At 40.0% G+C, this 144,179-nt stretch overlaps 1 protein-coding gene across 3 annotated transcripts; it reads right to left on the minus strand.

Annotated features, from left to right (window-relative positions):
- Positions 1-16,252: 16,252 nt before the first annotated feature.
- On the minus strand, positions 16,253-102,222 carry LOC124555617 (malonyl-CoA decarboxylase, mitochondrial-like). 3 transcript variants are annotated; one of them, XM_047129586.1, is made up of 11 exons: positions 102,114-102,222; positions 101,601-101,868; positions 81,353-81,493; positions 81,122-81,265; positions 74,801-74,956; positions 63,179-63,374; positions 62,403-62,512; positions 59,552-59,696; positions 50,729-50,947; positions 38,586-38,691; positions 16,253-16,554 (listed from the first exon to the last, which is right to left on the minus strand). In XM_047129586.1, the coding sequence occupies exons 2-11, from the start codon at positions 101,847-101,849 to the stop codon at positions 16,425-16,427; spliced, it is 1,596 nt and encodes a 531-aa protein (XP_046985542.1). In that variant the 5' UTR covers positions 101,850-101,868; positions 102,114-102,222; the 3' UTR covers positions 16,253-16,424. The 3 variants fall into 3 exon arrangements, with proteins under 3 accessions (XP_046985542.1, XP_046985541.1, XP_046985540.1); XM_047129585.1 differs by lacking the exon at positions 102,114-102,222 and adding an exon at positions 101,958-102,098; XM_047129584.1 differs by lacking the exon at positions 102,114-102,222 and having other exon boundaries at positions 101,601-102,096.
- Between the last annotated feature and the right edge of the window lie 41,957 nt (positions 102,223-144,179).

A 144,179-nucleotide genomic window follows, 5' to 3' on the forward strand; every position in this document is an offset into this window, starting at 1 on the left:
ACTAATTTACAGAATATACATGACTCTCTACAAATCATACTTAAGTACAGGGCAGAAGGTTCTTCAAATCACCTTCGGACTATTTCTCTTATACTCCCCTCTCTAACAGCACTTGAGAAAATTGACCACTTACATCTCTCCATACAAACTCTGATTTCTATTATTTCATTACAATAATCATTTCTCCCTATGTAGGTTGGTGACAATAAAATATTTTCACACTCAGTGGAGAAATTTGGTGATTGAAATTTTGTGAAACAGTCTTATTGTAAAGAAAAAGCCTTTGTTTTAATTATTGCCATCCCAACTTGCTTATCATACAAATGAAACTCTCCCCCCCCCCCCCTCTCCATTTCATAATAATACAAAACAAACTGCCCTTCTTGTGACTTTTTCAGTGAGCTCTGTCAATCATGTCTGGTAAGGATACCATAACACACAGTAACACTGTAGTAGAAGATTGACAAGTGGAGTGTAGGCAGTCTTGAGTAGACCTCTTGCGTCTTCTAAGTGTTCTACAAATAAAATGCAGTCATTCATTTGCATTCCCCACAACATTAGCTATGTGATCATTCCAATTTAAGTTGCTCATAAATGTAATTTCTTGGTATTTAGTTGACTTTAGATTTGTATTATTTGTCATGTAACTAAAATATGACAGATTTATTTTAGTACTCACTTGGATGACCTCACACTTTTCGTTATTCAGAGTCAATTTCCACTTTTCACACCATAAAGGTATCATGTTCAAGTCAGTTTTCAATTGGTTTGGTCTTCTGATGCCTTTAATACATGGTAAACGACAGAATCATCTGCACACACTCTAGGAGTGTTGCTCAGATTGCCTCTTAAATTGTTTATTTACTCTGGTGTCCAAAATTAAAGCAACAAGTGGACATTTTGCGAGATTTTGTTTAGTTTGTCACAAGACAGTATAAACAGGCAATAGTAAAGTAGAAACAATCTAAAGAACACAGAACATAATCAACTGCAACATGCATAATGATAGACAAAAGTTTTTTTTTTTTTGGCCCCCACCCCTCCACCGCCTCCAATGGATTTTCACCCACATTCTGACAACTGGTTAATGTGCTCAGTATGGGGTGTGACAACCTCTGGCACCAGTACCAGGGCTGAAAATGATAGGACGTGCTGTTAATGACGTCATCAATCTCATGTTGAGGCAATAACATCAATTCTTCCTGAAAAGCTGCTTGCAGGCGTTGGAGAGTGACTGATGGATGCTGATGTGATACAACCCATCTCCATAGTGGATCCAAGACATACTTAATGGGATTCAAATTGGGAGAGCAAGCAGACCATGCCATGTCAGCAATACCTTCCATTTCCGAAACAACATCTACCACCAGTGATCTGTGAGTTAGAGCATTATCATCCATCAGTATGAAGTTTGGGCCCATAGCACCTCACAACCACCATGCATGAGATCCCAAGATCTCCTCACGGTACCTTACAACAGTTAAATCTTGCTGATTCACCTGTATAATTCCATGAAGAGGTATTCGAGTGGTCAACATAATCCCTGCCCACACCACTGGGGATCCTCCCCGATATTGGTCTCTTTCCACAATGTTTGGGTCCCAAAATCAAGTTTCATGGGCCCTAGATATGTGACTCCATCAAGAATCACTCTCCACACTAAACTGGGACTCGTCTGTGAAAAGAACATCGGCCCAACAATCGACCATCTACATGGCATGTTGATAGCTCCATTCTAGACATTCCCCTCTGTGAAGACATGACAGAAGTAAACAGACAGCAGGTCTCCTACAATAAAGGCCACTCTAATGAAGCCTTCTGTTCATCATTTGCCTTGATACAACATGTTCAGGGGATGCTGCGAGGTCAGATGCCAGTTGCAGTGCCGTACTAAGGAGGTACCATCGTGACCTTAGAGCCAAATAATGGTCCACTTTTTCTGCTGTCACACATGGGTGGCCCTGTCCTGGTCTCTGGGATACAGTTTTGGTCTCTATAAACTATCGCCTCATCCAAGAAACGACGGAACAATTCACATTTAGCCATCAGGTCACATCAGTTTGCGACTCTCCTGCTTCCATTCTTCCTCCACAGCAGAGTGTCTGTACGCATTTCTCTGTGCCATACTGCACCATCTGTGACTCTGTACACAGCAAATGTGGATGTGAGACTACCATGCAAACACTACCCTGCTTGATAGGTGCCCTGACATCATCGCTGGCATTGTCGTCTGTTAATCAGAATGCCATCTTCCATGCAGAACATGATCATAGCAACATGTGTTGACAGTTTGTATGATAATATCGTGAATTAGACAGAGGACAGGAAAATAGCAGTAATTTGGATTCTAGTGTAGATTAGAAACATCAGAGAGTCTATAACACTTCCTTGGGGAAAGCCAGATATCACTTCCATTTCACTTGATGACTTTATGTCTGTTACTACATACTCTGACCTTTCTGACAAAAATCACAAATCCAGTCACACATCTGAAACAATACTGCACAGGCGTGCAATTTGATTAGAAGTATCTTATGATGAACTGTGTACAAAGTCTTCTGGAAACTTAGAAATATAGAATCAATTTACGATCCTCTATTGATAGCACTCATTACTTCATTAGAATAATGAGCTAGTTGTGCATCACAAGAACCATATTTTCTGAATCCGTGCTGTGTGTCAGTAGACCATTTCCTTTGAGGTAGTACATAATGTTCAAACACAGTAAATGCTCCAAACTCCTACTGCAAATTGATGTCAGTGATATGGGTCAGTAATTCATCTGATTAATCCTGTTTCCTTTCTTGAGTATTGATGTGATCTGTGCAATTTTCCTGACTTTAGGTACAGATCTTCTGTTGAGCAAGCAGCTATATATGATTACTAAGTATGGGGCTATTGTATCAGCATAATCTGAAAGGAACCTAACTGGCATACTATCTGGACTGGAAGACTTTTCTTATTAAGTGATATAAGCTGATTTGTTGTGCCACGGATATCTACCTGTAAATTACTCAGGCTTGCAGCTGTTCTTGATTCGAATTCTGGACTATTACTTTGTCTTCTTTTGTCAATAAATTTTGGAAGACTGTGTTTAGTAAGTCTACTTTAGCAGTGTTGTCATTGGTAATATTACCATTGGTATCACACAATGAAGGTATTGATTACGGTTTGCTGCTGGTGTACTTTACAATGACCAGAATCTATTCAGATTTTCTGCCGGATTTGGAGACACAGTTTCTTTGTGGAAACTATTAAAAGCATCTCACACTGAAGTCCACTCTAAGTTTCAAGCTTTAGTAAAACATCGCCAGTCTAGGAGATTTTGTGTTTTTCACTGATTCTGCAACAGTGTTCTGGCCTGTTTCGTGTACCGTGGGAGATTAGTACCATCTCTCATTACTTTGTTTGGTATAAATCTCTCATTTATCACTGATACTATTTCTTTGGATTTAAGCCACATGTGGTCTACACTCGCACAATTAGTTGGGAAAGAGTACACACTGTCTCTCAGGAAGGCATCAAATATATTTTTATCTGATTTTTTTTATATATATATATATTGTGTTTATTTTTGCTGGATTTGAATGTTGCAGTGGTCAGTCAAGCTATAGCCACCTTGTGGTTACTAATCCCTGTATCCATCATGATACTCCCTATATGCTCAGGCTTATTTGTTGTTAACAGGTCAACTATGTTTTTACAACCATTTACACTTTGAGAGGATTCCCAAACTAATTGCTCAAAATGATTTTCAGAGAAAGCATTTAGCACAATTTCTTATGATGTTTCATACCTACCATCAGCTCTGAAAATGTGTTTTTGGCAACATGTCATTGGCAGACTGAAATCACCACCATCTATAATTGTATGGGAAAAAGGGGTTGGGGGTTGCTACCTATTTAATATGATTCTCAAGTTGTTTTTTATGTCAGCAACTGAATCATCTAAGTCAGGGGGTCAATAAATGAAACCAATTATTAATTTATTCTGGTTGTCAAGTATAACTTCTACCCATATTAACTCACATGAACTATGTACCTCAGTTTCACTACACAATAAATTACTTCTACCATTAACAAACGTGCTGCCACCAACTGTATTTGATTTATCCTTTCTAGACATCATTAGGTGCTTTGTAAAAATGTCAGCTGATCTTATCTCCAGCTTTAGGCAGCTTTTAGCCCCTATAATGATTTGTGCTTCAGAGCTTCCTATTAGCACTTGGGGCTCTGTTTTTTGTCCAACACATCTATGACAATTTACAACTACAATACTGATTGCTGGTTTGTCTATACTCTCATCACGTGTTTGCCCTGTTGTCCTGTACCCTTTGAGACTGAAGCCCTTTCTGTACTTTCCCCGAGACACATTAACCTCAAAAACTGCCCAGTCTATTCTGGTCTATTCTGCACAGTCGCCACTACTTGTGTAGATGCCTCGTGAATATAATGGACCACTTGACCTATTAAGTGAAACCCCTAACTCACCAACCCATGGTGTAAGTCAAGGAATCTGCATCCTACACAGTCACAGAAACATCTGAGATTCTGGTTCAGATGCTCCATTTGGCTCTGTACCAAAGGTCCACAATCAGTCCTGTTGAAGATGCTACAGATTGTGAATTATACTTTCACCTCGCAAGCAAGGCTGGCAGTCTTTACCACCTCAGCTAGGAACCCAAAACCAGAGAGAATATCTTCCAATCCAAAGTGGCGTACATTTGTAGTACCAGTATGAGCTACCAACTGCAATTGGTTTCACTCTGTGCTCTTCGTGGCCTCTGGAAGCACTTGTTCCACATCTGATATGACTTCTCCCAGTAAGCACACTGAACACACTGGATTTCTTCCCCTCCATGGTAAGCATATCCTTAATGAGCCCCATTACACACCTAACATTGGAGCAGCCTGTAGTTGGTCCTGTTGACAATGCTACAGATGGTGACCTCTGCCTTCATCTGACAACAAGACTGGCAATCTTTAGAACTGCAGATAGCCACCAGAAAACAGAGAGAATCTCTCCTTATCCAAAGTGACACACACCATTAGTACTGACATAAGCCACCTTTACTCTTCATGGCATCTGGACGGACCCGTTCCACATCTGGGATGACTCCTATTGCACATTGCAATTTTTCCCATCCTCCGCAGCTATGTCCCTAATGGTCCCTGTTACATGCCTAATATTGGAGCTCCCAGTGGACCGAGAGGATACTTCTGAAACAGGGCAAGTCGATGCATATGGCAGGCATTTTGATTGGTCTCCTGGAAAGTCTTTTGTTGTCTGTCAGACCTTGAAACAGCCCCACACTTGACTATGAGTGAGTGGGTCTCCCTCAATACTAGCAGTAACTAGGGCAGAATACTGGACCGATGAGGAGATACATGGGTTCTTTTATTTATTTATTTACACGTCAAGTTCCGTAGGACCAATTGAGGAGCAAATTGAGGGCAAATCTCCGAAGTCATGGAACATGTCAGTAAATGAAATTACAAAATAAAGTTTAACTAAACGCAATCAAGAATACAACAAGAATCAGCTTAATTTTTCAAGGAACTGCTCGACATAATAGGAGTGACCCATGAGGAAACTCTCCAGTTTTAATATGAAAGTTCATGGATTACTGCTAAGATTTTTGAATTCGAGTGTTAGCTTATTGAAAATGGATGCAGCAGTATACTGCACACCTTTCTGCACAAGAGTTAAGGAAGTTCAATTCAAATGCAAGTTGGATTTCTGCCAAGTATTAACTGAGTGAAAGGTGCTTATTGGGAATAAGCTGACACTGTTAACAAGAAATAACACTAAAGAAAATCTATATTCCGATGCCAATTTCAAAATACTCAGACTCGTGAACAGGGGTCGACAAGAGGTTCATGAATTTTCACCACTTATTGCCCGAACTGCATGTTTCTGAGCCAATAATATCGTTTTAGAATGGGAAGAGTTGCCCCAAAATATAATACCATATGACATAAGTGAATGAAAATAAGCAAAGAGACTAATTTTCATGTTGAAGGATCACTCACTTCAGATACCATTCGTATAGTAAAAATGACAGCATTAAGTCTTAGAACAAGATCCTGAACGTAGGCTTTCCACAACAGTTAGCTATCTACCTGAACACCTAGAAATTTGAACTGTTCAGTTTCACTAATCATACGCCAATTATGTGAAATTAAAATGTCAGCTTTGTTCAATTCTGTGTTAGAAACTGTAAAAACTGAGTCTTACTGTGATTTTGCTTTAGTTTATTTTTTACAAGCCATGGACTTAGGTCATGAATTTCAATATTTGAAACTGAGCCAATGTTGCACACAACATCCTTTACTACCAAGCTAGTGTCATCGGCAAACAGAAATATCTTAGAGCTACCCGTAATACTAGAGGGCATACCACTTACATAAATAAACAACAGGAGTGGCCCCAGCACTGATCCCTGGGTCATCCCCCATTTGACCACACCCAACTCAGACTTCACATGATAGCCATTCTTAACACTGCGAATAACAACCTTTTGCTGTCTGTTACAAAAGTAAGGGGTGAATCAATTGTAAGCTACTCCCCATATTCCATAACAGTCCAAATTCTGGAGCAATCTTTTGTGATCAACACAATCAAATGCCTTAGTTAAATCAAAAAATATGCCTAGCATTTGAAACCTGTTGTTTAACCCATCCAGTACCTCACAGAGAATATAGCATTATCAGTTGTTACATGACTTCTAAAGCCGAACTGTACATTTGAAAGAAAATCGTGTGATATAAAATGATCAATTATCCTTACATACACAGCCTTTTCAATAACTTTAGCAAACACTGATGGTATATAAAACGGTCTAAAAGTGTCTAAATTATCCCTTTCTCCTTATTTATAAAGCGGATTTACTACTGAGTACTTTAATCATTCAGGAGATTGACCATTACTAAAGGAAAAACTACAAATATGGCTAAATACAGGGCTGACTTTAATATTCTGCTAGTCACATTCCATCATATCAATGAGAGCCCTTAGTCTTCAGTGATTTAATTATTGACTCAATCTCCCCCTTGTCTGCATCATGGATGTGTATTTCAGACACCAATCTCAAAAAGGCATTTGTCAAGTAAGTTGTATGATTCCCTGTAGAAACTAAATTTGTATTTAATTCACCAGCAATGCTCAGAAAATAATTGTTAAATACTGTACATATAACTGATTTATCAGTAACAGAAATATTTTTACTACGAACTGACTTTATATCACCGACCTTGTGCTGCTGCTAACCAGACACCTCCTTCACAACTCACCACATGGTTTTAATTTTATCCTGTGAATTTGCTATTCTACTTGCATACCACATACTCTTAGCCTTCCTAATAACATTTTTGAGCACCTTACCACTTTGTTCTACACAATAACCTTATCCCATTAGTCAGCCACCTGGGCTGCCTATTACTCCTAGTACACCGTTTACAACATTCTAATGGAAAGCAACTCTCAAAGAGCATGAGAAATGTGATAAGGAAAGCATTATATTTATCATCTATGTTATCGGCACTATAAAAATCCTGTCATTCTTGTTCCTTGACAAGGTTTAAAAAACCTCTCTATTGTTGTTGGATTAACTTTCCTACATACTTTGTAATTATATGTGACCATTGTTTGCGTACAAAAGCCTTTTAGTGTTAAAATGTGTGCATCATGGTCTGAGAGGCCATTCATCCTTTTGGTTGGATGTACCTTGGATCCCTTCATCCAGCCCTGCATGGAGCTGTGAGTGAAGGGTCACCAACACAGCTCACATCTGAACACAGAAATCTCAGTCCCTACTCATATTAAAGGCAGTGGAACTATAGATTAGCCATTTACAGAGACAGGAGCTGCCACCTAACTAACCAGTTCTACAACTGTAACGGGCTGTTCACACAAACGCAGGTGCCTGTTGTGATACATATGGCTGAAATATACACTACACAATTATTAAAATGTGGAACTCTGGCTAACAGACTCACAAACATGCAAGAAACTTAAGAATTTAAACTAAAATGCACATATACACTGAAGAGCCAAAGAAACTGATACACCTGCCTAATATTGCGTAGGGCCCCCGCGAGCACACAGAAGTGCTGCAACCACGATGTGGCAAGGAATCGACTAATGTCTGAAGTAGTGCTGGAGGGAATTGACATAATGAATCCTGCAAGGCTGTCCATAAATTCTTAAGAGTACGAGGGGGTGGAGATCTCTTCTGAGCAGCACATTGCAAGGCATCCCAGATATGCTCAGTAATGTTCACGTTGGGCAAGTTTGGTGGCCAGTGGAAATGTTTAAAACCAGGAGAGTGTTCCTGGAGCCACTCTGCAGCAACTCTGGAAGTGTAGGGTGTCGCATTGTCCTGCTGGAACTCCCCAAGTCCGTCGGAATGCACAATGAACATGAATGGATGCAGGTGATCAGACAGGACGCTTATGTACATGCCACCTCTCAGAGTCATATCTAGATGTATCAGGGGCCCCATAACACTCCAACTGCACATGCCCCACGCCATTACACAGTCTCCACCAGCTTGACCATTTGATGCAATTTGAAATTATACTCGTCCAACCAGGCAAAATGTTTCCAGTCATCAACAGTCCAACGCCAGTGCTGATGGGCCCAGGTGAGACATAAAGCTTTGTGTCGTGCAGTCATCAAGGGTAGATGAGTGGCCTTAGGCTCCGAAAGCCCTTATTGATGATGTTTCATTGACACTTTTTGATGACCCAGCATTGAAGTCTGCAGTAATTTGCGGAAGAGCTCCACTTCTGTCACATTGAACAATTCTCTTCAGTCATCATTGGTCCTTTTCTCGCAGGATCTTTTTCCAGCTGCAGCGATGTTGGAGATTTGATGTTTCACTCGATTCCTGATATTCATGGTACTCTCTTGAAATGGTCGTACTGGAAAATCCCCACTTCATCGGTAACTTGGAGGTGCTATGGCCCATCGCTCATGCATTGACTATAACACCATGTTCAACCTCACTTAAATCTCAATAACCTGCCCCTGTAGCAGCAGTAGTCGATCTAACAACTGCACCACAGACTTGTTGCCTTATATAGGCATTGCCAACTGCTGTGCCATATTCTGCCTGTTTACATATCTCTGTATTTGAATACGCACGCCTCTACCAGTTTCTTTGGCACTTCGGTGTAGAAATGAGTGCACACTGCTGATACAAGCTGCTAACCTCTGTAAGTACTTACATTTGTCCTCAACAAATGTGCTTCCAGTGAAAAGTGTTAGTTCTTATTGATGACAATGTTCTTTTAACTGGTATTTGATACTGAATTTTATGTGAGAATACATCATATACTTGATTTAAAATAAGACAATTTTCATTCATTGTAAAGTATTGACTTTATATATTCCTGAATTTTTCAAAACATTATTCACTGTGTTTCATGACGCTTAATCATTTCTATGAACGTTTAGCCTATGATAACATGTTTATTTAAGACTATGTGAAGTAAATAAGTCATACTTGGTTGTCCATTTTGTTTCCATCTGCAGTCAGTTTCCTCCATTTGCTGTGATCATCAGTGAGTTGCTCCCACTTGTCACTGTCAATATTAAATGCACACACATCACACTTGACGCAATTCCTAAAGCGTAGTGAAGGTCTTCCATGAGGTCTCTTTGTTCCTGATATTTCACTGAGTAACGTGCACCAGGGTAGACGGGGGTGGTCCATACGATGCAGATGACCTAACCACCGCAGGTGACATTGCTTGAGCGTGGCAGTGAAACTCTGTTGTTTTGCCATTTTCAGAACAATATCACTTGTACATGATCCTTCCATGATATTCCCAAAATGCTCCATGAGCACTGCAGGTGAAAGGCGTTGAGCTTTCGTTCCTGTTTGGCATATACGTCCAAGTCTCAGCTTCATACAGGAGAATACTCAGCACACACGATTGATACACAAGTATTTTTGTTGACAATGTAAGATGTTTGTTGTCCCATGCTTGTGTGTGGAACTTTCAAAAAGTGCTGGCAACCTCTCCTAATCATGCATTTATCTCATCAATCAGGGAGAGATCTTCTGTCATTATTGAACCAAGACAGCAGAATTTATTGACTACCTTCAACAAGGATCTGTCCAGTTTGATGACAGGCGGATCTATGTATCCTTGTGCCATGACAACCATCTTCTCTACGTTTATAGACATGGAGAAGAGCTTGCATGCAGTAGAGAATTCATTCTTGCATATCACCTTGAGTATGCACTACAAATGCAGCATTGTCAGCAAATAAAAGGCTATTTATAAGCGAGTCTTCTTGGAAGCACTTGGATCTGAGTAGAGAAATGTCGTAGAGCTTCGCATCAGCTCTGGTATACAAATGAATGCCCAGGTTAGTTTCACGAAAAGCAACTTTGAGGAGTGCTGAGAAAAAAAAATTGAACAGAGTGGAAGCCAGTACGCAGCCTTGATGAATCCTCCTCCTTTTCACAGCAAACGGATAAGAAGTGATTCTGTCGAAGACCACAGCACCTTCCATATCTTCGTGAAAAGCCATGTTCATCTTTAAGAGCTTTGGAGGACACCCTATCTTCAAAAGTACTGCATAAACTCCTTCTCTGCTGACTGCGTCAAAAGCCTTGTTTAGGTCGATAAAGGCAATGAACAGAGGGGTTTTCTGCTCATGGCACTTTTCCTGAACTTGCTGAAATGTGAAGATCATATCGACTGTGGATTATTGGGGGTGAAACCCACATTGTTCCTCAGGGCATATGCGCTCAACGAGCTCGTGAAGTCTGCCCTACACAACATGGGCAAATGTTTTTCCAGGTATACTCAGAAGTGAGATTCGACGGTGACAGTTGCAATCGCTGTGATCACCTTTATTTTTGTATAAAGTAAAGATATTGGCATTGTGCATGTCTTGCGGCACAGTACCCTCAGCCTAACATTTCAGTAAGAGGTTGAAAAGCAGTGGAAAACCTAGCTTAAGTTTTACAATTTCTGTGGAGATGTTGTCTTTGCCAGGCCACTTCCCACATTTAAGCTGTACAATTGCTCTTTGAAGCTGATCCATAGTAAGCATGACATCCAAGTCATGGTAAGGTGTCATCTGAGGAATTTCATCCACTGCATTTGGACTAATGTTGATGGGATCTGAGTAAAGGCTGGAGTAATGTTCTTCCAAACAGTGCAATTGACTATTTCGATCTGTGATGACTTTTCCATCTATTCCCTCGAATGGTACACTTTTCTTTGGAATGGGTCCAATGGCCCATTTGATGCCCGAGTACACACCACCAATGTCACCAGCATTGAAACACTCCTGTATGCCAGTGCACAGTTGCTCCCAATAGGATTGGTTGGTTGGTTGGTTTGGGGAAGGAGACAAGACAGCGTGGTCATCGGTCTCATCGGATTAGGGAAGGATGGGGAAGGAAGTCAGCCGTGCCCTTTCAGAGGAACCATCCCGGCATTTGCCTGGAGTGATTTAGGGAAATCACGGAAAACCTAAATCAGGATGGCCGGACGCGGGATTGAACCGTCGTCCTCCCGAATGCGAGTCCAGTGTCTAACCACTGCGCCACCTCGCTCGGTCCCAATAGGAATTGATGCAGTTGCGGACAGTGCGTTGAACAGCTGCCTTTGCTTTGCTTAGCTCCCTGCATGTAGAATTGCATGGGTTTTTACATCAGATGACAGTGGCCTGATGCTTAGCCTCAAGGAGAGGTTTCAGGACATCTACATTCTTGATGAACCAATTCTGGGATTTTGCTTCCACATTACCAAACACATTTCCAGCTGTAATAGTATGCCCAGAAAGTAATGTGCCACATTTTTTTTCTCCACTGAAAACAATGAGTGTAACTTTACATATGTATTATCTAAAGTCACCTGAGTGAGTGCGCTAAGTTTCCACCACTTCCAGCAGATAGCATAGCTGCAGGACAGTTTCAAAATGGTGTCTGTAGGTGATGTATGTTACAAGCAATGTGCCGTCATTTAATTTCTCACTGCAGAGAAAGAAACTGTGGGGAATATTCACACATGCTTGTGCAAAGTCTATGGAGCATCTACTGTCGACAGAGTACAGTTAGTTGCTGGGCACGGAGGGTGAGGTCATCAGGTGGTTCACCAGAGCTCCACGTTTTGAAGTGATCAGAGAGACCATCCACAGCTGTCACACCAGACATGTTGTAGTGAGCTGCTGATGTCATTCACAAGGACAGACACATTACGACTCGGCAGTTGGCACTGCATCTGTCAATCAGCAAAGGAAGGTCACACAGTGAAGCACAGACTCTGCCACCAGGACAGGGACTGGTACAGACAGGGCATACACACCCTTGTTTCGCACTGGAGGACGGCCACAGAATGGGATGGAGATTACATGGAAAATAGAGTGTGTACATAAAACACCATTCTTTCGTGTGTGTAATTATCATTATGTTCAATAAGAATTTTTGAAGAAAAAACATGCAGCGCATTACTTTCTGGGCAACCCTCATACCTCTACATCTATACTCCATAACTGGACAATACTCTTTGTGAACCACTGTCACTGCCCGTCTTTACTGTGTAATTCACAAATATTATGAAGACTGACTTTTGGTAAGTGTCAGTGTTTGTGTTACTTTATACCTCATGAATTTTAACTTTGTGGTCTTCTCAAGAGGTATATGTAGGAAGAACCAATATATTGGTTGACTCTTCTACAAATGTATACTCTGAGGATTTTAACAGTAAACTACTCCATCACGCACATCTCTCTTGTAGCATTTACCTATGGAGTTAAAAGAGCTTACTAAATGAACCTCTTAATTACTGTGCTGCTCTACTTTGAAACCTCTCTATTTCCTCTATCAGTCTTACCTGGCAGTGGTCTCAGGCTGTAACAATACTCATTTATCTGTCAAATGAGGATTTTTTTAAGCTATTATGTGTGGGCTATGCTTCTTACAGATTCTTCCATTGTTTCTCAATGTGGCATCTGCCATTCCAACAATTAGTTTTATGTGCAAAATATAAGTTCATTCTTGCAGAAAAGGAAACAGCAACCAGCCACTGCTAAAATGCTATTTATTTACACAAGTAACATTGTTTTCAGTTTCAAACTGACAGGTTCATCTACAGACAGCTGTTGTTCACATTTATATTACATTTGTCATTTAAATTAGTTGTCAGCTGTCCCTCCTCCCCCCCCCCCCCTCCCCCACACCTACCCCCATGAGGAGGAGAAAAAAAAGAACACAGCTGACAACCAATGTTAAACAACAAATGTAATCTAAATCTGAATAGCCATCTGAAGATGGACCTGTCACTTTGAAACCAGTAATGGCAATATTTGTGTAAATAAACAGCATTATTAACAGTGATGTAGCTGTTTCTGATTTGCAAGAATCAGCTTGTACTTTGTACACATTTGCAGGCTAAAAATATCAGTTTTGAACAAAATACCTTCAGTTTTTTGTGGTTGTTCCACTCTGAATCTCTTCGTATGCTGACTTGCAGGTATTTAACAGACACAGCTGTTGCCAACGATTGATTGGCAATTACATAATCAAATAATATAGGGTCCATCCGCTCATCTATGCAGAACTGATCCTGTGGAAATGGTCAAATACTATTTGGATTGACGCACTCTTCCCAGATTCTCCTAAAAAATTTTCTTTTTCTTTTTGGGGTGCCTATGGCCCATACCCTGTAGGTAGTGGCCATCAGCTTGTGTTGTTCACTACACATAATCAGTATGAGGCAGATGTTCCACATTATATGTCTCACATTAGCAGGTAAATATTCTATTGAATACTGTAGACAACTTCCCTTGCTGACAACACCTGCTGCCATAATACAACTGTGTGTGCAAAGTCCAAGCTCAAAATGGCCCTTCATGGCAGGCTGAACAGTGTACGTGGGCTCCATTGTCCCATTCACATCTGGAGACACAGCGTACAGAACTGTATTGAGAATGCAGGTTTACTTTTACCTCCACTAAACAAGTGGCTGCATTTTGCTATTTCCTACGGTCAAAAGAGTATTGGAAAAACAGGTTTCTGATCAAAGAACACAATCTATGTAATTTATGAGCACTGTGGGTACTAAAGTATGGAATAAATGAGAAATATTGTGATAACCTACAATATGTCTAAAAAAAAAACAGGTAATGTATTCAAAAATATAAAACTGGTCCTGACTGACAGATGTCCTCTAACAGTAACGCTGTGCTGTTAGGACTGCGTTGTCCTGTAAGCTCATCATACTCGGTGAAACAGCTGCTAAATAACATTAGTCCAATGCATTGTGGTAGCATGAAGTTATACAACTGGAAGAGCAGAAATATCACTCAGCCATCACAAAGTGACATAACGTTCGAGTTAACCAAAAATTACTTACAGAGTTCTAGTAATTACTATCTGCAAGTAACTTGTACAATTTGATTGCCAGTGATATGCAGAAACTGTGATATGCAGAAACTGGAGAAATGTATTCATAAATTTTGTTTGCAGACAGCTTCTTGACATTGTTGTGTGTGAAAGTTGTAAGAATACCGCAAATGAGAGAGATTTTATAGACAGTGACTGTTTGTGCATGCACATGTGATAATCATTAAATGTTACTATCTCTCCAACATTTAAGAACCTCCAGCATGTTGGAACAGCTGTGGATAAGAAACTTCTGTTACTCCGTACAACGGAAAACCAGTCCAAAGTTGCAAATTTTGATGATTAGCTTCGGGCTGGGACTCATTTTCAAATCGTCGTAACATGGTCAAAAATGGTATTTCTGAAAATGTAAAAACGATATAAAAAATGTGCAAATGAAGAGTTACAGTGCGTACTGATAACTGTAACTGTTCATTTGTACATTTTTGACACAGTTTTCACATTATTGTAAATACCATTTCTGACTATCTTAGGATGATTTAAAAAGGTTACTTGCCCAAAACTAGTCATCAAGTGAATAAAAAACGTGAAATTTGCAACTTTGGACTGGTTCTTTGTTGTACTCTCCAACATTACCTGAAGAGTAATAATGAAATAAATTTTGGTTTCAGAGCTCCATGCGCAGCAACTTCACTGAAGCTGGAATAGAAATTCAGGTTGGGCAAAGGATTTATAAACCAGTTATTTTCATGTTCTGTGGATCATGCAGTCTCTTGCTATGACATGGAATGGGTAGAATACTTCACAATTATAATCTTTCTCAGAGAAACATAAAGCAACATTCTGATGATTTACAGTAATCTCAATCTATTTGATTTATTAAAATTTTATTTTACAAATGGCAATTCATACTTAGCTCTATGTGCAGGATTCTCCATGTCGCTAGATGAGCAGTGAAATATTTTAATGGCCAAACACAGCACGTCTTTCTGAGTCACGCTTCTCTTTCTAGTACCTATTTATAAATTCTAATGTAGTTCTTTTTATGCCAAATCCCAATCTCTCTTATTTCGTTCTTAGAGTCCTGATGTGAAGTGAATGCTGGTTCTTTAAATTTTCCAATAGTGTTTCATGGAAAGACTGCCTTCTTCCTCTCAGGGATTCCCATCTACGTTCACAAAGCATTTTCATAACATTTTCATACTGAATGAATCAGCTGGTAACAGAGCTTACAACACATCTCTGGATTGCTTCCGCGTCTTTCTTTAATCTGATGCGGTGAGGATCCCAAAGAACTGAGCAGTACTCAAGAATGGGCCACACAAGCATTCTGTATGCTGTCTGCTTTTTAGGTGTACTACATTCAATTTCTAGTCACTGCATTACATCTAGATACTTGATCAATCTGACAGTCAAGCAGAATGGCATTCAACCATTAGAGGAATCCTTCTCCCACCCATCCACAATAACTTACATTTATCCCCATTTAAAAAATAAATAAATAAATAAACTGTCATTCATCACACAAATTAAAAGGTTCTGTCCAAGCCCCTACAGTCATTCAACGATGATATTCCCCTGCACATAGTAGCTTCTGCAAAACTGTCTTAGACTGTGCCCCGTTCTATCTGATATACCACTTATGTACACAGAGAACAAAAGTGGACCTATCACCTCCCTGGGGCACTCCTGACATTACCTTTCTTTCTGATGAATAGTCACCGTCCAGAAAAATGCACAGGGTTCCATCACTCTGAAAGTCTTTTGAGCTAGTCACATATTTGTGACTCTGTTCCGTGTGTTCAGACCTTTGTTAACATTCAGCAGAGTGGTACTTCATGGACTACAAGACCACACATAAGCAGTAAAACAAACTGTAAATAATAGTAATAAAACAATGAACAGTTTAATTTTCACTTGTTTCCAAAACTATTTCAAATCACAACTTTCCATTATTTACATGCTAGTCAAAGACAGAACTGCACAGCCTAGCATATTCGCATGTAATGGTAACAAATGGACTGGAAAAATTTTAACCATATATCAATGGTAATTATATTTTTGATGGAAGTGAGACTAGTTCCGCAGCTGCTGTTGCGAGTTTGCTAATTTGCTCTGAGGCTGCAATGTATTGCTTTTCTTGGTAGTTTCGATGATTTGTTTCAGTTTCATCTAGAAAATACCTGGAAACCAGAAATGACTGTACTAAAGCCAGGATAACAAAATCAGTTTGTTTTATAACATGGAAATCAACAGAATTACAAAATACTAACTCATGTTCCTCAGATATAAAAAAAATATAAAGGTCTTCATTTTCAAGGTGGTCGTGCAATAATTGGTATGAAATTTGAAGTACAAGTGATGTACTGGGCTACAATCAATATTTTAGTGGATTTCAGAACTGCACATTTCCAAATCTACTGCACATGCAGCACCAAATACCTAACAAATAATCGACACAATCTAAAAACTTGTAAAACTCTCATATTTACCACTAGTATTTATTATATTTCTTTAATTCTTACATGTTTCAGCATTTAGCATTTTTAAAGGAACAAAATCCTATAAAAGTATTTCGTCAAAGTTAATTACATGAAGCATACGTTTGGTTGTATGCTTCACATGATTAATTTTGATGTGATACTTTATATCAATAAGGTTTTGTTCCTTTGAAAATGGCTTGAGGTGTTGAAATGCTTAAGGATTACAGATAGGAGTTTTATTATAAGGGCAGAATATGACAGCCACACCTCACAAAGCTTTTATGCAATATGTATTTACAATTTACAAATTTCTGGCTGGAATATGAATATTTGAAGGAGTGAAGGTAATCACTCATTGTACAGATGTGGCACTGAGTAGCTGACACACACATATACAAAATTTAAGTAGAGGTAGTTCACAAATGTCTGTGCCATGAACATTTCTTTTTGTAGCACTTGTTTCATGAGGGGCAGGTATTGGTATGATCTGAAGAGTTGGAGGTTTTTATGATAGAAGATTTGGTATCATGTTTACATGCCTGTTGACCACATGAGTGTGTTAACTGTATACTGAGCAGTTACCTTTACTCCATCTACCGTAAAAAAAAATTTTAATGGGTTATCTTCCAATTTTATAAGTATTTTGTGTCATACATAATTTTCAAATAATAATCTAGTTTGTTCATACCATTCACAGTACTTACTTGTTCTTGATATTCAGAGTAGAAATGGTATATTGTTTGATAAATGCCAGTAAGCACACTTCTTCAGGTAATTTTGAGGAAGTCACGCGGCGTTAAACCACAATATCTGAGGTTTCATGTAACAACGGTGTATACAAGACCAGTGAAGCACATAATTTTGGTTTTGCTCGGGGTTTTTTTTTAGCTCTCAAGGTGGGCATTGTTGAATGCTTAGTTACAAGTTGAATCTTGTTTATGTGGATGATTACTTCTACTCTTTCCATGGCTGAGATTTGAAGAAACACTTTGTCGAAAATCCGTAGAATTTTCTGTCCTGTTTAACACCTACTTGGTGAGTAGGGACCTATCCTCACACACAGAGATTATATTCCATGCTGAATTTTTACATCAATGCATTACTGTTTATGTAAGGTTTTAGAAAATGATATATCTTGGAACCAAATGAGTCATTTATTGTAACCTAGTGTTATGACAGAAAGAAGCAGCATGGCTCAGATGTGTTTAGCTTTTTTTATATTAGGTTTTGATTTGGTAAGATGTCATACTGGCTCATTCAGCATGGCAATGGCTTTCTCCCTCTCCAATACCAGTAAGAATTAAGCTAATACACCAAACAAAAGTATATTACAGTATAACCAGTTTAACAAAAATTACTTTTAGTGAAAGTGTAGTTTATTTCTCAAATATCTACTCAAATAACTAACTAAAGTTGCTTATTATTATTGCAAAGAAAATACAGGGCTTTTCACATACAACACAGGAGTCACATCATATGTTGGACAAGTACTAATACTGGAGGGAAGCAGGCTCTTATCATCACACATAATTTGGCCCCATTCCTCATACTTTGGTGGGCAGTGTGTTGGTTTTAGCCAAACTAACTGAGTTAAATAGTTGGAAAGAAGTCCAAGAAAACTGTTGTGCCATTTAGCACTTGAGACTGATGTGTCAGTTAGTTAGTTAGTTAGTTAGTTAGTTGGTTGTGTGTTTCATTGATCAATCACATGGTACAGTAGCCGTTATGATGTGGTGCAAGTCAAGTGCACATATTAAATAAATTTTTTTAAATATATATGTATTACAATACAGAGTTAAAGATTAATATTTCTATTATTTATCCCATTCCCTTAAATGGCACAAAATGCATATAGTATATATATAGAGTTATTTATTCCTATCTAAGAATTCATCTATGGTATAGAAGAAGTTGTCAACGAGATATGATTTCAATTTATTTTTGAAGCTATTACTGCTGTCTGTCAGACACCTTATTTCATCTGGTAATTTGTGGAAAATTTTTATAGCAGCATATTTTACACCTTTCTGTGCCAAAATAGGTTGAGCAAAGGATAGTGTAAGTCTTTATTTTTTCTGGCATTATAATCATAAATATCACTGTTGTTTTTAAACTGGTCCATGTCGTTGAGAACAAATTTCATTAGTGAGTAGATGTATTGTGAGGCTGTTGTAAGAATTCCCAATCTTTTAAAAAGATGCCTACAAGATGTGCTACTATGAACCCCACACATTATTCTAACCACTTTCTTTTGAGCAGTAAATACTTTTTGTCTAAATGTTGAGTTACCCCAAAATATTATTCCGTATGACATCAGAAAGTGAAAGTATGCAAAGTATGTTAGCTTACTAATTTCTATAACCTCAAAATTGGCAATTATTCTGATTGCAAAAGTTGCTGAACCTAGTCACTTTCGGAGATCCAAAATATGAATTTTCCAATTAAGATTCTCATCTATTTGTACACCCAGAAACTTAGTATGCTCTACCCTGGCTACTGACTTCTGTTAATGTGTTATATTTATTGAAGGAACTGTACTTTTTCCAGCAGAAAATTGGATGTACTGTGTTTTTTCAAAGTTTAGAGCAAGACCATGTGCAGAGAACCAATTAATGACTTTTCCAAAGATCTTATTTGTATCATTTTCAATTGGACTTTCTCTTACTGGATTAATAATGATGCTTGTATCATCAGCAAACAGTATCAGTTCGGCTTCCTGTTTAAGATAGGAAGGGAGGTTGTTCACACATATCAAGAAGGGGACCCATGAGTGAACCCTGTGGAACATCTAATGTAATTTCACCCGAGTTAGATGAAGTGGCAAACTTATTTAAATCAGTTGACCCATATAAGGAAACCTTTTGCGTCCTGTTCTGTATGTATGTATGACTTAAACCACTCATATGCTATTCCATTTATACCACATAATTGTAGTTTCTGTAACATAATGTCATGGTTCAAACAATAAAATGCTTTGGACAAGTCACAGAAAATTCCTATTGGTGACATTTTACTATTTAAAGACTCTATTATGTGAACAGTGAAATTATATATTGCTGTCTCAGTGGAACAGCATTTTTGAAATCTGAACTGTGATTTACTAAGTATCCCATTACTATTGAGATGGTTAACCACTCTTGAGTACATTACTTTCTCAAAGATTTTTGAAAATGCTGTAAGCAAGGACACTGGCCTGTAATTATTGACATCTGTGGTTTCCCCCTTTTTGTAGAGAGGCCTGACTATGGCATATTTTAACCTGTCTGGAAAATACCTGAGTCAGTGATGCAATACATATGTGACTCAAAACATCAGCTGTAATTGCTCCACATTGTTTGAATAACTTGTTAGAGGTGTCATCTACTCCAACAGAACATTTATTTTTCAACGATTTAATAATTTTACTTATTACACAAGAGACTGTTAGATGAAACTTAATCTGACTAAAATTTTTCAAAACTGACTCTTCCATGTACTGCCTGGCTTTTTCTTTTGAACTATTCTCACCAATTTTTTCTCCTACACTTAAGAAGTGATTGTTAACCCATGTACTGTTGGTTAAAATGGTCTCACTCTCTTTAACAGTAACACTACCTACCCCAGTGGTTACTTTTCCTGTCTCCCTTCTAACAACATTCCATATTGATTTGATTTCATTGCTGGAGTTGTTAATTTCTTCTCTAACATACATATTTCTTGATTTCCTTACAACTTTTCTCAGTATGTTACAATAATTTTTATTGTGTAAAACTACTTCTGGATCTTTACTAGTTCTTGCTGTCTCATACTGTTTTTTGTTTCTTTCTGAAGACACTTTAATACCTGTAGTAATCCAAGGTTTCTTTGACAAGTTTGTGGTGTTACATTTAGTAATTTTCTTTGAAAAACAATGTTCAATAAGGGATATAAATTTATCAAGAAATATGCTGCATTTATTAGCATTTAGCTCATTATATACATCTCCCCAATTAACATTTCTTAAGCTTTCTCTGAAGTGCTGTATAGATACCGGGTTGAGTGACCTCACACTTTCACTTAATGGTTTCCAAACTGTACACCCTGTTAGATTTTGTAAGTTAATCAGTTGTCTGACAATCCATTTACCACAGGGAAAGCACGTGTTTCTTTTACATCCTCTTTCTGTACAAATACATTATCTATTAGCGTGCTACTGCCCCGAGCTATACGTGTAGGGAAACTGATCACTGATTCTAAGTTATATGTTGTTAACAACACTTCTAGTTCACTTTTCCTATCAGACTTACTTAGAAAGTTTACATTAAAATCACCACAGATTAATAACTTCTTCTTTCTATCTGACAGACAGCATAATAGGGAGTCAAACTTTTTTATGAATACCTCCCAATCTCCTAGAGGAGACCTGTACACTGTTGCTAATATCAACACAACATTATCTAGCTGAAGTTCACATGCACAAACCTCAAAGTGCTGATCTACACAAAATTTGCTTACTTTAACAGTTCCGTATTTATACCCTTGTTTTATGAAAATGGCAACTCCTCCGATATTCATACTAGATCTACAAGTGTAAGATGCTAAATTATACCCATTTATACTGACACTTTCCATCCCCACAGCTACATGGGGTTCAGACAGACAGATTATATCAATCTCATTCTTAATTTTGAGATCATCTAAACACATTATCAGCTCATCTACTTTATTTTTTGTTCTCCTGATATTTTGGTGAAGTAAGTTGATACCACCCTTAGCTTTATCCCTATTCGCTGTGCATGAACTTTCTTTTCTTCTATTGTCCTCGGTTGTTGTCTGTCTGGAATTTAGCTTTAACCTAAAAGCCTGTCTGCCTGGACCCATTAACCACGGGAATCACCCCCGTGTGACTGTGGACCCCCTTACAGTTTTTGCTAATAGAGAAGCTAATATACTTTTCCCCAACCTATTCAGGTGCAGGCCATGTGTAGTGTATCCCCACCTACCAATAGCATTTATTGGAACAACACTTACGTGAGATTTTGCCGGTGTCTGGAGCATCCTGTTCAGCTCAGTGTTAACATGCCTTACAGCAGTGTTTACCCAGGGCTGATCATGGCACTGAAAGACCTCCACAAACCCCACATTCGTGTGCTCAGTTTCTGCTCCTATTTTATCCAGGTCACTCCTAATACTGTATCTTGAGATTCATAGCCAGGCTGTTTCCTGCTCCCCCAACTATAATTACCTGATCTTCCTTCTCAAAGTCCCTGCATAGCTGACCTAAGTTTTCTGTCACCTGGCTAAGGCTAACACTTGGTTTCACAAAACTTGTGACCTGGTACCCAGCACCTAATTTCTCCTGAAGCTGCTGGCCCACACCCCTCCCATGACTGCTGCCTATAAGCAAAATTCTTCTTTTCCTATTCTGGTTTGATCCCGACCTGTCTTTTTCTTTAAGCTAATATTCTGCTTCAACCTACTTTCAACTACATCTGGATGAGGCCCTTCCTCCACTTCAGATAGCAACCCAAACTGATTTACTAGTTGAATTTCTGGAGTTTTTTCAACTGTTTCCCTTTTTTGCCCTTTGCTTGCTACCTTTCCTCAGTTCCCAGTCTCTTTTTCCTCCCTTAATTTACATAATCCCCTCTTTCAAAACTCTACGGCAACCACCACATTTGTCACACATTGTTTGATAGACAAGCTTAACAGAAAAGCAGAAAATAAGTTAGCACAAGACCACAGTAGTTTCGTAAACTGTAGCCTACTAATCCGTAAACAAACACTAATGTAAACAAACTTTTAAACTTACTTCCAAAAGTTTTAACTACCTAAACTCTGTATGACCAGCATGAATTAATTTGGCTTTGAAGCGATAACTCTAGTCAAAAAGGAAAATCTACACTCGCACGAAATTTACACCTAAAAAACGTAAACAAAACTAGTGACTACCAACCTTTTACAAAATACTTCCTTTTCGATCTAAATATGGTCAGAAAAGCAAAACCTTCAATTCATAGCCTCGAGAAGAAGTATATACACTAGTCTAAAATGTAATATTAACTGGATTAGCTCTTATTTTAATATTAATGACTTAACTTAGCGAGAGCTTCGTATACACGCGTCTGAGCAAGTATCTACTTACAAAACTGTGCACAAACACAAACTTAAACATTATAAAGTAATGGTAGGTCATCAACTGAGCAATTCAGATACTGTTGCTCAACATTAGTAGTGTAGTTGCCCATTGCAGCCCATGCATGATGGATTGGTTGATCCTGAAATGCTCTTCTTTTCTGATATTTCATGGCTACATTTATCAGGGTACATAAACTTGCAGGACAGTCAACAATGGAGTTCTGAAAACCCTCATCAGTTGCATCCAATTACATCTGTGACTGTCCTCTGTACTTTGTTACAGCTCCCATTTCCTCCTACACAGTATTTTAATGCCATTATTTAATGAAGTGGTACTTAATGGTAGTGCTTTTCTGTTTACAATTAGTTAATGAAAAACAGTTATTAAAGAATGCCTCTAGTTTTATTTCTGTGTTTATGACACATTGTGTGATCTTGAGACAGCAGCAAGGACTTCCAGTCTGGACACTATGTAAAAGCCCACACTAACAGCTAGTACTGCAGCTTGGCTCTCACTTGTTTACAACAATCATTGAAAGCTGAGCAATTATTCATCTGAAGGAATGGCACCACAGAACCTACTTCCCTTTTTGTAAGACTTAAGAGGGTATAGAAATACAGGTTGAAAGATTATCAACAACTTATTGGAGACCCATGTGTCCTTAGAAGATGAAAGTATGACTTCTCTTTATGGGCCCCACAAAGTTTGTGGATGAAGTAATTGGTTGACAGTTGCCTTTGTTAGAGGAAAAGAAACAGAGTGCCAGCACTGCTGCTGTCTTCTAGTACTCAAATGTAGGATTCTGTTTGCAAATGGGAACCACACGCAGAGCCCAGAAGTGTGTGGTTCAAAGACTTGTGCAGCTTGCAGTCCTTGCATTTTGTGACACCAACAGATGTAGCCATTGCTGCACTAAGTCAGAAAGAAGCAACCTTACAATGCCTGGATGACCAATCTAAAGGTTTTAGTTTAAGGTGTAGCTTTTTCTCCTCACAGTGTAAGACTTCCTACTGTGAGTCTTTCTTCGCGATGCAGTTGTGCATCTAGCTCTTAAACAGAACATTTGAGATGTCACTCAGAGAAAATCTGACCGCAGTGTAAGTGAGGTTTTTCATAGCTCAGTCTTTTGACGTTTTGTCAGTTGCACAATGTTCACTTGACACTGACTTAGGCATAGCACAAGTGCAGCATTGGCAACATTGTTTGCAAAGCTCAACTGCTGACTGGGGAATTTCATTGTCACAATGCTCCTCACACAAGAATAGTGAATCAAAAACACAAAAATCATACACTGAGTTTTTCTGTAGTCACAGATGCCATGACTGTTCGGATCACAACATGACATGTTTTGTGTTTGTAACAGTTGTGGGCATGTAGCCACTTCGTCTATGTGTATCAATGTACAGCACAGTATCAGGTTGGTGCCAATAGTTTATTACAGCACTCAAATCAAACTGATGATCCCAATGGGTGCAAACTGATGATCCCAATGGGTGAAAAGGAATTCCAAGTCATTACAGTAGTCTCTGTACCCTTAATGCTAAAAAATATTCATGTTCCAGCTTGCCACATTTGTAGGGGAAAAACTATGGTAACATACAGTATCCAACCTATTGCTTTAAAAGCCCAAATCAAAGTTTAACAAATTATTCATAAGCATGCAGACCTATAACATTATTAACTGTTCTTTCACCAGTAGCATCTAACTTTTTGAGTTGGATACTTTTGTAGACTTTGGTTTACAAATAAAAAGATTAGTTAATATTATTTTTAATGTCATTTCATTTATTGACTTTTGAATGATTGTGAAAGGAATAATTTGATTTATTTCGATGTAAACCGTGGACAGTACAAAATTTCATGTTTCACATTTCTTAATATACAGGGTGATTCAAAAAGAATACCACAACTTTAAAAATGTGTATTTAATGAAAGAAACATAATATAACCTTCTGTTATACATCATTACAAAGAGTATTTAAAAAGGTTTTTTTTCACTCAAAAACAAGTTCAGAGATGTTCAATATGGCCCCCTCCAGACACTCGAGCAATATCAACCCGATACTCCAACTCGTTCCACACTCTCTGTAGCATATCAGGCGTAACAGTTTGGATAGCTGCTGTTATTTCTCGTTTCAAATCATCAATGGTGGCTGGGAGAGGTGGCCGAAACACCATATCCTTAACATACCCCCATAAGAAAAAATCGCAGGGGGTAAGATCAGGGCTTCTTGGAGGCCAGTGATGAAGTGCTCTGTCACGGGCTGCCTGGCGGCCGATCCATCGCCTCGGGTAGTTGACGTTCAGGTTCCATAACTAACCTTTTTCGTAGGACTCTCCATACAGTTGATTGTGGAATTTGCAGCTCTCTGCTAGCTCTGCGAGTCGATTTTCCTGGGCTGTGAACAAATGCTTGCTGGATGCGTGCTACATTTTCATCACTTGTTCTCGGCCGTCCAGAACTTTTCCCTTTGCACAAACACCCATTCTCTGTAAACTGTTTATACCAACGTTTAATACACCACCTATCAGGAGGTTTAACACCATACTTCGTTCGAAATGCACGCTGAACAACTGTCGTCGATTCACTTCTGCCGTACTCAATAACACAAAAAGCTTTCTGTTGAGCGGTCGCCATCTTAGCATCAACTGACGCTGACGCCTAGTCAACAGCGCCTCAAGCGAACAAATGTTCAACTAAATGAAACTTTATAGCTCCCTTAATTCGCCGACAGGTAGTGCTTAGATCTGCCTTTTGTCGTTGACGAGTTTTAAATTCCTAAAGTTGTGGTATTCTTTTTGAATCACCCTGTATATTGCTGCTTTTCATTTGTACAAAGGTACGCCTATGCCTTTCACTATGAAGGAAGTAGTTAATTCTGAACTCAATCACTTACATGTACAGGGTGTATTGACACAGACCTCATCTAGCATGTGCGTCTTACACATGATGGTGATTAATAATCCCAATGTCACAGGGAGAGTCTGTGGTGATTCTAATGTGTACCTGCAGTTAGTTGCATTAAATGCAGAGTCAAAATGTTTCATGGTATTAACAAACCATGTGGGCTATATTAATATATTACACTCCCATTGGCAGTCAACTGCACAACCATAATATTCTAAAAATACTTACAGCAGCTGATGTAGGGGTTGCTGCAAGTTGCAAATTAGCTTGCTGCCCTTAATGGTCATATGGTCTACCCAGGAGCAACACCTCACTAATATACAAAAGTTATTTAATAAACTCTACTTCACAGGGCTCAAATGCAAAAGGAGCAAAAGACCATGCCAAACAAACTGGCAATCACTCAATGCCTAAAAACTACAAGTAGGTCCAGTTATTCCTGGGTAAAATGAGCTATTGCAGCAAATTCATTGTGCACACCACACAGATTTTCTTTTCACCAAAACAAAAATCAGTCATCAGCTACACAAAAGTTTTATCACATTTATTTTACTGGTTTCAACAGATTAATCTGTCATCCTCAGAAGTTTGATACTGGCTTAATTCATAGGTATGCTCATATCAAATAAGGATCAGATGATATATGCATCCTACAAATAATAAATAAAAAATATAATAAGTTTGTTAAAAACAAATGAGCATCAGAAAAGTATAACAGACTTGTTAAAACAGATGTACAATACTTAAGGATCAGAAAAACCACATACAGTATAGCCCCTCTTTTACGTTCCCAGAATTAACGTTTTCCCGCCGTTTACGTCATTTTTTATCGGTCCCGTCAAATTTCCTATGCCCACAATGTTAATTTGCACCTAATTTTGCGTCAACATATTTATAATTTTCCTGCAATTTACGCATTATGAAAAAATGTTGGGGGAGAAAATATGATGCTGGCATAATGTTGGCCATCCAGTAGTGCTTACAAATATTAAGTGGTTAAGTTTCTTGACACCAGGCACTCTATTCAGTGGATTTGAGCTGGTAAATGAGTAAACGTTGTAACAATTCATGCCTATTTCCCACCACTGCCTAGCTCTATGTGGCGTGGTGGTTGATGTGAGTAACTAGGTTCGTTTGAATGAAGATATCATGAACAATGACAATCATTTTCAAACTGTCTCTACTGCGCAAATGCAGTTTCGTAATTGTTGTGATCAGCATGACACCTTTGTCGAACCATATTTACCGTGTTTCGGCATATGACCACGTGGAGGGTGCTAATTGACACAGTCACTCACTTTGTGTTGCTCACAAGGGAACCTCCCCATCGCACCCCCCTCAGATTTAGTTATAATTTGGCACAGTGGATAGGCCTTGAAAAACTGGACACAGATCAGTCGAGAAAACAGGAAGAAGTTGTGTGGAACTATGAAAAAATAAGCAAAATATACAAACTGAGTAGTCCATGGGCAGCATAGGCAATATCGATGACGATATGAGCACAGGAGCACCGTGGTCCCGTGGTTAGCGTGAGCAGTTGCAGAGCGAGAGGTCCTCAGTTCAAGTCTTCCCTCGAGCGAAAAGTCTGCTTACTTTATTTTTGCAAGGTTATGATCTGTCCATTCGTTCATTGACGTCTCTGTTCACTGTAATAAGTTTAGTGTCTGTGTTTTGCGACCACACCGCAAAACCATGCGATTAGTAGACGAAAGGACATGCCTCTCCAATGGGAACCGAAAACATTTGATCCAGGAAACCACGTCTGATATATTCTATACGACACTGGTGACGGCATGTGCGTCACATGACAGAAATATGTTGTCGACCCACCTAACTTGCACACTTGGCGAATGGGTAAAAAGATTCTTCTACCTTGCCCGATTTAGGTTTTCTTGTGGATGTGATAATCACTCCCAAAAAAGTGGTGATAACATAAGAGTGTGTCACATAAACTGCAACAAATGAATGCAACAGTTTCACAGTCGCACAGTTTTCTCTGTGCACTGTCAAAACATATGTTTTTAACGTTTTCAAATTTTTCCGTGTGTAGACCGTCAAATCCTGCAGATGTCCAAGCAAATCTGAACATGTCCTGGAATTTTGGAGAGCGAAGTTGATTATGTGTGAGTGCCTGAACTCTGATAATTGTCTGAAAATAAAAATTTAAACTTTTCACTCGAGGGAAGATTTGAACCAAGGACCTCTCGCTCTGCAGCTGCTCACGCTAACCACGGGACCATGACGCTCTTGTGCTAATATCATCCTTGATATTTCCTATGTTGCCCATGGACTACTCAGTTTGTATATTTTGCTTGTTTTTTCATAGCTCCACACAACTTCTTCCTGTTTTCTCGATTGATCTGTGTTCAGTTTTTCACGGCGTATCCACTGTGCCAACTTATAACTAAATCTGAGGAGGGTGCGAAGGAGAGGTTCCCTTGTCAGACGTTTTTAGTGTAAACACAGCACCAGTTACATAATTTATTCATGATCAGCAAAATGTATTTCAAGAATTTATTCTCGTTGTCAAATGCAGTATTTACGTATGTATTTTTTGTGATGTTACACAAACAATCAATGTGAGTGATAGTTTGCATGTGTGTTTGTGGTTTTCTACTTAACTGATGAGGCACAGTACCTGATAACCTCAAAAAGCCGAGTACAGTGCAAGAGACGCAGAATAACACATATTCAAACACTATACAAAATACTTATTTACATATTTGCACTTGACAATGAGAAAAAATTCTTGAAACATGTCATGCTAAGCATGAAAAAATACATAACTAGTGTGGTATTTCATTATTTAAATAATGAATGACAGCTGCAGGCTTTCCAAAAACATCAATGACGATGTTTGAAATTAAACATTCTCGAAACATGTCATTAAGCATGACAAAATAAGTAACTAGTGAAGTATTTCATTATTTGAGTAATGAATTACAGCTGCAGGCTTTTCAAAAACATCGATTATGACATTTGAAATTAGGTCAAATGTTTCCACTTCCCAGACAGTTATCAATTCCAGTTACATCAGCGGTTTTTATTAAATAAGAAACCTTTATCAGATAATAAAAAAGGCCCTGACAAGTCTTTTGATGCCTGTTATGTGCATACATCATACATAAAGTGCAAGGGGGTATCCTATACACAACTTTTACAGCTTAAAACATTATTTGCCACATTTTACATTTTCCCGCATTTTACACCATCTTTTTGAAGTCCCTTGAAAAGTGTAAAAGCAGGGTTTCACTGTACCTTCATTATAGAAACAGTAGTATCACATCACAAAAAGTAATTAATATATGCGATGTGTAGCAACCACCTAACTAATAACTTGAAGGGAATTGATCATGCCCATATGCAAGGTAGGAGTGTAATATCCATAGAACCTTTTAAAACTACATAAAATGTTTAACACCACCATTTAAAAAGACAATTAAACATTGGATCAAATGTGCAACAGCAAGCTAAGCAGGTGATATGACATTTAATCGTGTTTCTAAATGCTTACATTAAACATTTTATATGGTTTCATGAAGTACAATGGATGCTAGCTCCCTTTACATGTAATTTGATTTTTATACTTGATTGGTCACTGAGCATTTGAACCAATATTTAACTATCTCTTTAAATGCTTGTGTTAAACATTTTATATGGTTTTATAAGGTCCAATAGGTGCTCCCACTCCAAGTTTGTATAATTTTATTAAGGTTCTATGGGTGCTAGCACACCTATTTTGCATATATGTATGATCAATTCCCTTCAAGTTATTAGATTAGATTTACTTTCATTCCAATTGATCCACAGTGAGGAGGTCCTCCAGGATGTAGAACATGTCAGAAAAACAATAATACATGACAAATACTTACAACTGAAACAAATAAACTAATGTACCTTCCACAGGTCCCAACTGGAATGATCGTCATTCTTTTAAATGAACACTATATGAAAGAATTATTTTACAAATACTTATTTACTAAGATCGCATTGATGCACTGAATTTAAAATAAATGCCTTTTTTATTTATAAGGTAATAAACATATAATAGAACAACTACAATACTTATTTACAATGGACACATTACTGCACTGAAATGGTGCAGAAGTTATATTGCACTTACACACACACACACACACACACACCAGTTGGTTCTACTGAGAAAGTCATCAATGGAGAAGAAGGAGTTGGCCACCAATAAATCCTTTAGGCTTCTCTTAAACTCAATTTCATTGGTTGTTAAGCTTTTTATGGTTGCTGGCAATTTATTGAAAATGCGTGTTCCTGAATAATGCAAACCTTTGTGTACAAGAGTAAGTGACTTTAAATCCTTGTGAAGATTATTCTTATTTCTAGTACTGAGTTCATGAATTGAACTGTTGGTTTGAAAAAGTGATATATCTTTAATGACAAATTTCATTAAGGAATAAATATATTGGGAAGCAGTAGTTAGTATCCCTAGTTCCCTAAACAGGCCTCTGCAGGATGTTCTTGAGTTCACACAACATATAACTCTTATTGCATGTTTTTGTGACTGGAAAACTTGAGCTTGGTTTGATGAATTACCCCACAAATAATCCCATATGACATTATGGAATGAAAGTAAGCATAGTACACCAGCTTTTGCATTTTTATATACTCTATGTCTGACACAATTCGCATTGCAAATAGAGATTTGTTAAGACACTCAGCAGTTCTTTGGTGTGCTCCTCCCAGTTGAATTTATTATCAAGCTGTAATCCCAAGAATTTAACACTGTCCACATCTTCTATCTGCTTGTCATCATATGTTAGGCATATACTCGTGGGAAAACCCTTACAAGTTCTGAGCTACATGTAGTCTGTTTCTTCAAAGTTTAGTGACAAAGAACTGGCTAGGAACCATTTTATTAGCCGATATTTCTAAGACCACACTTGATTTGCTATTTATTGCAATGTTTGTATCATCGGCAAACAAAACAAACTTAGCATCTGGTGATGAAAGGTAATTGATATACACAATAAAAAGTAAGGGCCCTGAGATGGAACCTTGTGGGATCCCACATGTAATTAGTTCCCAGTTGGATGATGCCTGATAGCTTAATACATGTCTCTTTCCTAATAACACCCTTTGTTTCCTGCCAGAGATATAAGATTTGAAACATTTTGCAGCATTTCATGTTACACCATAATATTCTAATTTGCTTAAAAGGATATTGTGATTTACACAGTCAAATGCCTTTGACAGATCACAAAATATACCAATTGCCTGCAATCAGTCTGTTGATTGCTATGTGTTGCATATATTATGTATTATATGTGATGTGACAGTCTGCCAGTTGCTACTCATCACAGAAATCATGTATTTTTTACGGTGTGACACTATTCATTGTTTCTTAAACAAATGGGCATGGTTTTTCCGAAGCTTTTTTTGTTTTAGCAAATCTGTTATACTTTTTTTGTTGCTAAACCATTGTACATTTGTTTTAATTAAGTTTTTATATTTTTTATTGATTATTTGTATGACACCTTTATCATCTATCCTTATCTGATGATATCAGACTTCTGTAGATGACAGATTACCCTGTTGAAACCAGTAAAGTGACTTCAATAAAATTTTTGTGCAACTGATGATTGACCTTTTATGAAAATGCATCACACCTGCTGGACAACAGCTATGAACAAATTCAGCACACACTCACCCAGCTTCATAAAATGGGGGAGGGGGAGGGATGGAGTCAAATTTCAGTTGTCTACTGTTTATCAAGCAGTTTCTCAACAATTATAGAAGCACTGATATCTACTCCTAGCCATGGCCATGTTACAATTACATCTGCCATTTAGCTTTTGTTATCAATACCTCACAAAATACATCACAACGGAGGATATGAGCCATGCTGCCACACAAGATGCAAGCCATCGTCCCACCAATTACCACTTGGCAACATATCACATACATGTCCGCAACATTACCAATGTCACAAATGAATTACATTCACAATATATGGCATTAAGGGTATTAATTAGTTTCATGTTTTTTCCTCAAGGGACTACACTACATTTTAGTTTACTATGGACCACAAGATATTAATTTCACTTTTTGACACATAGATGAACCTATCCGATAAACAACTGCAACAGTGGGTCTTGCTTTCAGGCAATTGTAGCTATGTGAACACCAGCCTACCACTAAACACACCAATGACAAATCCCTATCATGTCTATCAACAGGTTTCAAGCATCACTTTCACAGGAAGGAAGCACTTCGTCTGCTGTTAGGTGAAGACATCATGACACACTGAACTAATTCTCAGTAATGTCATGGGAAGTTACTAAATTAATTGATCAGGACCTGTCTCTATGAAAAGTACCTCAGTATACCTCTCACAGTTAGTCAAAGAACCTCCACAAAACTATGTAACTGGCACTACATTTCATTGTACCTCAGACTAAATATTAGCCATGGGGCATTTACACTGATCACAAAAGTCTGTGTGCATAAAGATAATCCCATCCGAGCTTTGTCATCACATTTTCCAACTACTCCATCAGGCACACAGACTAATGTATAGAATGAAGGCATTGGCCTGGTATTATCAAACATGCTGTCCAGCCCTGCTAATCTTGTGTACAGACCAATCAGCTTCAAAGCAGCAATTTTCCCTTTGGCCTAATCCTTATCATCTATGAAAGGCTGTCCCAATGCTGCAACGTTAGGCATGAGCACTTGCAACTGTCCCTCATCTTGCTCGCAGGCAGGTGTAGGTGGTATAGGCAACTTTCCAGATGGCCTGATTCCATTAATTCTACATATATGCAACCTGCTTCACCACAGCTGTCTGCTTGAGATTGACCAGTAGAGCACACCCATATACACTACGGCCCAGCTGCAAGACTGCCCTCACATCCGCTATTTGCCCATCCCTGCCTGCCCTGTGACCCTGCTTGCCAAGTTGCAATCGGGCAGGCATGCGAGCCACAACAGCCTGATCAAGGGGAATGGGTAAAGGTTGATTTTGTACACCAATTTCAGAGGTTATGTGGTTATTATTTGGGGTGCTCTTTCAAATGGTCTTTATGTTGGCCAGATATCACCAATGATGACCTAATCTACAATCTGGGCAATGGAAACTATATTCGCTAATAAAGGGAGCACTACTCACTATATAATAAGATAATGAAAAAAGCATATTTGTGCCACCAACTGTACAATTGTATATTTATTCTGTACCAGTTTCAGCTACAACTATCTTCATGGAAAACAAACAGTACACATCAATGAATCAAAAATGCATTTTTGTCATTGATGTATACTGTTTTTCTCCTGTGAGGATGGTTGTTGTAAATGAAATGAGTTGAGAATAAATATACAATTGTACAGCTGATGGTGCAAATATGCTTTTTTTTTATGTTTAACAGCCATAGACAGTCACCTAAGAAAACTTTAAGATAATGGTCCAAAATACATCTACGGCACACTCCACTCCTTTTTTTCAAAGCAATTAATTAATAAATCTCACTGCCTCTTCTTTCTATACAGTTTCCAATTATGAGGCAGAGCATCTAGCACAAACATTTAAGTCCCAGATGAATTACATGGAACAAAAATTCCTGAGGGCACTCTGACATGCTTCCATGCTTACTAGCATGTCGCCACAGTAAATAGCAGCAGACTGGCAGTGAGTTTACATGGTTGCAAACAACAGATGATCTTCAACTTGGTGCTCCTGACTCTGGAAGCACAGGTACCATGAATACACCTGTAATACTATATATGCACACTGGCCAGGACTCACAAATTTGGCTGTAAACCATGGTGGACGAAAGGGATCATCACAGGTCACAGGGTTGTAGCCAAACAGGAGAAACCTGTGTGGCACTGAAACTAGTTTTGGCCATGAAACCTAAAGAATGAGACACCCTGATAAAACCATGGCAGGACCCTAGTAACTGTGATAGACTGTGGACCACAGCCGACCCTAGCCTACAGTGCGGCCTCTCAGTAACATGCAATACAAGGACAAGTAAAATTCCTCATCTCAGCCCCTGGCAAATCTTAAGTACTTCTTCCTCCTCCACAGTGAGACTGTTATGCTGAGACTATCACTTGCAATGATAAGCACATAACTGCTGGAGGATGAACCACTTTGTGCAACAGAGGAAGCACCAGCCATGGTGACTGCAGAGGCACAAACTCCAAAGCCCTCTTCTCCACCACCTATTGTCCCTGAGACCCAGATTATGATTACTGCCAGGTCTGAGCCACTGGTGACACTGATGGGAATACTCACCATTCTCCCCCCCACCCGCACCCCACCCCCCACCCATTCACCACTCCCAGTTCCAGTTCTGCCCCAGGAACTATTATTGCTCCTATGAAAAAGTTAAAGGGAGGACAGATTTGTATCTGTCCTGTCATGCAACATTGAAATATGAGTGCACTTTATTGGTGAAGATGGTATTTGCATGCATCCTAGTTCTCATCCATGATGGGCACACACAAAGAGGTTGTATGAGGAGCATCAGTAAGTAATGCAACACATCTTTTTATAGGCCAATTTCAGTTTAAAAAAAAATGGAACTTGTGGGATATCATGCAATATCCCCACTTCAGCCCCTATAGTTACATGAAGTTCCAATAGGTGGCAGTGGTATACACAGCCTTCAAAACGGTGTCATAATGGAGGTGTATTCCAAGCAGAAAGTTTTCACTACGTTTCATTTGGCACAAAAGCAGAGCATTACAGATATTCATAGTCACATGCAAAATGACTACAGAGACCTATCAGCAAACAAAAGCATAGTGTATCATTGTGTGAGGCATCTGTCATCATCACAACAAGGTCGCACAAACCTGTCCATCCTCCAGCATGTTCACCAGCTGCACACAGTAGAGCCCCGCAATGTCAGAATGTGCAGACACTCTCATTCGAGCTGACTGATGGATCACAATCAAACACTCCACTACACAACTCCACATCTCTGTTGGTAGTGCTGACACTATCATCCGCCAGTTGGGATACTCAACATGTGTGCCCACTGTGTTTCTCACTGCCTAACAGAAGACCATAAGAGCAACAAAGGACCATCTGTGTGGGATTGCTTGCACATTATGAGGCTGATTGTGACAATTTTTTGTCAAAAATCATCAACGGTGATGAAACACGGGTTCATTGCTTCGAACCGTAAACAAAATTGCAGTCCATGGAGTGGCACCACACCACCTCTCCTCAGAAGAAAAAGGTCAAAGCCATACCCTCAGCTGGCATAGTCATGCCGATGGTCTGTGACTCTGAAAGAGTTATTCCATTTGATGTCCTCCCTCACGGTGCAGAGATCAACTCTGAAGTGTACCGTGCTACCATAAGGAAATTGAAGAAACAACTTCAGCATATTCATCGCCACAAAAATGCAAACGAACTTCTCCTTCTCCGTGACAATGCAGGGCCTCACACAAGTCTGTGCACCCAAGAGGAGCTCACAAAACCTCACTGGACTGTTCTTCGTCATCCATCCTATGGCCACGGTCTCGTACCTTCCGACTTCCATTTGTTTGGCCCAATAAAAAATGAACTCCGTGGAAAGCAGTATGTGGATGATGAGGAGGTTATTGGGGGTTGGGTTGGGTTGTTTGGGGGAAGAGACCAAACAGCGAGGTCATCGGTCTCATCGGATCAGGGAAGGATGGGGAAGGAAGTCGGCCATGCCCTTTCTAAGGAACCATCCCGGCATTTGCCTGGAGCGATTTAGGGAAATCACAGAAAACCTAAATGAGGATAGCCGGACGCGGGATTGAACCGTCGTCCTCCCGAACGCGAGTCCAGTGCGCTAACCACTGCGCCACCTCGCTCAGTAGGAGGGTATTGATGCAGAAAGACTTTGGCTCTGATGTTGACCAGTATAGTGGTACCATGCATGAATAAGGCTGTTGCACTGAACAGAGATTATGTTGAAAAATTGGGTTTTGTAGTCAAAACAGTTGTGAATAATATGGTTTATTGGAATCCTGAAAAAAATCAAACTACTTTCAGAAAAAGAAATTGTTGCTTTTACTTACTGAAAGCCCATCATAATAATCCTGTATCATGAGTGGAACGGAAAATAAAATGGACCTATACACCACAACTGTTCACGAAGCATTACACAGCTGACATTCTCTTATCAGCACAAACTGTGCTTGGAGCTGGAGTTAGATTATGTGCATGTGAGGTGATAAGACATTTGCTGTCATTGTACTACGGTGTAGATTAAGCTCATGTTGTTGTTGTTGTTGTTGTTGTGGTCTTCAGTCCTGAGACTGGTTTGATGTAGCTCTCCATGCTACTCTACCCTGTGCAAGCTTCTTCATCTCCCAGTACCTACAGCAGCCTACATCCTTCTGAATCTGCTTAGTGTATTCATCTCTTGGTCTCCCTCTACAATTTTTACCCTCCACGCTGCTTCAGAACATGTCCTACCAACCTATCCCTTCTTCTAGTCATGTTGTGCCACAAACTCCTCTTCTCCCCAATTCTATTCAAAACCTCCTCATTAGTTATGTGATCTACCCATCTAATCTTCAGCATTCTTCTGTAGCACCACATTTCAAAAGCTTCTATTCTCTTCTTGTCCAAACTATTTATCGTCCATGTTTCACTTCCATACATGGCTACACTCCATACAAATACTTTCAGAAACGACTTCCTGACACTTAAATCAATACTCGATGTTAACAAATTTCTCATCTTCAGAAAGACTTTCCTCACCATTGCCAGTCTACATTTTATATCCTCTCTACTTCGACTATCATCAGTCATTTTGCTTCCCAAATAGCTAAAATCCTTTACTACTTTACGTGTCTCATTTCATAATCTAATTCCCTCAGCATCACCCGACTTAATTCGACTACATTCCATTATCCTCATTTTGCTTTTGTTGATGTTCATCTTATATTATCCTTTCAAGACACTATCCATTCTGTTCAACTGCTCTTCCAAGTCCTTTGCTGTCTCCGACAGAATTACAATGTCATCAGCGAACCTCAAAGTTTTTTTTTCTTCTCCATGGATTTTAATACCTACCCCGAACTTTTCTTTTGTTTCCTTTACTGCTTGATCAATATACAGATTGAATAGCATCGGGGAGAGGCTACACCCCTGTCTCACTCCCTTCCCAACCGCTGCTTCCCTTTCATGCCCCTCAACTCTTATAACTGCCATTTGGTTTCTATACAAATTGTAAATAGCCTTTCGCTCCCTGTATTTTACCCCTGCCACCTTCAGAATTTGAAAGAGAGTATTCCAGTCAACATTTTCAAAATCTTTCTCTAAGTCTACAAATGCTAGAAACATAGGTTTGCCTTTCCTTAATATTTTTCCTAAGATAAGTCGTAGGGTCAGTATTGCCTCACGTGTTCCAACATTTCTACGGAATCCAAACTGATCTCCCCCGAGGTCAGCTTCTACCAGTTTTTCCATTTGTCTGTAAAGATTTCGCATTAGTATTTTGCAGCTGTGACTTATCACACTGATAGTTCGGTAATTTTCACATCTGTCAACACCTGCTTTCTTTGGGATTGGAATTATTATATTCTTCTTGAAGTCTGAGGGAATTTCGCCTGTCTCATACATCTTGATCACCAGATGGTAGAGTTTTGTCAGGACTGGCTCTCCCAAGGCTGTCAGTAGTTCAAATGGAATGTTGTCTACTCCCGGGGCCTTGTTTCGACTTAGAACTTTCAGTGCTCTGTCAAACTCTTCACGCAGTATCATATCTCCCATCTCATCTTCATCTACATCCTCTTCCATTTCCATAATACTGTCCTCAAGAACATCGCCCCTATATAGACACTCTATACACTCCTTCCACCTTTCTGCTTTCCCTTCTTTGCTCAGAACTGGGTTTCCATCTGAGCTCTTGATATTCATGCAAGAGGTTCTCTTTTCTCCAAAGGTCTCTCTAATTTTCCTGTAGGCAGTATCTATCTTACCCCTAGTGAGATAAGCCTCTACATCCTTACATTTGTCCTCTAGCCATCCCTGCTTAGCCATTTTGCACTTCCTGTCGATCTCATTTTTGAGACATTTGTATTCCTTTTTGCCTGCTTCACTTACTGCATTTTTGTATTTTCTCCTTTCATCATTTAAATTCAGTATCTCTTGTGTTACCCAAGGATTTCTACTAGCCCTCATCTTTTTACCTACTTGATCCTCTGCTGCCTTTACTATTTCATTCCTCAAAGCTACCCATTCTTCTTCTACTGTATTTCTCTCCCCCACTCCTGTAAATTGTTCCTTTATGCTCTCCCTGAAACTCTGTACAACCTCTGATTCTTTCAGTTTATCCAGGTCCCATCTCCTTAAATTCCCAACTTTTTGCAGTTTCTTCAGTTTTAATCTACAAGTTCATGTTACTATAAGTTTTATATTCATCCCCATCTACCTATCCAGCTCTGGACACAGTGTGAACTGTAGTGTTTCCACATATTCCATTGATTTTTATGGTACTCTGCATTTTGTTATGAGACTGGCATTTTTGCTTATGTTAGTTAATAAATTTCACAGAAATTCACGCACTCTGGCATCGATAATCATCCAAGACATAGAACATAAGTTGTCAATCTATGTCGGTTTACAATATATCAAAAATACTTCCATGTGAAAGGTAATAAGCCAACCTCCCACTACTGATATGTAATGAGTGCACTAACACTATTCTTGTGATACTGTCATATTAAACACACAACAAGAGCTCTAAAAGAACACAATACCTGTAATTAACCATCATTCCATAGGAATTATTTAAACCACGAGCAGTTAAGTCAGCTCTCCAATTAAGACGCCACATTACAGCCCCATTTCGGAGATGGAAATTTGCTGGAACAACAAAAAGTCCATTAACACCAAGACTGCTGCAAGGACTGCGTGTACAATGTTATACTACATTAGAGCTTACCACAATCACTTTTTGTCAATCATATTATAAATACACAGCAAGCCTGAATTTTCCATTCACAACAAAATTAAACAATAAACGTCAGGCTCCCCATCCTAGGAAGCAAAGAGCCCCCAAAATTAACTGATCCCAGTTAGAAACAACATCAGAGAGAAAAATCCTAGACTACGCAGAACTCCCTATACACCAAGATGTAGCCCTAGAAACAGACTTAAATCCTGGTCACTTTTATGGAAAATCAGCAAAGACCTGCAGGGTTTGGTTGGTTGGTTAGTTAGTTAGTTAGTTAGTTAGTTACGTGTTCCATTGATCAATAGCATAGAAAAACCGTTATGATGTGTAACGTGTCAAATGCACAAGAAATGCGCAGAGGAAAGAAGTTTTTTTTTTCCCCTTTCTTTTACTTTATAGTGCTATACCTACATACACTCCTGGAAATTGAAATAAGAACACCGTGAATTCATTGTCCCAGGAAGGGGAAACTTTATTGACACATTCCTGGGGTCAGATACATCACATGATCACACTGACAGAACCACAGGCACATAGACACAGGCAACAGAGCATGCACAATGTCGGCACTAGTACAGTGTATATCCACCTTTCGCAGCAATGCAGGCTGCTATTCTCCCATGGAGACGATCGTAGAGATGCTGGATGTAGTCCTGTGGAATGGCTTGCCATGCCATTTCCACCTGGCGCCTCAGTTGGACCAGCGTTCGTGCTGGACGTGCAGACCGCGTGAGACGACGCTTCATCCAGTCCCAAACATGCTCAATGGGGGACAGATCCGGAGATCTTGCTGGCCAGGGTAGTTGACTTACACCTTCTAGAGCACGTTGGGTGGCACGGGATACATGTGGACGTGCATTGTCCTGTTGGAACAGCAAGTTCCCTTGCCGGTCTAGGAATGGTAGAACGATGGGTTCGATGACGGTTTGGATGTACCGTGCACTATTCAGTGTCCCCTCGAAGATCACCAGTGGTGTACGGCCAGTATAGGAGATCGCTCCCCACACCATGATGCCGGGTGTTGGCCCTGTGTGCCTCGGTCGTATGCAGTCCTGATTGTGGCGCTCACCTGCACGGCGCCAAACACGCATACGACCATCATTGGCACCAAGGCAGAAGCGACTCTCATCGCTGAAGACGACACGTCTCCATTCGTCCCTCCATTCACGCCTGTCGCGACACCACTGGAGGCGGGCTGCACGATGTTGGGGCGTGAGCGGAAGACGGCCTAACGGTGTGCGGGACCGTAGCCCAGCTTCATGGAGACGGTTGCGAATGGTCCTCGCCGATACCCCAGGAGCAACAGTGTCCCTAATTTGCTGGGAAGTGGTGGTGCGGTCCCCTACGGCACTGCGTAGGATCCTACGGTCTTGGCGTGCATCCGTGCGTCGCTGCGGTCCGGTCCCAGGTCGACGGGCACGTGCACCTTCCGCCGACCACTGGCGACAACATCGATGTACTGTGGAGACCTCACGCCCCACGTGTTGAGCAATTCGGCGGTACGTCCACCCGGCCTCCCGCATGCCCACTATACGCCCTCGCTCAAAGTCCGTCAACTGCACATACGGTTCACGTCCACGCTGTCGCGGCATGCTACCAGTGTTAAAGACTGCGATGGAGCTCCGTATGCCACGGCAAACTGGCTGACACTGACGGCGGTGGTGCACAAAAGCTGCGCGTCTAGCGCCATTCGACGGCCAACACCGCGGTTCCTGGTGTGTCCACTGTGCCGTGCGTGTGATCATTGCTTGTACAGCCCTCTCGCAGTGTCCGGAGCAAGTATGGTGGGTCTGACACACCGGTGTCAATGTGTTCTTTTTTCCATTTCCAGGAGTGTATTTCTATTATCTATCCCATTCCCTTAAATGGCACAAAATGCATATATTATATCTCCAGATTTATTTACTCATATTCAATAATTCATCTATGGTATAGAAGGAGTTGTCAAGGAGGTATGATTTCAATTTGTTTTTGAAACTATTACTGCTGACTGTCAAACATTTTATTCCATCTGGTAATTTATCAAAAAGTTTTATAGCAGCATATTGTACCTCTTTCTGTGCCAAAGATAGGTTAAGTAAAGGATAGTGTACAGATTTCTTTTTTCTGGTATTGCAATCATGAATGTCGCTGTTGAGTTTAAACTGGTCCATGTTGTTGAGAAACTGTACTTTTTCCAGCAGAAAATTGGATGTACTGCGTTTTTTCAAAGTTTAGAGCAAGACCATGTGCAGAGAACCAATTAATGACTTTTCCAAAGATCTTATTTGTATCATTTTCAATTGGACTTTCTCTTACTGGATTAATAGTTATGCTTGTATCATCAGCAAACAGTATCAGTTCGGCTTCCTGTTTAAGATAGGAAGGGAGGTTGTTCACACATATCAAGAAGGGGACCCATGAGTGAACCCTGTGGAACATCTAATGTAATTTCACCCGAGTTAGATGAAGTGGCAAACTTATTTAAATCAGTTGACCCATATAAGGAAACTTTTTGCGTCCTGTTCTGTATGTATGTATGACTTAAACCACTCATATGCTATTCCATTTATACCACAGAATTGTAATTTCTGTAACATAATGTCATGGTTCAAACAATCAAATGCTTTGGACAAGTCACAGAAAATTCCTATTGGTGACATTTTACTATTTAAAGACTCTATTATGTGGACAGTGAAATTATATATTGCTGTCTCAGTGGAACAGCATTTTTGAAATCTGAACTGTGATTTACTACATATCCCATTATTGTTGAGATGGCTAACCACTCTGGAGTACATTACTTTCTCAAAGATTTATGAGAATGCTGTAAGCAAGGATACTGGCCGGTAATTATTGACATCTGTGGTTTCCCCCTTTTTGTAGAGAGGCCTGACTATGGCATATTTTAACCCATCTGGAAAAATAGCCTGAGTCAGTGATCCATTACATATGTGACTCAAAACATTAGCTGTAATTGCTCCACATTGTTTGAATAACTTGTTAGAGATGTCATCTACTCCAACAGAACATTTATTTTTCAACGATTTAATAATTTTACTTATTTCACAAGAGATTGTTAGAGATTTAATAATTTTACTTATTTCACAAGAGATTTTTAGATGAAACTTAATCTGACTAAAATTTTTCAAAACTGACTCTTCCATGTACTGCCTGGATTTTTCTTTTGAACTATTCTCACCAATTTTTTCTCCTACACTTAAGAAGTGATTGTTAAATACATTGGCTACCTGTGTACTGTTGGCTAAAATGTTCTCATTCTCTTTAACAGTATCACTACCTACCCCAGTGGTTACTTTTCCTGTCTCCCTTCTAACAACATTCCATATTGATTTGATTTCATTGCTGGAGTTGTTAATTTCTTCTCTAACATATGTATTTCTTGATGTCCTTACAACTTTTCTCAGTATGTTACAATAATTTTTATAGTGTAAAACTACTTCTGGATCTTTACTAGTTCTTGCTGTCTCATCCAGTTTTCTTTTTCTTTCCGAAGACACTTTAATACCTGTAGTAATCCAAGGTTTCTTTGAAAAGTTTGTGGTGTTACATTTAGTAATTTTCTTTGGAAAACAATGTTCAAAAAGGGATATAAATTTATCAAGAAATATGCTGCATTTATCTTTTTATTTGGCTCATTATATACATCTCTCCAGTTAACATTTCTTAAGCTTTCTCTGAAGTGCTGTATAGATACCAGGATGAGTGACCTCAACACTTTCACTTACCGTATTTACTCGAATCTAAGCCGCACTCGAATCTAAGCCGCACCTGAATAATGAGACTCGAAATCAAGGGAAAAAAATTTCCCGAATCTGGGCTGCTCCTTAAGTTTGAGACTCGAAATTTAAGGTGAGAGAGTTGTTTTAGATCGCCCCTCCAAATCGAAACTAAGTTGGTCCAGTGTGACTTGAAACACAACTGAGGTCGAATGGATGAAGATACAGCTACAGTAGTTTGGTTCGAGTCGTAATCTTAACAGTTAAGCTTTACCAAGTAGCCATTGCTATGTGCTAGGTGCTCCATCCGTAGCTATACTGGTAGCCTTCCTTTTTCACGTGCTTCGTCTGGTTTGAATCGATTGCTTATTTTGCTTTGATCTGTGCCGATCTCTTTGTTATAGGTGTTTACGTCACTCTAAGCTGAAAATGCATTATTTTACTGTGTCATGCATTGTTTGTCGCATTCTGATAATGAGTGTTTACGACCTGTCACCGCTCACGGCATGGCTTGCTTTTGTGCGCGCTACTGCCGCTTACAATAAAAAAAAAGAGAGGAATTGTCTCATAAGCGAAACAATGGCAAGAGACTGCTATTTGTTGTTACACTGCTGCTTTCTTTGATAATGATCAACAAGAACCAAATAACAGGCTGCGTATGATAGAAGATGTTCTGAACGAGAGTTTAGCGAAAATTTTTCTCCGTTTGAAAACTTTGCAGATGCCTCTTTAGTACATTACATTCTGCACAGAAATTAGAGTCATCTTAGATGTAAAAATCTAGTCAGTTGTTGTGCTTCATTTCACTATTCAGCATAAGAATAATACGATTATAAACATGGCATGATATGTATATTCTTCCGCATTTGCTGTTGTCTGACTCTAGTTTCGTAGTTTATTAGGCAGACACGATTTAAATGAGATAGCAGCAAAGACGAAAGAATACATGGCATAATGTTTACATTCTTCCAGCTTTTCTTTTAATATATCTATTGACGCGGAAGTTTTGGCGCCAGTATTTTTCTTTGTACCTGTAAAGCATGCCTGTGTTGCGTTACATATATTCGGTGGCAGAAGTTAGCTGTGGCGGCACCTACCAACATTTTTCAGAACTTCTGCTTACTTTGCACTCGATTCCAAGCTGCAGGCAGTTTTATGGATTACAAAAACTGGAAAAAAAGTGCGGCTTAGATTCGAGTAAATCTGATAATGGTTTCTGAAGTGTACACCCCGTTAGGTTTTGTAAGTTAAATCAGTTGTGCATCATGGTCAGATAATCCATTTGCCACAGGGAAAGCATTTGTTTTTTCTACATCCTCTTGCTGTACAAATACATTATCTATTAGAGTTCTACTGTCCTGAGCTATACGTGTAGGGAAATTGATCACTGATTCTAAGTTATATGTTGTTAACAACACTTCTAGTTCACTTTTCCTATCAGAATTGATTAGAAAGTTAACATTGAAGTCATCACAGATTAATAACTTCTTCTTTCTGTCTGACAGACAGCATAATAGAGAGTCAAACCTTTTTATGAATAGCTCCCAATCTCCTAGAGGAGACCTGTACACTGTTGCTAATATCAACACAACATTATCTAGCACAAACCTCAAAGTGCTGATCTACACAAAATTTGCTTACTTTAACAGTTCCGTATTTATACCCTTGTTTTATGAAAATGGCAACTCCTCCGATATTCATACTAGATCTACAAGTGTAAGATGCTAAATTATACCCATTTATACTGACACTTTCCATCCCCACAGCTACATGGGGTTCAGACAGACAGATTATATCAATCTCATTCTTAATTTTGAGATCATCTAAACACATTATCAGCTCATCTACTTTATTTTTTGTTCTCCTGATATTTTGGTGAAGTAAGTTGATACCACCCTTAGCTTTATCCATGTTTGCTGTGCATGAACTTTCTTTTCTTCTATTGTCCTCGGTTGTTGTCTGTCTGGAATTTGGCTTTAACCTAAAAAAAACCTGTCTGCCTGGTCCCAATAACCACAGGGATCACCCCTTGTGTGACTGTGGCCCCCCTTACAGTATCTGCTAATAGAGAAGCTAACTCATCTTTCCCCTTCCTATTAAGGTACAGGCCATGTGTTGTGTAACCCCACCTACCAATAGCATCAACTGGAACAACACTCATGTGAGACTTTGTCGGTGTCTGGAGCATCTCGTTCAGCTCAGTGTTAACAAGCCTTACAGCAGTGTTTACCCAGGGCTGATCATGGTGCTGAAAGACCTCCACAAACCGCACATTCGTGTGCTGTTTCTGCTCCTATTTTATCCAGGTCACTCCTAATACTGTATGTTGAATTCATAGCCAGGCTGTTTCCTGCTCCCCCAACTATAATTACCTGATCTTCCTTCTCAAAGTCCTTGCATAGCTGACCTAAGTTTTCTGTCACCTGGCTAAGGCTAGCACTTGGTTTCATAAAACTTGTGACCTGGTACTCTGTCCCTAATTTCTCCTGAAGCTGTTGGCCCACACCCCTCCCATGACTGCTACCTATAAGCAGAATTTTTCTTTTCCTGTTCTGGTTTGATCCCGACCTGTCTTTTTTCTTTAAGCTAGTATTCTGCTTCAACCTACATTCAACTGCATCTGAATGTGGCCGGCAGTCGCAAGTTTGTTTACACATTTAGGTGTAAATTTTGTACGAGCGTAGATATTTGTTTTTGACTAGACTTAGCGCTTCAAAGTTAAATTAATTCATGTATCTCATCCAGAATTTGAGTGGTTTCATTAAAAGTTTCTCAAACAAGCTTATAGGTTTGTTTACATTAGTGTTTAGGTATGTATTAGTACAGGTTACAAAACTATTGTGTTGTTGAAGTTATTTTCTACTTTTGTGTTACGTTTTACTATCAAACCATGTGTGACAAGTTGGTGGTTGCCATAGAAATTTGAAAGAGGGGATGTTCTGTATAGACTACATGTTGTGGTTTCATTGGGGTGAGTGCAGCGGAGAGGAAACGAGGGTAGATAATGAGGCTCTTCCATGGCAATGTAGACTATGTAGAAAGGACATAAAAATCATGGAACAAGAGGCAAAGATTTGTGCCCTTAAGACTGAATTAGAAATCGCGAATTTGGTATTACGAAAACCAAGGCAGGAAAAGGACTTTGGGCACTGGGAAAAGGTAGCAAGCAAAGGGTGAAAAAGGGAAACAATTGACAAAACCTCTGAAATTGAGTTAGAAAATCAGTTTGGCTTGCTATCTGAAGTTGACTCGAAGACAGCTTGGAATCAACTATGAGCTGTAAGTGGATATAAGAACTGATACTTGGTGGACAACGCCAATACGAAGATCGATGGATTCCACCTCCCAAGCAAATTGTGGACAACTTTGAATTTCCTACCTGACAGTCCTAAACATGAGTGTGGGGAAATCCAATCAATGGACAAATTACTCATGTGTGACATGCATGATTATGAGGATGATCTGAAGGACCTAGAGAGACACTCCGATTCCGCCACAGAGGGACTCAATAATATCTGAAATATTGTATAGTATTACACGAACATAAACTAAAACTAAACTCCATCCGAACAGGCTTCGGAAGGCCCAATGGTATCAACCAGCCGCCATGTCATCCTCAGCCCACAGGCATCACTGGATGCGGATATAGAGGGGCATGCGGTCAGCACACCACTCTCCCTGCCGTATGTCAGTTTACCAGACCGGAGCTGCTACTTCTCAATCAAGTAGCTCCTCAGTTTGCCTCACAAGGGCTGTGTGCATTATACGAAAATAAGTACATAATATTATAACTCAGTATAGAGCTATCAGAATATTTCAGATAATACATAATGTGATGTATGCCTTTGTAAACACTGAATGAATGAATGAATGACTGAATAAATAAGTAAATAAATAAATAAATAAATAAATGGGCCCTATCCCTCCTACTGGTATTAAATTGGTAGAAGGCAGACCTCTGAGTGAGCCTGTGGTGAAGACGGTATGCCAGAACATACTCTCCAGGGGTGTCCACTGTACGCCAATGTTGCTGACGTTGATCGGCAGCAACTCAGTCAACACAGATGGCTCGATGTCAAGGGAATACTGCACTGTGAGACAGAATGGCAAATCTTGGACAACACTGGTGATGCTATTTCAAGAAAGGCTTGGGTAGTTCATTACCATATCAATCAAGCCCTGTCTACAGTGCTATGAGAGGTTGTGACAGAAATCGTGAAGCAATGCAGTGAAAGCAGATGAGGTCAACAGTTGGCTCAGAAGAACTACCAATTCTGCACGCTCGGTCACCGTAACACCAACAGAGAGATAAACAGCTCTGGGCTGTGTCTCGCCATCTATAAACAGGGTGACATGGGATGGCATGTGGCTGCTCTCCTTACCGGCAACAACAATGTTCCCTCGGAACAGGGGATCATCCCCTACAACCAGGGAACCTTCAAATAATGGAAGCGGCAGATGCAACCACAACACCATCCACAGTGCCCAAGGAACTAGCAAGGCATGCCTATGAACCAGGGAACAATGGATTATATTGTGGAATGTGACAGACAAGAACTGAAGTTGTTATAATAATAGATTTGGTAGTATGTGTAGTTTTTTTATAGCAAAAGTAGTTTCTTTAATTGTTTCATTACTTATTCATATTTATACTATTATTATTATTATTATTATTATTATTATTATTATCCACACCTGCAATCCCGGTACACAATGAAATCTCTGTACCACAGTATCATAAGATGTTGCTAGAGGAGGAGGAGCCAAAACAAAATGGTGCAAACTGCTGATAAAGATGATTTCTTTAGCCATCTGGATTGGTCCTACACAATTACAACATATCTGCAGTTTCCACAAATGAACTATTGAATGACAGATACTTCACTCTATCACTGGGCTATGGTACCTCTAGCATCACACTATTGTACTTTGCTGGAGACACTTAGTGGGTGCCAGGACTGCAGATATTTACTGGCAAACAAACAAAAAATTAAATATGTAACTTTATTTTTTCAATTTTAACTCATCTGTAAAGGCCCAAGGTGGTTAAACTCTACAATGGCAGGGTTGAGGCGGTGGATCATTGTTATGATGATGACTGGAGGTCACTCACAGAAACATCATTATTAGGCATACATTTTACTGAAGAACAAACTGCAACACTCGTAACAATGCTCTGTGGTGGCAACACCACCCTGGGCATGGCTGAGGGCAGTGATTATGGCGGCACTGTTACGACAGGCGGCCAGCAGCTCATTATGATGCTACTCACTGGATGGGAATGCTGACACACAGAGGCCACAGCACGACGTATACTGCTTGGGCATGGCTCAAGGCTGAGCCGTGCTGGTAGGTGTAGAAATCCACTGTGATTCTCACAGAGAAAGATAGCCTCTCATCAGTGTTGTCCACCTCTGCAAGTGGAGACATACTGCATCAGTATTTCCACCCACACATAGGTGTTCGAGCAGCTGCACCATCCTGATCTCAAGCATCTACCCTCCAGGGCAGAAGGATGGCTGTGACTGATGTGAGCCCACAGGTGGCTCACCGGCTAGAAGGCATTAAGTCCACACTGGCAAACTTAGTGCCAGCAGTAGGCTTGCAGCTGTGGATGCCAACTCTCACAGCAGCTGCTTACCAGAAGATGTTGCCCCGTTGACTGGTGTACATGTACCCTTACAGATGGTGCCGCCAGACGGCGGCCACCTCAGCTAAAAATGATAGGTATTCGTACTAGTTTGGTGCCTACTTGTTTTGCTGAAGCACCACTTCCGACCACATATGCCAAAACAAAAAAAAGGCTGCTCACAGGTGTAGTAACTGCTCTGCCACAGCTGCAGTGGCCCTGCCTTCCTGCTGTAGCAACATTATTATATTGTTGATCACTGGTTTAGACCACCATGTGGATACTGACCAGTGGCACTGATGCATGTGACATAACAATGTTTTGATCTGTTTCACACGCACTCACTACCATAGTGTTTTGCAACAGCTGTGGCAGCATTGCTATTTTAGACAGTAGCGTCAAATAATAGTGCTGGTGCTACAGATTCTTCCATAGCTTCTTGGTAGGGCAAACTCATAATTACAAATGAAAACAACAGTATTATGGATGTTCTATAATATTAATCTATTTTGTTAACTGGTTTTCAGCTTACAAGGCCACCATCAGAATTTAACTAGCTATCATCATCAAAGAGGGTAAGATACTGATTAAAAACACTGAAAAAGATGTTACACATTGAAAGTGAGGTAAAAACAAAGAGTAAAAGTTTTTGTACTTCACTGTCAATGTCTGACATCTTTTTCACTATTGTTCACCAGTATTTTACTCTCCTTGATAATGATAGTTAAAGTACAACAATTGCCTTGTAAGCCAAACACTGCTTAACAGTAGCTTTTGATTAATGTGTCAGTGACAAGTAGCTTGATGAAACTTTGACCATACATAGAAAGAACTGCTCAAGTATTGTACAGGAGGTAACTGACAGCAATATGCAGTCAGACAAAAAGAAATGACACTTATGGAAAGACAATAATTACAAAGAAGTCACCACAATGTATGGTGGTCCCCTGGACATTACAAAAGGCAGGACAGGGTTCTCAACAGGGTGTGTGATCGCCACGGACAGCAGTGCTTGCTTTTCAAGGTACTCCCTTGCTGGATACAAAGTTTGTTAGGAATTCTTGTGAAAGAGCTTTCCATTTCTCATCCAGCATGGTTGACAGCTGTTGGGTGGTTGTTGATGCATGTGGACATGCTGCAATACAACTAAACACATTCCACATTTGCTCGATAGGATTTAAGTTTGGAGAATGGGCGGGCCAGTCCATTCTCCAAATATCCCCCCATTCCAAGAGTTCCTCCACCTGCACTGTTTGATGCAGTTGTGCATTGTCATCCATAAAAATGAAGTCTGGAACGAATGCATCCTGGAAAGACACACATGGGGAAGTAGTATAGTGTTATAATAATGTCAACATGTGAGCGTATCATGCCCATTTGAGGTCAGTATGCCCATGGAACATTGTGTGTTCCCACACCATACCACATGGTCCGTCAAACTGATCATGTTGACAGAATTATATAGAATAATTTAAAAGAGCAGATAAGTTACTGAATAAATATTGTTCAGTAACTAACTCCATACTGAATCAACAGCCAAATGGGCAGGTTACGGAAGCATTAACAACTTCTCAGAAGTAAAGCACCTTAAGGCTGCTGAAAGGAGGATATGAAATTCGCTGCTACTGCCACTGGTTTCATGGCTGCTGAGATTTATGACATCCAGTAGTACATCGCTCGATTAAATCTACCATCTATGCACTTAACCACCAAAAATACACACCAACATAGTGTCACCGTACTGTCATTCAAACATTATGTGCTACCATGTTTATAACATATTTTAAAGGAGAATTTGCCTAACTTGTCGCCAAACCACACCACTATCTGTATGCTTAGATCAAATGTAGTTTGATGCGCTCGTGTACATTTACATTTTGCAAGCAGCAACAAGATCTACAGTGGGAGGTCCCAGGCAGCAGTCATGAATTTCTGAACAGCTACAATGGAAAATCTCCACAGGAATATATTTCAACAGAATTCTCAAACAACAGCAATATTCCTGTGTGAGCAAAACACTGATGCATGAATTGCTTCCCTCTGACTGCCCATCTGTTCATTCCCAACAGAACAATGAACTTCATTTATATGGGAGACTTTGACGTAACTGAAATATAATGAATCCTAAAAGAGAACACAGAGTTAGCTAACTGTGACATATTACCTGTTCTTATTCATAACTGCTCTTGTATGTTTATGCAACTATTCAGAGCACATTGTTACTAAACATTAAAACTGGCTGTTAAGTTCCACAGTCCTACGAAAATATGCAAAATTTTAGCAATTAAAAACAAAAACTTGCACTGTATCATTTGAATATTTTAGCTCATTCATATTAATACACAGAAATATTAAGCTCAGCTTTTAAAACTTGTGTACCCTGGCAAATTTTAAGGAAAAACAGTAATTTTCTGTTTTAGTGAAGTTAGAAAAAGTACAACATATCTATCACAAATTTTAAAAAGCATACATAATGTAAAAAATGAGATACTTTATTTTGACAAAAAGTGTGAGATTCTTAACTAACTAAAATTCCCATACATGCAATCTAAATTGAAGGCATCAATAACTTTAAGATTTATGCATTGAGAAACTTACCAACACTATCAAATGCATACCCACGTCTTTTTTCCAAATACAGATAACGAGCACAATTACGCATGAGTGGAGCTTCCATCATCTCAACTAATGCGTGATTGTTCATCCATCCACCTGTTTTGCAAATGTTTCTCAGTTCTTCCCATATGTTCTCACACTTCAAATGTGATCGTAGCTCCTCAATTTCAGAAGGTGTGAAAATAGTTGAGGGCCCACTACCTATGTTTGAAAAATTGTAGCCATTATTACTCTAAAGCACACAAGCAATTAATGTATTACATAGTAAACACAGCTATTTAATTTAAACTCTCCACCATATGGGTAATTAAGTGAAAAAAATTCCTTAGCTTGCAGTTAAATGCTCATCCTTTATTATAACATGATTGATGTCAAGGCTTCTACCCTCATCATCAGACATATCTGTTTATATACTCCCATGTCATCACAAATGGTTGCACCAGAAGGTATGTTTTATAATGCTTAACTTATTATACCTACTGTTTAGATTTTGTTTCTGGTGCAAAAACAAGCGACAACATAAAAGCATGACACCCTTCCTCATTTCCAATTTTTGTTAAGCTATGGTGTAAACAAATTAACATCACCATGAGGTTACTCTCTACATGTTAGACAACATCACTGTATAGTTGTGGCTTGTCAGTTACTATACACATTGGTGATCTATGTACAGTCTTGATATTGACATAAGGGCTATTAATTTTACACATATGACAGTACAATTTATTATATCTTAATTGGAGTGCAGAAGAAAGCAGCTCATCTGGTGACAGAGGGTAATATTTTTAATTACGAGCTACATCGTATCTGATAGTCAATCAGCAACCCAAAATTTTATGTTTTGTTTGTGATTATTTCATGACTAAGAACAACATGAGAATCCTAGTTATCATAACAGGTGCTTTCATGAAACTTCCTGGCAGATTAAAACTGTGTGCCGGACCGAGACTCGAACTTGGGACCTTTGCCTTTTGCGGGCAAGTGGTAGAGCACTTGCCCAAGAAAGGCAGAGGTCCCAAGTTCGAGTCTCGGTCTGGTACACAGTTTTAATCTGCCACGAAGTTTCATATCAGCGCCCACTCCGCTGCAGAGTGAAAATCTCATTCAAGTGCTTTCATGTTGCTAAAACCACACTCCAGCAGATGTCAGTATTGTACAAACTTCATACTAAATGTCATGAGCAACCCTTTGTTGGAATTGCAATTCCAACAATGTAATAAAAACAATTGTATTATCATATACAGACTTTACACTATGCATGGATTCATTGTGACATCTTTAACATCTCTCACATGATGAAGGGGATATTTGCAAAATGGCAAAACTCAATGTCTTCATTCTGCTACTGTGCTGTCACTGCATTCATTGTTAAAGAGGAAAAATCTGCTGCTGACATTCAGCTCAGACTTCTGCATGCACACAGAAATGTGTGCATGGGTCCTGCAACATTATAATATGGATGGAACATTTCAAATCTGGAAACATGATCATCCACAATGGGCCCTGTAGCTGTTTCTCGAAGTTCCTCCATGGTACACACAAAGGAAAGAGTTGAAGAGTTCATTAGAGAAACCCTATGTGTCACTGTGAACGAAATCAGATCAAGATTTGCAATAGGATATAGTTCAGACCATGAAATGATTCAAAGATTGGTTACTGAAAAGTTTGTGCCTGTTTACTGACCGAAGGCCACGAACTTTAGAGAAGAATCATCACTCAATGCCATTTTCAGAGATTTTGAAATCAAAGAGATAACCTTTTGATGAGCATTATCAGAGGCAATGAAAGCTGGTTCCACCATTATGAGCCTGAAACAAAAAAACCAGAATATGGAATGGCACTATTTGTAATTGCTGTCAAAAGATAAAACGAGGGCAGTGCGATCTGGTCAGAAAGTTATGGGTAGTGTCATCTGGAATGCACAGGGTTGCATTCTGGTTGATTTTCTTCAACTTGGACAGACCACAAATGCTGTCATTTACATACATACACATTTGAAGCTATGTCTTGCATGGCACAGTAAATGTCCCAGAATGAAGGTCCTCCTACAGCCTATTATACATGGTCTCACTGTGGAGAAAATTAGAACATTTGGTTGGAAAAGTCTTTTGCACCCTCTCTACAGTCCCAACCTTGTAGCCACTACCATCATATTGGCACTGTGAAGGAAAAACTGCAAGGCCAAAACTACATGAAAGTACTGCATCAGTGTCTTTGAGAAGCTAGGATGAGCTTCTACCAGGGGGGAATTATCAGGCTTGCAGAAGGAAAAATGTGTGCAAAAAAAATGGAGCTATATCAGAAAGTGGCAACAAATCTGCAGACTAAGATGATGTATATGATTTATCTAAAAACTAAAAAAATAATATTCATAAGAATCAGTTGCTCATAACTTTTATTATATATCCCTCATAACACCTGCATTCTTGTCACAGTTTTTTCCTGTTAAATGTGTATAATGGCTCATTACAATAACTTTTGCGAAACTGTAACACACAAAAGAATGGCCCTGAATAAATTCAAATTTAGATGATTTGCAGACCAGAACAGTGTACTGGCAATAGCTGGTTAAGACTGTAAAAGTCTGACAGGTTATAAAGGAGAGGCAAGCCACTAACACCCTGAGTTGAGAGGGCAATGGGGAAACAAAGATGATAGGGGAGGAGTCTGAAAAGTAGTATGTCTCCCATCATCCTCACAACAGATAGGTCCTGATTTCTTTCGCAAGAAAGAAATTGACAGTTTGGACAGCTAGATACCTGTACCTGGAATTTCACCTACTGAATGCAAGAACTGGCCAGCTATTCAGTCTCTCTATAATTTTAGTTTTGCAAAATAAAGCTCATTGCCAGTATTTGGGAAATCTTATGCTTCAGCGTATGATAAAGGTAGACAGATAAATAGAAATACTTTTCATTCCATGGAACTATAGTGAGGGAATCCTCAAGAATGTAGAACATGTCATGAAAACAAAAAGAGAGAATACATACTTAAAAAAGAAAATTCATGCTTATGTGCCTTTCACTGATCCTAGGTAAAATGGTCCTCAAGGATATGAATTAAGTAAAAAACATCAGAAAACAATTTTCACTTTTATTTATATACACTGACGTATGAGGCATGTTTAGAAAGGAAGTGTGCTGTGACCATAATGAGTTTTTTTTTTCTATTTTTTTTACTGGCAACAATGAGTGGTAGGGGGGGATTCCCTGATCTCACTGAGCATCACAGAAACACTGTAGTACATAAACTCATGTTGTTGTGTCTAACTGCATAAAAGACGAAGGTAAGAAACCTTGCCAAGTGAGAGTCAGATGCTGTTCCCCATTTCTTACTCAAAAAAAAATAACAACCTACCAAATTTTTTGTGTGAATCAATACAGTTTAAAGCAAAGGTGTTACAAACACAATGAGCATGTTTAAGTGGTATAGAACTGTGTTCAAGATGGGTCCCAACACAGCTAACAGAGCTGCATGAGAAAAATAGGATCAATAGTTCCTGCCAAGTTTCTTGAGCAACTTGATTTGGAAGATGTGGATTTACTGTGTTCTACTAAGACTAGAGATGAAACAAGGGTGGCTCATTACATGTCTGAGACAAAAAGACAGCGGTTACTGTGGCTACACACCAATACCCATCTGTCAAAAAATTCAAAACCTCAATTTCTGGCAAAAAAATTATGGCCTTAGTGCTTTAGAACCAAAAAGGCATCATTTTGGATGAATTTCTGACTCAGAGGGAGACCATCAGTTCACAATGATATTGTGAGACCCTACAAAAACTTAAAAGGAGCATTCAAAACAAAAGGCAGGGAATGCTGATGAGAGAAGTCTGCCTGTTCCACAACAAAGCCCGATCTCACACAGCCTTAGCCACCAAGGTGCTCTTGGACGCATTTGGTTGGGATGTTTCGAACCAGCCCCCCTATTCCTCTGACTTGGTGAAGACACACACATTTGGAATTACACTCCTGGAAATGGAAAAAAGAACACATTGACACCGGTGTGTCAGACCCACCATACTAGCTCCGGACACTGCGAGAGGGCTGTACAAGCAATGATCACACGCACGGCACAGCGGACACACCAGGAACCGTGGTGTTGGCCGTCAAATGGCGCTAGCTGCGCAGCATTTGTGCACCGCCGCCGTCAGTGTCAGCCAGTTTGCCGTGGCATATGGAGCTCCATCGCAGTCTTTAACACTGGTAGCATGCCGCGACAGCGTGGACGTGAACCGTATGTGCAGTTGACGGACTTTGAGCGAGGGCGTATAGTGGGCATGCGGGAGGCCGGGTGGACGTACCGCCGAATTGCTCAACACGTGGGGCGTGAGGTCTCCACAGTACAACGATGTTGTCGCCAGTGGTCGGCGGAAGGTGCACGTGCCCGTCAACCTGGGACCGGACCGCAGCGACGCACGGATGCACGCCTAGACCGTAGGATCCTACGTAGTGCCGTAGGGGACCACACCGCCACTTCCCAGCAAATTAGGGACACTGTTGCTCCTGGGGTATCGGCGAGGACCATTCGCAACCGTCTCCATGAAGCTGGGCTACGGTCCCGCACACCGTTAGGCCGTCTTCCGCTCACGCCCCAACATCGTGCAGCCCGCCTCCAGTGGTGTCGCGACAGGCGTGAATGGAGACGTGTCGTCTTCAGCGATGAGAGTCGCTTCTGCCTTGGTGCCAATGATGGTCGTATGCGTGTTTGGCGCCGTGCAGGTGAGCGCCACAATCAGGACTGCATACGACCGAGGCACACAGGGCCAACACCCGGCATCATGGTGTGGGGAGCGATCTCCTACACTGGCCGTACACCACTGGTGATCGTCGAGGGGACACTGAATAGTGCACGGTACATCCAAACCGTCATCGAACCCATCGTTCTACCATTCCTAGACTGGCAAGGGAACTTGCTGTTCCAACAGGACAATGCACGTCCGCATGTATCCCGTGCCACCCAACGTGCTCTAGAAGGTGTAAGTCAACTACCCTGGCCAGCAAGATCTCCGGATCTGTCCCCCATTGAGCATGTTTGGGACTGGATGAAGGGTCGTCTCACGCGGTCTGCACGTCCAGCATGAACGCTGGTCCAACTAAGGCGCCAGGTGGAAATGGCATGGCAAGCCGTTCCACAGGACTACATCCAGCATCTCTACGATCGTCTCCATGGGAGAATAGCAGCCTGCATTGCTGCGAAAGGTGGATATACACTGTACTAGTGCCGACATTGTGCATGCTCTGTTGCCTGTGTCTATGTGCCTGTGGTTCTGTCAGTGTGATCATGTGATGTATCTGACCCCAGGAATGTGTCAATAAAGTTTCCCCTTCCTGGGACAATGAATTCACGGTGTTCTTATTTCAATTTCCAGGAGTGTATATTTTCAACCCACGAGCAGGTGCAGAAAGAGGTTATGGAGTGGAGGAAAGAGCTGGCAGGAGAGTTCTTTGATGAGGGCATAAAGAAGTTTATGCCACGCCCCACCACATGCACTTCGAGCAGATAGTTAGAGAACCAACTCGTGAAGCTAACGTTTTAGACCTCATAGCAACAAATAGACCGGAACTTTTCGACTCCGTGAATGTAGAAGAGGGTATCAGTGATCATAAGTCAGTGGTTGCATCAATGACTACAAGTGTAATAAGAAATGCCAAGAAAGGAAGGAAAATATATTTGCTTAACAAGAGTGATAGGGCACAAATCGCAGAATATCTGAGTGACCACCATCAAACGTTCATTTCTGAGGAAGAGGATGTGGAACAAAAATGGAAAAAATTCAGAAACATCGTCCAGTACGCCTTAGATAAGTTCGTACCGACAAAGGTCCAAAGCGAGGGGAAAGATCCACCGTGGTATAACAATCATGTACGAAAGGTACTACGGAAACAAAGAAAGCTTCATCATAGGTTTAAGAGTAGTCGAATCATAGCTGATAAGGAAAAGCTGAACGAAGCGAAAAAGAGCGTAAAGAGAGCAATGAGAGAAGCATTCAACGAATTCGAACATAAAACATTGGCAAACAATCTAAACAAGAACCCTAAAAAGTTTTGGTCATATGTAAAATCGGTAAGCGGATCTAAATCCCCTATTCAGTCACTCGTTGACCACGATGGCACCGAAACAGAGGACGACCGAAGAAAGGCAGAAATACTGAATTCAGTGTTCCGAAACTGTTTCACTGCGGAAAATCGTAACACGGTCCCTGACTTCAGCCGTCGCACGGACGCCAAAATGGAAAATATTGAAATAAACGATATCGGAATTGAAAAACAACTGCTATCACTTAGTAGCGGAAAAGCATCCGGACCAGACGAGATACCCTTAAGATTCTACAGTGATTATGCTAAAGAACTTGCCCCCTTTCTATCAGCAATTTATCGTAGATCGCTGGAAGAACGTAAAGTACCTAGCGACTGGAAGAAAGCGCAGGTCGTTCCCATTTTCAAGAAGGGTCATAAATCAGATGCGAATAATTATAGGCCTATTTCGCTTACGTCAATCTGTTGTAGAATAATGGAACATGTTTTGTGTTCTCGTATTATGACGTTCTTAGATAATACAAATCTCCTTCATCATAACCAACATGGATTCCGCAAACAGAGATCATGTGAAACTCAGCTCGCCCTATTTGCCCAAGAAATTCACAGTGCCGTAGACACTGGCGAGCAGATTGATGCCGTATTCCTGGACTTCAGGAAGGCATTTGATACGGTTCCGCACTTACGTTTAGTGAAAAAAATACGAGTTTACGGAATATCGGACCAGGTTTGTGATTGGATTCAGGATTTCCTAGAAGAAAGAACACAACATGTCATTCTTAACGGTTCAAAATCTGCAGATGTAGAGGTAATTTCGGGAGTACCGCAGGGAAGCGTGATAGGACCTTTATTGTTTACAATATACATAAATGACTTAGTTGACAACATCGGTAGCTCCGTGAGGCTATTTGCAGATGACACGGTTGTCTACAAGAAAGTAGCAACATCAGAAGACTCGTACGTACTCCAGGAGGACCTGCAGAGGATTAATGCATGGTGCGACAGCTGGCAGCTTTCCCTAAACGTAGATAAATGTAATATAATGCGCATACATAGGGGCAGAAATCCATTCCAGTACGATTATGCCATAGGTGGAAAATCATTGGAAGCGGTAACGACCGTAAAATACTTAGGAGTTACTATCAGGAGCGATCTGAAGTGGAATGATCACATAAAACAAATAGTGGGAAAAGCAGGCACCAGGTTGAGATTCATAGGAAGAATTCTAAGAAAATGTGACTCATCGACGAAAGAAGTAGCTTACAAAACGCTTGTTCGTCCGATTCTTGAGTATTGCTCATCAGTATGGGACCCTTACCAGGTTGGATTAATAGAAGAGATAGACATGATCCAGCGAAAAGCAGCGCGATTCGTCATGGGGACATTTAGTCAGCGCGAGAGCGTTACGGAGATGCTGAACAAGCTCCAGTGGCGGACACTTCAAGAAAGGCGTTACGCAATACGGAGAGGTTTATTATCGAAATTACGAGAGAGCACATTCCGGGAAGAGATGGGCAACATATTACTACCGCCCACATATATCTCGCGTAATGATCACAACGAAAAGATCCGAGAAATTAGAGCAAATACGGAGACTTACAAGCAGTCGTTCTTTCCACGCACAATTCGTGAATGGAACAGGGAAGGGGGGATCAGATAGTGGTACAATAAGTACCCTCCGCCACACACCGTAAGATGGCTCGCGGAGTATAGATGTAGATGTAGATGTAGATTATGGGGAAAAGTTGTCAGCAACTGATTCAAGAATATCCTGCCTTTTTTTTAAGGTACACTTCATATAAAAATCTAGTTAACTTACTTTCTGAACATGTCCTGTCCATAAGATAATTCTTAGGCTACAGTAGCCACACATCATGAAATTATCAAACAGGAAGTAGTTTACAACACATACTTACACTAATCGAGCTACTACAATGGAAGTGTTCAGAGATCAAATTTTATGCAAAACTCACATTGTACAATTAACAGTGCATTCAGCAATTTGTTCTACTACAGAACATACTCTATACTACACTGACATTTATTTAACAAATTCTAAGTTTGTGCATGCAAATGACAAGTGACAAAACATGTTATGTGAAACATTATGAAAACTGTAACCGGAACTAGATGAAATTATTCATACAAGTCATTATGATTATGGGCTCATACCAGGAGCTTATTTCCTTTATTTTTTTAAGTCATGTTTGTCAGAGCGATTTGCAGTAAGGGGGAAATGCATCTCTTACACCAGGACACACTTTACACAGTCTCTCCCACACAGCATCAAATCAACATCTTCACATCGCTCATGCATATACCAAATAATAATTTATGCAAAAATTATTGATGGTTGGTTGGTTGTTTCGGGGAAGGAGACCAGACAGCGAGGTCATCGGTCTCATCGGATTAGGGAAGGACGGGGAAGGAAGTCGGCCGTGCCCTTTGAAAGGAACCATCCCGGCATTTGCCTGGAGCGATTTAAGGAAATCACGGAAAACCTAAATCAGGATGGCCGGACGCGGGATTGAATCGTCGTCCTCCCGAATGATTTAAAAGCAATATTTTGATACGTGCAACAAAGAACTGAAAGAAACACAATGAATACCGTAGTGAGGCTTACATTAACTGGATCCTTTTCCTACAATCATGGTACACAGTCAAATGCTGCAGCAGTGCACTGGCTGCTCTTTAGTTTAGAATGTAATGACTGTAACATGCCATTAGTCTTATTATAGATAACTGTAATTAAATACAGTGAAAATACCTTTTTCTTCAGACTTAAGCTTTTCCAGGAACCATAGACGAAATGTTGGAATTGGAGAAAGTGTTGAAAATTTTGTCACCTGTGGAAATTCTGCTTGGACTTCTTGTACAACTCTCTTGATCAAATAATTTCCTAATTCAATACCCTAGAGAAGAAAAAATAGCACAAGAAAATTATTTATTGAAAGAAACCTCTCTCAGTATTTAGTAAGATTTCTTTCAAAAGACAACTTTAAGAATCTTCCATGTTTTATGCACTGAACCACACAAGAAAAGCTGCTAGTGAGGTTGTACTTATCATCTAGCTAGAAAAATTTTATTTAAGGCTGTTGTACATAATTGCTTGAATTACAAGATCACAATATTATGTTATTCATTAAAATATGTGACTTCAGGTGGTAGAAGCCACAAAGCATCTGCCTGCACCTGATGATGTTTGTGTACGAGGGGATCACAAGCCAACTGGAATCCCAGACAGGGAAAGTTGAAAGAGGTGCCCCGCCAGTCAATATGGCTGCACACTTCTTCCAGATAGTCAAGGTAAATGCTGCATCACTGAAATCAACCTAAGGCTTGTTGTTGCTCTATATGTCACAGATACCACTACACTGGAAAGAATTTGATAAATTGATAACTCAATAGGTTAATGAATTTTGCAAATTATGGCAAACTAATTAGCACTAAAGATTATAATGGAATGCTCTTCAAGAGGAACATTCTCAGCTAGTGTATGTTTCTTCAAGCATGGGAAAAAGAGGATGTTTCCCTTCAACATTGATTGCTAACCTAGTGATTGGCAATCCAAGCTGGCCAATCAAATGTACAGATCGGCACCTATAGCAAATTTTGCAGAATTATAGAGGATGGATTCTCCTATTGTGTATCACTTCGCTACTGTGCCTGATGTAAGACGCTACAACTACAGTTCATAAGTTACTCAGTACTTTTTAACACCTGTTCTAGTTAAACCAGTTGACATGCCCAGTCTGGTTATAATCTCATTGAATTTTTGCGAATCTAACACACCACATTCATCACCTGGTAATGCAGTAACGCACTCCAGTAAAAGTCTGGCAGTCACCAATTGTTCATGATAGATGGCCAGACAGAGTAGGGAAAATTTTATTGGAAATTGAAATTTTACTTTCTCAATTGTTTGTTTTTGATGCAGTGGCTCTGTGTTCCATTGTAGAGTTGTGATTGGGCTTGGGCTAGTACAATAGCCAATGCCACTAGATATCACAGCCTACCCAGGCTCAGTTCACATAAATAGTATTCTCTCAATGAATTCTGCTGATGGGCTGATGCACTACGAAAGAGTCACTGACTACGGCATCCTTGTGAAGTACCCTCTGCCAGTCAATCAGAGGACTGTGAATGATCATGTGGGGGATGCAGGGCGGACTGGTGAGGTTGCACTGAGAATTCTGGGATGCTCTCTCAGTAACCAACTCTCGACTCAACCAGATGTGTCCTCCTGCTCCTCTGTGGGTGCTATGCCCCTCAGTCTGGTAGTAGGTAGCCACCCATGTGCCGCAGTCTCGAATCTGTACCACATAGAGTTAGTCATCTAGAAATAAACTCCAATTAATTTGTTTGGAAAGCCTCTCATTCCAATTTATGAATTTTCTTCCTCTCCCAGACACACACATCCCACCTTGTAATCAGGCCTTTGGTAAATCCTGTACACAACATTCTATTTGTCTTAAAAGAATAACTAAACTCTTAAATGTGGCCCTGATATTTTGAGTAACATAATGGGCAATTATTGTAGGGTGTGGCAGAAAAAATTAATTGTTTCAAAATATGATTTGTAAAAGGTAGTTGCAATCTAGCCATGGCCCAAAACAGAATATTCCATGGAAATATAATAATTGCAATACGCTCTATTAATTGTAATATACTCTATCCAGTGCATCACATTCCTTTACTTTTATTAACAGCAAATGCCACAGCCAAATGAGAAATTATTTCATAGCTGATACCAGTAATGAACATAAATTAGCTAATCAACATGAGGCTCAGTAAAACATATCACAACATAAATGGCATCCAGGATAGGGCCTTACCAAATCACACACTACATAAGTGGTGTCCAACAGGTGGCCTTATTTAAATGCAACAGTATAACCTCTGCCTGGAAGTGCCAGTATCTGCAACAGCTACACAGTGTGTCTGTGCATTACAAATAGCCTTTACTATGACCACTGACGCATGATACACCGCATTCAGGCAGGCAATGTCTTTAAGATACTGAGATACAACAACAATGACAGTTAACATGCCTAATTTCATCTCAGAAAGCTTGTAATATAAACTTATAAATTAAGGCAACTTTAATTCAAATGTAAGTATTATGTTAGCTACCACACTAAAAGCACTTGGTGGGAAAGTAAACACTGAACCCCGATACACAAAAAGTGTGTGTGTGTGTGTGCGTGTGTGTGTGTGTGTGTGTGTGTGTGTGTGTTAGCACTTCACATGCCACAGAAACTTTCTGTGCTGTTTCTGTATCTTTTCATCACACACTGATCAGCTGCACATCCAAGGCTACCTATCCTGATTCTAGTTTGTTGTTTCCATCAGGTAATTCACCTATAGTAGCAATTATGTCTAAAGCAACTATTTTTGGTTTGGCTTTTTTCATTTACTACTACACACAGTTTTATGCATCAGCTGTATGTCACGGCCAGCTGTGTTGTCACTGGCTAATCAGAACTAACAGTTTAGTTGCAAGTCCATGAGTATGCAGACCACAACATAACCTAAAATCAAGTGGCCTTACTTCAAAATCCTAGCAGTATTCCTAAGTGAGCAGTCAAAAAGTTTTAACAAGTACAATTACGACATACCTGTAATCCTTTTTGAGTTGATGTTATAGAGTAAAATATAGCTGCTTTTATAGATGAAGGATCTTCACATTCTGTATGCCCAATTCCAGTTGCTGAAGCTGAGGCGTCAACTAATTCAATAAGTTTATTATTAGCCAACTGAACTGCAGTTTCACTATTACTTATTGCTACTTTGCAGTATTATTAAATAACAGACTCTAAACATAAGTCATGGTGGAGAAAGAGGACAGATTGAAAATGGATGAAAAATGTAAAGATTTTATTGCTTCAGTTCATTTTATCATAACTGATACTAAGCTGAACAGTTTAATATATACAAACAATAGGAACTAACAATTTATTTACACACACACACACACACACACACACACACACACACACACACACACACACACACCACAGTACCCACAGCTTCATAAAACATACTCTTGTTGATGTTTTACAGTGTAACCTACAGTTCTGATCCACTGAAAAAGATAGGGGGCAGGGTGAGCAGAGTGGGGATCTTAGGTGCTTCAGATGTGCATTATTTGTCAGCTGTCAGTAAGTTCTGAAAACATTACTGAAATGAATTTCATTGAAGATCGTGTTTGGCACAGGAAAGTATTGATAACCGCTGGTACTGATGAGAGTAACAGAATGACTGAGAATACTAAATAGATAAATTATACTGTACAATATGAAGACAAAAACCATATGAACTTCAGAAGCTTTCATGTTGTTAGTAATTTTTTTATTTATTTTAAAAAGTACCAGAACAATTGTGAAATACTCACTTGACATGCGTGCAGCAGCAGACACAATACCGCGCATACTACTTGCTATGTTGTCACTCAGTGCTGTGTGCAGGACAACTATTGGCTCAAATGGCATGCTTGTGTGGGTGTACACGAAACATCTCCTATAAGGGCCAACTCTTCTTTTCAGATCAGTCCAGCTCCTAACTGGATGTACTGCTTCATATTCAGAGATCTTAAAACAAAATAGCATAAGTAAAATTGGTGACAGCATTTCTGTTGAGAGAAAGTGAAATACATACAAAAAATCATATTTTGTGCAATCCTACAATAAGTATCTACAGAAGTATCCCACTTCCAAAGCTACATTAGTTTCATAGAAAATAACCCCCCCCCCCCCCCCCCCCACACACACACACACACAACACATACACAAAGCATACTTCAGTGACCATTTTTAACCAACTTCTGCGAGAAATGAAGATTAATAGTGACAAACCACACAATTTGGAGACTAATACTTCTCTTCAGGCTCACTGAATCTAACTTTGGAAGAAATATCTACTCACTGTTCAGTTCAACTTACATTGCACACTTCATGAAATAAATCAAGGAAAGGAAAAGAAAAGAAAATGTTTTACACATATTAAAGAATATGGAAAGAGGAAAATAATGTAGAACTCTAACATAAATAACAAATGAGAACTGCATTTCACAAACCTGTAGCAAGTAGTGAAACACTATCACTTGTTGTGATTAGTACGACTTTAATTTTGCGGACCTTTCACTCAGAGAATCTAAACAGTGTGTTAGCGTAGTCGTGTAGTGCAGCAGTCATTACCTGACAAAATTTTTCTAATTAACCATGAGGGAAAGCAAACTGAAGACAGTGAGTCAATGAAAAAAATCACGTCACTGAAGAGACAGGAATTAATCATTACAAGGATGATGACCGTCAAAGTTCACCAACAAACTAAACACATATTTGGGTTTGGTGGAAATAACAGAGAGGCACTAGCAATCCACATAAAACATGAACTGAGAACATTTAGTTCAAATTCAACAAATGTGCGACAACTGGGGAACAAACATGTCATAAATCACGCTCTAGATAAATACATATCAAGTAAAGTAATATAAGATAGTAAAGACACAACCTGACTCATTATACCACTCTGAGAATGTTCGAACAAAAGAGGATGTAGAAAAACTGATAGAGGAAACTCAATGGCAGCTCATGAATCTGCAAGAGCAATGCAGGAAGCCTACAATAATTTTCACAACCAAATGCTACAAAATGGCTACCAGATAGCCCCAGGAAATTTTCAATATATGTTCTGTCAATTCCATCTCTTTTGCATCATTCGGATGTTGAAGCTGACAACTACAGACAAATGGCCAAAATATTAAATTTCACATTAAAAATGCATTCACTCATGAGAATACTAATACAGTGCCAATGTTTTGGTGTCGTCTAAAGAGTGCGGTTGAAAGTTACAGTTGGTACCACAAAACAGCACCACAATCTACAGACAGTCACTGTCAAAGCTGTTTCACAGAGGAAGACCGCACTGCAGTTCCTTCTCTAAATCCTCGCACAAACGAAAAAATGGCTGACATCGAAATAAGTGTCCAAGGAATAGAAAAGCAACTGGAATCACTCAACAGAGGAAAGTCCACTGGACCTGACGGGATACCAATTCAAATCTACACAGAGTACGCGAAAGAACTTGCCCCCCTTCTAACAGCCGTGTAATGCAAGTCTCTAGAGGAACGGAAGGTTCCAAATGATTGGAAAAGAGCACAGGTAGTCCCAGTCTTCAAGAAGGGTCGTCGAGCAGATGCGCAAAACTATAGACCTATATCTCTGACGTCGATCTGTTGTAGAATTTTAGAACATGTTTTTTGCTCAAGTATCATGTCTTTTTTGGAAACCCAGAATCTACTATGTAGGAATCAACATGGATTCCAGAAACAGCGATCGTGTGAGACCCAACTCGCTTTACTTGTTCATGAGAAAATATTAGATACAGGCTCCCAGGTAGATGCTATTTTTCTTGACTTCCGGAAGGCGTTCGATACAGTTCCGCACTGTCGCCTGATAAACAAAGTAAGAGCCTACGGAATATCAGACCAGCTGTGTGGCTGGATTGAAGAGTTTTTAGCAAACAGAACACAGCATGTTGTTATCAATGGAGAGACGTCTAAAGACGTTAAAGTAACCTCTGGTGTGCCACAGGGGAGTGTTATGGGACCGTTGCTTTTCACAATATATATAAATGACCTAGTAGATAGTGTCGGAAGTTCCATGCGGCTTTTCGCGGATGATGCTGTAGTATACAGAGAAGTTGCAGCATTAGAAAATTGTAGCGAAATGCAGGAAGATCTGCAGTGGATAGGCACTTGGTGCAGGGAGTGGCAACTGACCCTTAACATAGACAAATGTAATGTATTGCAAATACATAGAAAGAAGGATCCTTTATTGTATGATTATATGATAGCGAAACAAACACTGGTAGCAGTTACTTCTGTAAAATATCTGGGAGTATGCATGCGGAACAATTTGAAGTGGAATGATCATATAAAATTAATTGTTGGTAAGGCGGGTGCCAGGTTGAGATTCATTGGGAGAGTGCTTAGAAAATGTAGTCCATCAACAAAGGAGGTGGTTTACAAAACACTCGTTCGACCTATACTTGAGTATTGCTCATCAGTGTGGGATCCGTACCAGATCGGGTTGACGGAGGAGATAGAGAAGATCCAAAGAAGAGCGGCACGTTTCGTCACAGGGTTATTTGGTAACCGTGATAGCTTTACGGAGATGTTTAACAAACTCAAGTGGCAGACTCTGCAAGAGAGGCGCTCTGCATCGCGGTGTAGCTTGCTCGCCAGGTTTCGAGAGGGTGCGTTTCTGGATGAGGTATCGAATATATTGCTTCCCCCTACCTATACCTCCCGAGGAGATCACGAATGTAAAATTAGAGAGATTAGAGCGCGCACGGAGGCTTTCAGACAGTCGTTCTTCCCGCGAACCATACGCAACTGGAACAGGAAAGGGAGGTAATGACAGTGGCACGTAAAGTGCCCTCCGCCACACACCGTTGGGTGGCTTGCGGAGTATCGATGTAGATGTAGATGTAGATGTAGATTGGTCTGTAACTTTGTGGGTACGATCTTTTACTCTTCTTATATACTGGAATCACACATACTTCTTTCCCAGTTACTTGGGACTCTGTGGTGGGTGATATATTCACGATAAATGCAAGCCAGGTAAGGGGCCAATGCCGTAGAGTACTCCTTGTAAAATCAAACAAGGATTCCATCTGGACCTGGTGCTTTATTTGCTTTCAAATCTTTTAGTTGTTTCTCTATTCTAGGGATGCTTATTATTATGTTGTTCATACAAGAGTCTATCCAATGGTCAAATGATGGCATGTTTGTATGGTTCTCATGTGTTAATGATATTTTGAATGTGAAATTTAAAACTTCAGCTATTGTTTTGCTATCTTCAACTGCCACACCAGACTGCCAGTGATTTTATGTAAGACCAGAATTCTCTCAGGTTCTCGGCCAGATCATTTGTTAAGGTGTGACAGTGGTAGTTGCTGTATGCTTCATGCATGTATCTTTTCACAGATGTACAAATCTCTATTATACTTCGTTTGTCATCATTTGAACCAAGAGTGCAACAGCCTCTGCTTCCTGGACATCATCCAATTTTCATTATTAAACCGTGGTGGGACTTTTCCACCCTTTATCCACTTCCTAGGCGCATAACTCTCCAGACCACGATTTATGATCTGCTTAAACTTTGCCCATCTCTACAGCCATCTTACTGGAACTAAGTGATGCCAATTCACTGTCTAAGTGAGACGCTAATAACTGCTTATCTGCTCTATCTGGCAGAAACATTCTCCTTACCAAATAACCTAAATTGGAACAATGACATAGATAATGTTGTGGGTAGAACAAACCAAAGACTGTGATTCAGTGGCAGAACACTTAGAAGGTGCAACAGGTCTACTAAAAGATACTGCTTACACCATGCTTGTCCGCCCTATCCTGGAGTATTGCTGTGCGGTGTGGGATCTGCATCAGGTGGGATTGACGGACGACATCGAAAAAGTTCAAAGAAGGGCAGCTTGTTTTGTATTATCGTGAAATAGGAGAGAGAGTGCCTCAGATATGATATGAGAACTGAAGTAGGAATAATTAAAACAAGGGTTTTTTTTTTGTTATGACGGGACCTTCTCATGAAATTTCAGTCACCTGTTTTCGCTCTCATTGCGAAAACATTCTTTTTGCACCCACCTACAAAGGGAGAAATGATCATCATGGTAAAATAAGATAAATCAGGGCTCACACAGAAAAATTTCAGTATTTGTTTTTTCCGTACGCCATTCAGGAGTGCAACAGTAGAGAGACAGCTTGAAGGTGGTTCATTGAACCCTCTGCCAGGGACTTTATTGTGAATAGCAGAGTAATCATATAGATGTATATAGATGAAGGTGTAGACTTTGTCAAAAAGATCTGGCCTATTTGTAGTTACAAGCTCTGCGAAGAGCTTCTGTAAAGTTTGGAAGGTAGGAGACGAGATACTGGCAGAAGTAAAGCTGTGAGTACCGGGTGTGAGTCGTGCTTCGGTAGCTCAGATGGTAGAGCACTTGCCCGCGAAAGGCAAAGGTCCCGAGTGCGAGTCTCGATCGGGCACACAGTTTTAATCTGCCAGGAAGTTTCATATCAGCGCACACTCCGCTGCAGAGTGAAAATCTCATTCTGGTATTTCATACTGTTTGTGATGAAATAATTATTTAATAAACTTTTGGAATCATCCACCACAGTGTTTTTTAGAGTTTTCTGTGTGTTGAAGTCATTTAGTAAACTTAGTGATTTAGTTTTCAGCTGACATTTCCTATTGTTTCCAGTGAAACATTTCAGTAAAATTTTTGATTCAGTGTTTTAACTTCATTGAGTGTTCCAGTGGCCACTTGAATTTCTAGTTTTAGCTAATAATTTGGTTTTAGCTCTGTCGGAGGTTTGTGAGTAGTGGGTTATGGTGTGGGAGTTGTTCGAAGTATTTTCATTGGGGGGAATGCAGTGGGGAAGCCAGTGGGCATTCTAATGAAATCCTCTCCTGGGAATGCAGAATGTGTAGTAGAAATAAGTTGATAGAGGAGCAGAGGCGTAAGATCTGTGTCCTTCAGGTTCAGTTACAATGCACAAAGAAGGAACTAGGTAGGTTGAGGAGGGTGAGGGGTGTTGGGGAATGGGAACTGGCAGTTGGCAAGAAGGCAGCTAGGAGGAGGAGGAGGTATTCAGGCAGTTATACTTTGCGTATATGCAATAGATTTGGCCAACTGTCAGAGTTGAGTGCAGAGGAGCTTCTTGTAGCTGTACATGTAGGGAACATGCAGCAGTCCTCAGCAGTTAGGAGGCCTAGGTCAGTTGCAAAGTCTAACAGAAAGAAGAAGGTTCTGCTGCTAGGTAGTTCGCACAGTAGAGGTGGGGGCCAGCAGTTGTAGGAAACATTGCAGAGTGAGTACCAGGTCACCAGCATTGTGAAGGCTAGTTCAGGGTTGGCTCAGGACACTGACAGCTTAGGGGAGTTATGTATGAATTTTACAAAGGAGGTTCAGGTAGTGATAGTGGGTGGAGCAGGGAACAGTCTTGATGCGGATGGGGAATATGATGTAGGTGGTAACCAGGCAAAGATAGCTACTCAAACTGGTGGCACTAATGTGCATTTCGTGCAACTGTTTCAGCGTCATGATCGGCCTCATCTTAACACGGCTGTTAGACGCATTAACATGGGGCTGGAGAGGGTGGTAATGGCAGAGGGCATGGGTCACATTTCAGTGGTGCCAGTTGGGTCTATCAGTAAATCGGGTTTCACTAGGCATGGCCTGCACCTCATTAGGTATGTGAAGGGGAGGCTGTCAAAGTTTACAGGTGACAATAGTGGTGGGATCACTCGTGGAAAAATTCCTGTAGTAGTTGGTGTTAGAGCTGCATCCTTTTTAGACTGAAGTCAGCTGATAGGTATACTTGTTTAAAGGAAGTCCCTCTAACTAAGGGCTAACCTTCAGAGGATGTCACGTTTCCAAGTAGAGAAGAAATTAGCATATTTCATCAAAATATAAGACCTATTAGAGATAAAGTTTGTGAACTGTTTATAAATGTTGACTCTCAAATTATTGGTGTATCAGAGCACCACCTACATAATTTGACAATTCAGAGGCTACCTTTCCCAAGATACAGATTAGCTGGCTGTTTTTCAAGGCGTTCCTTGCGGGGTGGGGGAGTGGCTACGTACATAAAAAACAGTATTCCATTTGAGTTCATAGACGTATCATGACACTGCACTGAATAGATATTTGAATGTTGTGCAGGGGCAGTTGACTTTAGTGAAACTAAACTTCTAATTGTCGTTGTTTATAAGTCCCATAACTCTGATTTCAGAGCATTTCTGCTCAAGCTAGAGAGGGTTCTTGATTCACTTTGTAGGAAGCAGCAGAAATTAGTTACATGTGGTGACTTCAATATAAATTTTGTATATGATTTGGGGGGGGGGGGGGGGGAGGAAGGCATGTTGGTAGATCTCCTAAATTCATATGATCTGATGCAGATAGTGTTTTTTCCAACTAGGGTGAAGGGGAACAGTAGCACAGCCATAGACAATATTTTTATTCATTCTTCATTGCTAGATGGGCATTCTGTTAGTAAAAGGGTGAATTGCCTTTCAGACCATGATGCACAAATTATAACACTAAAAGGCTTTTGTACTCAAACAAATGTCACATTTAATTATAAACTATGTAGGAAAGTTAATTCAACAGCAATAAAGAGATTTTTAAACCTTGTCAAGGAACAAGAGTGACAGGATGTTCATAGTGCCGATAACATAGATGATAAATATAATAGTATGAAAGCTTTCACAGTCATCCCGGAAGGTTTACCAGAAGATATAAATATAATACTTTCCTTAACACATTTCTCATGCTCTTTGAGAGTTGCTTTCCATTAGAACGTTCTAAACAGGGTACTAGCAGTAATAGGCAGCCCAGGTAGCTGACTAGTGGGATAAGGATATCACAGTCACAATCATGCTACAGTGGCCCATTACAAACAGTATTGTAAGGTGCCCAGAAATGTTACTAGGAAGACAAAAGAGTAGGTGGTATGCAAATAGAATAGCTAATTCACAGGATAAAATTAAAACTGTATGGTAGTTGTGAAGGAAGTGTCTGGTCAGCAGCAGAAGGTCAATGATATAAAGTCAGTTCATAGTACAAATATTTCTGTTATTGATAAATCAGATATATGTACAGTATTTAACAATCACTGTCTCAGCATTGCTGCTGAATTAAATATAAATTTAGCTTCTACAGGGAATCATATAACTTTCTAGGCAAATGCCTTTCCGAGACTGATGTCTGAAATACTCCTATGTGATATAGACAAGGGGGAGATTGAGTCAATAATTAAATCACTGAAGACTAAGGGCTCTCTTGGAGATGATGGAGTGCCTAGCAGAATATTAAAGTACTGTGCTGCACATGTTAGCCCTCTATTTAGCCATATTTGTAATTTTTCCTTTAAGAATGGGCAGTTTCCTGAATTATTAAAATACTCAGTAGAAAAGCCACTTTAGAAAAAGGGAGAAAGGGATAATGTAGGCAATTTTAGACCTATTTCTATGCCATCAGTCTTTGCTAAAATTATTGAAAAGGCTGTGTATGTAAAGATAATTGATCATTTTATATCACATGATTTGCTATCAAATGTACAGTTCGGCTTTAGAAGTCGTTTAACAACTGATAATGCTATATTCTCTTTTCTCTGTGATGTACTGAATGGGTTAAACAACATGTTTTGAATGCTAGGCATATTTTTTGATTTAACTAAGGCATTTGATTGTGTTGATCACAAAATATAGCTCCATTAGTTGGATCATTACGGAATACGGGTAGTAGCTCACAATTTGTTCACCTCTTACTTTAGCAACAGCAGCAAAAGGTCATTATTCACAATGTTGTGAATGGCTGTGATGTGGGGTCTCAGTGGGGTATGGTCAAGTGGGAGGTGCCCCAGGGATCAGTTTTGGGGCCACTCCTATTCCTTATTTATACAAATGACCTGCACTCTAGTATTACTGGTAACTCTAAAATATTTCTGCTTGCTGATACCACTAGCTTGGTAGTATAGGACATTGTGTGCAACACTGGCTCAGTTTCAAATAGTGCAGTTCATGACCTAAGTTCATGGCTTGTAGAAAATAAACTAATGCTAAATCACAGTAAGACTTAGTTTTCACAGTTTCTAACCCACAATTCAACAAAACCTGATGTTTTAATTTCACAGAATGGGCATATGATTAGTGAAACTGAACAGTTCAAATTTCTAGGAGTTCAGATGGATAGTTAACTAAAAGGATGTTTTTGGCTCAGAAATGGGCAGTTTGCGCAATAAGTAGTGTAAATTCATGAACCTCTTGTCAACCCCTGTCCACGAGTCCGGGTATTTTCACAATGGCCTCTCAATACATATTTTCTTTACTGTCATTTCTTGTTTACAGTATCAGCTTATTTCCAAGAATAAGCAGCTTTCACTCAGTTAATACTTGGCGGAAATCAAACTTGCATTTGAATTGGACTTCCTTAACTCTTGTGCAGAAAGGTGTGCAGTATACTGCTGCATCCATTTGCAATAAGCTACTGCCGAAATTCAAACATCTTTGCAGTAATCCACACATGTTCAAATTGAAACTGAAGAGTTTCCTCATGGGTCACTCCTCCTATTCTGTCGAGGCAGTCCTTGAAAAATTAAGCTGATTCTTGTTTTATTGTTGATTGTGTTACTTAAACTTGTGGATAGACTTTTTTTGGGTTCATGAACATTTTATTTTTTTATCTGTTATTACTTTTATGTTGTAATTTCATGTACTGAAATATTCCATGACCTTGGAGATTTGCTCCTCAATTTAATCCTACGGAACTTGATGTGTAAATAAAATAAAAATAAAACCTCAACTTCGACCTCATTAGGGATAATATTTTTGTCAACTGCAATGAACATTCCCCTTACAATGGGTAGTACATCTATACCTAATACAACTGATCTCAAGGAATTCACATTCAGTGAAATAATTTCAAATCATTTCATACAGTTGTGGATTATCAAAAGTGTCTGTTCTTTCAGACATGCATGTGAGTACCCCTATCCCATGTTCTTCAATCTGTATGTTAAGTAAAACAGGAGAAAGAAGGAGAAATTTGAAAAACGCATGAAGGCAGGGTAAGTAATAAAAACTGTGAGGTTTGCCAATAATATGTCAGGGATAGGAAAGGGTGAACTGAACACAATGATTAGTGCCTTGAAAAGAGGTTATAAGATGAATACCAACCAAAGTCAAGTAAGAGAAGGGGAATGCAGTTCAACTAAATCAGTCAATGTGGATGCGAAATGAGACCTAAAAGTAGTAGATGAGCTTTGCTATAAGAGCAACAAAATAATTGACAATGTCCAAAGTTGAGAGGACACAAAAAGCTCACCAGCAATAATGGCAGTGTGCTGTTGAAGAACAGAAGTTTGTTAAAACTGTATATAAATTCAAGTGTTAGAAAGTCTTCCATGAAAGTAAGTATCTGAAGTGTAGCCATACATGGAAGTAAAACATGGTCAATAAACAGCTCAAACAAGAAGTGACTACAAACACTTGAAACATGGTGCTACGAAAGAATGCTGAAAATTTGATGGGCAGGTTGGATAACTAATGAAGAGTTACCAAATCGAACTGGGGAGAAAATAAATTTAGGGCACAACTTGGCTAAAACAAGGGAGAAGTTGATGGGCACATCCTGAGATATCAAAGAGTCCTTAGTTTGATAATCCACATCTATGCTGCACAAGCAACCTTATGGTGTGTGGCAGTGGTTAATTTGTGTACCACTAACTATCTCTTGATATTTCTCTTGTTATTCTTCTTGGTCCTTTGGCTCAGAGCCTAAACTGATGCATCTCTCTTGGTATCCTATCACACGTCATTCACTTTACACAACTGTTACACTTACGCCTTACTGAGCCTATCTGCTACTGTAAAGGTACTTCCTTAACCATCTTACTGATCTCTTCACTTCCTTCTCCTTCTCCCTCCCCCCCCCCCCCTCTCTCTCTCTCTCTCTCTCTCTCTCTCTCTCTCTCTCTCTCTCTCTCTCTCTCTCTCTCCCCCCCCCCCTCCAGCCTTCCCCCTCCCCCTAGCATTTATCCCATCATACGGAGTCCATTGTTTTTCAAGATTTGTCACATTTATGTTATTTTACCTTTGTGGTATCTGTTTAGATGAGTGTGGAAAACTGCCTAAAAGCCACACACGGGCTGACAGGCTATCAGACTAACAAACATTAATCTGCCGTAAAGATTCAGTTTGGATCGGGCTCCCCTCTCCATTCCACACACTACCATGCTGCACTTCAAGCTATGAGTAGCTCTGTTACTCCCACTCTGTGCCTGTGAAATTTCATTTATATACTTGTATCTTGTTTAAATACCTTTTCTTTATTGCCCAAGTTTCAGAAGCATTTATCAGAATAGATACGTAGTAGGATCAAGCATCTTTATCCCACATCAACCTCTTGACACTTCTTAGAAATGCTGCTGCTTTCATCTCTGTCTCACCAATTTATCATTTCTTCCACTTGTTTCCACTGTGCTTCCATGATATTTTAACATGTCATTAGATTTCAGTTGTTCCCCTTCCAATATGAGTTCTGCAGTAGTCCTCTCCCTCTTCCTGGTCATTGTTGCTTCATCTTCCTTATTCCCCCAAACCTCCTCTCTATGTCACCCTTTTTATTATGTCATCCACAACAAACACAAAAAGTAAGGATCAAAGTGCACTTCCCTATTTTAAACCCCTTCTCTGCTTTGCCCAGTCTTTTAACTCATTTTATACTTTACCATAACTTGTATTTCAGTTATATATTTCTGTCAATTGCAGATTTTTGCATGCCCTTGTTCTTCAGACCTTCCCAAGCCTTATTATGGCACACTGCCTTACACCTTCTCAAGATCCAGAAAGAGCATCAGCAAATCTTGCCCATAATCATAATGTCTCTCTTTAAGCTGTCTTAAGACAGATATAAGGTCTATTACTGACCTCCCTGGCCTGAAGTCACAGAATTACAGACCAATACATCAAACCCCATCTGTTGCTAGAATCTGAAAGATACTCTGTATTTCAATGCATGAAGTTCCCTGGAGGAAAAGAAGGTTCTGTCCAGGGATCTCCAGGGATCAGTATGGATTTTACATTGACTCATCATTTACATTCTACCAGGACTTTGAGGTAGTAGAATGTCATCTCATGTTACATATGTAACTGTTATGCTCTTTTCACTGCAGTTTTTTTCCCCCACTTGGATTTCTAAGGATTGAAATAATTCCAAGATGCATCATGCATACTTTGTGATCAATAAAGTCATTCCTCCCTGCTGTATGACTTTATGACTTTTTATGCAACCTAGCCAGCTTAACTACAGATTCACACATATTTAGAGCAAAAGTATTCGAAGAAGACTGCTTAACAATTATGCTGTATGTCATAACCAAAATTTATATTCCAGAGTCTTTTAATTTACAAAAGAGCACAGAAATATAACTTACCTTCTGCAACATTTCACATGGTGATCTCCATGTAATTCTCTCAAGTTTGAGAAATCCTACAGAGAACCATAGAGCAAGCATTTCTTTCAGTGTGATGTTCAGCTGTTGGAGTGATGGGAGCAAAGGATTCCCCACTTCGGTCTCAGAAATAAGTGACTGTAATACATAACACAATGGACATCAGAAGTTTTGTATTACAGTAGCTAAACTAAACGTCTTTAAAATTAGCACATGTAAAACTGAACACTTGAAACAGTTATGATTAACCATGGAATGTTGTTGAATAATATACATACCACCACAATGAAAGAAGCAAGGAAAAGTACAGAAATATACACACAGGGCATATAACAATAATGGGAGTCTGAAAAAAACAGAAGCTAAAAACTGTTTCCATTAGAAAAACACTATTCAAATTTTGTACTTTAAAACCCTGCTCAGTAACACATTTTCACAGTTATCTTTCTTGTCGGACAGCACAAATGATACCTTTGTCCACTGTTAATGAAGACCTTGGCCCCCAAAATTCTCACAAACACACTCACACCATCAAGAAGGGATTGTATGAAAAGAGGGTAAAACTTTAAAATAGCCAACTGCAAAAACTTTTAAACCAGCTTAGATTTGCTAGTACAAATGACAGAGGCTCTAAAAGAGAATTACCCATGCTTACTTAGAGATATGAAGTATACCTCATGCATCCCAAGGGGAGATGTAAGTTAACAGTGCATCACAGATTTGTCTCAGGATGCCAGCAGTCTTTTGGCTATCTATGGGAGAGGTGTCCTTAATGAAGACAGAATATGGACTGGAGAACAGTTCATGTGTGTAACAACATAGGGAAAAAAAGGCTACTTAAGAAACTAAGTATTACAATAAATAGTCAAAACATATGGAAAATAATAAGGAATTTGAGTGGAGACAATATAATGCTCCATATAATCAAATGCAACAACACACAACATAATATATCAGGTGCTGGTGGATGGTGATGCCTCGAGAAAGAAAGACAGTAAAAAAGGAAAACAAAATCAGCAGGCATTGGGAGGGAGTTCACCTTTCTTGCATAAAAAACTTGAAAAATCTTAAATAAATAAAAAAATGGGAAAGCTACAGTACTGTATGACATCCAAATGGAACAAATTAAGAACACTGGAATTTCAAGGTGATACTGGATCCTTCAAGTATTTAATGGCTACAGTGGTGGTTGCAAAGTTTGAAAGTTTTAGAGGAAAGAAAAATAGTGCTGAAACAAAGAAAGGATCCATCTAACTCAAATAGGTTATTCTTCTATCTCACACCCAAGCCATCTTTATAAAATATTTGAGACAACTTTGTTAAACAGACTGATACCTATTAGAGATCCCTTTCTAAACACAAACAACCAATTTTCACAACAGGTAAATCACACACAGGATAGGTGCTAAAGCTGATACAGCATATTAAAGAGAGTGACAGGTGTTGTTTGTATGGACCTTTTGGTACACACAGTTAACCATCATAGCTTATATGTGGAATTATATGACTTCAACACAGGATACCATCTGTTAAGAATCATAAGAATTCTGCTGAGAAACAGGAGGTTCTTAGTTTGAGTCCATGCCAAGTGAAGTGAAGCTATAAAAAAACTGGCTGCCACAAGGAACTCATGCACATGCACACAAATTACCAATTAAATGGTGCAAGATCCTTTGTATATGCTGATATGGTTGGCAGCCCAAGAAAAATATTTCAAGAAGGTTGAGGTGAAACTAACTGCTTTGGAAAGAATGACATTTCTGTCAAGCAGGTGATGACAGTGATGCAATGTTTTGATAGTAATTTAGTTATTCTTAACAAAACTGCTTTTTATGAAGGAGTAAATATGAATGTGCTGGGTAACTAAATTATTCTCATAAGTAACAGCAGTCTCTACTTACTATTAGAAACTTCATCTGAAGCACAAACCATCCAATACTCTATTGCAAGCTTCCAATTTTCAAAACAGAGAAGCTCAAAGGAAACAATGTCATATGGAAAGGAACTGCACTGCAGTACCACAAAGTTGGCATAGATCTGGAAGAGACCTTTTCTTCATGACACAATCAGTAAATACCAAACAAAAGGTTACAAAACTCATCAATTTTCTCTGGAAACATGTCAACCTGAAGCAGGGAAGTATATGACCAATCCTGTATGCAAATGTTTTTGTGCTTTGCTAATCAGCAGGAGGATATGCATGCAAAAAAAGGACAGGAAACCTGCTAAAATATAACTGGGTGCTTAAAAACATAAGTGGTAGACAAACTGTATTAAGTCTCTGGAACCGCACCAACATTTCAGTGATAATACAATACAATTGATGGGTAGAGGTCAACTATCTGCACCTGGGTGGGTGACATTCACTGCACAGTCACTAGCCACACCAAAACAGAAATTACTACCAAAGAGTCCTTCATAAACTATATCATCAGTTGCATATTCCCCCACCAAGTAAGAATGATGAATAGGCAGCATTAAAGAGAGAAAACTTATCTGAGAAGTTAGTTCTTGGTTCACAACATAAGTGAGCCACATGGAAAGCCCTGAGCTGGCTTTGTACTGGAGTGCCAGGGACTAGAGGAGAGCTCTCTATGGAGACTATGCCATGACACATACAATGTTCAAGGCTGCCATTTGTATTTATAATACTCTACTATACATAGGCAACAGACAGCAGTTACAGTTAGAAGACAGGTTCTTTATTACAGTTCTCAAACAGTAATGTACAAAGGGTTGCAAGATCATACATCAACATGATTGCATAGACACCACTTATTTTCAGTATTCTTCTTCACTTTCTCTATTCTGATTTACCTCTATATATTACTCCTTCTTCTACTTTGACAACTTATTTTGAGCGGAAAAAAAAGAGGGTCGCAGGTCCCTCAAGCACATGCCAAAGTCATTGCACAACATGCTCCAATTTTACTTTTTCGCAAACTGTAATTATGGAAATAGTACAATGATTACTCAGAAGAATGAATTATGTAAAAAGAATACAAATGGAAAGCATTTTATAAAGGGTGATTTTTAATGTGCTGGGTACACATCACAATAGAGAAGTCTGTGTGAACATTAGCTTCCCTGGCTCTTCTTCTTATTATTTATCTATTTTTAATTATTAGGTAAAAGCTTTCATCAACCCAAGGGTCACTTTGAACACCACAATTCTGCCCTACACATGGTCCCATTAAAGGTTGTATACCATTGCCTGTGAACTGTCTTAACCGCCTGTTGTAGGGGGGACACTTTAACATGGACTCTGAACCATGGTGCAACTCAGCATTTTTCAAACTGATAAGCACTGGCAGGGGTGAAGAGTGACAGATAAAGTTCCAAGAACTGAATGTAGATTGAAGTGGAGACCTTCGGATCTGTAGTCTGACACTTAACCAATGAGCCAGCAAGTTATTGGTACTGTAGCAGTAAAGTGTACAAGACCTTGAAAGTGTGCGTGCTCTGCTTCACATAGCTGGAATAGATTTTTCTTTCTACAGTTTACCTACAACTAATCAAATAGTTTATCATCAACAGACATTGCACAGAATTGATCCTCCCTGCTCTCAGTTGCAAGACAATGCCAGGCAAAGTGAGACACTTCACTTCTGCAGAGTTAATGATATTTTGTCCTGAAATCACATTTTGATCTCTGTTAACGGCTGAAACTATCTTCCCAACATTATCATCACTAGTATCTACAAAGCAAATCACTTGTATAATTTCTGATGCCTCTATTTTCTGCCAGAGCTTACAAAGGTGTGTTTCTTTCCCCCTCCATCCCCCACACCAATCCCCCAGCCCACCTGCACCTCCCAGATACATATGAATGTCATAGCAGTTCATGTGCAACCTACACAGTCACTCTTATAGGCAACAATACAACTTCTGAGAACCCACATCATAAAAAAATTACACTCAGTACTTGGAAAACTTAATTATTATTGGAGATTTATCCCAAATGTTTCAATAACAGCTACACCGTGAAATAAAGTTGGTAATTAGGACATGTCCACCCCTCCAAAGTTGCCTAACCCATTTCACTCCAGCAGACATTTCTCCCTACGGTCTTGGTGCAGTCTGTACCATTGTGCAACTCGCTAGTCAAAACATACTACAGCCTAAGCTTCAAAGGCCTTACTACAGATAAAGAAGAATTAATCACAATCTAAAGAAAAGCTCTCATAATTATTTTTGTTGTACAAGAATTGCAAAAGCATGTTTCTGAGACTATTTTGAGGTGGTCACAAACTGAAAATCATTGCTGGCATTTTTGCATCCCTAACTATTGTATTCCCAAATGAACCCTTCAAAGACTGCACCCCTGGCCCCTCTTGTTATCAGCACAACACTTCTTCCAAATCAACAGTTTGGTGTGCCAACAATGACACAGTACTGTGGCTACCTGTGAGACCTGACAATAGTTCTGACACTTCTGCAAATATGTGCTGCCATACCTCTTCCTACACGTCTCACAGCAGTCTGTGCTGCAAAAGCTGGTTATTCAGGTTTTTGACAAGTGGTCACATTAACATGTCCGGACATTGTACATTTCCCTGGTTTCTCCACAGTTACACTGGACTGCTACACTTTGGCAGACAACTGGGAACACCTTGTTTCTTCTGCACTGTAACATTTTCTATAAACTGAAATATGTATTTGGAATGATTCCCAGAAGGACTGCATAAATGAGCCGTTTTGTTGGGTTAGTTGTTGATGCCCATACCACTGGGTTGTGATTTGAAAAAGTTTAATGGTTCCATCTCAGTCCTATAAGCAGCATAAGAAATAGGGGTCCATTCAGCAGAGCCCTGCTTGCCTGGATGAGCTTTATACAAGTGAGCTGCAGCAGGTGCCCCTTAAGTTGCCTGCTAATGGCTGTTCCACCTCAAAAGCCATGGGCCTCATCAGTGCACAGCACAACTTGAGATTTTTTTTTATGTATAGAAAGTTACAACATCCTCATGATCTGGGCAGTTAAGACAAGATTCTAATTCCCTGTAACAAACAACATTCCACTTATGTACCGAAAAGTGGTCAATGAAGCATGCACTGAGCTTCCAATTACGGAGGCCAGGTGGCACTTACCAGTAAACAGCTCACAAAACCCAGGCTCATCTAGCACATACCCAGCTGACTAAGGTTGAGCTCCCAGAGGTGCTCACCATTTAGAACGATCCGGGAGGCACGTGTGGCTTTATCGACAATACCACGGACGCGGTGAGCATTACCCCCCATGTAGGAACATGTGAGGCAATAATGATCCTATGACTTACGTTAGAAAATATAGATTAAAGAAACGTGAACCTACATTTATAGCATCTGTAGATCTAGAGAAAGCTTTTGACAAAGTTGTCTGGAATACATTCTCTGTAATTCAGAAGGTAACAGGGATAAAATACAGGGATTGAAAGGTTATCTACAACCTGTACCAAAACCAGACTGCTGTTATGCAAATTGAAGGACATGAAAGAGAAGCAGTGATTGAGAAGGGAGTGAGACAGGGTTGTAGCCTTTCCTTGATGTTATTCAATCTGTACATTGAGCAAGCAGTAAAGATAATGAAAGAAAAATCTGGAGAAGGAATTAAAGTTAAGGAAAAAGAAATAAAAAGTATAAGGTTTGCTAATGACACTGTAATTCTGGTGAAGACCGCAAAGGACTTGGAAGAGCAATTGAATGGAGTGGATAGGGCCTCATCGATAAAAGTAAAACAAGGAAAATAAAATGTAGTCGAATTTAATCATGTGATGCTATGGGAATTAGATAAGAGTAGAGTGAAGAGCTGCATCAAACCAGTCTCTGGAGTGAAGACCACAACACCGCCACAACAACATGCTGCTTACAACTAAAAACAATGTTTAAATGAATTTACACCCCAAGTTGAATACAAGATTCGTCTCATATCCTGTTATGCTTCAGTAAATCATTGTGCACTAGAAAGTGAGTGAGTGGTTTTAGACTTTTCCCTGGATAAATATTTATGGTTTGTGATATTTAAGATGGATAAAAAATGTTTATGATTTAGGTAAAAATGAAAATGAAGTCTAGTCAGGACAGATGATACATCACTGTCAAAACTGGTGAGATATCACAAGCTTTATGACAAAAGGAGTGTTAGCCACTAGAGGGAAAAACAATGCACAATGGGAGGTCCTTAAAAAAATGATGGGATGACTCATCACACAATCAATATGCAGCAGTCAGATACCAATAAAATGTTTACTAATGTTGTATACTGCTCTAGTATATGATAATCAAATAAAACAAAAAATCAGAAAGGACTACAGAGTACTTACTTACCAAGATATCGGTACGCAAGTCAACCAAAAATTTGACACCTGTTTCGAGCCGACTCACATGTGTGAAAAGCCAGGAGTAGGGTGGTGTCAAGAAGTTCCTTAATCTTTCCTCTGCCTTCAGAATCTGTGCAGTGTCACATGAAGTCTGGAAAAAAAACAAAACAAAGCACTGGAACAATATATGCACTTCTTTGGTTGAGAAAGTGAAAGTAATAAAAAACTGACATGTTACCTCTGAACTTGGTAAACATTCTGCTGCTTTTCTGACTGCTGTATGATCTACAGAATGCTCGGTAGACAATGCTTTGAGAAAGCCATATCTGTGAGGCTTTAGAAGGCATTTGTAGGCTGCACACAAGTTTTTTACTTTACTCTGCAACACATAAAGTGACAACAAGGGACTAATTCTACTGTAATTTAACTTCAAGGAAAACAATTCATTTAAAGTATAACATGTAAAATAAAGAAAGACAACACTCTCCTGCAGTTGATTGATGTGATGCATAGAAACAGGCAATAGAAAACAGTACTTACACTAGCTTTCAAGCTCTCACTCTTTCTCTAGTGAAAGTGCATTCATTCCTTCACACAAACACACAGATGCACACACCTGCTGTGAGACTGATATATATATTTCAAATATAAACTGTTTACCTAGCAAATAAATAGTAGTGTCATTTTATATCATATTCATGTTACTCACACTTACTGAAATATGCTTTCCATGTTTTAAAAGAAAAACAGCGAAGGCAATTATTCTACCAATTGCTAAGAAATATTATAAACCATATCATATTTCAAATGTGCCCACTACAACACCTGTGCCGCATTTTCTATTTTTGCTGTTTTCAGTTTTTATATTAATACTGAATGAATATTCTGCCCCACTCCTTTCAACATTATTCATTTGCAAGGCAAGTTCAGAAACTGACACAGCAGTTGAGCATAAAATATACACAAGAAATCATTGTGAAATAACACTTGGAGAAATAACTTACTGACATTTATAAAAATGTATTGAGTTAATAAATGACATGTTAGAATACAATCTCAACTTACTAGTTAAGATACAAACCAGTAAACCCATGATTCTTTAAAGAATCAAACTCTTATGTATAATACAGCTTCAACTGTCTGATAACTTTAAACATGAGTTCATGTGTTATATATTTGACAGGAAGTATGTATGCCATATGTAGTTAGGAAAGGTATGAAATTATGCTTACTGTTTGTCGGAAGTTGGTAGGTGTTTCATTATGAAACACTGGATGAATATAGTGTGCGTAATTTGCACTCCATTTTAAGCAAAATCTAATTTTTCATTCATCACAATGTTTACCACATCATATTTCCTGAATTGTGTCTCATACAACAACATAATTTCGCAGGTTCATTCAGTGGGATATGTGGATACTGTCTGCAAACTACACTGCAAACAGAGTTGGTAGTAAAGAAGTAATAAATTAAAATGCCATACCTGATACTTAAGTTTCACTGCATCATACCTCTTAATAAGTAGATTATGACAGCATTTCAAATTTGGCAATAATTATGCGAAATATTGAAAATCAAATTTTTGTTGCCCTTGGCAGCCATTAAATAGGCAACCTGCAACTGGAAACTGGGTTCCATGGTTACAATTTAGTAATAAAGATAGCAATAAAATGCTGCATAAATAATAACTTAAATTTCCTTCCTTTTATTTAAAAATCATGTAATTACTGTCATCATATTCAGTTAAAGTTAGAAAGGGGGATGGGGAATGCTCTGACAGAAAAAATAAAGGCAATTAACATGCTTTTATTCGTTTTCTGCTGCTTACACCAAAAATTTACAGTTACATATTAAAGAGAAATGCAACATAATAAAGCAAGAACAAATTTATACAATTCCTAACTGTAACAGAGCAACCTCCTCTCTCTCTCTCTCTCTCTCTCTCTCTCTCTCTCTCTCTCTCTCTCTCTATCTCTCCCCCCCCCCCCTCCTCCTCCCCCCCCCCAACCCCCTCTCCCTCTGAATTTAATTTTTATCATACGAGGTGGGGGGTACTACTTCAATTTTGAATAACTAATTTTTAAGCTCATGCTGAATATTTCAGTATTTTAATTCATCTCAGACAGATTTTCTGGTGCTTATATTATGTGCTGAGGTCTGTGACTGTTCTTGTCTGTCATTTTTTGAATGAGCATGACTATAGGCCCTAGAATCCTTCATGAGATATCTTTGGAAAATCAAGCTTTTAAGACCCTTCCTTTCTCTTCACAATTAAAGGCGAATACAGAGACTGTATTACTATTTCATTTTTGCCTGTAAGAGTGCAGGTAAACTGAATTTATGAATTCTTGTGTTGGATAGCATATTAACAATAGCATTAACCATGCATGTCATAAACCCAGCTTAACTAATGCTCTTCATTAATTTTAGGCAGAGGTTTTCCAATTAAAGTTAGCTTGGAGAACAATAGCATTAACCATGCATGTCATAAACCCAGCTTAACTAATGCTCTTCATTAATTTTAGGCAGAGGTTTTCCAATTAAAGTTAGCTTGGAGGAATAACAGAGATTCCACAGCGGTGGGACTGAACCACAGCCTGTATTTTTTATCAGAGGATGATCGATACTGGCCAAAACTGGTAATTTGATTAGAAACAAATGTGACTGTGCCAGGTAATTAAATTATTTTCTAATTCATTATGTTACTTTTGAGCAAAAGGTCTGGTATTACACTTCAGTCCTGTGTGTGCACATCTGAAATAATAACTAACAATGCAAATCGAAGATAATTTGTAGTATATTTATCAAAAACAAGCAATACCCACAACAGAATGATCTACATCTACACACATGTACTCTGCAAACCACTGTCAGTTGCATGACAGAGGGTACTTGCATTGTATCACGTTAGGATTTCTTCCTATTCTATTCACATTTGCCTAAATGCCTCTTTGCATGCTGTAACTAGTCTAGCCTTGTCTTCACAGTTCCTATGGGCATGATACATAGGGGCTAAGTATATTTCTAGATTCTTTATTTAATAATGGTACTGGCAACTTTCTAAATAGGAATTCACATGATAATTCCCATATATCTTCAAGCGACAGTCAATTCAGGTTTTTTAACATTTCCCTGGTGCTCTTCCATGAGACAAACAAAACTGTGACCAATTGTGCCACCTTTCGTTGTATACAATCAGTATCCACTGTCAGTCCTATTTTATAATAACCCCACAGGCTTGCATTTTCCCAGTATTCTGACAACGAACCAAAGCCTGTCATCTGAATTATCTATGACAGCCAATGTGATCATTTCATTTCATATCACCACAAATTATTACATGCCGGTACTTGTATGAGTTGACTCATTCAACCAGTAACTTAAAGATATTTGTGAACCTTTTTTCAGATAACCCCTCTTTGCAGATCATCTTTTTCCTCATCTTATTCCTTGTCTTCTGGGGGTCAGCATATTATTCTGCATTTGGCAGTGTTAGTGGTAGTGGGTGGCCAGATGCCCTTCGTGTCACCACCCATTCTTCCTCTGGGACAGAATTTGTGTACCTCATCTGCCTGCAACTAGTGTTGTCAATGTGAAAGTGTGAAAATGTTTTCAAAATGTTTGAGAGTAATGTAACTGAGGGGTGAAGTGGCTACCAGCCTGGGGTTCACCAAGTCAGATGTGAGAAATAGCCTAAAAACCACACCCAGACCGGCTGGCACACCAGCCCTTGTCTTTAACTGCTAGGCAGATTCGAGCCACAGCCAGCATATCTCCCCGTAGCCCAGATATGGTGTGCTAAAATACGTAGCTGTCCAGGTGGGTCCCTCCCTCTACCATTATATGTAAAACTCTGAGTTTACTGTTTACTACTAAGTATCCCAGATCAATAAAATACAACATCGACAACAAGAGCCCCAAAACACTTCTCTCAGTCACACCTTAATTTACTTCTACACCTATCTATGACTCTCCATCCAAGGCAACATGCTGCATCCTCACTAACAGGAAATTCATAATCCAGTCAAAAACTTTGCTTGACAACCCATACAATCACGTTTTTCATAAAAAGCATAAGCATGGTACAGAGTCAAATGCTTCTCAAATGTCAAAAAACACTCAAACACTTAATTTCCTTTGATCCATGGCTTTCAGCGTGTCATGCAAGAAAAGTGAGAATTGAACTTTGCAAGACCAATGTTTTTGGAATCTGTGTGGGTTGGCATTTTGTTCAAGATACCCCATCACACGTGAGTTCAAAATATGATCTAAAATTATACAACAGATGGGCATCAATGAAATTCATTGATAGTTGACAGATTTTTTCTGTTACTCTTCTTGTAGACATTTGTGACCTGTGCTTTCTTCCAACCACTGGGTATAGCTTTTTGTTTGAGGTATCTACTGTATATTATGGTTAAAATCTAATTCCATGAGGCCATGGAGTGTTGTTAATTTTAGCAATTCCCACAGTTTCTCAAAGGCACTTACACTAATACCTGTATCACTCATTTTTGAAGTGGTGAGAAAATTGAACTGGGCCACTACTTCTGCATTTTCCTTTGTAAAGGAGTGATAAAAACTGAGTTCAGCATTATGGATTACCTCAAAGAAAATGACCTATTGACACATAGTCAGTATGGATATGGAAAATATCATTCTTATGAAACACAATTAGGTCTTTATCCACATGAAGTAATGAGAGCTATTGATAGGAGATCTCAAAATGACTTCATATTTCTAGATGGCTTTTGATACAGTTCCTTACAAGTGGCTTCTATTCAAATTGCACTCCAAAGGTGCAACATCTCAATTGTGTGACTGGATTGGCACAGTTTATGGTAACTGATGGCAATTCACTGTGTAAAACATAAGCGATACCTGGTGTTCCCCAAGGAAATGTTATAGGCCCTCTGTTGATCCTAATGTATATGAACAATTTAGGAAACAATCAGAGTAGTACTCTTACATTGTTTGCAGCTGATACTGCCACTTATTCTCTTCTTAACTCATGATCACAACCAATTGCAAAATGATTCACACAAGATATCTGTATGGTGCAAAAAAGTGGCAAGTGACGGGGAACAGTGCGGTCATTGGTCGCATCGATCGGATTAGGGAAGGAAGTTGGCCGTGCCCTTTCAAAGGAACCATCCCGGCACTTGCCTGGATTAGAGAAATCACGGAAATCCTAAATCAGGATGGCCGAACGTGGGATCGAACCGTTGTCCTCCCGAATGCAAGTCCAGTGTAGTGGCAACTGACTCTAAATAATGAAAAGTGCGAGGTGATCCACATGAGTTTGAAACTATACTCAAATTTCAATCACCAACTTTCTCCTCCAAATGCAAAAATATTTTGTTAACACCCAACTATATACATCATGAAAGGGTTAACATAATAAAGCAAAAGAAATCAGAGCTCCCATAGAAAGTGCCCATTTTTCTCATGGGCATTTTGAGAGTGGAACAGTAGAGAAATAGCTTGAAGGTGGTTCGGTGAACCCTCTGCCTGGCACTTAATTGTGAACTCCAGAGTAGTCATGCAGATGCAGATTTATATTTCTGTTTTTGGTTTGTTACCCTCAATTTCAGATTCTGTGTCATCCATTAGTTTCTGAACACTAATCTTGGTGCCACCAAAATCTTTTATACATGACCAGAATTTCTTGGGGTTTTGTGAGAGATCTTTTCATAAGATTTTGTTATGGTAGTCACTGAAGGCTTCACTCATTGCCCTTTTGAGAGCCCAATGCAGTTCATTCAGTATCTCTCTCTATAGGCTTATGTTTTGTTTTGCACCTATTATGCAGTAGTCACTGTTCCTTTGGAACTTTTTGTACAGTGACTGTATTCCGTGGAGGATACCTTCCATCCTGCACAGTTCTAATTCACGCATGTCTATCCAGTACTTGGTCAACTATTCTTTTGAACTTGGAGCACATTTCCTTTACAAGTTCTACCATAGAGGTAAATGGATTGACTTTCTCTTTGATGTATGACACAATTGCATCTTTATCTAGCTTACTAAATATGTGAATCTTTCTGCTTGTTTAGTTTCCATTTGTACATTAATAATCATTGCTGTTACTGAAACTATTTTCAATCAGGATATTTTCGAAGAGGACCAGCATATTTGTTGCCATTAAATCTAATATATTTCCATTATGAGTGAGTTTCTGTTTTCAGGGAAAGCATTTAGTGTTATTTCACAGGATGTCATGTCCTAGCAACCAATTATAAGTTAATGTTGTCTACTACCTCTACTGATACAGAGAGTTGTTCATGCAACTTTGCATGTAGTTTCAATTTCTGTTTTGGTGGATTTGAGTTTCTTCTCTATTAGTAAAAATACACCACCTCAATTTCCTATTAGCCTATCCTTTCCACGCTCACTTAGATTTACCCCAGAAATCACACTGCTATCAAAGTCAGGTGTTAGCAAGCTTTCTGTTCCTAGTATTATATGAGCCCTACTGCTCTTCAGGGCTGCTTTAATAATCAATTGCTGTGAGATTAACATGGAAATGATACTCTCTGCATTTTGTTCTGTAGATAAAAACCTTGAACTTGCTGTGTGTACCATTCCATAATATTTTAAATTTCGCATGATGATATCACAGTTCACACACTCAAAAGTCTTAGCCAAGTCACACAATATTCTCAGCAGTAACAATTTTTGAATTATTGATTCTAGTATATCACCTGTCAAAGTAAATATAGCCTGTTCAGCTCACCGATCTTTTTGAAATCCAAAGTGTCTGGTATACAGTGTTTTCTTGTACTAACTGTGATCTTCTCTAAAAGTTTTGAAAATTCTGGCAATGAGACGGGTGGTAATTCTTTACTAACATTCTATCTCTTTTTTTGTGAAATGGCTTGGAAAATAGCATGTTTAAGTCTGGACATATAGACTGCACATGGTGGCATTCCATGTTGCCTCCCATGGATATGATGCACTTATCTCTGACAGAGGAGCAACAGGGACTGATACCCACATGAGTTACAGGACCTATGTTAAATCCTAGTGTATCAATGCAACATTGCGTTCTTACACATCCCAATTTGACATGTACTTCCGTGATGGTTTACGAGGTGACAAATCCATTCTTACCGCTCAGTTGAGCTCGGCTGGCAAGGCCACACCAGAAGATTTCCCAGTTTTCTACTCGGGTTACTAGAGCAGTATGATCTTTTCCAGCATATACCATCTCATATGGTGGAAGCAACTCTGGTATATATGGTACGCACTTTAGAATTACACACAGCTATAACCTAAGGTATATAAACATATCAGTCAGTATGATGGCTGTTCACATAATAACTTAACATCTTACTGACAGTATGATGGACACACTCCATTCTTCCGTTTCGCTGGGAGTGGCTAGTTCTGAGCTATTGGATCTGCAATAGATGGCGTAGCTGCTTAAGCAACTCTGACATAATGTTTATCCCCTGATCTGTAACTATTGTCAGAAATGCCAAACTCTAGTAATCAGTTGTGTACTGTGGCATTTGCCACCATACTCGCTTGTTGATTCGGGATTGTAACAGTTGCAACATAGTGTGAAAAGTGATCTATTGAGGTTAACACGTAGCGATTACCCACCGGTGTTAGGTTGACCAGACCTAAAATGTCCATGCCCATCACTTAGAATGGCTTGTATGCCTCCAGGAACCTTTGAAACAGTACTCACTGGTGACTGAGATTGTCACATTGTGTGCTTGGCATACAATTTGTCACATACTGATTGATATCCTGCTTCCTTGCCCTCCACCAATATTGCTCAGCTATTCAACTAACAATTTTTATTCAGCCCCCAAGACTTGCTAATATGACGTCACATGCTTCCCTCAACAATTCATCCTTCAAAGCAACAGATACCAATATGCATGCCTCGTACTTCATCATCCTATACAAGAGCCCCTCATGTGTTGTGAACTGTGGCTGCGTTCTAAATAACTGGCAGACCACTACCCAACAGCATTCTCTCATGCTCTGGGCCCAATGCTGGCTGCAGCCTGCAGCCCATTTATCAGCAGAGTTCACCTGCAGCAGTTCTAGTGCAGCCCAGGATTCCAGTTGGACATCAACCCAGTGCAGCCTTGGACACCAACTGGACAGCAACCTAGACACCAGCCAGACATCACCTAGGATGTCATCACCTGCCTGAGCCCATTGGCATCTGTCCATCCCAGCAGCTGCCGTTGGTTGGGGATCTTGTCTCCCATCAGCTGCCAGCACTCTGCCAACTTCCCAACAGCTAGGTTGCACCCCAAGCCCAACTGGACACTGGTCAGCCATCGGTTGCCAGCAATTTGCCAACATCCCATCCACCACACATCAACAAAGCTGGACACCATCTAGGACATCGACCAAATGCTGACCAAGGACCTCAAACCAGACTAAAGTTGAGAGATTTTATCATTCTACGCAAAGTGGCTATTACTTTACATTTCACACCAGAACTGTGAACTGTTCATTTGTATGTTTACCAATAAATGTGATTCTTTCATTGTACCCCAGGAGCCAACTATATTACATGGTGTTCTTGTACTACATAATGGCAAAAGTTGGTGGTGAGATGGCCCAACCCTGCCGCAGTGCACCAGTTGGTAAAGCTTCTGTTGAATGTGACCCAACACAACTTGTCTCATTCAGCACTGCTATCCTGCCTAATGGCTGCCCTCCACCAGCTGTGGCCAATGTTGCACGTGCTTTTGGCTGAAAGCCTGCATCTGTGGCCTGCCTACCTTCTGAGGATGGCTCACCGTCCATTCCACCACATGCCCATTCGGGGCACTTGTCTGGTGTTGTTACTTCAGAGCTTGACTGCAGCCATGTCCTAACCCAGACATTGCTGCCCTGGATTTTCCCATCAGCTGCAAGCATTTTGCCAATGTCCGATCAGCCAGACTGCCTCTGACTGCACAGATAGCACCATGTTCCACGCTGCACTTCCTGTCATCATTTCCCATGTCTTAATGCACAATCCTACTGCTGGTTTTGCACCAGGACTGTAGGCTCACATTTCTCGCATTTGGAACTGCTCTGCTTCCAGCCTGCCTCACAGTCACCAGCTTGGTTTTTCTTCCACCAGCATCAAGCTGCTCTTATTTACTTATTTGCTATTTTCCTTTAGTCTGTTAACTATATAAAAGAACAGACTGAATGTAGCAGATGAATTGGCATGAATATAGTAAATAATATTTTAATGCAATTTCAAATATGTTGGTAATAACTAAGCATAATGCTGTTTAAAAGAAAAATCTACATAGAATAACATAAAAACTGTTCACCCAGAATCCAGAAGAGATACGCTGGTCTATTACATTATGCAGCATTGGCGACCACAGATTATGTAATTTATAATTCTGGGCTAAACCATTATACAACACTACACTACATTACGGTACTTGGTATCAGAAAGAAGTTGGATTTCTCATCTGTCTAGATGGTTAGCCCCTGACACACTGTGGTGCAACACAGGATTCACAGGGGCTGGGCTGCACTGCTGTGCCACCCAAGGTGTAGAAATTGGGAGATGGCTGTCAGGGTCTCAGGAAATCACTCCTGACCCTCCCCATTGCTCATCTCCTCACTGCTTCCAAAAGATTGTTGTAGGTGGATGTTCTGCCATGGCGTATCTTGTTATCATGATGTATGGATTCTTCTTGGTCATCTCTCAGCCACGTAGGCTTGCAGTTCATAAGCTCATATTTTAGCTATCAGCGAGTTCAGCTTATGCCACAGTCCTCATTCCTTATTGTATTGTAGGCTGTTGCATTTTCAAATGCATTCCTGGCTTGGTCTGTAACATCTTGTCTAATTGCACATTCCCAGATGATGTGATCCGGGTTGCCGATTGCTCCACATTTACAAGTGTCTGTGATGCACTGTTGTATTTTAGTAAGTAACTGGGATATGGTCCAAGTCCCAACAGGTGTTGTGTAGCTCTGTTGGTAGGAAGGAAGTACATCATTCTTGTTCTTTCTTTTATATTAGAAAGGAACTGGTAGGTTCTCTTGCCTGTTTCTGCCCTGTCCCAGATTTCTTGTCATGCAAGCTTTTATTTACTTATTTAATATGGCTCTTGTGCCCAGTATCTCCTCTGCTGGAGCTTTTTGAGGCAGTATCGTGCGCCTCTCTTTCTTACTGCTAGGTCTAGAGGTAGCAAGCCTAATATCACCAGCAGCACCTCAGTCAGTGTTGTTCTATATGCCCCTGTCAGGTGAAGGGGTATACTTCTCTGTACTCACCATGTAGCCTGTGCTGTTCTTACCCTTCTGGCTCTACGAGCCCAACCACTCAACCCATAGTCCACAACAGCGAGTAAGAGTGAACTGTGGTACATTCTTATAGCAATCAGTGGCAGCTGAAAACCTCTTTGGCCAGTCGTTGCCTTTTTAATTAGAATTTTAATACCACTCTGGCAGATGATTTCTACAGCTTTGCTTCAGCTGCTGGCACGATTTGTGTCTGCCACTAGCATGGCTCTCCATTCACCTGCCGTCATGGCTCTCCATTCACCCACCGGCACAGCTCTCCATCTGTCTACTGACATGGCTCTTCATTCTGCCTCCAACATGGCTCTCCATTCTGCCGCCAGCACGGCTTTGCTGTCTGCCAGTGGCACGGCTCCTTACCCAGTCTGACGCCTACTTCTGGACAAGTCTTCAGTTTTCAGTTTTTGTGCCTAATTGTTGCACGTTTCCTTTTCTGTGTCTCATCAGTAGACAGGTTTTCCACTCTCACTTCAGTGCCAATTTCTGTGCCAGTTTCCAATCCAATTCTTCTTTATGTACTATTGGCACTGCCACCTCCAACAGCTTGTTTTCCTGACGCATTTGCATCATGGACCCACAATTTTTTTGGTACCTATGGTGTGCCCACTATCCAGTGCCCCACCTTCACCTGCCAGGGCATCTCCCTCTTCCCTTCGTCTGAGCCTGTCAGCATTATGGTATAGCTAGTAGTTGCCGTCAATGAACCTCAGCTCCTGACAGCCACAGACACCTCACTGATGTCCCACTCGGCCCACCACTCTGGATGAGCCCATGAGTAGTTCGATGGCTCCACCATCATTTTGAGGAGGAGGAGCATTGTGGCCAGGCTGGTCGCGTCACCACTGGTGCATACATCTGCGGCTGGTGGGTTGCCATACACCTGGTGTCGTCTGCTGCAGGCAGTCACATATGGCAGTCCCAATTCTGGCTGAACACACCATGTGCTTGCTAATATTGGTGGGCTAATAGTTATAGTGTGCACATTTTCTTCAGAAGATTAACTGAAACCCTGGAAAAAGTCCCAGGGCCCAAAAATAACATAACAATATGTTGAGAAATGAATATACACACCAGTGTTGAGAGTGGAATTATTAATAACTTCCTGAACATACTGAACACTTCTGACATGTTACAAATGAATACTGCTACTAAGATATCAAAACCTTCCACATCAATCTTGGACCACGTATGTACAGACAACGACAGAGAAAATTGCCAAGTACTTGCAAAAGATCTAGACCTCTCATTTCTTTACTATCAGACAGTAAAGTTAAATAAAGACTTGGTAAAGCCTGCTAAACTTCAAGCCTACAAAACGACTTTCTTGAAACCTAAAATGCATCGTTCTTATATGGTACTGGCAAGTTCTGATTAATTTTTAAGGAGATCATTTCCAAAAGAAGCCACTTCAGTACTAGCAGCTAAAGAAAATGGATGACTGTGGGTATTAGTAAGCCCTCCAGGGCACTTAAATTTCTCTCAGATCTTTACAAAACCATTACACTAATCCACTGTCCCTAAATTACTTCCACAGGTACAAAAAGATACACAGGAGGGTACTGCAAAAAGTCATTCAATGACAAAATAATACATAAAAACAGTGTGGTATGGAATGTCATAAAACATTAAACTGGAAGAGGCAGATACAAGTATAACAACATACAAAAGAAAGATGGCTGTGTGTTATGTTTTAGTCCATTTACTGGCATTATATTACTTTGAAAAATCCTACATCATTGTGAAATGATCTTGAATGAATAAAAAATAAGTAAATGGCAGTAGAAAAATAAAAAATCCTCACAAATTGGCAAATTTTATAAATGATTATTTCTCTCGTATTGCAGAAAAGTTGCAAGCAAATTCTTCATAAAACATGTGGTACCCACAATGAATTATATAGCAAGCTCAATGATGATGTTTCCCACAAGAGTGCGTGAAATCTGGAAGACAATAAAAAAATTACAAAATTACATCAGCATGCATTTATTTATTTATTCATCCTTCGACCATTCAGTACAACCCTGTAGAACATGTCAGATACATCATAAGAATAATATAAAACATTTAGAAAGTAGCACAGGATTAGAAGACAACAGGGCAGGAAGATGAGGTGGGTCAACCCGAGCATTCAATACCTCTCATCTGTTTTGAACCACGATGTAACTGTGTCGTGTTGTTTTGTATGAGTCATGGTGGCTTGGCATCTTTGAAATAAATCACATTTGAAGAAGGCATGTTTGACTATGTGGTGGCACACTCTTATGTGGAATGTTTGTGTTTCCAAATTGTTTGTGAGTGCTGTTAGTAAAATTGGACTCACTGAGTGCTTTTGTGGTGGTGGTGGTGATGATGATGATAATTATTATTATTATTTTTCTTTCCTGTCTCAGACGTTATGTCTGGTTAAAAATGGAAAGTGACGCGGACCTTGATCAAGTGTGACTTCCTTTTAACTGTACGGAATATGTTACATTGCATTTAGGAACTTTCGGGTAATTGAACATGTATCAATAATTATAGATTTCTGTAGTTGTATATATACGTTTGGATGTAGCTGTATTGCGTTGATGTACTGGTGGATATTGTGTGGTATGACTCCTGTAGTTGATAGTATAATTGATATGATGTCAACTTTATCCTGACGCCACATGTCTTTGACTTCCTCAGCCAGATGGATGTATTTTTCAATTTTTTCTCCTGTTTTCTTCTGTATATTTGTTGTATTGGGTATGGATATTTCGATTAGTTGTGTTAATTTCTTCTTTTTATTGGTGAGTATGATGTCAGGTTTGTTATGTGGCGTTGTTTTATCTGTTATAATGGTTCTGTTCCAGTATAATTTGTATTCATCATTCTCCAGTACATTTTGTGGTGCATACTTGTATGTGGGAACATGTTGTTTTATAAGTTTATGTTGTAAGGCAAGCTGTTGATGTATTATTTTTGCTACATTGTCATGTCTTCTGGGGTATTCTGTATTTGCTAGTATTGTACATCCGCTTGTGATGTGATCTACTGTTTCTATTTGTTGTTTGCAAAGTCTGCATTTATCTGTTGTGGTACTGGGATCTTTAATAATATGCTTGCTGTAATATCTGGTGTTTATTGTCTGATCCTCTATTGCAATCATGAATCCTTCTGTCTCACTGTATATATTGCCGTTTCTTAGCCATGTGTTGGATGTGTCTTGATCGATGTGTGGCTGTGTTAGATGATACGGGTGCTTGCCATGTGGTGTTTTCTTTTTCCAATTTACTTTCTTCGTATCTGTTGATGTTATGTGATCTAAAGGGTTGTAGAAGTGGTTATGAAATTGCAGTGGTGTAGCCGATGTATTTATATGAGTGATTGCTTTGTGTATTTTGCTAGTTTCTGGTCGTTCTATAAAGAATTTTCTTAAATTGCCTACCTGTCCATAATGTAGGTTTTTTATGTCGATAAATCCCCTTCCTCCTTCCTTTCTGCTTAATGTGAATCTTTCTGTTGCTGAATGTATGTGATGTATTCCATATTTGTGGCATTGTGATCGTGTAAGTGTATTGAGTGCTTCTAGGTCTGTGTTACTCCATTTCACTACTCCAAATGAGTAGGTCAATATTGGTATAGCATAAGTATTTATAGCTTTTGTCTTGTTTCTTGCTGTCAATTCTGCTTTCAGTATTTTTGTTAGTCTTTGTCTATATTTTTCTTTTAGTTCTTCTTTAATATTTGTATTATCTATTCCTATTTTTTGTCTGTATCCTAGATATTTATAGGCATCTGTTTTTTCCATCGCTTCTATGTAGTCGTTGTGGTTATCCAATATGTAATCTTCTTGTTTAGTGTGTTTTCCCTTGACTATGCTATTTTTCTTACATTTGTCTGTTCCAAAGGCCATATTTATATCATTGCTGAATACTTCTGCTATCTTTAGTAATTGGCTGATTTGTTGCTGCCAGTAGTTTTAGATCATCCATGTATAGCAAATGTGTGATTTTGTGTTGGTATGTTCCAGTAATATTGTATCCATAATTTGTATTATTTAGCATGTTGGATAGTGGGTTCAGAGCAAGGCAGAACCAGAAAGGACTTAATGAGTCTCCTTGGTATATTCCACACTTAATCTGTATTGGCTGTGATGTGATATTATTTGAATTTGTTTGGATATTAAGTGTGGTTTTCCAGTTTTTCAGTACTATGTTTAGGAACTGTATCAGTTTAGGATCTACTTTGTATATTTCCAATATTTGTAGTAACCATGAGTGGGAGTACACTATCAAAAGCTTTTCGGTAATCAATGTATGCGTAGTGTAGTGACCTTTGTTTAGTTTTAGCTTGATATGTCGCCTCTGCATCTATTATCAGTTGCTCTTTACATCCTCGTGCTCTTTTGCAACAGCCTTTTTGTTCTTCATTTATAATTTTGTTCTGTGTTGTATGTGTCATTAATTTCTGTGTAATGACTGAAGTTAATATTTTGTATAGTGTTGGTAGGCATGTTATGGGGCGATATTTTGCTGGGTTTGCTGTGTCTGCTTGATCTTTAGGTTTCAGATAAGTTATTCCATGTGTAAGTGTATCAGGGAATGTGCATGGGTCTGTAATGTTACTGTTGAATAATTTAGTTAGATGTGAATGTGTTGAGGTGAACTTCTTTAGCCAGAAATTTGCTATTTTATCTTTTCCAGGGGCTTTCCAATTGTGCGTAGAAGTAACTGCTCGGGTGACTTCATGTTGCAAAATTATCACTTTGGGCATTTGTGGTATCATCTTGTATGTGTCTGTTTCTGCTTGTATCCACCGTGCATGCCTGTTATGTTGTACCGGGTTTGACCATATGTTGCTCCAGAAGTGTTCCATGTCTGTTATGTTTGGTGGGTTGTCTATTTTAACGTGTGTGTTATCTATTGTCTGGTAAAATCTCTTTTGGCTTGTGTTGAATGTTTGGATTTGTTTCCTTCTATTTTCACTTTTTTTGTATCTTCTAAGTCGTTTGGCCAATGCTTGTAATTTTTGCTTCTTTTCATCTATTTGCTCTATCGCTTCTTGTTGTGAGATTTTACCTAACCTTTTTGGTTTTTTGTCTGATATTTCATTTCTTATAAATTGTGTTAGCTGTCCGACGTCTTTTCTCAGTTTTTCTATTCTGATCTGTAGCCTGTGTTGGCATGCTGGTTTTGCGGGTTTCTTCTGTGTGTTGGTTGGTTCTGATCTCTGCCTAGTGTGTATATTTAGTGTAGTGAGTGCTCCTATATAAACCAGTAGTTGAAACTCTTCCATAGTTGTATTTTCATTTATTTTGTTGTGTATGATTGTGTTGATAGTTGTTATTGTTGTTTCGACTCGTGGGTTATTTGGTGGTCTATGCAAGAATGGTCTAATGTCTGTATTTGTGTCTTTGTATTCTATATATGTCAGCTGAAATTCTTCTTCTATATCTAACATGTGTGTCACTTCGTGTTCTATTTGTGCTTGTTGTGGTGGCTGTCTTAAGATTTCGTTTTCCTCTGATTGTTTAAGTGATGCGTGTTGTTCTTTGTTTGTTTGCTCTGGGATTTTTGAGTCCATTACTGTATTTTCTTCTTCTTCTGATAGCACATTATTTTGTTCCAGTATTTGTTGTACTTGTTGTTTGATGTTTTCTAATTCTGACTGGGGTATCCTGTTATTTTTGATTATTACACAGATCTGATCAGCTAGTCGTTGTTCTGTTAAAAATTTTAATTCTGGGTGTCTGGTAATAAATTTTGTGTATACTTGTGATCTGTATCCAGTTGTGTTGGTTCTTAAGTTTGTTGCTTGGTAATAACAGAATATAAGGTGTTTGTTAACTTCATCTGACCATCTCATTCTCTGTCTTTGTTTTCCTTCTAGAGTGGTTGCAGGAAGCATATCCTGCAAAACACCTCTATTTGGATTTAAATCATTTTCCGGGTGGCTAGCAGTGTCGTTACCATTGTGGTTCAAGCGTCGTCCTCGACCATGACAGCGATTGTCCGAGGCTTCATTAGTTCTGTCCTGAACCAACTAATCACACTAAAAGGGGGGGTTAAGCCTATTAGTGGTTTTACGACTGGCAGAACATACCGGAGGCCTATTCTTTTCCCAGGCCTCCACGGGATTTATTATTATTATTATTACTATTATAGAGAGTTTGTGAGAATTTGTTAATGAGTTACTTTGAAGTTGACAAATGTGAGTTATTAGATTCATTTCTGAGTTTGGAATTATTACTGCGGTATGTCGATTATCATTTCAATTTTACATTTTGTTTTTTGCTAGTATTCATGTGCCAGTGAAGTTCATGAGTAGGTTCCTGCATATTACAATGCAGGACAACATGTTGAGCACAATCAAGGCCTGCAGTTGTTCAGTTGACTAGCCATGTACATGAAGTGGTACATTCATGGACAAGGTATGAAACTGACTGAAGTTGCTGCATCTCACAGATGGGCCAATATATATGGCATTGTCGGTTGGACTATGTATGGTGTTGCATCCAGAGACACTCCCAGTTTGAAAAAGCTATACATTATATTTGAGAGATTGTGTTTATGATATATTGTTTTTGTTATCGCTAGACTGTTAGATTTATGTGTCAGTTGACTTTTTATGATTTTATGCTGTTATTTCTTTATTGTGGAATGTATGTTCAATGCATAATTGTACTTTTTTTGTATATCGAAATAAGTGTCAGTGTTACTTTTTATGAATTTTTTGTTTGTGCATTAGTTGTTGGTAATTCTCTTGGATTTTTAGTGTTAGGATCATGGAGCTTGTTGACCTATCTGATGATGTTAGGTTTTACACACACACACACACACACACACACACACACACACACACACACACACACACATATATATTGCCAATGTAGGTGCACTATAGAGTGTGTGTGTGTGTGTGTGTGTGTGTGTGTGTGTGTGTGTGTGTGTGTGTGTGTTTTTCCTCTCGATAAGACAAAGCCGGTGAGTTGCCTCCTTTACCCCTAAACATATTACCGTCTCTCAAGTCTTCTGGCTTTTTTTAATGTAACTCTGTTTAGGATTTTTGTATTGGTATCGGTATATCAAATTGAGCTATACAGCTCAACTGACATTGTTGATACCAGCTTTTGTTAGTTTTCACAATTATACACTATGTGTACCAGTCGTGGCTTTCTCTTTCTTAATTTTTTTTTTTATTTTTCTTTTTTTTTTTCTTTTGCATAGTGCAGTTTGATTTAGCTTTTTGTTTTGGTATTGATCTTTTGAGTTGGTGTCTATTGCTAGAACAATGTTTTCAATATCAGTTATATTTTCTTTGCTTTTGCTGTCCATCTTTTTTTTCCGGAAACTATTGTTTTTATGTTGTCACTATGTTTTGTAATTTATACTATCAATGTGATTTTGTGATTGGTGTGTTAAACTTCAGTTTGTTTCCACTACAACCCCTACTTCCTGCAATACACCTGTTAGCTTTTATTAAAAATAATTTATGCAATTCTGAACTTGATGTTTACATTTTCATACCCTGTTAATGTTTAAGGTTACTGGTCGTCATCTCATGTTGTATCTTGGGGACTAGTATGACGTCACTGGTTTATCTGATAAGGTTCCAGTCTGTTCTGATGGCATGCATAAACAGCATACACATGTCATTAACAAACATACTAAATGAGTCCTTTAGTTCTGGTATTTTCCAGGGTGCCAAAACCATGCACGAGTTGCGCCCTTACTAAGGAAATGTAATGCAGTGAGTACAGAAAAGTACAGACCAGTTCCACTACTGTCAATGTTCCAAAAATTAATTGAATAAATCTTTAAAGACAGACTAACAAGTTACATGAATAAATACAACTGTCTTAATAAAGTACAGTTTGGTTTCTAAAGTGGGAGAAATGCAATATTGGCCATCACAGAGATCGCTAAAATGGTATTTGAAGCTCTTGATATGGATGACTGTGTTACAGACATATTCTTAGATTTGTCCAACATTTTTCGCACTGCTGCCCATAAAATACTACTAAACAAACTAGAAGCACTAGGTGTAAGAATAATAGTAACTAAGTGATTCGAATCTTACTTAGAAAATAGGATACAAAAGTAGACATAGTTCACATCTGCTGATGATAAATATTCAGTATGAAACAATTGTCAGACAAGAAACATACATACGCCTCCAAGTAATGTACTGAGTGTAATACTATTCTTAATATATAGTAATGGCATTCCAAACAGTATAATGCATGGGTACACAGTTCTCTTTGATGATAACAACAACATCGGAGTCAACTCCTAACAGGGAAGAGAAATTAAAAACTCAAGGATGTTGACAGTTCGACATTCTGTAATAAACCAAGACTGAACATAAAGAAAGCAAACAACATGCTGTTCAACCCTACAGAGAAAACAAGTCTGTTGCATTACATATAGATGAAATATATGGAAGGAGAATTTGACAGTGCAGTATACATGTAAAGAATTAAGGAGGAGATTAGTGTTTAACATCCTGTTGGCATTAGCAACGGAGTAAAAGCACGGATTAAGGAAGGATGGTAAAGGAAAGTGGCTTTACCCTTTCGAAGGAACCATCCCAGCACTTGCCTTACATGATTTAGGGATATCATGGAAAACCTAAATCAGGATGGTTAGACATGGGTTTGAATCACTGTCCTCTCAATTGCGAGTCCAGTGTGCTACCCACTGTTCTACCCTACTTGGTTGTAAAGAATGAATAATGTTAATATCTGTATGTATGTACTATAATCAGTTGAATATACTGTATGCATAATATGTTTTTGTATGCCTGCTCTGTAGTTAAACAACGTATACAAAATTTTAAGACCTACATATTAATCAAGAGGAAAATGTATGCAACGTTACTGCCACTTTCAGGTTTTGTATTGTAAGATGTAGGCTAAATATTTTATAATATGGAATTAAGTTGACTTGTCCTATATTGCAAGTATACATTTTGTATATGATGTAATCAAATGGGACCAAATAAAAATCAATCAATCCATGATAAACCTATCTGCAGATTACATAATTTAGTTTTAACATGTGGTTACTGGGCATCAACTGACATATAATGAACACAAGCACATACTGGCAAAAAGAATGTCATCAGCATGTTATTCTCTTACAGTTCTAACATCAGTCTGTCTTAGCAAAGGGATTGATTTCTGTGGATCAAAAGGCACTAAATGTGGACACTGCTTTCAAACTGCTGTAAACAGCTACAATAATAATAATAATAATAATAATTGATAGTAGTAGTTGGGCTCACTGTAAAGAACCTTTTTTTTTTTTAATTAAAAACTGAGTGTCCTTACTGCACCAAGTGAGTACTACATCTAGTACCAATCTGTTGTGAATATCAGGGAAGACCCTGGTACATATTTCACTAATAGTTCTATACATAATCATGAAACAAGAGCCAGTTCAGATTTTACAAGTACCAATGAAAACAAGCAACAAAAAAACTCAATACTATATTTTTATCAGGGAATTAAACTGTACAATTAATTGCCCAATAAGATGAAAAAGAGTACTAAATTACATTTATTTAAAAAGGCAGTTCAAATGTAGGCCCCCTACTTCCTAAGTAATGCATACTACACAATTATAGATTCCTTAGAGGACTCTGTGAACGGGTTGAAAACCAAAGGGGACGACTACTCCACTATTGTCATATTGCAACAAAAGATCACAATGTAATGCCTTTACGAGAATTTATCTGGTGCAAATTGTGTGTGGTCAAAAGAACATTGTAGAACTGCTACCAATCGAATGAGATGGAGCAGCTGTTAATAAACTAACTCACATTTGGAGGGGGGGGGGGGAGTATGTTCTGCGGCTATACTGAGTTAAGTTGTGGTTTTTCTATATCACTTCAGCCAAATGCCTGGTAATACCTTTAGAAAGGCCACAGGCGACCATCTAGTCTATCCTCGTAAAATATAGTAATATATTCCATGTGTATGTAATTTGAGTTATTAATTTTCATTGTGTTTATTTATTTTGTCATCCTTTGATCACTGTTTTGAGAGATAATGGATACGTCCGTATAAATTTACAATCCCACCTACACTGCAAATTACAATTTATATGATGACAATTCCTTTATGTTACATTAACACACACAGGTGTATTCTCCACTACTGCACTATGAACATTAAAATTATAATGGTGATGAGAGCAAAAAAAACAGTAGACGCATTAGAAAAACTTTATTTACCTCAATAATCCAGCTACTGATATTGGTGTTACGCAAAGTTAAAATTTCATTAAGCAACGCTTTCACACGATATTCGTCCTCTTCTGTGCTCGGTAGTTTCGATAAACCTTCTGTAATAGAAAAAAATGAATCCGGGTCGTCACTGTCTTCGATATTTCTACGTTTCGTATCATCCGTTGCCCCACTCGTGATTTTCATAGCCCGCAGAGCACTATATTTCACGGTATTTCCATCTTCACCATCCGCCATTCGATTTAATCTGTTCTCTCTGTGGAAATACCGAAAATGTGGTCTGAAACAGGCACCAGTTATTTCGTACTCAAGTTTAGGTGCACGTATTTCAAATAGTAACATAACCTTTCTGCTTAAAATAAGTTTCTTTGCGCAATTCATGTCACGTATCCTAAGCGGAAAACTCTGATACTTTTATATGAGGATCTGATAATACACACAAGTTTGAATGTACAGTAAAGTATCACTACATAATTGAGGTGGAGGTGGAATGGAACTTACAATATCAGATTATACAAGATAAGTGCTTAATAATCTACGCTTCGAGCCAGGAGTCACATGGCTTTGTTTGTAAACAAACGAAACTGTCACGGAAAGAAACAATACATTTCTTTGCAGTTATTTTAAAAGTAATTGTTTCTGACAATGCTGTCATGCACCAAGCTATCTTTTTGCACCAATACAAAAGCAGGAACACTTACGGTGGTCGTATTTGCGAGATGAGGTTTAGGGGAGTATTGATTTTCTTTGTGGGCAGTGTAGTATGTTACCTGCGCATCTCCGAACTTGACAAGTTTGACCGTATGATGAAGAAAGTGTTGAAGTTTGTTAAAGGCAAAAAAGATGAAAGAAAAGATTACGCACCTTCTAATATCGGCTTCAGTACCGGTGACCAATACGCCAAACTACCGGTTTCCAGACCCACAGAAGAAGCGTCAACAACAATAGAGCATGCATGCGGATATAGTGTAGATATAAACGGAAAGGACAAAAGCCTTACAAAATTGCATAAGGTAACATGGCAAGGAAACCTGGAGAAAGTCAAAGCAGCAGTTAAAAAAACAGACATTGACATCCGTGACCGTTCGAACAGAACAGCATTGCATTTGGCTGCAGCAAGAGGTCATGCAAATGTTGTGTACTTTCTCGTAAATAACAAAGCAAACGTTAACATTCGAGACAGTGATGGAAAAGTTCCTTTGTTGAAGGTATGAAGCGCGATTTTAAAACTAAATACACCTTTTACTTTTCTTGTGATTAGCATTTTGGAAGTAACATTGTTTTACCATAGAATGACAACTGTGTACATGTACCAAACACAAAAAACGTTGCATAGTACAGAACCTCTTATGCATGAGTTAAAACTGTAATGTTTCAACAGTTCTAAATGTATTGATAATCTTATGTGTAATCTATACTACACCATATAAATTTCTTTCGGCACATTCTGCATGTTATTGAATATTTTGCTGCACTCTTAATGTTCCCTCTATTTGTTACCAGTTACTCAGTCAGATGATGCATACATATGACAGAGTAGAACTACAAATGATACCAAACAGGATAGTGCAGAAACAAAATGCTGTGCGGTTATAGATAAATTTTCACTACAATTCAAATTGTAACTAACATAACATGAGTTAGGTTTTCTGTAGTTTATCTCACTCACCTATGATCTAATTAGGATGCTCACCAGGGAAAGTCCAGAAAAAGCTGCTTATGTACAACACTGATTACATGTTCCTCATGCAGATAAATCCCTTGTACATGAACAGAGCTACACCAGAGTAATTAACTGTTTGACAGTAGAGAAAGAAATGCATTGTACATCAGTTTGAATGTGTGTTTCAGCTGTGAGTGCGATGCAGTTCTGACTGTACAGTTAGCAACATTCACTGTCTGCAACAGATTATCTATACTCTCTATGTAATTTTAAAATGTATGCCGAAATCTAAAAATCAAATAACCTGTACTTTATTAAAAGTCTTCCATTATATGGAGGTATAAATTCATTTCCGGTAAAATCATTATCTGGACCTCCTGTGTATTGCAAGCAGTTGCCTCAACCAAATGTGCCATCCAGGCATATCAACAGGACTGATGCACACTACAGCATCACTGGTGTTCCCCTTCTGTTACTTTTGAACTATAATGACAGCTTATTGCTGAGAACTAGCAGTCATCACTCAGTTAATACTAGGCAGAAATCCAATCTGCATTTAGATCCCACTTCTTTGACTCTTGTGCAGTATTATGCTGCACCCATTTTCAGTAAGCTACCGCAAGAATTTAGAAAATCTTAGCAACAATCCTCACAGTTTCTAAACTGAAGAATTTCCTCATGCTCATAACTTTTATTGTGCTGGGGAGTTCCCGGAAAAATTAAGTAAAGTTCTGTTTTATGTTGTTGATTATGTTTCTCTATACACAGCAACTTGTACTCTGCATAGCATTCATGTAAATTTTATTTCATCAAAACTCCAGGTTGGAATATCAACAAGTATGAAAAAGATAGATTACACACACAAATACCCGAGGCAGGATTCGAACCTGCGACCGTAGCGGTCAAGCGGTTCCAGACTGAAGTGCCTAGAACCGCACGGTAACAATACAATACTACTTCAGATGTTACAAATTACTGTACACTTGAAACTCTTTGAGGAGATGCTTCACATGCTGTCATTGCATCTGCATCCAATAATAGACTTGTTTCTACACAGAGTTACAAATTATTTTCAAAACCTGGGATCATCTCGTAATGCTTGACAAGACTACAATTTCTGACTCCAGTTCTTCAGTCATATAAACAGTGTTGTTGTACACTTAACTTTTGAGCTGTAGCCAACATAATAATCTAGAATTAAGGTCATGTGTCTTGGTGGCTAAAATGCAGGGCCTGCTGGACCTTCCCATCTTGGATGATATTGGTGTATTAACAGTTATGAAAAGGATAGATTGCCACTCACTGTAAAGATTAAATGTTGAATTGCAAACAGGCACAATGAAAAGACTGCTGCACACTGAGCTTTTCACTAAAGCCTTCTTCTGTGAATGTGTGTGTGTTGCTTTCTTTTCTGAAGTAGTAGTTATAGTCATTTGTAAAGTTTACACGGTCATTTTACCTTCTTATTTAAGGGCTTCATACATAAATGGTTTAATATACATGAAAGTGCATAATATAAAGAAACACACAAAAGTCTTGTAACTGAGAATATAGGTCTCTTAACCAGTCCACAGATTGTCATGGAATCAGTTCATTGAGTCGGCCAGGAAATACTCTTCAGTAAGGTGCTCCATAGTTTACACAGCAATGCCACAGTCACACACTGGGGCATCTTTGAACCCCCATACATAAAAACATCTACCACGCCTTCCATGCTCTGTACAGAATCAATTCGGAGCTATCCATAATTTTCCAGGAAGACAAGAAATTGCTGGAGGAAACTTCTGCCAGACTTATTTCCATTCTTGGCACACATCATATACAAGGTCTTGCTGCATTGTCCAGAGTGGTTTCTGGATTTAAGTCTGCTGGCAGGTATATTTTTTTAGGTGATTATCCAGAAGTGACTTCCGATGAGTAGTACACTTTTGAAACACTCTTCAACTGCTGCTTTTTATCTAATTGATGGTGGTGCAATATTACATAATACAGGCAGGTGTGAAAGTGATGTTGACTTAGTGGTGCAACTAATTATTCTCATTTCTTTCTTTAGTTTGACACCAGTGTTGTGCGCATGTGCACTGGTTTTCTGTACTCAAGCTCACTAGTTTGCTGTTGAGTAAACCAATGTCAATGTAGCAATACAAACAGTATCTTTTTTTGCACCCCATGCTGACCCAGATAGTTTTCTAATAATATCAACTCTGCTCTTCACTTTTTTTGTTGTGTATTCTATGTGGTCCTCAAAAGGAAGTGTCCAGTCCAAAGTGACCCCCAAATATTTTGGTTGTGGTTTATGTTCCAGAGAAACATTTTTGAAGACCACATTTAATTAGTGATTCACCTCATGGTTATTAAGATGATAAGCACTTACCTGTAGTTTAGATGGATTGGGCTTCAATCTGTGGTGCTTGAAGTAATCACCGATTACGTGTTAATCTGTATCCTAAGCTCCTTTACAGTCTTCAGTGTTTCCTGCTCGATAAGGTAGTGCTAGATCATCAGTAAACTGAAACTTTTTAGCTTTAGTGTTTGGCATATCGACAGTATAAAGATTAAAAAGGATTGGTGACAGCACCAAGTTCTGCAGTAGCTCACAATTCAGCCTTCACCATCTACTATCTTTTGCTCCAATGAGTGCTTGGAATCACCTGTTATTAAGTATGCTATCCATTAGATTAATTAGTATTTTGCATTATATGATTTCAGCAAATTTAAGTAGCAGCCCATGGCACCGTATGATATCAAATTTGGCTGTAAGATCAACAAATGCTACTGCAGTCTTTATTTTATATTGGTAATCTGCTTCAGTAAACGATATTAATATCAATACATAATTACAAAAACTGTGATTCTTTTGAAAACTGGCTTGTTGGAGTGGAGCTTCTTTGTCGGTTAGTGATTGAATTCATTTTAGTAGTTTATAAACTACACTAAGCAGTGATGCAGGTCTGTAAAGTGATTCGTAAACTACACTAATGGTTCAAATGGCTCTGAGCACTATGGGACTTAAAACTACACTAAGCAGTGATGTACATCTGTAATGTGATTCTTCATTGCCATCTTTTCTACGTTCTTGGCACCTATTACGTTTTCAGCACTAAAGTTTGTTGTCAGGTTTCTGGTAATCAGAATCATGTTCTGTAGTTGTAGCAACCATTACTTAGTGCTCGGGCCCACATTATTCAGGAACTGTGGATACATTTCATCAAAATCAGGTGCTTTGTTTATATGCACACTTGCCAAATCTTTCTCCAGCTCATCAGTTGTGAACTCATGCAAGAGCTCTGTATGGGGAGCTGGCTGAGAGTGTTAACTGTGGCCTCATAAGTCTAGGGCTATTCTTGTCCATAGCTGCTTTAGCATTCTGCAGTGAGTGTGCTGTGACTTTGTTTGAGCTGATGTTTTGTTGGCATCACACTTGCTGAGAATCTGCACCCAGTGCAGATGGATGACTCAAGTGGGTGAAAGTGAGACTCTCTGCGGCTTCTTGCCATTTTCTTTTTCGGTAGTCATTTGAACCTTGAAGTAGTTCATCTGTTGCTTCATTTGAATGTGTAAGTTGATATTCTTTGTATAGCTCATCACACTAATCAGACCATCCTGGGATATGTGTTCCCTGTATCCTCTGAATATTGATCTCTTGGCTACCTCTTTGAGAGATGTTGTAAACCTATCATAGTTCTTCATTTGCACGGGAATGAATTCAACAATCTCATCAAGTTTATCAATGAATTGTTGCCAGGTCACTTTTTTGACATTCCAGTGAGCTTTACCAGTTGATCTTGCAAGCTATATCTGGATGCCATGATCAGAATGAGGTTGTCTGTGTGGAAAAGAGTCTAATATATTCCTGTTTCCCAGTTCATTTCCATTAGCATTTTGTAGTGATAAAGCATAGGTCTGGTGTTGTGTTCTTCAGCCATCTGCCTAATTGGAATGTTCCTTTAAAACAGATACAGATTACTCAAGGACAACCAATATTCTAAGATGTTGCCATTTATATCATTATCCTAATATCCTTAATCGTGGTTGTCATTATTAAAATTTCCAACATAGATGGCTGGGTCTGTGAAAAGTCTCAGCAGAGTTGTTGACCACAACACTACTGGAGGTTTTTAGATGTTTATGATAGTAGTTCAGCCATGTCCATCTTAACATAAATTGCTATTCCATACACATAGTGTTCATTGTGAATATCCTAGTATTTTTCCTCTACTTTGGAGATCTCTGCCATATCCTGTGAGTATTTCTCGAAGAGTGATTATGATCGCATTGTTCTCACAACACTAATGCGAAAGATATTTACATTTGCTTTTAGAAATTCCTTCAACATTCTGGTCACGGATCTTCAAGGTTTTATATATCATCAAATCTTTGGGATCTTGAGAGAGGCCATTTGAATTTCATTTTCTAGTAGCCATGTTTGCTGTGTTACAGTACCACTTGGAATGATTAGCCAGTGATTAACTGTTATCCAGAGAACTCTTGAATGTGAATATGATGTTTAGCACACTCTTCGGGGGACGCTCCTTCCTAATAGAAATACTACAGCTGGAGTCACTAATGATGGCGGCCGAGTTTAGGGTTGCTTTGTTGTTTTGTGCATCCACGCCACGCATTCTCCGACAGCCAGTGACCTTTCAGGAGTATTCTGAGTGCTCTGCTGTGAATATCGTAGCCAAGGCAAGCATTAAACGTGACCGTAGCAAGTTTTTACAGTTGTTGCAAGTAATCACTGCTGATGTTCGTTGTAAGATACAAATTCTACATAAGTAAGCAAAGGGAACGATACACGCTTTCTTCAAGTGCATAGCATGTGAATGCATGTACCGCAACCGTTGCCGGCAAAAATGCGAACCCCATCCATGCCTTGACCTGCGCGAACTTGCAACAGTTGTCGGAATGGAATAGGGCTGCAAATGCTTCTGCTCGCTAGCTCTCCTCGTGTAACTCGGGGATAATATCCTACCCTTTCTACCGCCAGACACGTGCGCTTAACGCCTGTTAAAGTGCATAAATAAAACATTCACGACGCTGCTGATCGACAAGTACAAATGCTAACCAGGGTACAGTCTAGGAGGCTGATGTTAAATGACGAATCGAATGCGTGTGTTGAGTTAATTAAAATTCACAAGCGTTTATTCATGACTAAACACAGGTCAGTGCCTTTTTAAATGCTGCTCGAGCCCCCAATAGCGATACTGAACCTGCTGTAAATTTTAATAAAAGTTATTCAATGCTGAAGAACATCGATTGATATTTAGCAAATAGATCAGTTCGCTAAAACATGGACTAGTCCGGATGATCTAAAGTTCACTCGACACTAGTGCGAATACCTAACAGGCGCTCGAATGGAAACAAGAGTCACACAGCTACGATTTTGCAGCAAAGTTCCATTTACATGCAAAAACAATCACCAAAAGACACAACGCATGAAAAACACAAGTCTCTACTGTGCACCACATCGAAAATATCCTAAGTCCGAATTCGTTGTGAAAAGTTCTATCTGCCGTTTGCACGAACACATGCGAAATTTGACTAAGTTCTACACTTCTGGAACCGCAAAAAGCATCACCAAAGTGTCGCGTCGAGCAACAAAGGTCCTGCGTAGGCAAAGGCGCGACAGCTCTGCTTCCCCTGAGCTTTGCGTCAGCTCCTCTTAAATACCCTCGATCCGAAATTCGCTAGGCTACATTACGTAACTGTTTTCCATTGATCACTACTTATTTGCATACCTTTTTACTTAGGAGAGTAAGCTTAATTCTGTTTGCTCCATTATATGCGCGCTCAAATTCTTATCAAAACAAATATATTACACAAATATGTAGCTGCAGTAGTTTGCCTACAATTAATGTTTTACAATTACTTACGTAGAGTGCCACTAAATACACTACTGGCCATTAAAATTGCTACACCAAGAAGGAATGCAGATGATAAACTGGTATTCATCGAACAAATATATTATACTAGAACTGACATGTGATTACATTTTCACCCAATTTGGGTGCATAGATCCTGAGAAATCAGCACCCAGGACAACCTTCTCTGGCCGTAATAACGGCCTTGATACGCCTGGGCATTGAGTCAAACACAGCTTGGATGGCATGTACAGGTACAGCTGCCCGTGCAGCTTCAACGCGATACCACAGTTCATCAAGAGTAGTGACTAGCGTATTGTGACGAGCCAGTTGCTCGGCCACCATTGACCAGACGTTTTCAATTAGTGAGAGATCTGGAGAATGTGCTGGACAGGGCAGCAGTCGAACATTTTCTGTATCCAGAAAGGCCCGTATAGGACCTGCAACATGCGGTCGTGCATTATCCTGCTCAAATGTAGGGTTTCGCAGGGATCGAATAAAGGGTAGAGCCACGGGTCGTAACACATCTGAAATGTAACGTCCACTGTTCAAAGTGCCGTCAATGCGAACAAGAGGTGACAAAGACGTGTAACCAATGGCACCCCATACCATCACACCGGGTGATACGCCAGTACAGCGATGACGAATCCACGCTTCAAATGTGCGTTGCCATGCGGATAAGATGCCTGTCATCTCGACTGCTAGTAATACGAGGCCGTTGGGATCCAGCACGGCGTTCCGTACTACCCTCCTGAACCCGCCGATTCCATATTCTGCTAACAGTCATTGGATCTCGACCAACGCGAGCAGCAATGTCACGATACGATAAACCGCAATCGCGATAGGCTACAATCCGACCTTTATCAAAGTCGGAAACGTGATGGTACGCATTTCTCCTCCTTACACAAGGCATCACAACAACGTTCCACCAGGCAACGCCGGTCAACTGCTGTTTGTGTATGAGAAATTGATTGGAAACTTTCGTCATGTCAGCACGTTGTAGGTGTCGCCACCGGCGCCAACCTTGTGTGAATGCTCTGAAAAGCTAATCATTTGCACATCACAGCATCTTCTTCCTGTCGGTTAAATTTCGCGTTGTAGCACGTCATCTTCGTGGTGTAGCAATTTTAATGGCCAGTAGTGTAATATTACTGTTCTTTATAAGGCACCACTTTCCATATGGATTTGAATGGCTCTTTCTGATGCGCTGTTCAGAATTGGCGTATATACAAAGGTTAAGCAAATACTGGCAAAAAAATGCAAAAATTATTAATAAACAAAGACAACATATCACAATAGCTAGAAATATCGCAAACTAATGATGTTGAAGTGTGTGTAACGACACTCGCTATCATACACTGCCTTGCTGTTCGTGTATCTTCCTTGCAGTGTTTGTTTTAATTAATTATGAGCAACTAATTAATAAAATTGGTGTTTCACCAGTGAAATATTAATGCCGCAAATTATACACCGGTCTTTGCGTTTCGGCGAGACCTTTCAAATGAGCATTCGCTCTACTCTGTACCTGCATTGGTTCAAAAATTATAAATTATTCAGTAAACTGCAAATATTGCAGATTTGTTTTATTTAATATCTCTCCGTGTAAAATTTGTATAAATCGCACCAGCGTCTCGGCTGATACGTCTCAAACTTCTCTTTTATTTGCGTATTGTACTTTGTCGTACTAATTTGCATTTCCGTATATTTAACGCAAACGTGGATAAAGCATTGTCTTAAATCCGTGCTCTGGAATTGGGTAAACCCGCGTGGCATCATGTAACCACCAGCCGTTTGAAACTGACGTGTCCACGTGGAGCGATGTGTCGCTGACCACTCGCTCGTGCCCACTGCCTGGCTGAGCCGACCTTACCGGTCGCCGTGCGCGCGCCCCTTAAACGCGACCTGCGATCAAACTTCTCTCTCCAAATGACAACAAATGACTGTCGTGTCACAATACCTCCGCTTATCTTAGGTTTTACGCGGTGACCAAGCCAAGACAACCAACACCAAGAATTATTACCACAGATACATCAATTCTCCATCCAGATCATATACACTACTGGCCATTAAAATTGCTACACCACGAAGATGACGTGCCACAGACGCGAAATTTAACCGACAGGAAGAAGATGCTGTGATATGCAAATGATTAGCTTTTCAGAGCATTCACACAAAGTTGGCGTCGGTGACGACACCTACAACGTGCTGACATGAGGAAAGTTTCCAACCGATTTCTCATACACAAACAGCAGTTGACCGGCGTTGCCTGGTGAAACGTTGTCGTGATGCCTCGTGTAAGGAGGAGAAATGCGTACCATCACGTTTCCGAGTTTGATAAAGGTCGGATAGTAGCCTATCGCGATTGCGGTTTATCGTATCGTGACATGGCTGCTCGCGTTGGTCGAGATCCAATGACTGTTGGCAGAATATGGAATCGGTGGGTTCAGGAGGGTAATACGGAACGCCGTGCTGGATCCCAACGGCCTCATATCACTAGCAGTCGAGATGACAGGCATCTTATCTGCATGGCAGTAACGGGTCGTGCAGCCACGTCTCGATCCCTGAGTCAACAGATGGGGACGTTTGAAGACAACAACCAACTGCACGAACGATTCGACGTCGTTTGCAGCATCATGGACTATCAGCTCGGAGACCATGGCTGCGGTTACCCTTGACGCTGCATCACAGACAGGAGCGCCTGCGATGGGGTACTCGACGACGAACCTGGGTGCACGAATGGCAAAACGTCATTTTTTCGGATGAATCCAGGTTCTGTTTACAGCATCATGTCGGTCGCATCCGTGTTTGGCGACATCGCAGTGAACGCACATTGGAAGTGTGCATTCGTCATTGCCATACTGGTGTATCACCCGGTGTGATGGTATGGGTTGCCACTGGTTACACGTCTTTGTCACCTCTTGTTCACATTGACAGCACTTTGAACAGTGGACGTTACATTTCACATGGGTTACAACCCGTGGCTCTACCCTTCATTCGATCCCTGCAGAACCCTACATTTCAGCAGGATAATGCACGACCGCATGTTGCAGGTCCTGTACGGACCTTTCTGGATACAGAAAATGTTCGACTGCTGCCCTGTCCAGATCTCTCACGAATTGAAAACGTCTAGTCAATGGTGGCCGAGCAACTGGCTCGTCACAATACGCCAGTCACTACTCTTGATGAACTGAGGTATGGTGTTCAAGCTGCATGGGCAGCTGTACCTGTACACGCCATCCAAGCTCTGTTTGACTCAATGGCCAGGCGTTTCAAGGCCGTTATTACAGCCAGAGGTGGTGGTTCTGGGTACTGATTTCTCAGGATGTATGCATCCAAATTGTGTGAAAATGTAATCACATGTCAGTTCTAGTATAATATATTTGTCCAATGAATACCCGTTTATCATCTGCATTTCTTCTTGGTGTAGCAATTTTAATGACCAGTAGTGTATATATATAAAAGAAACGGTGTAACAGTTCGGCCATGGGCAAGGTCAGTGCGTGCGGTGCGTACTGTCAGAAACATCTAAATATGTGTGACAGTGTGACAAACAATTACACAGACAAAATTATATAAAATTACAAGAAATCACATGGAATGTAACAGTCTGGTCACAGTAATCGTGAAGAAAATAAATCGTTCAGTTTTCCTTGACAACATTGACCCTATCATTGAGTCTATAGTCACTTGCGAGATTTCCGCAGTTTGCTGATTGATTATTTTACTCTTGAGGCACTACACTATTTTACTCACTCAACATTGCACACGAAAGTAACAGCTCACGGAACCAACTGTTCTCACAGATACAGCAAGCTCCGTGGAGCCAGCATAGCCGTGATGCCGCTTGCAGCATGCCAGCCAGACCCAGTTCTGAGAAAGAAACAGTCTCCCACCAGCTACTGCGGCCCGAATAACTATCACGTCCCCCATAGGTGAGCCTACTCAGCCACACCCTTGATAGAACAAAACCACGTACACCTGAGTGCCCTATATTGCATAATCACAAAGGGCCCATGGTACAATTCAAACAGCTTCTTAATTTCTCTGTCCACTTCACTGGATTTCTTCTCTGTTTTGACGAGTACTATGTCCGCCGTTTCGTACCGCACAATCTTGTACCTTCCATTGTGCTGTTTCTGCCTCTCTCTCTCGCCCCCTTTTCCATGTGCGGTTTTACCCTCGCCTCAATTTCCTGGGCTGAAAGTTGCCCTTCTGGAGGGAAATCCACTACCTGCATCAGCAGGTTTGCCGGTTTGTCATGTATCATCACCTCATGCTGAGTAAACCCAGTTGCACAACTCTCGGCGCTATTCATAACGTCATCAAACGCTCATATATACTCGGCCCACTTCGAGTGCTTGTGGCTGCAATAGGTCCTTGCTTGCCCGCCCCACTCGCTCATGCAGCGTTCAGCCGGATTTCCCGCCAGGTGTCCGACTGATGTCCGCACATGTTTTACACCTGCTCCAGTCATGAAATCTTCCCACAATCTTGACACAAATTACGACACATTTTCTGACAATAAGGCTCTAGGCTTCCCTACCTCTGGAAAATAGTCCTTTTACAGCTTATTTTTCATGACTGCACTAGTGTCTCTCTTCATGTCGTATAGTTTAACGTATTTCAAGAATACATTTACAGGAATCAGTACATATTTTACTCTGCCACAACCTGAGGGAGGGTTCCCAAGCACGTCAATGGCCAGGAAATCCAGTGTTTTATTGGGAACAATGCGTTGCATCATTCCCTGATTCGCCACTGTGCTGCGTTTTACCCACTGGCAGCGATCACAACCCCTGAGCTATTGATTATTAAATAGCACATAGTCCTCAAACACCTCCAAGCACTTCTGTGGCCGGTAGCGCCCGTGAATCAGATGAATGTATTGGATCAAGATTTCAACATGGTGCTCTCGGAAACAGAGTCTCCTTTGGAACAGCATTCGTTTATGGATTTTGTAGAAGCTCTGCAGTTTCTCTTTTCCCTTGATTCCAAATAGTGTCTTCACTAGCTTGAGAGCCAGATCAGCATTCTGCATTCGCCGCATATCATTGATCACACAGTACTCCTCTGTGCTCGTCCTCTTGCTGACTCTCCTTATTGTATGATACCGGCAGCCACGACAGTGCGTCTGCTACAACGCTGTTGGCTCCTCTTAAATATTCCACTGTATATTGGAATTGTTGGAGAAACAACGCCCATTGTGTCAGTCTTTGATTCAGCAACTTGCATACCTGCAGGAAGCTAAGTGCTTTATGGTCCATTAGCACGACCGTTTTACGTCCTTTCAGGTACACTCCGAATTTCGTAAAGCCCCACACTATATCTAGGAGTTCCTTATCCAAAATTCCATGCCGCCGTTCGTGCTTAGACAACATGCGGCTTGCAAACAAAATGGTATGATATTCAGAGGTCCCATCCACTTCTACTCTCTGGAACAGTACCGCTCCAACGCCAAAATTGGAACTTCAGTCACTAGACAAAATGGCAGTGTCATGTCTGAGTAGTATAAAATCTTGCTGTGGCACAAACTATTTTTTATTGCTTGGAAATCGTCTTTGCACTCCTTTGTCCACAGCCAAGACACATTCTTTTTGTCCCCCTATGAGTCTGGGCGCTAGAATAGGCCCGAAGTATTCCTGCCTGCTATAAGAAGCGACTAAAAGGAGTCTCACACTTTTCAGCTCTACGAGATCAGGTCCCATTCCATGGTTTGACCTGCCACTTTCAAAATCCTACAGACGTGCGAGCCATATGGGGAAGGACGTCTTATGTGGTGCATGAGTGCCCCTAGATTCGATCCCCTGAATCTCTTGCCATGGCTTTGCATCTCCACCTGCGATTCAACTATTTGGGCGAGGACACTTTCCGGGGTTTGTCATCTTCTTCCTTTGTCCTCTGTCCTCTATCGCCCCAGTGACAATAATGGATTTCTCAGCACCCAATATCCAGCACGGTAGCCAGTCTGTTGTGGTGGGGCCGTCATGTACCCATTTGGTGGTAGCCCCCTGACAACGTAGGGATCACACTGCTGATGCCTGAGCTGTAACCTCCCCACGTATGCCAAGGAGTAGATGCCTGCCTTCCTGGGCCATTAGGACTTCTGGCAATGGCCATCATGCCAGTTGGCCTTTGCTGTGCCTGTGACAAGCTGGGTGATATTCCTGTTTCCATCATTCCCCATAAAAGCCTCAACATGGTCCAGGGGATTATTTTCCATCGTGACCTCCTCTTGCAGTCTGACAACGAGCTCCGCGCCAATTTAGAACAGCTGGATGTTCATTTCATCCGGCGCATTTACAGGGGACCCAAAGACAACAGGGTTGCTACCAGTGCCTTCATCTCGGCCTTTGAGGGTGATTCATTGCCTGAGAAGGTCCAGGTCACATTAAACTGTACGTCTATCCCCCTATGCGGTACTTTAAATGCTGGAAGTTCGGGCACATGTCTTCCTGCTGCACTTCCAGCGCCACATGTCGAGACTGCAGACGTCCTCTGCACTCAGATACTCCATCTGCGCCACCTCCCACTTGAATCAGCTGTGGAGAGCACCACTCCCCCAGCTCCCCAGACTGCCAAGCACTCCAGAAGGAGTGGAAAATCATGGAGTACAAGACCCTGGACTGGTTGACTTACACAGAGGCTAAACATAAATTCGAAAGATTACACCCCATTCAGTTGACGTCGACATACGCTGCAGCTACATCACCATCACTGTCTCAAGCGTCAGTAGTTCCTCACTCTGTGCCACGAACAGTGGGCTCTCTGGGCCACAAGAATACATCTGTCCCCTCGGTGGTAGGGGGCAAATCTTCCTCCGTTGCTCCCAAAGCACCTACTTTGGGAGCAAGCCCCCCCCCCCCAAAAAAAATTGGGAACATCGGTCCCCTCCCCCCTGCCTGAGAAGTAACAGCCTCCTTACGCTCCTCTCGTGCAGGAGGGGTTCCTTGGGACCCTCTCTCCCAAGGTCTCCACTAATACCATGGCAGACACTCGCCAGCGGCTCAAGAAGCCAAAAGCTGCTAGCCAAAGAGCTTCACGGTCCTCCTCCATGCCTGAAGCTGCTTTGGAGAAATTTTCCCAGCAAGCCCCTAAAGATAAGCGAGAGAGCAAGCAAACTAAGAAGTAGTCTGCTAAGAAACAGAACCCTCTGGTGGCGCCAACTCCACCACTCCCTATCAATTCTGCATCTGAGGATGCAGTAGAGATCTTAGCATCTGCTATGGATCTGGATCTCACTGATGCCTCATCCACCATAGAAATGACTACAACTACTCGAAGGCATCAGGTGACCCTGAGGCATAATCTGCCTCCTTGCACGCTTCATGCCTTCCCAGCCTCATGATAACGTCATCCTCAAGTGGAATTGTGGCGGTTTTTGCCACCACCTTGCTGAGCTACGGCAACTGTTAAGCTTTACACCTGCTCTCTGCATTGCCTTCCAGGAAACCTGGTTCCCGGAAATGCGGACCCCTGCCCTCTGTAGCTATAAGTGATATTACAGGAACCATAGCAACTATAATAGAGCATCAGGTGGCGTTTGCGTCGATGTCCTGAACTCTGTATGCAGTGAACCTGTGCCCCTTCAAACCCCTCTTGAAAATGTGGCTGTCATGATAAGGAAGACGCAGGAAATAACTGTCTGCAACGTATATCTTCCTTCAGAATGTGCAGTACCCCTGAACACATTGGCTACTCTGATTGATCAATTCCCTAAACCTTTCCTACTTTTGGGAGGTTTTAATGCTCATAACCCCTTGTGGTGTGGCACAGTTCTTACTGGCCGAGGCAGAGATGTTGAAAATTTACTGTCACAACTCGACCACTGCTCTTAAATATTGGGGCCGCCACACATTACAGTGTGGCACATGGCACATATTCGGCCACTGATCTCTCGGTTTACAGTCCTGGCCTTCTCCCATCCCTCGTTCTTTAGGGTGCCCCCGGCTAAAGACAGTCCCTTGGTGGCCGCCGGAAGTCGCTGAGGCAATTAATGAGCGTCGGCGAGCTCTACAGTGGCATAAGCAGCACCCTTTCCTGGAGCACCTCATAGCCTTTAAACAGCTCCATGGCCGCATTCGCCAGCTTATCAAAAGGCGGCAACAGGAGTGTTGGGAGAGGTACGTGTCGACCATTTGGTGCCATATGTCACTTTCCCAAGTCTGGGCAAAGATCAAACGAGTTTTTGGGTACCAGACCCCAACGGGTATTCCCAGTGTTCACTGTGCTCGCGCCTCTGCATCAGAGAATTCCCCCCAGCCTTCCGCACTCTCAAATGACGGATGGAAGGGAAAGTCCTCACGTGCACTACACGCCACAGAGTGGGAGCTCCTCAGTGCCCTTGCACATTGCCCCGACACATCTCCTGGGCCCGATCGGAACCACAGTCAGATGATTAAACATCTCTCGTCTGACTACAAGCGACATCTCCTCGTGATCTTCAACTGGATTTGGTGCTGTGGCGTCTTTCCATCGCACTGACGGGAACCGGCCGCTGTGGTCGAGCGGTTCTAGGCACTTTAGTCTGGAACCGAGTGACCACTACGGTCGCAGGTTCGAATCCTGCCACGGGCATTTATGTGTGTGATGTCCTTAGGTTAGTTAGGTTTAATTAGTTCTAAATTCTAGGCGACTGATGACCTCAGAAGTTAAGTCGCATAGTGCTCAGAGCCATTTGAACCATTTGAACCACTGGCGGGAGAGCACCATCATACCAGTGCTCAAACCCAGCAAAAACCCGCTTCTTGTGGATAGCTATCGACCCATCAGCCTCACCAACTTTCTTTGTAAGCTGCTGGAACATATAGTGTGTCAGCAGTTGGATTGGGTCCTGGAGTCACGTGGCCTACTGTCTCCATTCCAGGGCGGCTTCTGCCTTTGTCGTTCTACCACTGATAATCTTGTGTCCCTCGAGTTTGCCATCCGAACAGCCTTTTCCAGACGCCAACACCTTGTTGCCGTCTTTTTTGATTAATGAAAAGTGTATGACACGACTTGGCGACCTCATATCCTTGCCGCATTATACGAGTGGGGTGTCAGAGGCCTGCTCCCGATTTTTATCCAAAATTTCCTGTCGCTTCGTACTTTCCGTGTCGAAGTTGGTGCCTCCCATAGTTCCCCCCATATCCAGGAGAATGGTCCCCGCAGGGCTCTGTATTGAGATTATCTATATTTGTTGTGGCTATTAACGTTGTAGCAGCAGCTGTAGGGCCGTCCGTCTCAACCTCTCTGTATGCAGACGACTTCTGAATTTCGTACTGCTCCAGCAGTATGGGTATTGCTGAGCGGCCCCTACAGGGAGCCATCCACAATGCGCAGTCATGGCCTCTAGCCCACGGCTTTCAATGTTCGGCCGCAAAATCGTGTGTTATGCACTTCTGTCGGCGTCGTACCGTTCATCCGGAACCAGAACTTTACCTTACTGATGATCCCCTCAATGTAGTGGAGACATATCGACTCTTAGGACTGGTTTTCGACGCCCGATTGACTTGGCTTCATCACTTTCGCCGGCTTAAGCGGAAGTGCTGGCAGCACCTCAATGCCATCCGCTGTCTGAGCAACACCAACTGCGGTGCAGATCACTCTGTGTTGCTGCAGCTATGCAGAGTTCTTGTTCAATCCCGCCTTGACTATAGGAGTCTGGTTTATGGTTCGGCGGCGCCCTCAGCATTGCGTTTACTCGACTCAGTGCACCACTGTTGCGTTCGACTAGCAACGGGAGCTTTTAGGACGAGTCCGGTGACCAGCGTCCTTGCAGAGGCTGGAGTCCCTCCGTTGCAGGTCAGGCATGCACAACTGCTCGCCAGTTACGTTGCACACATTCATAGTTCTCCTGTGCATCAAAATTACCATGTCCTTTTCCCATCCATGGCGGTTCATCTCCCACCGTTCAAATGGTACGCTTGTCTCTGGCAGTTCTTGCAATGGTGCTCTACTTTTTCCTTCATTATTCCGTCTGGTACAGGAATCACATTGTGAAAAAAACTCGAAAACGTCAGCTTTGCGGCTCGGCCACCAAAACACTTAAGCTAGTTTAATGTTTGTTGCTTTTCTACCGAAATGTTCTGATAATAAAGAAACGTGTTGTTCTCTCATGACTTGCTCTTTCATGCTTTCTGGACTAACTAGGCGGTTTCCTTTACTAGTGATTTTGTACAATAATGCATCTATTTCGACAAAACGTTGATCATTTTTCCATAATTTGCATTGTGGATCTTCTTTTTGAGCTGCCTTTAACTCTTCTTCTCGACTCATTGTAACACAAACATTGACTTTTTGACTCATTGCATCAGCATTCACATGTTGTTTACTAGGTCGGTGAATAACCTTAAATTGGCACTTACTCAGTCTTAATACCCGTCTTGTTAATCTGGAACTTGGATCCTTTAAGCTCAATAACCATTTAAGTGTCATTGGACGTGCTATATTCGCATAATCGGCTATAAATCGTCTGTAGAAATTTGACAATCCCAAGAATGACTGTAGATCTTTCAAATTCTGTGGTTCAGGAAGATTCTTTACATCTTCAATTAATTTTGGATCAGGTTGAACACCTTCACTGGTTATAACATGACCAAGATAGTTAACTTTACTTTGTGAAAAATGACATTTATCTATTGATAAAGACAGGTTTGCGCTTCTTATTGGCTCAAAAACAACTTGAAGTCTCTCAGTATGCTGCTTCATGTTTTCACCAAAAATTATTACATCATCAAGGTAAACAAGTGCTTGTGTTGGGGTGAGCCCTCGTAAAACTGAATCCATCAGGCGTTGAAATGTAGCTGGAGCATTACGAAGTCCAAATGGCATACGAAGATACTCGTATACTCCTGTTGCTGTTACAAATAAAGTTTTGGCTTGATCATCTGGATGCACTGTTAACTGGTGATAACCACTTGTTAAATCACCTACTGAAAAAATTCGACATCTGTCCAAGTAATCCAAGGTTTCCACTAAATTTGGTAAGGGGTAAATGTCGGGTGTGGTCACAGCATTCAAACATCGGTAATCAACACAAAAACGGAACTGTAGTTCTCCAGAAATTAATTTCTTCTTTACAGTTACAACAGGTGAACACCACAGTGGGTCTGAAGGATCTCTTGGTTTTATAACTCTGGCTTCTAATTGTTCTTTAACCATGTCTTCTACCAGCTCTCTGTGACTGAATGGTATTCGGTAAGGTTTCTGTGTGATTAGGGCTGCATTCCCCGTACGAATACCATGCTGAACTAAATGAGTGACAGGTAAATTTGCACGTTCTCGGAATAAATCTGCATACTCCAACAAAACAGGCGCTAAAATCTTCTGTTCATCAGCTGTCAAATGTTCTATCTTCTTCCAAATCTTGCGCTTCCGTTAATTATTAACTTCGTCTCCTCGTTGCAATTTTGCGGTACTGTTACAAAAATCTGTGTTTATAACTGCAGCATTTGTTACCTCATCTGGAGTCTGTATTACGTCACTTTTACTTAAGCTCGACACTTCAGCAACTTCCGTTCCTCGTGGCAAAACAACATCCTCATTGCTCATATTCGTTATTGTAACCGGGACTTTTGCGACATTCTGTCTCACTATTGTAGCGACACCTACACTTCTAGCAATATAACAATGCATTGTATCCAGTAACTCACTTTCTCGGATCGATCAATTAATAACAAAGTTCCTTCCTTGGATAGGGATTGTCTTTCCTGCTCCCTTGGGAATTTGCTGAGGCTAATCAATTTGAACATTGACTCGGAGTTTGCCGTGCGGTTAAAGGCGCTTCAGTCTGGAACCGCGTGACCGCTACGGTCGCAGGTTCGAATCCTGCCTCGGGCGTGGATGTGTGTGATGTCCTTAGGTTAGTTAGGTTTAATTAGTTCTAAGTTCTAGGCGACTGATGACCTGAGAAGTTAAGTCGCATAGTGCTCAGAGCCATTTTGAACTCGGACGGTTTGAACTGAAGCATCGTTTGGGCGGTCCATACCCATGAAGTCAGTGTTGGTGCTCCTTTGAGTACGATCTGAAGAACGATTTCCTAGGTTTTAGCGGCTATGGCCTAGTCTGATCTTTCTTTCTGCGACAAATATCTCTGCCTCGTTAGCGGACAACAAATCGAATCCAAGTACACCGTCATAACGCGTTTCGTTATTTGAAACAACTTGCACCCTTACTGTGTATTTATCTTTATTTTCACCTTCATCTTGGCCTTGGCCAAGGATTAATTCTACGTCAACTTCTCCACAGTTACGTAGCTTCCCTCCGTTTAACCCTCGCACTTTTAATAGCGGCGGTTTCAATTTATCCCGTTTATCTACGCAACGCCATATTAATGAGGTCTGTGCTCCTGTGTCAATAAGTAGCTTGATGTTTCTCCCACGATATACAACACCTATCACGAAGTCATTTCCGGTCTGATTTTCGCTGGAACTAACAGGAATCACTGTCTCTGGCAAGGGGCGGACGGAGTGGTGGTAGGTACTCGTTTAAAGATCTGGCAGATTGTCTGTTGTTCGCATTACCTTGCTTCTTGTTGCGACAATCTCTCGAAACATGACCCTGCATCCTGCAATGATAGCAGATTCGATTCTGTTTACAATCCTTACGCTTGTGACCCAGCTTATTGCATCTGTAGCATTGTACTGTTGTGTTGAAAACTCTGTGTTCTTGTTTCTGCATCTCATTCGGTCGTCTTAGTGCTTCAACGAAACCAACAGCTGATTCTACTGCTTCCTGAAACGTTTTACATCGTGCCAATCTAACAGCTTTGCCAACTTCCTCTCCGTGCAATCCATGAATGAATGTGTCCACGGCTCTCTGGTCGGCTTCGAACAACGGAATGCAATTTTCGTTTTCATCTTCTACTAACTCGTACGTTTGAGCGTTGATGTTTCGAATTCTGTCGGCAAACTGCTCGATAGATTCGTCTCGTCGAATTCGCAAACTGTAAAGCTGCTCTTTGTAAAATCTGATCGCGTTTTTACGTTTAAATCTCTGAACAACACTCGTTCTAAACTCATTGTAATCTTCTATTTTCACGCAAATAGGCTCCGTGCTAATGAAATCTTGTGCTGCTCCCTGAATTCTTTATTTGGCAACCACTAGCTTATCGGAATCTGTCCATGATCCTAACAGGGCGGCACCTTCAATTTTACGAAAAAACACCTTCACTCCGTCTTCGGGTTTCCCGGTTAACACTGGCACTGATGGCAATAATGAAAAATTCTTTATTGTAGTTGCATCTGTACTGCATGAGCTATCATTTTACAAGTCTATCAGAATGCTATGCTCGCTTCTTTCTGCTTTTAACTGCCGAATCTTTTCTTGCAGTTCATTAATAACAGTTTGTAGATCGACAACGTTACTCTTACTGGATTGCGACATTTTGTATAATTTAACGCCGATGTGTCACTCAAATGTAAAATAAAAATCCATCACTGCCTTTCGTATTCTAGCCAAACTGGAGTAGACCAACCTGAATTCCAGCGTTGGATGTCCCCGCGTAGTCGGAAGATGTTCATGCTGCTGTTGCTAGAAGTTCACGTTGTGCTGCACCTCTTCAGGACTAGATTTTCCATCATTATCCTCATGCTGACACCACTTCTATACAGCTGGTCCCGGCGGAGGTTCGAGTCCTCCCTCGGGCATGGGTGTGTGTGTTTGTCCTTAGGATAATTTAGGTTAAGGAGTGTGTAAGCTTAGGGACTGATGACCTTAGCAGTTAAGTCCCACAAGATTTCACACACATTTGAACATTTGAACCACTTCTATAAGGGGGTTGTCTGTGTTGTTACCGCGGATGATGATTACACCAATATTTTGTCAGGATTTGTAAGTGGTGGATCCCTACGGTACGGCAATGCGCGAACACCGAGAAGTAAGTTTAAACAGTTTTATTAACAAAGGCGGATTATAAAACACGCACGCTATGCGTACCCATCATCACTGTGTCTGACATCCTAATTACGGACGTATCGAAAGGCTCCATGGTGAGCTAAGAAAAGAGACGTATTCGCACCTGAGGCCACGCTAGTTAATACTGCGCGCTGCGGACGGCGGACAGTGGCGTACTTCTGCCTCGCACTGCGGCCGGATACGCATGTGCTGACCAAGCAGATTGTCAGAATTCCAGACAGTTCGGCTGGCGAGCGCGTGTTACGTATCGTATGGCTGCGCGCAATCTGTAGACCCTTACAAACATTTAATTTTCAGGTGCTGGAACTCATTTTAATCTGGTGGGAAAAGCTCACATCCAGCAACTATGTCCTAATTACGTAATTACACTGCTGTAGATTGAAGGTGTCGTGTTACTGGAAAATTTTCCTGTGTGGGCTCACCTTGCCATGCGGAGATTGACTGAGCTAGTGCACAGGGCCACCACCAGAGGACATCCACCCACCTCTGCCCCTGGCCCCCTCCCTCCCCACTCCTCCCAGAAAAAATTGGTAGGAAGAAGACTCACACTGTGCTGGAGAAAAGGGATCTCACAATACGAAATTCAAATCACAGTCAATAATATATCTATACATATTCTTTATTTATTATACATTTTGTGGAAGATGAGGTTCCTCCACTTGGGTAGACATCATGAGAGAACCCCCCCCCCCCCCCCCACCCTTGCTCCACGTGACATAATAACTGTAATCACAAGGTAATGGATTGAGGTCCGATATATTAGCCACTGTTTGGGGTCTCCCGAATGTGTGTCTATCGTCAGGACGCCGCCACAAAGGTCAAAGCAGCCCAATATCCTAATTACAAGCCATGTTACTAAATCCTCCGACCACAGACCAGATATCAGCCTCCTCCAACCTCACAACTGGCAAACTAAGTATCAAGTTGGGTTGTTGGGTTGTTTTTTGGGGAAGGAGACCAGACAGCGAGGTCATCGGTCTCATCGGATTAGGGAAGGATGGGGAAGGAAGTCGGCTGTGCCCTTTCAAAGGAGCCATCCCAGCATTTGCCTGGAGCGATTTAGGGAAATCACGGAAAACCTAAATCAGGATGGCCGGATGCGGGATTGAACCATCGTCCTCCCAAATGCGAGTCCAGTGTCTAACCACTGCGCCACCTTGCTCGGTCAAGCATCAAGTGGCAGCATTCTATTGATCGGCAAATTCCAGACTCGCTTCTTGTCTCTGCCACTCACAAGAAGCCACTTCATGCTTGTCTGTGTGAACCAACATACCCAAACACCAAGATGAAGATTTTCATCACTTCTCAGAATACTGTAGTCCTATTGGCTGATGATGGAGTCCAAGGGGAAGCTGACACAATCTCAATATCAAAAATAGAGTGAAGTGATCCATTTCTGTCAGAACCTTTCTCCATGACACTTTCATGGGCCTAAAAAAAGTAACATCTAATGGTTGAGTTAGATGTGTGCTATTGGGGAGCAGACATACAAATGCAATATTTTCATCTCTACACTTCTGAAAAATGTTAATGTTCAAATGCATCGACAGATTGTCAGCAATGAGAATCTTTTTTCCTTCTAGTTTTTTCAGTCTTGTCAACATGAGACTTTCAAAACCAGTCACTCAATGCACATGTATCTGTTGTGACTTGGCAAGACAGCCAAGCCACTATGAGGTGAAGCCGAAAGGCACGCGTTTAAGCTCACGCAGGCTGGCGTGAGGTCTGGAACAGTTAAAGGAGTTGAGGCTAGTAAAATAAGTACGTAGCTTCTGGAATACTTAACTTTAATCCATAATTGGTGAACATCGGTCTGACAGTACATGCATCACAAGATTAATGGCAAATGATAATGGCGCCTTGCTAGGTCGTAGCAAATGACGTAGCTGAAGGCTATGCTAACTATCGTCTCGGCAAATGAGAGCGTAATTTGTCAGTGAACCATCGCTAGCAAAACTCAGGCTGTACAACTGGGGCGAGTGCTAGGAAGTCTCTCTAGACCTGCCGTGTGGCGGCGCTCGGTCTGCAATCACTGATAGTGGCGACACGCGGGTCCGACGTATACTACCGGACCGCGGCCGATTTAAAGGCTACCACCTAGCAAGTGTGGTGTCTGGCGGTGACACCACAGTATCAAACCAAACTGATTTAGAGGTTTGGTAGCGACACTGCTTTGGTCCTCCTTCCACCCAGGTATACCACAGTTGGGTAGCTTTATATACCACAAATGGGGGCAGTACTTCCCCAGCTGCACTTCCACACATCATTAATGAAGTGCTGGATTTAGAAAAATTGCAGATTTTTTCTGTGTATTTGGTTCCATGATGACATATAACTTTGATCTTTCCCGGATCATCAGTTAAGTTAGTCTCATCCAGGCTCCAAACGTTCTCTGGAGGCACATCTTTCACCACATACTTCAAATTTTCCATATAGGCTCTCACTGTACCTTCATCTAGAGTGGCTCTGCTACGCTTTATATTTGATGCAAACCGTTCCTTCAGTATGGGGTAATGTGACATATAGGATTTCATTCAGTCGGCTCCAGGAGTATTATTTGTAAAAAAACTTCACCCACCTATCAGTTTTGTTCAAGTAACTGCTTATTATACAGCTAAGATCCTTTTGCGTCAATGGGAAACTGAAGTCACTCACGGCCTGAATACATGGAACAAAGGATTCCTTTTCCTCTCTCGAGAACACTGGTGGCCAGCCTGTCTTCCTAACATGATGTAATTTCAATTTATTGTTTATAGTCTTCCTGGGACTTTTCTAATGTTCTGTAGCTTTGCGTTGGGGAAAATGTTCCATTTCTTCTGGACTCCAGACATTCTTCCAGATGTGCAGGCGTGTAATCTGCCTATCTCCGTGCTTCAAGTTTCCGTTTATACACACGTCCCATGCTAAAAAAAACATTAATCTGTTATCCAAATTCAGTTTCTCAAGATTTTGTGCTAATTTATATACAAAACTTTGCACCACCTACTTAATGATGCAAAGTTACTCCCATTTGCCCAGAAAATAACCTCCAAGGCTACTTTCAGAAACATACTCGTGCATAATGAACTGATAACTAATTTATAGATGTGATTTAAAAGACAACTGTTTTTTACACGTGAATAAATGTTACTAAAGTGCGCGCCATTTACGACAGCGGCCGAGTTTAGGTTCGTTCTGCGCATCTGACGTCACAAAACACAGTCAGCCAATGAGCAGAGAACGACGTTGCCAGAGCTCGACTGCAGTGCAGAGCACGGACGAGTGTCTTCAGTTTTAGAAACGTTCAGTCATAAATAAAGCAATAGAACAAAAGCAATGTCTTGATAGCAGACTTTCTTTTATAGAAAGTTTGGAAAAAGCATTCTTTATACCAACTGCTTCATATTCTATTAATTAATTAAACCAAACAAGCAATAAGCCTCCTAATTCAAGCGATAGCAAGGAAAGGTGTTTGTATCATTCCCTCGAACCGCTTTTTCGCAATAAAGAACAGCGGTAATTGTTTGTTTCCTATTGTACTTCGACGAAACGTGAGTAATTCATAGTCATACCAACAGTGTTTGTCGGTATATTGCGTGATATTTTAGAGTCCTCCAGGAATTCTATCGAATGACGAGCTATGTCAGCGTAATGGTTAAGGTGTTTAGTTGCCAAGCGAAAGGTTCTGAGATCAAATCTTGTTCGGAATTTAATATATTCTTTATTTAAAAACCAAATCGAATTGTCTTACTTCATGAATTTCATTCGTTTGAATTAAATTTTTCGAAATTTCTAATGCTTTGTCTCTTGATTATAACCATATTAGGTTTTCGGTTTTTCTAATTTTGTCATCCAATATTTCTTTTCACAGCAATTAAAAACAATGAAAAGGCACACATACCATATTCATGTTATCTGTTTTGTTTGTATATCTTCTCTTCTGCAGTCACTGTTTTACTATTCATATTGAGATATATTCTTTTGCGACAGTATTAAAAGTATTATTTAGAGCAGAATTTGAATTATATTCCTCTTCTGTAACTGTAATAAGCATCTTATTTAGACCAGACGCATTTTTCTCTTCTGAAGCATCTTCAGAGGACAGTATCTTGTCTCCTCCGTTGCCAAGTAACCTTTCGTAGTTTTGTGCTGTAGTAACACAATATTCAACGTTTGTATCGGCTGATCTGTGTTTTAGCAAATAAATGCTGTTTTTGTGTGCCACACACAAAAATTATATTTGACATAGCTCAGAGCACTTCACTGATACACAGTATATTCTAGTCCTAATATTTTTGTAAGTCCACAGTTTTGTTTAATGTATTTTGTCTACTTCCTTTTGATTGATTGAAGTGCTTTAAAATAAAGCCAAACGCGCCCAGTGTAAATAAAACTTTTATTACAGTCACGAAAGACGGAGTATTTCTCAATATTACATACGATATCTATCTGGTACTTAAATTAAATGAGATATTGTTATACAGTAAATTTTATATGAAATTTAGGTATCTTGTCCACATTTCATTCTCAACATTGTGGCAACTAAAATCGACCATACGGAAAGTATACGCTATGGAAACTCTTCAAAATTTCGTGCAATGTTTTACTACATTTAATGCTGCACAATAACTGCACAAAATTAAGTCATTTATGGGGGAAGTATCAGTCAAGAAGATGTGTAAAAATCAAATTTTTGGGCCAAATACTTTTTGTGAAATCGAATGATAAGTGTGTCAAAGCAGTGGGAACACCATGTGTGTCCGCGGCTCGTGGTCGTGCGGTAGCGTTCTCGCTTCCCACGCCCGGGTTCTCGGGTTCGATTCCCGGCGGGGTCAGGGATTTTCTCTGCCTCGTGATGACTGGGTGTTGTGTGCTGTCCTTATGTTAGTTACGTTTAAGTAGTTCTAAGTTCTAGGGGACTGATGACCATAGATGTTAAGTCCCATAGTGCTCAGAGCCATTTTGAACACCATGTGTCTGCACAGGCGAGCAGTGCAGTGATGACAAAATCGCGCACAGCGCGGAATGCGGGGAGCACGTCTCTGTAGCAGCAAAAGGGTTATTGCGGCCGTGGTGGCTTTACTTCATAAACTGCGCGCTCCCCCCTAAATGTAAGTTTGCGAACTATACTATACTATGGTTCTGCTTCTCTTGGCGCGTGCGTCGTTTGCAACTGGCAACGCAGCAATCTCCCGCGTCTGGGTTGGCATGCGCGAGCAGCCAAGATAAAAGAATTGAACTATAACCGTATGATGAAGGCATTTTCTTGTAGAAAAGTACCACTTTTTTCACACAAAAATTAGAGCAAAAATGTGGCATGTAACTAATGTTTCACAAAGGCACCTAAGATGGCGGAGGGCAAAGACATTCCAACATATAACATTGCCAGGGGTGCCAACTATTGGGTAGAAACAAATTTCTACTAAAACATTTAGTATCTTTAGCATTAGGGAGGTTTGAATCTTTTCTCAGAACTGGTGCAGAGATACCCCTTAAGATGCAAAGTAACCCCGTTGTACAGTACTCTGAATTTGGATCATGTCCGTTGTTTTATATAGAGCGATAAGCATCGTGAAAACATGGACAACAATAATTTTCACAGCATTGAGCATACAAATGCTGCGTTTATACAGTTGTCACCGTGCCACTGCAATATGAACCAAACAGAACTGATCTGGAGCCAAGTTTAGGTATTTATCACCAGAAATAAAGATATTTAAGCTGCCAGATGGAATGGAACTAACGCAAGAAGTTTGTCCCACATCACTGTTGAACACCGGCTGCATACAGAACGGGGCGTCATGAAATAATAGAAAGCTTCGTCGATTCTGTTGTTGATCAATGCGTTGTCCGTGTAGCAAACAGTTACAGTACCGAAAAATATTTCTCGGATTCGTGTATGGAACGATTAAACTGGGAGATTACCAAACTGACTGTAAGCAACACTTTCAGTGGCTTCAGTATTTAACTATACGGTGAAACCGCTGCATCACGCTTTTGTGTCACACACATCTCGCGCAGAACAATTACCGTACCCCGTGTTTAAGATAGGAATTTTCATAACTCTTGTTTTTAATTACAGTATTATGTTATTTAAGAATGAGAGAATGTTATGCTCTCCGTCTGGTCTCCTGAGAAGCGTGCGGTATTTGCTAAAGTTTTGCCGACTACGATTTCATTCCCTTAAAAAATTAAATAACATTCGAAGCTATGGTGTTTCTCTGGTTATGTCGGAGCTGCAAATGCTTATGGCACTGCAGGTTACTTGGACCAGCTGGCGAGCCAATGCACCAGAAAAGCTGCTGTCTTGTTTTACCGTTCAGTCGATGTATACTTAACGCTCAGCATACATCATGTCCTTATTATCATACTCAGCCCTGTATTTACGCACGGGCCACATGGGCCCGTGTCCAGGGTGGCAAATTCTTAGGGGTGGCAAGATCTTACGGGCGGAAAATTTCGAACGTACAAATTTACTTGTGCAGAAAAAAAGAAGCAGTGGTTGCGAGAATTATTAGTTTCGTTCGAGATAGGTCGAAACCGTGTTCAAGTGCACTTTTTCCCCAGTTGCCATGATTTCTGACTGGTCATTTGCTATTCGATTAGTAGCCGATTAACGGCCGAAGCTGTCTTCCACTGATGAGAGTATTTTCTCCTGATGCTTCCAAAGCGTTTAAAACCGTGACCGAAGAGTTCATTGCGCATGCGCGTAGCATAGTTTTCTGAAGCGAGCAAAGGTGTCAATTAGCGCTACGGGTGGCCAAACTACGAAACAATCAAAAGGTGTCCGAGTTTGCAAAGGAATCGAAACGAGCGCAACACTTCCGATGGTTTGTGATACCGCAACTAGAATGAACGTGAGGGGGAAATGGTAGGTAGGCGGGTGAGATCTCTACATCATGCAACTGGCAGCACTGCTTATGCATTGTTTTTGTGTGGCAAGGCACGAACGCGTCATATGTAGCGTTGATGTGGCTTGGTTTCAGTTTGGTGCTTTTATTATTGTGTGTGTGTATTTTCCTCCCGTTTCATTAATCTGGTGAAGTTTTGACATAACGTAATCGTGAGTGTGGACGGTAAGAAAGGTCTCAGTGGCGCAGGCTGCAGAAAATTAGTTGAACAAAGGAGGAAGAGGGAAAAGGAAGTATTAGATCAAACGCCGAAGCTAAAACGTTTTGCGCTAACAAAGGACTAGATTATCTACCTGCAAATTCTTCCTCTCTTGCGAACTTGACACCTACAAATGATTCACAGTGCAGCAGCAATTGTGGTGAAGGGCTCCACGATAGTGACTCTGAAATTGATAACAAACATACGAACAATTCCACAGCAAGTGAACCAGAGTTGGGGCAAGGGGAAGTTTCATCAGACTTTACTGTTGATAAAGATCCTTTATTTTGGGAAATCAGTGATAAAACACGAGCTCACGTAGTATATGATATGGATTTAATCAGAGTTGAAACTGTGATTTTGTGATGTCAGATCGTACATATTCTGATAAACGGAGATTTATTTCCAAGGATTTGTTTGAAAGGAAGCCGGCCTCTGTGGCCGAGTGGTTGTAGGCGCTTCAGTCCGGAACCGCGTTGCTGCTACGGTCGCAGGTTCGAATCCTGCCTTGGGCATGGATGTGTGTGATGTCCTTAGGTTAGTTCGGTTTAAGTAGTTCTAAGTCTAGGGGACTGATGACCTCAGATTTTAAGTCCCATAGTGCTCAGAGCCATTTGAGCCATTTTTTGAAAGGAAATTGTTGAGTAAGGACATTGTGCAACGCGATTGCTTGATTTACTCACCCAGTCAGGGATCACTTTACTGTGTACCATGTAAACTGATTGGGAGTCCATCGCAGTTCGCTTGTGGCTTTAGTGATTGGAAACACGCTAATCAAAGGATAACTGAACATGAAAACTCCAGTGCACATCGCGATTCTGTTGTAAGTTTCAGACGAAGGGGAAATACTCTATGAAGAGTCGATAAACAATTAATTACTCAGCTACAAGAAGTAAAGTATTGGAGGAATGTACTACAGAGGATAGTGGGCTTGCACCACATCCCTGTTATCTCTACTAAGCAAAGAAAATCGCGGGAAGATACCTCACTTGGGATACCTCCACTAACCTAAGTCAACTGACCGCCAATTCCTCCTACAAACTGGCGCCAACTTTAAATTTTGGCAGTAAACAAAGCTCACTTGGGGTTTCGCTGATAAGGTAAAAAAATGGTGGGAAAGAAAGCACACTCGCCACCTCCTCCTAATGATTCATGGGAAAAAATTGGCTTAGTACAAGTGGCCACCAGCAGAGGGCGCCCTCATGACGTCAGGTGATGATGCAAGTACATATTTAAGATGGCGTTCGTGAGGCGTGCATATACACAGACATACAGAAAACAGAGCAAACGCTCTCTGAATGTGGACATAACTGGATACAGTCGAGTACAGTGCTATATTACACCTCCTGATCAGTGCATTTGGGCTAGGTGTTGGTACCTGTTCTACATTTACAATCAATTTACAGCTTGATAATAAATTCAACTGGGAGGAGCACACCACAGAACTGCTGAAGCGTCTTAACAAATCTCTGTTTGCAATGCGAATTTTGTCAGACATAGGGGATATAAAAATGAAAAAGCTGGCATACTATGCTTACTTTCATTCCATAATGTCATATGGGATTATTTTCTGGGGTAATTCATCAAGCCAAGCTAAAGTTTTCCGGGCACAAAAACGTGCAGTAAGAATTATATGTGGTGTGAACTCAAGAACATCCTGCAGAAGCCTGTTTAGGGAACTAGGGATACTAACTACAGCTTCCCAATATATTTATTCCTTAATGAAATTTGTCATTAAAAATATATCACTTTTTCAAACCAACAGCTCAATTCATGGAATCAATACTAGAAATAAGAATAATCTTCACAAGGATTTAAAGTCACTTAGTCTTGTACAAAAAGGTGTGCATTATTCAGGAACACACATTTTCAATAACTTGCCAGCAGCCATAAAAAGCTTAACAACCAATGAAATTCAGTTTAAGAGAAGCCTAAAGGATTTATTGGTGGCCAACTCCTTCTACTCCATTGATGAATTTCTGAGGAAAACCAACTGATTTGTATATAAGTACAACATAACTTCTGCACAATTTCAGTGCAGTAATGTGTTCACTGAAAATTTGTGTGTGTGTGTGTGTGTGTGTGTGTGTGTGTGTGTGTAAGTATAATCTAACTTCTGCACCATTTCAGTGCAGTAATGTGTTCATTGTAAATAAGTATTACAGTAGTTGTATTACATGTTTCTTACCTTATAAATAAATATAAAACTTTTTTATTTTAAATTCAGTGCAATAGTATTTGTAAAATGACTCTTAGTGTTCATTAAAAATGACGATCATTCCACTTGGGACCTGTGGAATGGTACATTAGCTTATTTGTTTTAGTTTAAATATTTGTCATGTATTGTTGTTTTTCTGACATGTTCCACATCCTGGAGGACCTCCTCACTACGGATCAATTGGAATGAAAGTAAATCTAATCTAATCTAATCTAGAACACAGAACTAGATGTTATGTCATGATCGCATGGATAGATCTGGCATAAAATCGATAGAATTGCGAAAAATGACTAGCGAATAGGTAAAAATTGAGCGAACATACACCAAAATGCGGGGAAATTGAGGAAGTACTTGCGTATCTTCTGGTTCGCGCAGAACAATTTGTACATGGGAATAAGTATGCGACAACAAGAGGAATCTGGAAAAATGCTGACATTGAAACGAAGGGAATCAGGAAGGCATTCAATTTTTTTCCTTTGAGGCAGTATTATACTGCATTTCTATTGAGGTACCAGTGATACATGCGAGTTGACTACTGTACTTGGTGCTTTTCAGGAGGACAGAGAACTAATCACCTCTACACTTACTTGAATCTGCGCTAAAGGATAACATAGAGTGGATAGGTTGATCGATTGAGATAGAGCTGTAACGAGGTACGATTTAATGGTTGACTGATTCATTCTAGAGAAGGAGAAGTTGCAGCAGGTCAATTTTTTTCCAGTGCTCTGTCTGCATGCATCAGTCACATGACATAGCCTGCGTTCTACTCGTATACAGCCACGTGTTCCGTATATGGTTTAAAGCACTGTCTACTTGCGATCGTTAACGGTAAACCTGTCGGTCATCAGAGGACTTCCATCTCATGTGTGATGAAACTTGACATAGTCCTCTAAACGAACTTTGATTTATACTATCCCCCCTGTCACATCTTGGGTGTAAAATGAGACTTCAGCCTCATAACTAAGCTAGCGGTAGGAGCTTGTGAGGCGCTGCAATCCCCATGTACACATTTGCCCGACAGATGTGCTGTTTACAGAGTTAGTGACGGAATAACTTGTACTTTTCACTTGTCGGATGCTGCTGCTATGAATTTATGTGTTTCCATGTAGGATGTATCCGCCGCTGGTAACGATAATTTTATATAGGTCTGATGCAGGCACAGTATAATACAGGGTGATTCAAAAAGAATACCACAAGTTTAGGAATTTAAAACTCTGCAACGACAAAAGGCAGAGCTAAGCACTATCTGTCGGCGAATTAAGGGAGCTATAAAGTTTCATTTAGTTGTACATTTGTTCACCATTTCAGCCAATAAAGTTTTTGGTCCCTTTTTCTTCGAAGGTGCTACTGTAACTGGACTACAGTATCTGGAGATGTTAGAGAATTGGCTGTTCCCTCAGCTCGAACAAGAAGCACAACAATTCATATTTCAGCAGGATGGAGCGCCACCACATTGGCACTTATCTGTCCGTAACTACCTGAACGTCAACTACCCGAGGCGATGGATCGGCCGCCAGGCAGCCCGTGACAGAGCACTTCATCACTGGCCTCCCAGAAGCTCTGATCTTACCCCCTGCGATTTTTTCTTATGGGGGTATGTTAAGTATATGGTGTTTCGGCCACCTCTCCCAGCCACCATTGATGATTTGAAACGAGAAATAACAGCAGCTATCCAAACTGTTACGCCTGATATGCTACAGAGAGTGTGGAACGAGTTGGAGTATCGGGTTGATATTGCTCGTGTGTCTGGAGGGGGCCATATTGAACATCTCTGAACTTGTTTTTGAGTGAAAAAAAACCTTTTTAAATACTCTTTGTAATGATGTATAACAGAAGGTTATATTATGTTTCTTTCATTAAATACACATTTTTAAAGTTGTGGTATTCTTTTTGAATCACCCTGTATATGAACAGTGATTGGCTGTGAACAGTGGACACTATACATCTCCGCAAAGCTATATTGTGCTCATATCATAAAAACTAAATGTTTTACGGAAGTAGTTTTTTCGTTTTACGGTTCGATAAGATAGTTCATCGTAGAGAAACCGGGAAGAAGGACATATGTTATGCGCTTGAAATATGTTTCTCACAATGAAATATTAACAACGCTACAATCCATACGTCTGATAGGTCGGAAAGGTAGGCGATCTAACATTTTAGCCCGTTTTTAAGTGCAGAACGTTGTAGCCGTAGGAGTGCGTGTGTTTATGTTCTCTCTCTTACTAGTACCTTCCCGGTACCGATCCTAGACTCTAGATCAATACTTTAGAGATGATAGCTTGGTTGATTTACGTAAAAATGCGTCGAACTCCATCCGCCTGGAGCTCGATCGTGTATAAAAATCATTCCTTTCTTGTTCTTCTTAACTGTCTGCTATTACATGACGGCACTTTGAAATCTGTTACTATACACCGATAAGGAGTGCTAAGCTCCTAGACATGGTCACATCTCGAGAAATCTCGTGCACTTGGACTCGTTAGGACTCAGAAAGCTCTATTCATTCACAAGACGTGGAGTGTAGCGATCTTCTTCTTCTTCTGATTGGTTGCAGATTAATTCGGGATGCAGAAGCTGGAGGATGGGTTGGTCAACGACAGTGTGAGGATGGTCTTTTACCCTAAGACAGCGAGAATGCTCTGTGACTCCCGTACACAGAGAGATGGGCCGTAAATCAAGTACTATGCTCGAGGTCTTCGAAATACGTAGAGCGCTGTCTGGTATACTTTGATCATTTATGTCTTCGAGAATTAACACTGAATGGGTGTACTGAGCAGTCATCTATCCATGTTCGCAATGATACTCGCAAAGTAGAAAAGGGGAGGTTTAGCTGTGATACTGTAATTGGGGAAAATGCTGTCACATGATTGACCAGTGTTGGAGTTACTGTAAAATTGTTCGCGTTATGAACTGTGTTGATTAATATTGCAGTACATCGTCCGTGTCTTTTTCTGTCCCATCCGTGCATTGGTGCACTGTTAGTCACCACATAATGATTGACTGACAACACTTGTTTGAGATGGGGAATGAGTTTTGCCAATGGGTGACAGCTTCTGGGGGTTGCTAGCAGCGAAACAGTGATCGCGTACGTGAGTGCAAAGTGAGGAATAACTCGAAATAGAACGCAGAGCCATCATCTATTCCGTCATTGTGACAGATGAGTTTAAGTGTAGTCGTCGTCATGCACTTTCGGACATCAGTTTGGAAACCCTCCACAACGCAGCCAGACTCTTCTAGTTTCCTTATGTTGTAATTGTCTTTTATTCAAAATCATTCACTGTGTGTCGTGTGTTATGGTAGTTGCAGTAACAAAATTATATACACTGTGCTACGGCTAGTTTTTTGTGAGAGGCCGTGGATCAGAGGGTCTTAATGTCAAGCATTGAAGTCGTGGCATAAAAACGAAATTTTTGGCGTTGTACAAAAGTGTGGTAGAAAACTGTGTTTGAAACAACTAAACAGGACCAGAGGGAGCGTCTCATACGACTTAGTATAGTCTGTGGGATAAGATCATTCGCCTGGAGTATAGGTGATCAAACTTTAAAGTGGTCTCTGCAGTGTCTGTAGATTTAATAGGCGGCAGTAGCAGCAGCAGTTTGAGGTGTGAATTCGGTCAGGGATTGGGTATACCGTTAGGAATGCTTGGAGGGCTGCACGCTTCACTATTGTGGGGTGAGCATTGCGAAATCTCTCATTTTCCGCGCTGGAGGCCCACTGCAGCTATGCGTCATTGCATCGGCATTGGTACCTATTTGACTTCTATATCAGATGAAGTTAGTCGAACTGCTACAGGGTGGACGGAAATTCCCGTTACAGACTTGTAGGACTTGTAGAAGGGAGTGAGTACATCGTATTTTGAATAGGAACCCATGTCCGGAAACGTCATCCAACGAGATTACAGAGCGTCAGAGTTATGGGTGTGGGCGTCTGTAAATGTACGTATACACGGGGTGATTCCGTGATGATGTTACAGGCTTACTAGGACGATGGAGAACGATAAATGTATTAATTTGAAGTAAGGATCCCTGTACCGGAAACGAACGAGTCGAAAGTTATAAACGAAAACCGTTCTGATACCTCTGACAGTTGAATACAAGTACTGGTTCTTGTGTTGGGAAGAGTGTAGGGTTGGTAACTTTCAGTGGTGGTAGTGTGGACAAAAACGAGAAAAAATGACCAATAAACGTGGGCTCTAAAATGCGTACTTTAGCAGCTATGAACACTTTCTCAGTAGAGGAGATGTGTTTCACATTAGTGAAGATGAACGAATGGTCATAGCTCCTGAACGTGAATGTAGTCTGGAGACATACCACGATGTGCGAATTTCCATTGAATGGTCAAAACATGCTCCTGTTGCACTAACTCAGGTCGTTCTGTTTCTACACGGGATGCAGAAGCTGGATGCTATCGAAAACATTTTTTGTCAATTTTCGCAAAAATTAAACTTGTACAACAGTTCTGAGGACAGTTCTGAACAGAACCCCAAGAGCTCTATCGAAAATCCTAATAACATTTTTCTATGGCGATAATAGTTTGTGATAAATTGATTTAATGTGGGACACACTTTCTCTACAGAAAATATAAATATACTCGTACAACAGTTCTGATGACAGTTCTGGACACCACGTGAAGAGTTCTATCGAAATTCCTAGTAGAATTTTTTAGTGCAGGTAATAGTTTAAGAGGTAATTGCAACTTAATTAAGAACCCCATAAGAGCTCCTACTGTGAAGCTGGCACCCTTTTTTTCAGAAATATATATTTTTTTCAGAGTTCTTGATAGATAAGTCATAGTTATAGAGTTCTCGCTACAAAATTTCAATAGTTATGCAGAATTTAGCGAAGAAAACAACATTGTATAACAAAGCTGATTCAGGAACCCTTTCCTTCTGATACAATTCTTCCTGTTGCCAGAATAAATCACTTGTGCATAGATTCCAACTGTACTGATCATTACAGAAATACAACCATTGACCAGCGGCGCACATTTCTTGCAGCGTTGTATAAAGTATTCGGCTTATCCGCTGTGAAAATACCACACTTAACGCTATTTTAAAATTTACGGTGGATGGCTTCCGTTTATCTACAATGTCAGCATCTATCGAATTATCTTCATGCAAACGTGATGCCTGGATCACTCACTTCCCCTTTTTAAGTACGGAGGAAACTAGAGTTCAGTCTTGTGGAAGCCAAAAAAGGAAATGTGGGCAGCCCTCTTTTACTGATAGCAAACACTAGAGAAATCTCCACGCTTGTTTTTCTTCATCATGCCAACAAAGGAAAAACTCTCCCTTCATAGCTCTATTATCATTCCAGTACTAGTAAACCAGTTGTCCGCTTTCATATTTCGACCTGACTGATATATAGGTTTACACAGTCACAGAACAACATCAAAATGTTTATTGCTCAGTTGGTAAATCCTTCTGGTTGCAACACAGCGTATATTTCCAAACTGTAGAGGTAAAATACTTAAGAATCCACACTTAAGAATCCATACTCGTTTGTTTTGATTGATACATATTGGCGAAAACTGTACCTTCGACAGAATCCTTCCAGCTTCTTGTCTACTGTAACATTTTCTCCAAGGGTGTAAGATTTGTGGTAGTTGCGTACAAACACAGTAAATATTTCCCGAATAGCTGTTAGCTTGTCTAATTGTCTCCTTTCATCACGAATAGCGCGACTGTAAAATCTACGGCTCTCCAGAATAAATTTGAAACGTTTTATGTTCATTTGGAAGGTGAAATTTTTCAATGCCATTACCATCAGTTCCACACAGATCTTCCAGGCTTTATCTGTTGCTTTTGTTAACAACAATGAAAAACAAGAGACTGATGAAGGCTTTCAATTCAATATCATCTATTGATTTTACCCCTCTCTCACGCTGAAATGAGGCTTTGATGCTCTCAAAATTCTGATTGGAATACAAAACTACAATAGACAAATATCGTTATCTATGAGGTAATTACAGCATCACAAATGCTGCTTTGGCTGCACCTATTGTTACAGGTAAATTTCGAATAATATTATGCTCTTCGAACAATAGGCTTTGGATTTCTTCAACATTATCTAGTACTTCCCACTTACAATAATAAAATTCCTATAAAATAACGCAACCAGGCGCAGTGTATTAATCTGAAATTTGACGTTCAGACAGCGGACACTGACTATTAAACAGTTCAAACAGAATTTAAGTGCAGTTTCTGGATTAGCTTTGTACTACTTACTACGTTGATAAACAAATAAATTAATCGCTGAAATGAAATACGAAAGGGCACAGTGGATAAAAACGAGCAATCGGCTCATATCTCATCAAGAGAGCATTAGCGTCGATACTGAATCATAAAACAATGAAAGGCACACATGAAGTGTATATTTTTAGAATCAGGAAGAACCAGATGAATTTTATTACGTAAAACAGTAATTGTTTTGAGCTCTCATGACATCCAGGACCCACTAACAGCTAAAAATACGCCCAGGACCCTCATGGATGAAAGTTATGTGGCAACATCACCAGCCGCTAGGATACATAAAAACATTTGCTGTGTGTAATGAATAAATTTGAAATTGCTGTCGTTAATATTGTTGCAAACATTTGTTCTAGTTAGAAAGGAAGTGTGGAAGTTTGATGAGTTACACTACAGCGAGAGTTAAAAGTCTTTACAATGTATAGAAATGTAAGTATATTTACTGAATATATCGTACAAACGAACTAAGTAGTATGTTTAAATCCTAATTCAATACATGACTGATAGGGGTGTTATAATGTTGAGGGGATACAGTATTAAAGTTAATAAGAAGTTCGAAATTTGTAAATAAGAACCTCGTTTATTTGGTCCTCAGTAATCCGGATTGCCGGTTTATCCGGATTCATATTGTGTGTCCCTTGGTATTTTTCTTTTTTTTTCTTGTAACACGAAGATGTGTAGTCGGTGAGGTACATAGGCTGCTTATCACTAGGCCGGTAATTTAGTCTAGTACTGAGTGATAAGGAACTCGGAGTGTGTGAATGACATTGTTTCTCAAGTATTGTACATTAATATAACGGTGTATTGATGCCCATCAAGTAAGTTGCATAGTAACCACGCCAACAGCACTCCACCACAGCTCATTGTATCTCTGGTGCGATTCTCGTCAGGTGTGACACCATCTGGTTAGTGGCGCGTGTGAATGTATCTGCTCTCTCAGCCATCTGTTTGTTTTGCACTGACGAGCCTTCTCTCCTTGAATCATCTAAGCGTGCACATCCCACGCTTCCACCTACAGTTACTACAGTCAGTCTTAAGAAGGTGTACTGGCATTTGTATAGTGCTGAACATTTAGACTTTTTGTATTTAGTAGAATATACATCCGGGTTTTCGATTTTCGGTTTTCCAAAATAAAAGTGAGAATTTACGATTGTACTCATAGCTGTACTTCCAGCAGTACTTTATCTCCTGCGTTCCCAATCTCGTAGAAGTTGTCCTACGAAAATTGCAGAAGAAGCACTCCTGGACGAAAGGATATTGTGACGATATTCTTTCGTCACAGCCTGGGGTTAGAGACCCGGTCCGGCACACAGTTTTTATCTGCCAGTAAGTTTCACATCGGCGCACACCCACTGCAGAGTGAACACAATCTATTTCATAATCTACTGGCACCATAAAAATGTTATGAGGGTTTTTAAAAGAACTCTTTCGGTGCTATCCAGAACTGTCAGCAAAAGGGTTGTGCCAATTTATTATAGTGTAGACCAAGTGGGTCTCTCGAAAATGCTATTATCTCATTAACTTTTATCCCCACAAAAAATGTTGTTACAGTTGTCGGTAGAACTCTTAGGGTCGTATTAAGAAATGCCATCAGATCTTTTGTACGAATTTATTACTTTTACATGACAAAAGTGAGTCCCACATTAATTATCTCATATAATGTCATCGTCACAAATAATGTTATTATAGTTTTTGGTAGAACTCTGTGGGTGATATTCAGAACTGTCATCAGAACTATTCTACGAATTTTGCTATATTAGATAAAGTGAGTATCAGATTAAAACAATTATTGTATAAACTATTATCGCCACAAAAGTGTTCTTATCATTTTCAATGCAACTCTTCGGGTGCTATCCAGAACTGCCAACAGAACTGTTATACAAATTTATTTTTTCCAAACTGACAAATAATTTTTTACCATACCAAAATTTTGCCGAGTTAATGTTTTCTTCCCGAAATTCTGTAGAACTATTCGTGTTTTGAGCAGGGAAATCTAGAACTATTGCATATAAATCAAGAACTGTGAAAAAAATTTATATTTATCGTAAAAGAGGTTCAAACTTCACGGGAAATGCTCATAAGCATTCCTTAATAAAGGCAGTTACTACGTAAACAATTACCTGCACAGAATATGTTACTAGTATTTTCGATAGAACTCTTACGATGCTATCCAGAGCTGGCGTCAGAGCATACGAACAGACATAATTGTTTTTTTAGTAAGAGTGCCCCACAATTAATCAGTTACCATACAAACTATTATAACCACAAAAAATGTTATTATGATTATCGATAGAAGTCTTGAGGTGTTAACCAGAACTGTTCATCAGAACTGTTGAACGAATTTACTTTTTCTGTGGAGAAAGTGGGTCTAACATCAAAGCAGTTACCGTATAAACTATCATCGCCACAAAAAGATATTATTAGGATTTTCGATAGAGCTCTTGGTGTTCTGTTCAGAACTGTTGTACGAATTTACTTTTTGCGAAAATTGACAAAGAATGTATTCGATAAGAAAAATTTTTCGAGTATTGTTGTTTTTCTCGCTAAATTCTGCAGGACTATTCCAATTTTGTACAAATAACTCTAGAACTATGACATTTCTATCAAGAACTCTGAAAAAATATATATTTCTGAAGAAAAGGATTCCAACTTCACAGTAAGTGAAGAGGTTCCCTCCTTAAATTGCAATTATCTCGTAACGTGTTAGCTGCACAAAAAATTGTAATTAGGATATTCGATAGAACTATTGGGGTTCTGTTCAGAACTGCCCTCGGAACTGTTGTCCGAATTTACTTTTTGCGATAATTAATAACGAAAGTTTGCTATTCGAATTTTTTTGAGTATTAATGTTTTCTTCGTTAAATTCTGCAGAACTATTGAAATTTTGTACAAAGAACTCTAGAACTATGCCATATCTATCAAGAACTCTGAAAAAAAACATATTTCTGAAAAAAATGGTGCCAACTTCAAGTAAGTGAAAAGATTTTCTCATTAAAATGCAATTATCTCGTAAAATATTAGCTGCAGTAAAAAATGTTACTTGGATTTTCGAAAGAACTCTTGAAGCTCTGTTCAGAACTGAGAACTCGTGTACTTATTTACATTTTGCGGAAATTGCCAAAGAATGTCTTCGATACGAAAATTTTTCGAGTATTGTTGTTTTCTTCGCTAAATTCTGCAGAACTATTGAAATTTTGTACAGAGAACTCTATAACTATGACTTATCTATCAAGAGCTCTGAAAAAAATATATATTTCTGAAAAACAGGGTGCCAGCTTCACAGTAGGAGCTCTTATGGAATTCTTAATTAAGTTTCAATTACCTCTTAAACTATTACCTGCACAAAAAAATTTCACTAGGATTTTCGATAGAACTCTTCACGTGGTGTCCAGAACTGTCATCAGAACTGTTGTACGAATATATTTATATTTTCCGTAAAGAAAGTGTGTCCCATATTAAATCAATTTATCTCAAACCATTATCGCCATAGAAAAATGTTATTTGGGATTTTCGATAGAGCTCTTGGGGTTCTGTTCAGAACTGTCCTCAGAACTGTTGTACAAGTTTAATTTTTGCGAAAATTGACAAAAAATGTTTTCGATACGAAAAATTTTTCGAATATTGTTGTTTTCTTCGCTAAATTCTGCGGAACTATTGAAATTTTGTACAAAGAACTCTAGAACTATGGCATATCTATCAAGAAATCTGAAAAAAGTATACATTTCTGAAAAAAAGGGTGCCAACTTCACAGTAAGTGAAAAGATTTTCTCCTTAAATTGCAATTATCTCGTAAGCTATTAGCGGCACTAAAAAATGTTACTTGGGTTTTCGATAGAACTCTTGGAGTTCTGTTCAGAACTGTGCTCAGAACTGTTGTACTTATTTACAATTTGCGAAAATTGACGAAGAATGTTTTCGATACGAAAATTTTTTCGAATATTGTTTACGTCACTAAATTTTGCAGAACTATTGAAATTTTGTACAAAGAACTCTAGAACTATGGCATATCTATCAAGAAATCTGAAAAAAGTATACATTTCTGAAAAAAAGGGTGCCAACTTCACAGTAAGTGAAAAGATTTTCTCCTTAAATTGCAATTATCTCGTAAGCTATTAGCTGCACAAAAAAAATGTTACTTGGGTTTTCGATAGAACTCTTGGAGTTCTGTTCAGAACTGTTGTACTTATTTACAATTTGCGAAAATTGACGAAGAATGTTTTCGATACGAAATTTTTTTCGAATATTGTTTTCGTCGCTAAATTCTGCAGAACTATTGAAATTCTGTACAATGAACTCAAGAACTATGGCATATCTATCAAGAAATCTGAAAAAAGTATACATTTCGGAAAAAAAGGGTGCCAACTCCACAGTAAGTGAAAAGATTTTCTCCTTAAATTGCAATTATCTCGTAAAATGCACAAAAAAATGTTACTTGGGTTTTCGGTAGACCTCTTGGAGTTCTGTTCAGAACTGTGCTCAGAACTGTTGTACTTACTTACATATTGCGGAAATTGCCAAAGAATGTTTTCGATACGAAAATTTTTCGAGTATTGTTGTTTCTTCGCTAAATTCTGCAGAACTATTGAAATTTTGTACAGAGAACTCTATAACTATGACTTATCTATCAAGAGCTCTGAAAGAAATATATATTTCTGAAAAAAAGGGTGCCAGCTTCACAGTAGGAGCTCTTATGGAAATCTTAATTAAGTTGCAATTACCTCTTAAACTATTACCTGCACAAAAAAATTTCACTAGGATTTTCGATAGAACTCTTCACGTGGTGTCCAGAATTGTCTTCAGAACTGTTGTACGAATGTATTTATATTTTCCGTAAAGAAAGTGTGTCCCATATTAAATCAATTTATCTCAAACCATTATCGCCATAAAAAAATGTTGTTTGGGATTTTCGATAGAGCTCTTGGGGTTCTGTTCAGAACTGTCCTCAGAACTGTTGTACAAGTTTAATTTTTGCGAAAATTGACAAAAAATGTTTTCGATACGAAAAATTTTTCGAGTATTGTTGTTTTCTTCGCTAAATTCTGCGGAACTATTGAAATTTTGTACAAAGAACTCTAGAACTATGCTACATCTATCATGAACTGTGAAAAAATGTATATTTCTCGAAAAAGGGGTGCTAACTTCACAGGACTCTCGGCGCGGCGCGCAATGTGAATGCACTACTCGTCGGCCTAAGCTGGCTAGGCACGAGCCGAGCCAGTACGCGTCAGCCCGGCTCGGCCCGGCCGGCAGTGTGAACGCAGCCTTTAGGCTACAATTAGTATGATGTACATTTCGTATTTCGAGCTGAAAGATAACTGAAGCGCAATTCTGTAGTCTCGTTGTCTACTTTGACAGAAAAAATAATGGAGAGTTAATGAAACTACTGTAGATCGGCAGCCTTAAAGACTAGAGGTCTGAAAAAGTTAGTGTACATTTCATATGACCTCAATCGGCACATCACTTACTACTACTGTTTGTGTTCCTTCTCAATCAGTCATCGCCTATAACTCAGTGGATATATAGTAGAACCTAGGACATGGTATCGAGACAGAATGGGCTAAAAATAGTATAGAATTATCGGCTTGAGAGAGTGTCAAAT

This window comes from Schistocerca americana, chromosome X (assembly GCF_021461395.2).
Source record: "Schistocerca americana isolate TAMUIC-IGC-003095 chromosome X, iqSchAmer2.1, whole genome shotgun sequence".
Lineage (NCBI taxonomy): Eukaryota > Metazoa > Arthropoda > Insecta > Orthoptera > Acrididae > Schistocerca > Schistocerca americana.

Coding starts and splice junctions, on each gene's coding strand:
- LOC124555617 (XM_047129584.1), bottom strand. CDS start 101,993: ATGAATTGCGCAAAGAAACTTATTTTAAGCAGAAAGGTTATGTTACTA. Junction 81,494..101,600: donor TCAGTAGCTGGATTATTGAG/GTAAATAAAGTT, acceptor TATGTGTTGCAG/AGTAAAGTAAAAAACTTGTG. Junction 50,948..59,551: donor GCTTAAGTCTGAAGAAAAAG/GTATTTTCACTG, acceptor TTTCAAACATAG/GTAGTGGGCCCTCAACTATT.